Source organism: Girardinichthys multiradiatus, chromosome 14 (assembly GCF_021462225.1).
Source record: "Girardinichthys multiradiatus isolate DD_20200921_A chromosome 14, DD_fGirMul_XY1, whole genome shotgun sequence".
Lineage (NCBI taxonomy): Eukaryota > Metazoa > Chordata > Actinopteri > Cyprinodontiformes > Goodeidae > Girardinichthys > Girardinichthys multiradiatus.
The window spans coordinates 45,621,796-45,765,974 of NC_061807.1; the positions used below are offsets into that span (position 1 = coordinate 45,621,796).

The window sequence follows — 144,179 nt, forward strand, 5'->3', positions numbered from 1 at the left end:
TTTAATAAGCATGAAACAGTCATTCATTCCACATAAACGGACAGACGAAATAGACAGAAGTTCTATTAAATGGTAAACAGACTGAACTTATATAGCGCTTTTCCAGTCATACAAACCGCTCAAAGCACTTTACACTAGAGCCACATTCACCCAATCGCACTCACTAACGCTCACACATTCATACACGCAGATCGATAGGCAACTTGAGCTTAAGTGCCTTGCCCAGGGGCACATTGACATACGGCAGGAGGAAGCTGGAATCGAACCCACAACCTTCTAATTGCAAGACGACTACTCTTCCGACTGAGCCACAGTCACCTGCATGATATTAAACTGTAAATACCAAATTTTAAAAAACATCTCTGCTCCATCACGTATTGTGTCAGCAATGCTGTATTCAACCTTATCTTGTTTTAACTTAGGATCCTGTTTAAAAATAAGAGTGCACAACTTTAGAGAATGGAACCAATTTTTTCTCTTAATGGTTAAAAATAGTGTCTTACCATTTTCCGGTGACTCGTCAATTATTTTGGGACCCAAACATGCTCCATCAAGCTGTTGTTTTAAATTGTTAAAGCATCGTTGTGGGGAAAGCTCGCTAATATACCATAATCCCTGTTTCCCATGCTTGCTAAGCAGGGAACTAATTTTCTCATAATAGTTCAGTCAATCTTTCTCTTCACACACACACTTTCACAAATTCTGCCCAACCAAGCGGTACAGCACTATTTTCTGGTCCAAATAATAGCTAAATTCTTTATCTCTCAGACACCAAAGCTTATTCACAGTAGAGTTTATTCAGTGAGCTAGCGTCTGTCAGCCTAGCATCTATCAGTCAAATTCCATCAGTGTAATGTGTCCACCATGCTACTTCCACTAGCTCACAATTTCACACACATTCTCATTGGCCAGTTGATGTTACACTTTTATATTTATAGTGATGTTTACTCAAAAAGGAAGTTGGCAGCTTTTAAACCTTTTTAACAAAGTTAGAGGGCCACTCTAACTGCCCCCAGCAGTATTTTTTGAACCTCTTATGGAAGCTCTGAACCTGACCACCTGCCTAGTAGGCGCAACTATATCTCTATGTTTTTACTTACAAAGAAGTGGGCAGCTTTGAGATATTTTAAGATCAGGGGGCCGTTTAAACCCATACACTTCTTCCGGCAGTATTTTTTGAACTTCTTATAGAAATTCTGGACCTGACAAACCCTTGCCGTTTTGCGTGCCTCATTGAGAGAGGTCTCATTATATTGCGTGCAAGGGAAAGCTATTTTCTATCTGACAGAGTGTGTAATAGCAGGTGTCTATCGCTGAATCTAAGTGTGGCTGCAGTATTCTAATTAACCCAGTTACAGAGCATCCCACAATCAAACTCAATGCACTAAACTATATGTCAAACTGTAGGTCATTTGTCCTTATGATGTGCGTCAGTGAGGATTCTTACCCTATCCTAAGAAAAGTGAAAACATTAGCATTCATACTTTATCATTCTGGTCTATGTGTAGCAGCTCATCTATGAGTAATAGTAAGCAAGGTTTTTCCTAACACTCTGGAGAGATAGTCGGGGTGCTGGCTGAGCACTCTGAACCGGTGCGTTTTAATGTAGGAGTGGTCATGAGTGGGAATTTTTGTGGCTCGCCCATTGCAATGTTTTCGAAACATTCATCCACGAAGCTCTCCAGACTCTCCAAGGTTTCCTTTTCCAGTTTGTTTTATGGCGAAAATATGAGACAGTGGTTAGTATTTTAAACATTTCTATGTTTGGCTTAAATTTATTGGCTTGTTTCACCTGAGTTTGTTGTGTTTGTTTGTTTACCAGTATACCACCATACTACTTACGTACAGCTCTCGCCAGATCTCAGCCGCTCATCACTTCTTCTACGGAGGCTAGCTAACGTTAGCATATAGGCTTATTTTCACTTATAGGCTAATTGAGCATATTGAATAGAGTAAGTTATTTATAGCCAACATGCTTGTGTTAGCCAACAAGCTAATGTTAGCATATAAGCTAACAATAGCATTTAGGTTAATTTTCATTTGTAAGGGTAAAGGAACATATTGAATGGAGTATGTCAATGTTACCGAATATGCTAGTGTTATCCCACATGCTAATGCTAGCATTTAAGCTAACATTGACATTTAGGATAATTTTAGTTTATAAGGCTAAATTGACATATTGATTGGAATGAGTCAATATTAGCCAACATGCTAGTGTTAGTCCACATGCTAATGTCACCGTTAAAGCTAGCATCAAGGCAAATTTTAGCTTATAAGGCTACATTTCCATATTGAAAGGAATAATCCACTGTTAGCCAACATGCTAGTGTTAGCCAAAGTGCTAATGATAGCATTTTAACTAACACTGGCTTTGTAGCTGATTTTAGCTCATACACTGCTTTTATAATACTGTTTCAATACCAAGTAGTTTTGAGATAACTTATCCTTGATAAGCTGTTTTTTAGCTGATAGACTTCCTATTTAAACAGATCAGTTTTTCTTTGCTAATTATTCTGCTGTTTCTGTTAATTTATCAGGTTTCAGCTGACATTCTGCTGTCAGCCTTAGCCTTTTTCTGCCAGTTTTCAGGAGAAGAGTTTAACTTTTCTGTTCATTCTAGTTCATTACATTTCAGCAGATTACCTGCAGTCAACTTCAGCTTTTTTCTGCCAGCTTTCAACTACAAAATTCAGCCTTCAGCATTCACACTGAATTTATGCAGGAAATGCTCATTTTTCTACACTAACTACCAGGAGAGGGTTGCGGTCACCCCCTCTGGAGAGCGGGGCCTGGCGGGCTGTGGTTCGGGGCCCACAACGGGAGAGTGTGAGTTCTTGTCTCCTTTCTTGTTGAAAGAATTTCCGCTGGCCGGGCCCCTCAACTGGAGGGTGTAGATAGAGACTTTGATCTCTCTTTTTCTCTCTTCTCACAGTCTTCATGGATTCCTGCATGCAGGAAGACTGTCAAAAGACATAAAGTTGAAATTGGCTAAGGCAGTCTTAAAAAGAGTAGTGCGCACCCGGCTGGGTCGTGGTTGCCAAGGCAAGGCCTAAGCTTTTTTGTCATATAGTACTTGGCGTTCAAACTGATTCTCTCCGAGAATTAATCCTTCTTGTTTAAGAGACAGCTAATTCATATATATAAAAAACTTGTTAGAAAAGGTACGTAGGAGACCTTGTGAGAAATTAGCCGGTGGATTTAAGTTGAAGTAAGAGAATTGTGCCTCGGTGTGATGTCCGGAGGGCAAAAAGTGCTGGAAAAGGCCACAGCTGCTGAAATTTTACATGTACATGATTTGGAGGTGTCAATGTTGATTGCAGTGTTTTCTTTTTTTTTTGTTTGAGATCTCTATGGTGAGCAGTGACGATTTGTGTTCTGCAGAAGTAGTATTGTGATCTTGTTAAAAAGACCAAAGTGAGTTAAGCAAACAATTAACTCGTGAGCTTACACAAAGTAAGAGAATTGATAAATTGGGATATCAATAATACTATAAATTAGGTTTAAACTCCCCGGGGAAGAACATCAGGTGTGAGTATGAGAGTGTGAAGAACGTATGAAGTTGGTGTGGTTTAAGAAAGGCTTTGATCAGCACTGATTGAGTGAAAGGCAGTGTGTTGATTGATATTTTGTGTGTGAGGCATGTAAATCATATGAAAATGTGCATGTGTTGGCCATACTGAATGTGTATTGCTTTCGGGGTTCCATTGTTCTGCTCAGAATGATAACTGTGTGTCTAAATTAAACCTGTTTTCCTCTTCTCTTCGCTCTGCTTGGTGATTTCTAGATGTTTCAGTTGCACTTTTGAATCCAGGCGTTACAACATGGACTGGTTTGATCACAAGTTTTGCCAAAGTTAATACAAAAATAAAAGAGAGAAGGAAAGGAGATTTTCCAGCCTGGAAAGCACACACACACACACACACACACACACACACACACACAGACACTCCTCCCTCGCTCCTTCTCCCTCTTTATCTCTCTCTCTCTATCCTCCTCCTCTTTCTCCTCCCTCGCTCCACCTTTCTCTCTCTTTCTCTCTCCCTCTTCTCCTATTTCTCTCCTCCTCCCCTTCTCGTTCCTCTCCACCTCCCTCTCTCCTCCTTTCTCTCTACTGCTCCTCACTCTCTCCCCCTACCTCTCTCTCTCTCTCTCTCTTTTTCCTTTTTTTCAAACCCCCCCCCCCCCCCCCCCCCCCCCCCTTTTCCCGTCTCTCCCATCTCACTCCGTCTGCCCCTCCTGTGGAGTAGAGGCTGACATTTTTTCGGGAATCCCACGGGTCACGGGATTCCCATGGGAATGGGATGGGAGACGGCATCGGTAAAGATCACGTGATTGGGACGGTATAGGATAAAAAATGAACGGGAGGAGACGGGAGCAGGAGCTAACCAATAGGAGAGAGAACAAACTAGGATCAATTGTCTTTCGAAATGTAAAACTGAGACTTTGTTATAAACTTTAAGAGAAAAAAAAACTTGGCTCGACGCTGCCATTGTGTAGTTTTTTCCAAGAAGCCTATACTATAATGCGAGTCAAACGAATTACACAACCCACAAGCCAACAGTGCTTCTGATCGACGTTTTCCATCCGGGTTCAGAATGGAGGAAGCAAACGCAGGTGGAGAAGTGGATGTGGTAAAATTGGATTTGCAACGTAAAGTCAGAAGTAAAGACTTATCTATTAAACTTATAGAGCTGACAGGAAAGTGGCAAATATTACCGAACAAGTATTGCGTGAGAATGTAAAAAGTATTGCGTGGGGATGCAAAATAAAAACAATTCTCCCATGTCCCCTCACAGGCTCCGTAGTAAGGCTTCATCAAGGGAAGATATTAAATAAATATGTTGTGAAATAGAAAAAAAATTTATGTACCATTAAATGTACAATTTATTTTAATACATCATTAAATATTAAGTGTACCACTAATTATGTCATGTCGTCTTTAAAATGATACTTAATTATTCAGTGGCACATTTAATTGCATAATAGTCCATTTCATGATATAATGGTACATTTATTGTTTCTAATGATGTGTTAAATAAATGGTACATTTAATTTAATGGCACATTTAATGTTACATTTCTTTCATGTTATATTTACTTCACTTATGGGACATTCACAACATTCATTTATTTAATGATGATTTTATTGTATTAATTTTGTCCAGTTTGACCCTCCATTCTTGATGCCTGTATAGGAGGTCATGTCAGAATTTGTATCAGGTGTGCTGGAGCAGACACACATCTAAAACTTGCAGGGAAGGGGTCCCTGCGGACCAGGGCTGTGAACCATTGAGGTACAGTTTCTAAATTGTGAAGGTAATGCCTTTTTGCCCTTTTGTTCACCAAGTACAGTACTCTTGCTAGGTGCATTTTTCTTTCGTTTCAGCAACTTGAAACATAAAAGTAATGTCATTGTTCAAAGTGATGGAGTTGTTCCCAGAAACTCCTGCGTGCTCGTTTGTTTTGGAAAAACTAAGTCATATGCTATACTGTTTTAGTAAAAGTAAATAATAAAAGGAAGCACAGAGTCTGCACAGTTTCTTCTGCCCGGCCGGGGAGAGGTGCTCCAGCAGAGACACCAGAAACACTTCTGACTTTTCCTCCCCAGAACAGGGTTTTTAGTCAAAAGCAAGGCGTGTACAATTACAAAGAAAAAACGCATATTTTTAGCTGAGTGTCAGTTGAACTCTTACACCTGGCATTCAGCTGTCTGTTCGACCTTCACAACATTCCTGTTATTCTACTTTTGGCTGTTATTTTCAGACATGTACACATTATTAAACCTAACTTGACCATAGCAATGCAGACCCTATTAAGTATTTTAAATATTTTCCTACATTTCCCCCTTTTGAAGTCTCAATTAAGACTTCACCCTAAAATGCCCGCAGATTATATTGTAAGCAACTTTAAATCTTCAGCAGGCCTTCCTGCTCCTCATCATCACCGTCTACCTCTAACAGTGGCATCATGGTGGGATGCTGAGAAGCCTTCCCTTATTGGTTGCACGTTTGAACATTTGCTCAGTTTGGTGGCTGTCAGAGCATGTCTGTAATGGAAGTTCACAAAACAAACCCAAAATCACTGTAATAATGCAAAAAGATATGACACACAAACATCCCATGACCCAACCCTTAGAGGGTTTTGGTCCTACCCTTTGGCTCCCCATGATTATTCCTGGTAATACTTGTGAGTAATATAATCTTTGATACCTGTAAAAAATGAAATTAACAGAGATACAAAAGTTTTAGTTCAGTTTTTTTTAAATTCAGTATTTTACAAGTGGGAGGGAAAACTCTACCACTTTCAGTGAGAGGGAAACTCAATCACTGCCGCCTCTTCTCCTGATGTTCTTTCTCCTCTTCAGCTCCCAGGTGTAGACTGACCTGGAGCCTTGCGTTCTCACCCCTGGGGATTATTCTGCCCCTTCAGTGAGGTGAGAAATTTGATCTTCCTTCCCGGTATTTTCTCTTAAGTTTTCCTGGACCTCAGCGAGGGATCTCTGCGGAGCGTCTGTCGCTGTACACTGACTCCAGTGGTACCAGGTGTCGCCTTTACCCTTGAGTCTCACTGCATGTGAGGTTCTTTCTGTGACCTGGAATGGACCGGTCCACCTGGGTTCTGACCACTTCCTTTTGATCACCTTCAGCAGGACCCACTGAGCTTCTGAGGTGGTGGTGCCGTTTCTGGTCTCTGGTTCTGCCGGGACCTGTTTAGAGAACGCTGCAACAAGACTGTGGAGAGATCTGTAATAATCACGGTGAGACATAGACTGTTCACATTCATTTAGAAAAGGTAGCCTGGTTTAGGGACCTGGAAATGGTCTCCCTGTCTGCAGTTCATGTGGAGTCAGACCATGCCTCTGATTCACGGAGCTTCTTACAGACATCAAGGCTAATGGCAAGGCTGTGACCCAATTCATATTTTTCTGGGCACAGATTTTAGCCAATTTGATTTTGAGGGTCTGATTCATTCTTTCCACCTTTCCCTGGGACTGTGGATGGTACACTGTCATCATATAGAGGCAATATAGAGGTGGACTATGCAGTGTGGAAATAGACATACATGTGGACAATCTTTGGTTATTTCTAATGTCATCAGTGGTACTCCACAATTTGCTCTTGTAAAAAACAGATATATTGCAAATGCATCAAAGTATTGCTTTGAATGCCAACCTCTCTCTACAGTTGGTTAGAATAATAATTATTTAGCTTATGAGGTAGAAATTCCCTCAAGCCAATATTTTCATGGATGCCAACAAACTTATTGATTATACACCATACTCCTATATGAATTTCAATGATAGCTAGTACATTGCAGTAAACTATGACCTCAGATACCATCAAATGTCAGTCTTGAATCAGTGGTGAGTCTGTGTATTTGGACCAAACAATGTTTTAAAGTATTGCCAATTACTGTAGTACTGTACTGTAGCTGTCTTCTTTCCAAATCACGTGAACGTTTGGTTTGACAGAAATGTTTTCAAAATAGCTACACTTATGGAATGTTTTGTAATGCACTGTGAGTTGGGCATGTTGTTGATATGCAGTTATCAATAAAGCAGATTTATCTTAATTCAAGTTAATTATTTTTCTTGAAACAAGACACTCAATGCCATATGTCAGCACAAGGTCCAGAGAATGAAGACAAAGGTGGGTAGGTTTGTTAATGATTTGAGCAAAGCCAATTGAGTCTAAGATAGCATTAAACGCTATATTTAGGCTATCACTTTCAGCGTCTAATTGTAGCTATTGATGGGTCTGGGACTAATCAATAAATCCGACTGAAAGATGGTTGCTACTCCTCCTCCTCGCCCAGTAATTCGAGGAATGTGAAAATTTAAATAATTAGTAGGAGTTGACTCATTTATAGTAACATAATATCTACTTTTTGTCTTCCTTGTTTTCTAGATGTAAAAACATCTAAATAACCCCTGCGTTAAAACAAAATGAATTTACAATTCTGTCAGGTTTTCTCTTTTTATCAGAATTTTGTGTGATGTGTCTGCATTAACCTGAGTGAAACTTTAAAGTGGATAAACTACATGTTTTGTTTTTAGATGTAAAAAACATCTAAAAACATACAAGAACCCTCAAGGAGAGAATGGATGGTATGGTCCAATTGCAAGACCAGCAGGTCGCCCCGCAGAGGGAGAGGTGGTCCGCCACGTGGAGGCCAACAGCAGCAGCCCAGTCTCTGGCCAGACCACCACTGAGGGTCCCAACAGAACCCCCCGGACAGAGGGATTGAGGATCCCTTACTGTCCGTGACGGTGGATGGACAAAGTCTTCCTTTTCTAGTGGACACTGGGGCTACATGGTCAACCATCAAACAAGCCCCTCCCAAGACTCTCTCCACAAGGACTACCACTGTCATGGGGTTTTCTGGGGCTAAACAGGTTCTACCTTACACCAAGCCCCTAAGAACTGAAATAGGAGGGCAAACTTTGAACCACAGTTACTTAGTGTCTGCAGACACACCAGTAAATTTACTGGGCAGAGACATGTTGATCAAAATGGGCGCAACCATTCTGTGTGGTTCAAACGGACTGCAGGTGCACCTTCCTAATGGCACCCAACTTTCATGTGGCAGCAACACACACTTTTCACATGGACAGTATTTAATCCAGCCCTTACCCGATCCTATGGCTGACATTTACTGGGTCCTACTACACCCAGAAACCACAGCGTGCAGAGGTGTTCTCTCTTCCTTCCTTCGGTGGAAATCCTGGATCTCCACTCTGGCACCCTATATTCCTCCCCCTGACCCGCCGCATGTCACCCTGTTTTATGACAGAAATAACTGTGAATGCTACCAGGAAAGCTTTGCTGATGAGCTGGAGGGTAAGACGTGGGACATTGTCACCACTGATATTTATGTAGCTCCAGAAGGCGTTGTCGCCTCTGTACAGTTATTCAAAGAACAGGAAGGGTGGTTTGAAATGTGGGCTGATGGCGTTCTGCACATTTCTTTAGCCCTCCATCCAGGACATGAAGCACGTGAGTTAGGGGGGGTGTTAATACGCTCCCTCTCCCTATTTATTTTAGATAAATGGTGATCCCACGTTCCACTATCAGCCCCTGGCAAATCAGGATTGTCTTCCATGTTGGTTTTAACCTGTGTGGGTAAGCCTCTCAGCACAGCATCTCTGAACCAATCCCTCTATGAGCCCTCATTGGCTGGATTGGTTCCTGTTTGTGTTTGCCAGATGGATTTGCATTGATCCAAATATTCTCTTGGGTTGGTGTTTGGATTCCATTCAAATTTAGGGATAGTGCGCCCCCTGGTTACAGGGTATAGGTCCCTTAGCGCGTCCCCTATCCACTGGGAATATCGAGTGAAAGGGTCTGAATCTGGGGCGAAGGTGGTGTGAGCTGTAGTTTCAACCTCTCTAAAGGTGTGTGGTTTCAGGCAACGTGCTGCAATCGCGTGGTAGTCACCTAGAGCCAAAGTGCTGCCTGCCATCAGGGAATCTAAAGCTTGTAACCAAATAGAAGCCCACTCAGTTATGGGTGGGAGCTTGTCGCAGAGTGTGGTAAGATCCCCGAGGGAAAAAGGCTTATATTTGCGCTGGCCCCTGGTTCCAGGCTGATGGAACAGGGGCATCTGGTTTTTATAGAACCCGGGCTCCCCTCTTGATGCCACCTTGCGGAGGAGGCGTGGTTGCATGATTTGAGTTTCTGGTTGGGGGACACTGCGCTCAGGTGTGTCTTCTGGTGGTTCATGTAGGTTTGAGACGGCTTCATCATTTTCCTGGGCTTCACATTCTACACTAGGGGTGGGTGAAGCCCAAGGAGTAGATGTCTGTGGTGGAAGTTTGGCATCAGGCCGCCAGTCACCACACACAGAACCAGTCACTGAGCCTACTTGCTTAGATGGGGCAGGTGTTGCCATGGTCATGCTTTGGGGTGAATAATCTGTGCAGGGTGAACGGGGTGAGAGATGGTGCTGAGATGGAGTTAAAGTTGGGATGGGAATTGTTACACCATCCAAGATTTCTCGCAATCTTCTTAGCTTAAACTCATCTGGTTTTACTGGAGTATGAGAGCCAACAGAGAGTGCTTCAGAGCAAGCTGGGTCAGTTACAGACAGAGAGTCTTGTGATTCAGATAAGAAAGAAATTAAGTCCTTTTGTTTTTTTTGTGGAGCTGTAGGGGCGGGACAAGAGGTGAGAGCAGCCTGTGGGCTGGACAACCCACGAACAGTTACATGCCCTTCTTTGACGTCAAGTACAGGGTACAGCCCTGTGGGAGGAGATGTAGGAGGGGGGGGAGACTGAGCAGACGGCGGGGGAGGTGCATAGGGTGGTGGTTTGTCAGCTGTTTCCTTATTCCTGTCAGTGTGTGGTTCTTTATGTGTGGTGTCAGGTTTATCAAACATTGCATATTTTCTTAGTCAACTTTTCAGCCTGTTTTTCCTCCTCAGTCTGCTGCACCAGCTGTCTTACAACATACACCTGTTCCTTAAACGTTTTCCAAACTGGTGCCTCTGCCCCCCACCCTGAGTCATCAGTCTCCCTATCAAACTGGTCCATGTTTTACACTTTTATGTATTGTGGCCACCCGGAAGATATGGCACGCTATGTCCCGAGTTTCCAGCCCCTTTGAGAATGTTCTAATCAATTCTCAATGTAATTTACTATATGAAACATTCAGTCAACAGCAATCAATTATCTGTCCTTTGTTAACACCGCTAGGTTTCCCAGACAGAATAATTGCATTCACTCAACTGCTTATGAGAGTTCTGCCAACTGCAGTGTTGCCTCTCCGTTCGCGCTCTCACTCACTCCGCCTGACAACGTCGGCCTCACAGATTATGTTTTCTGTGCACAGCTCATACGATTTATGTGTTTGTGTATTATGTACTTTTCTCTGGAGTCCACTAGATGTCCTCCAAGTCTGACTATTCTTGCTGAATAATCCTATTTCAGCTCATAGTTTTCTCATGCTGGTCTTGTTACAAATGTCATTTATAACTCACAGTCATGCTCTCACTGTTACTGGTCTTACGGATTCATACAACCTGTTCACAGTAACTTATAGCTTCACGGGACTTCAGACTATGTGTTTTATGAATTATCACATCTGTAATCTGGTTTTATCGAGACAGAACTCGAATAAAACACAGCATTCAAACCTTTTTGTTTTGCCCGATCTTAGCTTCTGACTCCTTTAAACATAAAACTCTCAGGGACTCAAACTCTGCTCAAAGGGACTCAAACCCTGCTCAGAGGGACTCAAACCCTACTCAAAGGGACTCAACCCCCGCTCAAAGGGACTCAAACCCTACTCAAAAGGACTCAAACCCTATTTAAAACCGCTTTCAGAATTCATAGTTTCCCAAACTACGGGCCTCCAAACCCAGCACAATCATGAATTTTCGTCAAAAAACATGTGGAGTTGCCAAACTCAGGAAAAAATCTTCAACCTCTTTTTTTTTTTTAACTATTAATACTATTATTTAACCTCGTTCAGATTTCCTTACATTTTTCTTATTTAATAAATTTTGCAGAGTTTTCCACTTACTTGGACATAAGACACCATTTAATTTAGGCCTATCGAAAAATGCCAAAAGCAAAATTTGATTTAAACAGGTTTCCGCTTTACCTTAATATGCTGTGACGGGTACCCGGTGCCAGATGTCCGTTGGTGGATTCTCTGTTTTATCCGAATCTCTCTGCGTTTCCCAAAATCACTCGTTTGTTTTGGAAAAACTAAGTCATATGCTAAACTGTTTTAGTAAAACTAAAAGGAAACAATTACTTAATAAATGAGTAAATACAACTATGTACATTTTGTTTATTCAACTAAGATAGGCATGGTCTGTTTCCTTGTTTGATATTTTATTATTTCTACTACAGCTAACAACAGGGACCTAACTGGTCCTTCAAACAAAGAAATTCCCAAAAGACTAAATGAAGAAAACAAAAATGGGAGTGGCACAGGAGTGGGAGTCGTTCTAAATGGGAGTGGGATGGGAGTGGGAGTCAATTTACCAGGAGTGGGAGGGGACAGGATTTTTTTTTTATGCTGGCCTGGGATTGGGATGGGACAAGACATTTTTCTGTGGGAGCGGGATGGGACAGGAGAGAAAATCCACTCCCGTGTCACCCTCTACTGTGGAGTACCACACGAACTCGATCTGCGATTGTGCGGTTTTCTTTTTTTTTCAACCTGCCTGTGTGGTTCAATTTAACATATTTGTCTTAGGCTAAAGTTGCAATTTGTAAAGCCAACTTGAAAAGTGTGTCATTTAATAACTTTTGTAGTTGCTTTCGTCAGTGGACAGGTCTCTGAAGTTGGTTTGTTTAAGCTTAAAAGAAACTGAGCTAAGGCCTTTACAATTACTTCATAGAAGGCAGATGAGACTTTTTATATGTTTAAGTAAATCAACAGATGATAAAATAACAGTATAAAATTTCTCACAGCAAGTCAGACTTTTGCTGACCACATTTGGTAAAAAAGTGGTGCAAAAGTTTTAATCAGATAATTCACTCAATGACAAAAAGCACCGTGAGTAAAACATACTTGCATATACTTTACGTTACCTATTTTATTTTTTTTGTACATTAAAAGAGCATACCATACAATTAAAATAAAAATACGCAGCAACCGGTTGCTTATCAAGTTCAATATTATTGAAATAAGTATCATAAGGCTTGATTAGGATACAAAGAGTAAAACCAAGACTCATTTGACTTGGATAAGACAATATTAAATAGTTACTAAAACTAACAACAATAATAGGAAAATAAATATATTTAAAAAAACACTAAATTGCTTGGAAAAATACAAATAATCTGTTAAAGAGGACAAAAATGAGCAATCTACCAACAGTGATTATCGGGTGTAAGAACCCAGAGTATGCTTCAAAGATCCCAAAGATTGGGTGATTGGTGTTCTGCAGAGATGTTAAATTAATCCTGTTAAAGGGATTGGAGTCAATAATCTAATAATTAGGAATGTGTGCACACATAAAAACTTTTTAAACTGACTCGGCTGACCATCAAACTATTAATCAGGTCAGTGGACCCCCGGGGGCATGAAAGGGTGTGAAAAAAGGATGGAAACTGTGGATGAGATGTATGAATGGAAATGCTTGGATCCGCAGCGTATGGCAGATAGATGAATGGGTGAATCTCTGAAAGATGTATGAACAATGGTGTTTTGCATTTATGTGAGCTGTATGCGATGTCAGACTGAAATCCGTATGTGTGTGGCCATTAAAGCAAGTTGCATGTGATGAGAGCCTGCAACTGCATGTCTTATTTTGATTACCTTAAATACTTTCTAAGATTCATTTGCTGTGTTAAAACAACAAATGAGCTTTTGTGGTGCACACCAGAAGCTTTGCTTTGATTTGTTTTATGGTTCCTATGCGTTAAGTGTTGAGTTATGCCCAAGTCAAATATAGATATAGCTGTGTTACTGGTTAAAATTACTGCTTGAATTTTTTTTGTTTACTCTTGAAGGATAGACCTAAAGAAACTTATGCACTTTGATTAGAATTAAAGCATACATTGAATAGGAAAGGAGTTTCTGGTAGAAACTGACTGAAAGCTAGAAAAAAGGAAAAAGGCTCTCTGCAGGCTTAGAGAGATGGAATTTAATCATGCAACTTATTACATATTGTGGAGACATTTGATGGAAAGAAATTCTCTAAATGCATAGAATCAGAAATTAATCTTTATCAAGGTATATTTATTATACCTTATTTCAGGTTCAAATTGTTTCATTAACCTGAATGGCGGGATAATACAATATGACAGTCTATGCTTTATACTTGCTTAGTTAGGTTGCAAATGTGTTTTTAGTGTAATATGAGTTTTTTGTTATTTTATTTTGTAGAACAATGTAAAAATCAGAAAGTGAGAGGTGTAACAAACCAAGAGGAAGAAATGAAAAACAGAGAATACAGCTTGATTTAATGATTAATATCAGACAGGTGAAGAGAAATGACTTGTGATTTAACAGGAATCAATTTATTGTAGGAAGAAAACGATTTACTAGAGATTTGAGTTGGGCCATGCCAGCATTATTGTTTCTTTAGATTAAACATTAAGGGACATAGTGATATAATGACTTAATGAAAAAACTAAACCAGTAAGGAACAGCTAAAAAGGAGTATGAATAGCAAGTTACTGGCTTATGATATGTGGTACATCACCTTATCATTTAAATATTACAATGGTAATGTTATGGATTTTGCTACTGGGAGAACTTTGCCAATTTTTGCCAAGTACCTCAACAAAATTAATATTAGAAAGATGAAGATTTGACGTGTTTCTCAAAGTTTTACAAACAGTGGTATATAAAATTTACAAATACAACGTTTTTATGCTTAGAAATAAATAAATAAATAAACAAACAAATGAACTCATCTTGCAGAAACAAAAATACAGCTATTAAAGAAAGGAAAAGTTCTGTTGTGGCAGAAGGGTTGAAAATATTGTGTCTGTTATATCAAGGCAAAGTCTCATGAGGGAAGCTCCCTGGTATTTTTCCTGACTGATTACTCAGTGAATTACTGCCTGTTAACATGGAGAACCAAACTCAACATCCACAGCAGACCCTGCATGGACAACAGAGCACTGGCGCAAGGCCTGCTCAAACCTCAGATGACAGAGAAGACTGCTGGAGCCGACAAAATAAAAGGCGGAGCAAAGGAATGGTCTCCACACACGTTAACAAGGCTTTGGACAGAGCAGCACAAAGCCTCACTGAGCAGCCCAGCTAGATCAGACCAGAAGCTGTAGAGTCAAATGCAAGATGTGGTAAAAAGATTCACTTAGATCAATTAAATTCATTTAACCAAATATCTCTCCAATCTTAAAAAACAAAATACAGCTAGCACTAAGATAGCTGAGTTTTCAACACAAACAAAACCAAACATCATAAAATGAAAAATGTTTAGATTATTTCACTCTAAACTACTTCTCTGTCCAAAACACAACCTCTTACGTGAACCGTGCTGAGGAAAAGTTGTCCGGGGCGACGAAGTTGAAGAAAGCATCCACAGTGAACAAAGGATTAACTTGCAGCTAACTTCCATAGCTGTAGGGTGTGGCGGTTAGTTTTGTCGGCTGGCCAAACTGCGCTTTACAGCTGTAACCACGGTGATGCGGTCCCGTTGTCCTTCCTTCAGACCGGGAAAACTGCTCCACTTGCCATTGTAGAGACAGGGTCTCTGCTGGGAAGTCTCTGGAGCACAGTTTACTTCTGTAGACTTCAGAGAGAAAGTCAAGCAACGCTTGTACCTTAATTACCGCAGTGGTCAGAGGGATTTTAAGCCATTCTTCTTGCAGGATAGTGGCCAGGTCACTAAGTGATACTGGTGGAGGAAAACGTTTCCTGACTCGCTCCTCCAAAACACCCCAAAGTGGCTCAATAATATTTAGATCTGGTGACTGTGCAGGCCATGGGACATGTTCAACTTCACTTTCATGTTCATCAAACCAATCTTTCACCAGTCTTGCTGTGTGTATTGGTGCATTGTCATCCTGATACAAGGCACCGCCTTCAGGATACAATGTTTGAACCATTGGATGCACATGGTCCTCAAGAATGGTTCGGTAGTCCTTGGCAGTTACACGCCCATCTAGAACAAGTATTGGGTCAAGGGAATGCCATGATATGGCAGCCCAAACCATCACTGATCCACCTCCATGCTTCACTCTGGGCATGAAACAGTCTGGGTGGTACGCTTCTTTGGAGCTTCTCCACACCATAACTCTCCCGGATGTGGGGAAAACAGTAAAGGTGGACTCATCAGAGAACAATACATGTTTCACATTGTCCACAGCCAAAGATTTGCACTCCTTGCACCATTGAAACCGATGTTTGGCATTGGCATGAGTGACCAAAGGTTTGGCTATAGCAGACCGGCCGTGTATATTGACCCTTTGGAGCTCCCGACAGACAGTTCTGGTGGAAACAGGAGAATTGAGGTGCACATTTAATTCTGCCGTGATTTGGGCAGCTGTGGTTTTATGTTTTTTGGATACAATCCGGGTTAGCACTCGAACATCCCTTTCAGACAGCTTCCTCTTGCGTCCACAGTTAATCCTGTTGGATGTGGTTCGTCCTTCTTGGTGGTATGGTGACATTACCCTGGATACCGTGGCTCTTGATACATCACAAAGACTTGCTGTCTTGGTCACTGATGCGCCAGCAAGACGTGCACCAACAATTTGTCCTCTTTTGAACTCTGGTATGTCACTCATAATGTTGTGTGCAATTCAATATTTTGAGCAAAACTGTGCTCTTACCCTGCTAATTGAACCTTCACACTCTGCTCTTACTGGTGCAATGTGCAATCAATAAAGACTGGCTACCAGGCTGGTCCAATTTAGCCATGAAACCTCCCACACTAAAACGACAGGTGTTTCAGTTTCATTGTCCAACCCCTGTAGGTTAATGCAATTTATTTTGAAAGGTCCAGAAAAGTTCGTACTGGCCGTTCATTTTGTAACCCATGGCTCTGGTCCCAACAATGACACTTTCAAATATGTCCTACATTTCCTTGTACTCTGAGTACATTTAATTTGGGGAAGGCTCATTTGTCATTGATGTTTTAGATTTTTGGGTCTTTTTTTCTTTTCTTTTCCTTCCAATCATTTGTCATTTAGATTTTTAATCAATATATTTTTAAGTGTTTTTAATCAATAATGTAATCATTTTATTGTATACTCATTTGTCCTTTTGGCACCAATTGAATCACTGGTTGGATTGACTGAAGGAATGCATCTTTTCGGGTGTTATTAAATTTCTTTCACTTGGCAATTTGAAAGCACACTGTTTAAATCTTATTATTTAATTTTTCCTTTGTTAATTGCAGATCACAGAAGAAACAATTTCTTCTATGATCGAAAGGGCGAGTTGATAGTGGGTCAAATGGGTCATCCTGTTTAGTATCTGTTTTACAGTGTGTCCTAAATCAGCTTGTTGTCTATGAAATGTCCAGTTCAGACTAGATCTACTTGTGCCAGCTCAGCCTGCCACACTTAGAGAAGCAAGACCTTTCTGATATGAAGGTAGTGTTTACCCAGGAGAAGATACCTCTCTTCGCTCCGGTGCTGCACATCATGCTGAGCTCCTTTTGGATATCTGATGCTTAAGGACTGATTTATCTCCCAGTCTCCTCTGTATTGTGAACTACATTCTCAGCCCCTGAAGAACTATAAAAGCTATGTGTGTTCCTGTCTGCAGCAGAGCAGGCAGACTGAGACACTGGTTTAGTTGTATCCTCTGTCTGTTCTCAGTTCTTGCAAGAATTAATAAAGTGCCACTTTCATTCTCACTGTTCTCCTTGTTAAGTAAATTTATTAAGGTGCAGTTTGTTTTTTCAATTAATAATGCACAAAGTCATGTTGCACGTTTTCCACCCAACCTTAAATATGGCAGAATAGTTCAACCTTAGCCTAGTTAGAATTTGTCTGTTTACTACTGTTCATAATTGTTATGACTTTTTTTTGTTTTACAGTTTTTTAGGGCTCTAGTGGCCTTTATTATTTTTTTGACAGTAGTTAGACGGAAATGGTGTGAAAAGACTGGGGTTAGCTAGCGCAGAAAGCATCAACAGGCCGATATTCAATCCGGCGATAGCCTGCGTCGACTGACTGAGGTCATGCTTAACCCCCTACACCAACAGCACCGTGCCCATTTTAATGACTTTTAAACATAAATGTTCATCTATCAGCTTTGCTTCCCATGCCAAATATGACCTTTTACATTTGAAATCTGTGGCAAATTAGCAACACAATACCTGCAAACTGTAAAGTTTTGGGCAAGGTTGAACAGGCTTTGTCATTTCTTTGAGCCAACTTCCTTCATGTTGCTAACTTCCCGTTTCTTTCCTCTCTTTCTCTCTCTCTTTGTGTGTGTGTGTGTGTGTGTGTGTGTGTGTGTGTGTGTGTGTGGCGAAGAGTGAGGTGAGATTCTATAAAGGGCTTGTCTGTTCTTTCTCACACAAGTGCAGATAAAACATTAGATAAATCTCTTCTGTTGGAGTGACAGACGGCTGCACTGTGACTTCAGTAACTGCGGGCGGCTGACAAACTATTACGTTTTGAGCAAGGTTTAACTGGTTTTGTCATTTCTTTGACCCAACTTCCTTCATGTTGCTAACTCTCTCTGTCTCTTTCCTTTCTTTATGTGTGTGTGTGTGTGTGTGTGTGTGTGTGTGTGTGTGTGTGTGTGTGTGTGTGTGTGTGTGTGTGTGTGTGTGTGTGTGTGTGTGTGTGTGCCAAAGAGTGAGGTGAGATCCCATAAAGGGGTTGTCTGTTCTCTTTCACAGGCGTACAGAGAAGAGAGTGAAATCTGTTCTGTTGGAGTGACGGACAGCTGCACCAGTGACCTCAGTAGCTGCAGCCGGCTGAACGTTCCTGTTCAAACTGTTGAGAAGACAGAAGAGAGACGAACCAGAGCTCAGAGTTGAGAGGACAAAACCAGTGAGTAGTCAAGCAACAAACTGGGTGAGAGGAAATCTGCTGGAAAACAAGGTCAGAAATGTTACACTCTGCTCTGAGCGCAAAAAATTGACTGATGTTCATCTTTTGGTGTTGATTTGTTTTACCTTCTAATAGCTTTGCATCTAAAGCATCTAACTTTACTTTAGATGAGGACTAATTCTCAAAAGGCGCATGCAGAATTTGTATAGACAAATGCTGGTGATTTTATTCAAAAATGAAAGAGAAGTCGACAGGGAAACAAGTCAAATTTAAACAAAAAAAAACATTTTCTAGAGTTCAGAACTAACCTGAGAATAATGTTCTCTGTGTCCCTAAAGCAAAAAAAAATACCTGTGAAAGTTTCATAATGCTCGTGAAATAAAAAATACTTAGAGATTTAAATTTTACAAAGAGGTGTGACATCAGTGTCAGTATTTAAGTAATACAAAGATGTATGTTAATGGGACTGCAATTGCAAAGCAAAGCACTTCATAACATGTTTCTTTACCTTTTTACCCACATATATACTTGCATTTGTTTTTGTGTGTTTTTGTATTTCACCATCAAAGTGAGGTTTGTTTGTTGCAATGTGAGGACATTTTTCACGGTCCTCACATTTTTTGATTAGGGTTAGGTTTAGGATTAAGGTGTGAATTGAGTTAAGGTTAGACTTAGGGTTAGGTACTGGTTATGGTTAGGGTTAGGGATAGGGTCAGGGTTAGGCCATAGAAAGGGTTGACAATGAATGGAAATTGATGGAAGTCAATGAGAGTCAATGCAAGGTCCTCACAACATATAGTACGAGTGTTTGTTTGTGTGTGTGTGTGTGTGTGTGTGTGTGTGGTGCGAGGGGGGGGGGGGGGGGGTGTGTGTGCATGTGTGCTGTGAGATGTTATTAGGAACTGATGGACAGATTACAGTATAATGTAAAGACCCAGATATGACATCTGCTTTCATCATATGTCATGATGCCTGTGGCTGTAGGAAAAAAAAAAAAACTCTTTCATCTGGTGTAGAATACAATGCATCTCTTATTGTATTGGCTCTATTGCACGAATATGGCTTGGATATTTGCTTAGATATGATATTCAAATCATAACCTTTAGAATCCAAGTCGCAAAGTATGTGAATGCAACACTATTTTAATGTATTCCAGTATTTTATTTGCATACATTGGTAGGAAAATTTCCTAGAGCAATATGTTTGGTTTCCCTATGAGTTCAACATGTTCCAGTTATCTAAACAGGCAATACTGACAGTCCTGTTTTAAGTAGATATTACCAAACACAGGGTATGGCTCACATATGCTGTTGATAAAGCAGGAAAAGTATTGCATGAAAAACATATTTTTCACTTAGTTTAATAATAATAATCTAATACTAATAATTTATCTAATACTAATAAATCTAGTAATTAAAATAAATCAATGTCAAAATGTGTTTTTACAACAGACATATGCTCACTGCAAATCATATACTAGAATGTGTGCATTTTAGCATTTATATTTGTCCTAATCGTTCTCAGAACTATAAAATTCCAGTTTTTTGAAATAAGACCAGCATCAACACCACCACAAACACAGTGAGTAGTGTAGACAAGCCTGGCTGGAATGTCCTTAACTGCAGACTGCATATTTTTTCCACACAGTGCAGTTAATCAGAAAAATGTTACAGTTGTGTCTTACCACTAACAGGAAAACAACACTCTAATGCCCTCTTAGCTGACTATCGTTTGGATTCCTCTAGCTAGAGTGTATCATAGTTTACACTTTTACAGGTATGATTACAGCAACCTATTGAGCAGAACAAATCTTATTTTTTAACTAAAAACATTCAAAATCAAACAACAAGCAAAAATGTGTTGGGTCCAGCAATGGATTACAACATTTAAAGGCCAGTTTGATATTTTCTGCAATTTTTAAAATAAATCACAGTAACCTACTCTTAACTCAGCCCAGGAACAGAAGGACAGCGGACTTCCCACTGTTTGAATAAAAACCCTGCGTTCCAATAAACAGACCTCTCCCACAGAGGAAGGAGAGACAGCATGTCTCTTGCTGGTAAGCAGACATAACTCTTCAACTTGGATCCAGAGTGATTACGATCACGTGCAACTAAGTTAAATAATGATTTGCTGTTCAAGTATTCATTCATATAAATTGTGTAATGAGACAAGCTTGACTTGGTACAACCAGGTATAGGAGCAGGGAGAGGAGGAGAATGGACCGATAAGAGGGAAGCTAGAGTAATCAGAAGAGAAGTGAGAACAGGTGCGAGAACTGGTTTGATTGAGGGACTGAATGGTTACTATGGTGATAGGACTGGGAAATGCAGGGACACTAGAGAAACTAAACTATAAATAAACCAAAGGGAAACTAGATCTAAAGATAAACCAACAATAATTCACAAGGAGGAGCAGGGAAGCGAAAATCAAATACAACCACTAATCTAAACAACACAAGAACATAAAGGGAAGTAACCAATAACTAAATACAACTACCAGAGAAGAACTAAACACAAAGAACTATACTAACATAATGAATCGGGGAGGACAAATAAACATAAAGAACTAAATGGGAGGGAACTCTACTATAAGCAAGGCTGGGGAGAACAACTAATCTAAAGGGAAATAAACCTCTAGGTAAATAATAACTGAAGGGGATCTAAGGACAAGGGGAGGAACTAATAAGGAAAAAAGGAAGGAAAAGTCAGAACACAGGAAAACAGAAGGACATTGATAAACCAGTCAGAATCAGAATCAGAAAAGCTTTATTGCCAAGTATGTTTTTGGACATACAAAGAATTTGTTTTGGCGTAGTCGGTGCAATACAGTACAAATTAAACAGTATAAACATATCTAGAATATAATATAAATATATGTGCACAGTTTTAAGTGAGTGAGAGTAAATATAGAGCAGTATAAGATGCAAGAGCAATACAACAGTGCAGGTGATCATTGTGCAAGTATGGCAGAGCAAGTAAAGCAGGAGTCCATGCTGAGCGTTAATGTAACACATAGAGTTACAGGTTACAGGTGTCCTGTCAGCAAAAAACGGGGGGGTGTGGGGGAAAGGGAGAGTGTCAGGGTGGTTTCCGGGCTTTGTTAACCAGGCTGGTGGCAGATGGGAAAAAACTGTTCTTGTGGCGTGAGGTTTTGGTCCGGATGGACCGCAGCCTCCTGCCAGCGGGGAGAGTCTCAAAGAGTCTGTGACCAGGGTGGGAGGGATCAGCCAGAATCTTCCCTGTCCGCTTCAGGGTCCTGGAGGTGTACAGTTCCTGGAGTGACAGTAGACTGCAGCCAATCACCTTCTCAGCAGACCGAATGACACGCTGCAGCCTGCCCTTATCCTTGGCTGTAGCAGCGGCGTACCAGATGGTGATGGAGGAGGTGAGGATGGACTCAATGATGGCTGTGTAGAAGTGCACCATCATAGTCTTTGGCAGGTTGAATTTCTTCAGCTGCCGCAGGAAGAACATCCTCTGCTGGGCTTTCTTGATGAGGGAGCTGATGTTTGGCTCCCACTTGAGATCCTGGGAGATGATGGTTCCCAGGAAGCGGAAAGATTCCACAGTGTCAATTGTGGAGTCACAGAGGGTGATGGGGGCAGGTGGGGCTGGGTTCTGCCTGAAGTCCACAACCATCTCTACTGTCTTTAGAGCGTTGAGCTCAAGGTTGTTCTGGCTGCACCAGTCCAACAGATGGTCCACCTCCCATCTGTACGCAGACTCGTCACCATCAGAGATGAGTCCGATCAGGGTGGTGTTGTCCGCAAACTTCAGAAGCTTGACAGACTGGTGACTGGAGGTGCAGCTGTTGGTGTACAGGGAGAAGAGCAGAGGAGAGAGAACACAGCCTTGGGGGGAACCGGTGCTGATGGTCAGGGAGTCAGAGACGTGCTTCCCCAACCTCACGCGCTGCTTCCTGTCAGACAGGAAGTCAGTGATCCACCTGCAGGTGGAGTCGGGCACACTCAGCTGGGAGAGCTTCTCCTGTAGCAGAACTGGGACGATGGTGTTGAAGGCAGAGCTGAAATCCACAAACAGGATCCTGGCATAGGTTCCTGTGGAGTCCAGGTGCCGGAGGATGAAGTGAAGGGCTAGGTTGACTGCATCATCTACAGACCTGTTGGCTCTGTAGGCAAACTGCAGGGGGTCCGGGAGGGTAGTCGGTGATGTCTTTTAGGTGTGAGAGCACAAGGCGCTCAAAGGACTTCATCACCACAGAGGTCAGGGCGACGGGTCTGAAGTCATTAAGCCCTGTGGTCCTTGGCTTCTTGGGAACAGTGACGATGGTGGAGGACTTGAAGCAGGCTGGCACATGACATGTCTCCAGTGAGGTGTTAAAAATGTCTGTGAAGACTGGAGACAGCTGATCAGCGCAGTGCTTCAGGCTGGCTGGTGAGACAGAATCCGGACCAGCAGCTTTCCGGGGGTTCTGTCTCCTGAAGAGTTTGTTGACGTCCCTCTCCTGGATGGAAAGAGCCGTCCTCGGCGTGGGTAGGGGGCTGGTGGGGGGGAACTTCAGGGTGGGGGTTGGAGGTGCCAAGGCCCCTCTTGAGGTTGGGGAGGTGGGGGTGGTGGATTGTGGCTGCAGCTGTTGGGGGGCGTCGTGGGGGATGGTTGCAGGACTGTCCCTTTGTCTTTCAAAGCGGCAGTAGAACTCGTTCAGGTCGTTGGCGAGGCGTCGGTCGTTGATGGAGTGGGGGGCTTTCGGCTTGTTGTTGGTGATCTGCCTGAGCCCTTTCCACACAGATGCAGAGTCATTGGCTGAGAACTGGTTTTGGAGCTTCTCAGAGTACAGTCGTTTGGCCTATTTCACTGCCTTGTCAAACTTGTACTTAGCCTCTCTGTATATGTGTTTGTCCCCACTCCTGAAGGCCTCTTCCTTATCCAGTCTTAACCTTCTGAGTTTAGCTGTGAACCAGGGTTTGTCATTGTTGTAACTCACCCTGGTGCATGATGGTACACAGCTGTCCTCACAGAAGCTGATGTAGGAAGTCACAGCCTCTGTGTACTCGTCCAGACTGTTGGTAGTAGTCCTGAACACATCCCAGTCTGTACAGCCTAAACACGCCTGGAGATTCTCCACAGCCTCACTGCTCCACTTCCTTGTCGTCCTCACAACAGGTTTGCAGAGCTTTAGTTTCTGCCTGTATGCAGGAATCAGGTGGACCATGATGTGGTCGGATTGGCCCAGTGCAGCACGTGGGACGGTGTGATAAGCGTCTCTGATGGTGGTGTAACAGTGATCCAGAATGTTTTCCTCTCTGGTCGGACATTTTATAAACTGTCTATATTTGGGGAGTTCGTGGGTCAGATTACCTTTGTTAAAGTCGCCAACAACGATTACTAAGGAGTCCGGGTTGGTCCGCTCCACACTCAGTATCTGGTCGGTGAGCATGCGCTGTGCGACCTGCATGTTAGCTTGCGGCGGGATGTAAACACCGACCAGGATGAACGAAGCGAACTCACGGGGGGAATAGAAAGGCTTACAGTTTATGATGAAGGCTTCCAGGTCTGGAGAACAGTGCTGCTGAATCACTGTCACGTCGTTGCACCAACCACTGTTGAGGTAAAAACAGATTCCTCCACCTTTCGCTTTGCCGGAGAGTTCCTTGTCTCCGTCCGCTCTGTAGAGCTGGAATCCTGCCAGCTGCAGCGCAGAGTCCGGTATTAATCCACACAGCCAATGCACAAAACTGCAGATGAATAAAAGTCCCTGTTTTTCCCCAACAGCAGTTGTAGTTCCTCAATTTTGTTGGGAAGTGAGCGCACGTTAGAGAGAAATATTCCAGGTAACGGTGTTCGTAGTCCACGCTGGCGAAATCGTACCAGCACCCCAGCCCGTTTCCCTCTCTTCCGGCGTTTCACCGCGTGAACAAAGGTGAGCGCACCTTTGCCCAGAATGTCCAAAAATTCCAGAGCAGTAGGCAGAAAAGTTGGAAATAACTCCTCTGGTGTAGTAGCCCTGATGTTCATGAGTTCTTCTCTGGTGAGAGAGCTCCGGGTACCATCACAGAAGACCGTTTTAAAGCAAAAAACAAAACAAAACAATGCGCACCAACATGCCGAGGCGACCATCTGCGGCGCCATCTTGATCATCTGAGAGTGGGTGGACTAATAAATACGATGAACGCAGAAAGAATAAATGACAGAACTATGACCAAACTAAGAAGCACAATATAAGGATAAAAAACACTTTACAGCAAAAGCAAAACAAACATAAAGCCCAAACATGCAGATCCTGATAAAAACTTTTTATCGAATTTGAATAAATAACTGAATCTGACTGAAACTGTTCAACGGTTAAGATTAATTGGAATGTATGTACCTGACATTGTGAAGTGCCTTGAGACAACATGTGTTGTGAATTGGTGCTATATAAATAAATAAAAAATAAATAAAACTGAAGTTAAGACAAATTTTATTTAAAGGGAGGTTTTTAAACACAAAACATCGGCTTATGCATCCAGGCTTATGCATTTCAAACCTTTTTATTAGTGGTATTTTAAAGGTGTGTGTGTGATTCTGGTAACCAGCTATAAGCTTCTTTTGTTAGCTCCAACCTCTAACGGCTAAGAACACGTGCTCGCCCAACTTATGAGTCCGCTGAAAATCATTTACCCAGAAAGGTTATTAGTTTCCAATCTAGGAAGTAATATTTACTTAAATATTGTTTTACTAAAAGTGATAACTAATTGAACACCATCAAAACCCATTTATCTAAAAGGTTTGGTTCTTATTCAAAATAATATTTCTTTAAATATTTTAATAAATAAAGGCAGCTAATTAAACACTGATGAGAATTGATCATCCAGAAGGTTGGTTTCATTCAGCAAGTCATTCTTTATTACTGTTCTGTTCTGTGTTTGCATTTTTTTTTTTATTTAAGACAAACTTTATTTAAAGGGTGATTTTAAACACAGAAGATCATCCATAACATGCCGTCCTCGCTTATGCATTTTAACCCTTTTATTAATGGTATTTTAAATGTATGTGTTTGATTCGGATGATAAGCTATAAGCTTTTTTGTTAGCTCCAACCGCTAACAGCTAAGAACACGTGCTTGCCTACTAAAGATAATTTACCCAAAAGAGTTGTTAGTTTTCAATCTAGTAAAATAATATTTCCCTAAATATTATTTTACTAAACTTGATAACTAAATAACACAATTAAGCCCATTCCTCAAAGATTTGGTTCTTATTCAAAATAATATTTTTTAAATATTATTTTAATAAATAAAGGCACCATTGAGAATTGGTCATCCAGAAGGTTGGTTTTATTCGGCAAATCATTCTTTAAAATATAATTTTATTAAAATAATGTTTTATCTGATCTTGCATTGTGAATGGTTGTTTAAAGGTATACCAAATATTCCCTAATTTAGTTTCAAGACTAACTTAACTTCATTTCCAGATTCTTCAAGATAATCCTTGGTTCTCAAACATAAACATTGCATGGTAATGTTGCATCACTCTTTCGGTCATGGTTGTCAACAATCTTTGATTCACTTTTATATTGTACATAGCCCATTAGTCTTCCTTATTCTTTAATTTTGATTGGTAGTTTAGTTGGGTTGTTTTAGCATAGTAAAGAGTTCATTGATCCAAATATGTTTGACTTTCAGTTTACTTATTTTTGTTAATAAATTCTTGTATTTTAAGAAACTGTGTGAATTCATTATGTGTGGAAACAGAGTTTTGCTGCTCAATAATGCCAGAGCGTGGCTCATCCATTTAAATTTTGTCCTAATACCACCACCTTATTGGACTGGTATTTACAGGACAACCCTTAACAGACCGAATTGTTCTTTAATATAATATTAATATAATATTAAAGTATTAATATTAAATAATATATTCATATATTCAGCAGAAACATGAGTAAGTTTTCACTATCATGCAATAATGAGAGAATTACTGATGAGGTTGCATGAAATGGTCCCAAATGTTCCACAACTGTTAAGTTAACAAAATTATTCCTCACTGGGTTTGAATCTGCCAGGCAACTATTAATAGAACAATATACTGACATGTCTTCTTTGTCTTTTAGTTAATCACTAGATTATTCTCTTTATGTAAATTTTCAGATGGAGATCTACACTGTCACAGTAGCCACTGGAACATCAGAGTATTCAGGCACCAACAACTACATATTTGTAACCCTGATAGGGGAGAGAGGAGAGAGTAAGCGAACCCTGTTGGACAACCCTGGACTAGATTTTTGTCGAGGAGCAGTAAGTGTGTGAAAAATGGTCAGTCTGTCTCACCTTCTGCCATTAGCCTGGTGCTAAGTGCATTTATTATATGAAAAATGTAGCTGTAAACTAGAGCTTATAATTTGCAGGAAATAAAAGAGATAAGAGTTAAAGTTACACACTTCCAACTTCTATCTTCAGAGGGGCACCAGGCAGAGATGCCCACTTTCCCCCCTCATTATTTGCAATTTTTATTGAACCACTCGCGGCAGCAATCAGGCAAACTAAAGATATTAAAGGCATAAAATGCATGAATATTGAACATAAAATCAGTCTTTATGCAGATGATGTATTACTCTTTCTCCAGCGTTTGCAAACCTCTGTCTCTCAGGTACTTGGATTGATAAATTCTTTCTCAAGAATTTCTCAAGCATTATTCTATAAATTGGTTGAAATCGACAGTTCTTCCAATTAACTGTTCTTTCCACAATTCCCTTAATATACAACTACAGTCAGGGAATATTACATACTTGGGTATTAATGTTTCTCCTAGATTGTCAGACTAAAAAAAACTAAACCACATCCCGCTTTTGAAAAAAGTGGAAGATGATCTCGCTAGATGGAAATCTCTACCCATGTCACTCATGGGCATGGTTGCTTCAATAAAAATGAAGGTCTTGCCAAAAATCAATTACTTATTCTCAATGATCCCAAACAAACCATCATCTGACTTTTTTAGATCTCTGGACTTCTCCATCACTAAATTTCTTTGGAAAGATAAACCCTGCGTATTAGCTTTAAAACGCTACAAAAGACCAAAGATAAAGGAGGACTAGATCTGCCTAACTTTTGTCATTACTTCTTAGCCAATAGGCTACAATACATCTCAAAATGGTTTAAACACAATCCTCTAGATGAACCCCGGCTAGACGTAGAACAGACATTATGCAATAATATTAAAGGAATTGAAAACCAGGAACATATATTTGAAGGAATTCAGTTCATCCCATTTAACAGATTAATTATACAATATCGGATGGACAAGAACACATTTTTAGAATATCAACAAATTAAATCTATAATAAAAATAAATGTAGGCTTAAAAACATTGGGTTACAAATGCCATCAAGTGTACTAGAGTTCTTAAAACTCAACCACCCAAATTAATGTCTAAGATATACAGGATATACACTGTCTAATAAAGATGAATCAATTTCTCTTCCTATTATGAAATAGGAGGTGGACTTATCAGTTAACTTTGACCAAACATTTTGGTCTCAGATTTGTTCCTGAACTTTTAAAATGACTGGTAACACCAGTTTACAATTAATACAATATAAAATCCTTCATAGAGTATACTATACAGGTCAACGGATGTTCAGGATGGATTTTGCACCGTCTAATAATTGCTTACACTGCACAGGCAATATACCTGACAATTACATCCACTCACTATGGTTATGTGCACCTGTTCAGAGGTGCCTGATATGTGACTTATTAAAGAGATGTAATATTTCACCTTCCCCCTCTGTTTTCCTTTTGGGCAACTCAGATGATGTCACCATAGAGAAATTCAGTTCACATGGTTTTCACTGCCTTATGTATTGCTAAGAAAACTATCCTCATGAATTGGAAAAATAAAAACCTTCTTAATATTAACCAGTACAGAAGCCTTCTGTTGGATTATATAAGTCTAGAGCCTCTGCCTCCACATCAGATCAATCTCTCTGGGCTCCTTTAATCGGCTCCATCACCTAGTGGGGGTGGGGCACCTTTGGCTTTGTACTATGGGGCATTGTGGCGGGGGTGGGGTGTCTGGGTTTGGGTCATTTGGGGTGTCTCTGGGCTGGGGTCACTGGGGGGTCTGGCGCTGGGGCCTGTGGCCCCAACCAGGGTGGGGCTTTGGTGGCTCTCGGGGCAGCATCTGGTGGCTGCATGTGATGCTTTTGGGAGCCTGTGCCGGCGGACATAGGTTACTGGCCTGGTGGCCGGTCTGCTCCTGGGCGGATCTGGGATGGGCTTGGGGGCTCTGAGTTCCTGGGGTGTGTTGCCCAAATGCTGGGGTCGTGGCTGGCCCGGGGGGCTTGGGTCCGGGCGGGTATGTCACCGGGGTTTTGGGCCGGCGCATGCTCTTGCACCCGGCACCGGCCTGGGGGTCTTCGGTGCATCGGTGGGTGTAGGGGCCTCCTAAACTGGCGGGTAGGTACCATCTCATTGCAGGTGCTCTCTCCTTCAAGGAGTGCACTCTGCTGGCGGGGTGGAGGATCTGTGGAGGGGGTGGGGCAGAGTCAACCTGTGTGTCTAATGTCTTATGTGTTCTGGGAGTTGTTCGAATGTTGGGGTGGGTGTAGGTTTTCTTCTGGGGTGGAGGTGAGTGGTTGGCCTTGGGTGGGGATGGGCATCGTTTGGACCTGGGTGGTTCCGGTTCGGATTCTGGGGGTAGGGGGATCGGAGGGGTCTACATGGTTTGGGCTGGTGGGTTGCCGGGGGGTTGATCTTGGGGTGGACTGGTCTCGGCTTCTTGGTGGGTTTTGGTCTTGGCTCTGTGGGTTCTCTGCTTTTTGTGGGCTTCGGTGTGGGTTTTCTCGCGGGCTACTTCTGGCAGGGGTATGGGGGTTGGGCATGTTCTTGGACCTGGATGTTGGTGGTCTTCTTCTCGCAGGGATGCACTTTTGCAGGGGGCTTTTGGAGGGCTGGTCAGAGCGCATTTGCATTGTGTGGGCTTTGTGCCCGGCTTTTGCTTTGGATGCTCGTTGCTGTGTTCTGTTCTGTCTGGCATGCTGTGGAGTTGGGGTGGTGGTCCTGTGCATGGGGGGTCTGGCCTCCGTGTGTGGTTGCTGCAGGGCAGGCATTGCTAGGTTCAGTGATTGCATCGGGCTTCTCGGCCTTATGCTCAGGTTGGGTTTGCTTGTCTGCTGGGTGGTTCCTGGTGGGTGGTGTGTGCTTGGGGTTGGTGTTCTTCACCGTTCCCTACAAATGTATGGAAGGATGTGTGGTGGTGCTGTGCCGTTGGCTTAGGGGGAACTGCAGCTTGGCTTGGCTCTGTCGTTTTTCGCGGCTGGCCTAGATATTGGTGGTTCTGCGTCTTGGGGGGGAGTGCAGCCTCTCTGCTGTGCATCCTGTGGCCTTTCTGTGCCGCCCTCCTGCCTGCTGGGCTGGCATCCTTCCCTTGGGCATGGTGGTGGGCGGGGTGGTGCATCGTGGGATCTGCTTGACTGCCTGGCTGGCCCAGGGAGTCTCAGTTCGTTTGTCTGTGGGCAAACGAACTGCGTGCATGTTCTGGAGCTTGCATTTGGGTGGGCCTGCCATTTTGGGTCGGGTGTTTCTTGTTGGCGGCCTTGGTGTCGGAGAGGAACGTGTTTTGTTGCCCCGCTTGCCTGGTTGTGGCTGCGATCTAGTGCCAGGCATCGGGGATCGGGCGCTCTGTTGGCTCTGCCCCGTTGTTCTGGGTGTGGTTGGGCATGTTGGTCAAGTGCCCTCCTTTGTGTGGCATATTCTGGTTGTGCTGGGCCCCCTGGTCTGGTCTTTTTTCTGTATTGGACCTGCACTCTTTGTCAATGCTGCACAGGCTTCCGGCTAGCTCTTTTTTGTTGGGGGTCGGTGGCTCCTTCAGGCGGGAGACTGGGTGTCGGGGCTAGGGATTGGGGTTTGAAGGTTTGGAAGGCTCTGGGGGGGCTGGGGGTGATGTCCTGGTTTTCAGTCGGTTCTCAGGCCCTGGTCCCTGTTCCTAGCCTTTCACACGATGGATGTGCCTATGCCTCCATCCCTTGTTGGAACTTGGCGAACGGGGGTGCCTATTGGGGTCAGCTAGGGAGCTGGCTCCCTGGGAGAGCATTTTGCATCCCCAGTCTTTCCCGCCACATCCCTGGACAACTCCCTCCGCCCACTGCATCACACTATCACTCATGTAAGGCCTTGGGTGTAGGTGCGTCATTGGCGTGCCGCAAGGGTTTTCTATCCCATGGCAGCATGTGCCCCAATTTTATTGTACAACTGAGACAGTCATTTATAAAAATTTCATGGCATTCACATGCATGGCCTTGTGTGTGAGTGTGGGCAATGGCACTAAGAGGAAGGTTTTTTTATTACCCTAACCTCTGGTGTCTGCGCTCACCTCTAAGGGTTAAGTTGCATGTAGACACTGAGGGTTCTGGGTGGTGGGGTGGCAGACCCTCTTCTCTACCCATTTTTCTTTGTAAATGCACACTACAACAACATGCATCAACACCACATTTGAGAGGTAGGCTTGGGGTCTTTTCACATCCGTGTTTGCTGTTTGCCGTCTGGGGTCAGAGGCCGGGAGAGGGAGCGGGCCTTCTGGTCAAGACCTGGGCTGGGCTTGGGATTTGGGTCTTGGGGGTTGTCTGGTGCTGGGGCTGGCTTTTTGGCCCTCTCAGGATTGTTTGGATTGCCTTGGATCTCTATCCCCTGCTTCGGTGCCCGGTCCGCCGGTTGGGGGAGCATCGGGCTCCGACCAGGGGGTGGTGTGGGGGGCTGCAGCTTGTGGCGTGAGGGGGTTGTGTTGTCTTCTTGGATGTGGGGTCACCGGCATCTGGATCGGCTGAGGGGCAACGGTAGAGCTGAGCTGGATAATGTTTCTACCTGGGCTATCGTTGCAGTGTCAGTGATGTTGTGTGTCTGTGTGATTAAGGGGGCGTAGTGGTGGATGACAGCTCCAGGTGCTTGCCGCTGGCCGAGGACTTCTTGCTGGGTGAGTTTGTCCCATCTTGGTGTGGGGTCGGGGGTTCTGTTGTGAGCTCAGTGCTCGATGGTGTCTGCCCTGTTGCGCCTTTGGGCAGGGGCTGGGGCGGCGTTGCACGGGGCCCTTGTCTTGCTGTTGTGGCACGCTGTGTGGTGGGGGCAGGACGTGGCAGGGGTGATTGGAGTGGGGCTGTGTGTGGAGCTTGCACTATGTTGGTGTTGCTTTGTTGGCTTTTCAGGAATTAAGCTCACCTGTGGGAGTGCTGTGGGGGGGATTCATGGCGTTTGGGTTCAGGGGCATGTGTTCAATATCTGTGTCCTGGTTGGGCGTGGCCCAGTGGGGAGATTCATGTCGGGGTTCGTTGGGGGTGGGGGTCTGATGGGGTTCGGATCGGAATTAATTGGGGGTTGGGACTATTTTATTCTGTGGCGTCTCTGGTTGTCATGTTCTTTTGAACATGGCCCTCTCTCTGGATGAAGATGGGGTCGTTGGAGAATGGGGACAGGACGGGGGCTTCGGGGTCGCTTAGGTTCAGGCACGAGCCCGCGCTAGCCCGGTCCAGGTTCAGGTGCTGGGGCCATCTTCCTGTCTCCAACCCCAAAGGGAACAGGACCACCTCCTAGGTCCAGGGACTGGTTGTCCCTGTGGGGTATCGGCACCTGGACCTGGGAGTATAGAGTATGTATGGGGAGTGTGAGAGAGTGCACGACATCCATTGTTGTTTGTCTTTATGTTGGGTGTGTGGATGTGTGTGTGCGTTTTTATGTGAACGCATGAGGGTGGGAATGTGTGACTGTGTGTGCCTGTTTTTTGTGTCAGGTTGGGTCTTGGGCTGCTCTGTCCTGGATCAGTTTAGGCCCCCCCATCAAATGTGGGGTCTATTCCTTCCCAGCCACACTACCTGCCGGTGGTGGGTGTCTCTGCCCGCCGGTGTACTTATGGTTCTCGGTATCCGGGGCTGGGTGCTTTGGTGTGTGCTGGCTCACCCGCGGTGGCTGCTTGCCAGGGCCTGGACCCATGGACTCTGTCGGGCCTCTGCTTGGGGAGTGATAAGTCCTGGGGTCTCGGGTCTCTGGGTCCATGGCTGGATCTGCTTGGGGGTAGACGCCTGCTGGTCGGGTGGCCTGTGACTCTCCCCTGCTCTTCTCTGGGGGGGTTGCGGTAGTCCCCGGTTGTCCTGGGGTGCCTGTGCTCTGAGGGGGCTTTAGATGTCTGTGGTTCAGATCTCCTCCATATCTGTCCCTGGTCCAGGGGGTTGGGTCTGTGCCTCCTCAGACTCAGATTTTTATGGAGATTTTTATGGAGAAACCTTCTATATTTAGCTTTAAAGCATTAGCTGTTAGCTGTAATGCTCCACTTGTGAAAGTAAAACTGTTGGGCTTTTTCTTGGCACTCAGACAACAATCCTGAGTGCTACTATGCCGGACAGGACACGGTTGATGCTTTGAAGGTTGAAGGTCTCCGCATCTATTGTCGATGCTGCTGCTCGTAGCTGCGGCCGTAAGGTCTGCAGTGCCTGTCGCGGCGGCAATCCCAGAACCCGGTGGTAGACACCGGCAGTAAGGGACGCTGTCAAGCTGAAGAAGGAGTCCTATCGGCTGTGGTTGGCTTGTGGGACTGCTGAGGCGGCTGGAGAAGGACTACCAGTTGACCTCGAAGCGATTTTGGCAAACCGTCCGGCAACTCAGGAGGGGGAAGCATTGCTTCGCCAACACTGTTTACAGTGGGGGTGGAAGGCTGCTTACCTCGACTGAGGACAATATTGGGTGGTGGAAGTACTTTGAGGATCTCCTCAATCCTGCCATCATGCATTCCCTGGTGGAAACAGAGGTTTGGGACTCAGGGTTGGACTCTTTCATCACCCAGGCTGAAGTCACCGAGGTGGTTAAAAAGCTCCGGGGTGGCAGGGCTTCGGGGGTGGATGAGATTCGCACTGAGTACCTCAAATCTCTGGATGTTCTGGGGCTGTCATGGTTGACACGCCTCTTCAACATTGCGTGGTGGTCGGGGACACTGCCTCTGGAGTGGCAGACTGGGGTGGTGGTCCCCCTTCATAAGAAAGGTGACCGGAGGGTGTGTTCCAACTACAGGGGAATCACACTCCTCAGCCTCCCTGGTAAGGCCTACGCCAGGGTATTGGAGAGGAGACTCCGGCCGATAGTCGAACCTCGGCTTCAGGAGGAGCAGTGTGGTTTTCGTCCCGGCCGTGGAACACTGGACCAGCTCTATACCCTCTACAGGGTATTCGAGGGTTCATGGGAATTTGCTGACCTCAGCACTGATATTTCTGTTTCCCTGGCTGATGTCACTGCCCTAACCAAATGATCGAAAAAAAAATAGCGGTTAAAACAGACTTATAGAACGTGCACAACATTACTGTTTAGAGATCCAGTCTCCTTTAATTTCCATCAGTTTGTGTTCCAGGTGCACATCTAGGTTTTGGCTGTGGTCCATATACTCTACAAACTAAAACAAAGCCAAAGTCACCATTAAAACAGTTCAGTTCTGACTTTGACTTCCATCCAAGGAAGGTCCACAGCCTTGATGATTTCACCAATACATATGGTATGCTTTCCATAAAACAAAATGACTCAAAGGGCCTGATGTACTAAAATCCCAAATAAAATGCTCTAAATTGCATTAAAAAAAATTCAAAATCTGCACGTGCAATTAGTGGGCATGTTGCAGGTGGTCTACTAAGATTGCTCCCTCAAATGATAACAATATTAATGTTCGGTTTTATTTGTTAATAAGCATGCCACAATATTTAAGTTCAGTTATGGTGTTTTTTGTTTTGGTTCAGTTGCTTAAAGATGCAGTTCCGCTGCATTAATCTCTCCCCCCACGTGTTGTGGAACATACAGGAGACAATTATAACCTGTGGTACTTTTTCTGGACTATACGGAAGCACTCCTATTCATTTTCAAGTTTGTGATATTTTCCTTTATCCTTCAATTCTTCATTAGGTGGATCAGTACAGGGTGACCAGTAATGCACCTTTAGGGTCCCTCTTACTGGTTCGGCTGGAGAAAGAAAAGTACTTTGTTGAAGACAACTGGTTTTGTCGATATGTCACAGTGGAACCTCCAGATGGAAAAAAACTGACATTCCCATGTTACCGTTGGCTTATAGGAAATGCCAAAGTGGAAATAAGAGAAGGAACAGGTAGGACAAATTTTAAGCATTCACAGTAAACTGCCTAGGGTTAACTGCAAACATGCCTAAAGCAAACTACAGTGAAAAAAATGCTGTGATGCACATTTCTAAAGAGAAAGTTGGTTGCACACGTTAAGTAATGAGTCACCTTTTCAAGAAGATGACACCTCACATGTTTGAGAGCCCTCACATACCCATTAGTTTCAATAGTGGGTATGTGAGGGCAATGATCGAACATTATTAGATGTCAGGTTAATGGATATCCCGTTATTGAATGATCCAAAAGCTCCTGGCACAACTTTACCTACTTCCAAGGTACAGGTCCTTCTCAAAATATTAGCATATTGTGATAAAGTTCATTATTTTCCATAATGTCATGATGAAAATTTAACATTCATATATTTTAGATTCATTGCATACTAACTGAAATATTTCAGGTCTTTTATTGTCTTAATACGGATGATTTTGGCATACAGCTCATGAAAACCCAAAATTCCTATCTCACAAAATTAGCATATCATTAAAAGGGTCTCTAAACGAGCTATGAACCTAATCATCTGAATCAACGAGTTAACTCTAAACACCTGCAAAAGATTCCTGAGGCCTTTAAAACTCCCAGCCTGGTTCATCACTCAAAACCCCAATCATGGGTAAGACTGCCGACCTGACTGCTGTCCAGAAGGCCACTATTGACACCCTCAAGCAAGAGGGTAAGACACAGAAAGAAATTTCAGAACGAATAGGCTGTTCCCAGAGTGCTGTATCAAGGCACCTCAGTGGGAAGTCTGTGGGAAGGAAAAAGTGTGGCAGAAAACGCTGCACAACGAGAAGAGGTGACCGGACCCTGAGGAAGATTGTGGAGAAGGGCCGATTCCAGACCTCGGGGGACCTGCGGAAGCAGTGGACTGAGTCTGGAGTAGAAACATCCAGAGCCACCGTGCACAGGCGTGTGCAGGAAATGGGCTACAGGTGCCGCATTCCCCAGACCTGGGCTACAGAGAAGCAGCACTGGACTGTTGCTCAGTGGTCCAAAGTACTTTTTTCAGATGAAAGCAAATTCTGCATGTCATTCGGAAATCAAGGTGCCAGAGTCTGGAGGAAGACTGGGGAGAAGGAAATGCCAAAATGCCAGAAGTCCAGTGTCAAGTACCCACAGTCAGTGATGGTCTGGGGTGCCATGTCAGCTGCTGGTGTTGGTCCACTGTGTTTTATCAAGGGCAGGGTCAATGCAGCTAGCTATCAGGAGATTTTGGAGCACTTCATGCTTCCATCTGCTGAAAAGCTTTATGGAGATGAAGATTTCATTTTTCAGCACGACCTGGCACCTGCTCACAGTGCCAAAACCACTGGTAAATGGTTTACTGACCATGGTATCACTGTGCTCAATTGGCCTGCCAACTCTCCTGACCTGAACCCCATAGAGAATCTGTGGGATATTGTGAAGAGAACGTTGAGAGACTCAAGACCCAACACTCTGGATGAGCTAAAGACCGCTATCGAAGCATCCTGGGCCTCCATAAGACCTCAGCAGTGCCACAGGCTGATTGCCTCCATGCCACGCCGCATTGAAGCAGTCATTTCTGCCAAAGGATTCCCGACCAAGTATTGAGTGCATAACTGTACATGATTATTTGAAGGTTGACGTTTTTTGTATTAAAAACACTTTTCTTTTATTGGTCGGATGAAATATGCTAATTTTGTGAGATAGGAATTTTGGGTTTTCATGAGCTGTATGCCAAAATCATCCGTATTAAGACAATAAAAGACCTGAAATATTTCAGTTAGTGTGCAATGAATCTAAAATATATGAATGTTAAATTTTCATCATGACATTATGGAAAATAATGAACTTTATCACAATATGCTAATATTTTGAGAAGGACCTGTACATGGAGAGAAACAAAGATCTGTTGAAGTGAAGACTCCAGTAACACTTTTCAGCTTGTGGCTTTCATCAGGGCTGTTAAACAACACCAAACAGTTTGTGTTTGGATAAACAAAAACTATACTTTCAAATGAACCAGTCACACATAAACTTTGGATAATACATTGAGTCATTGGATGATACAACACGCCTGTCAGCCATTTGTAAACACATTATATAACTCCTATCACATTTTATCAAGTGTTGCTGATACAGTCTGTAAAAGAGGTGTCTGAGCTTGCATGTTTTAATATGAGAACCCAAACACAGACAGGCCACCAAGTTGACTGTGAAAATAGGTGTTCAGAAGCTGAAAACTTACAAGGCTGAGTCCGAGACAGAAACAAAATCTAAATGTGTCAAAACATAGAACCAGCTGGGAATCGTGGACAACAGCGGGATCTAGCAATAGTTGACGGTATCAGAGAGGATATACTGGGCTGAACAATTACTTTGATGAGTAATTGGCGAGGTTGTTATCCATTGCACACGTAATCTTTGTAGATCACCCACAGCACAACCGCTTATTCATGCAACCATTGCTCATTGATCTGACTGATGTACCCTCCACTTAGACTTAATTAAGTCCACTCTACGGCAAAGACTGTGTGATGTAGTCATCTACTAACCAGCCTACTAATGTCCACTAAGATACTCTGTCCCCTTTAATCCCTCTTTTTTTATCCTCCACTGAATAAACCGTCAAATGAGTGTTATGTCACTTTATTTACTTAGCCAGCAGAGGCCTGTGTCTTGTATGGGTACCATTTCATGTCCAAATTGCCTAATGATATTCCCTAAATGATCAAAATCCTCTCTGTCCATTTTTGAATGTACATCGTCTGCTTTTCTGTGTAAAAAGTAAAAAAAAAATAGCAAAAGCATTTTATTCACATTTATACTGAATATCTCACACATGTTAATCTGGATTAACAACAAGACTGTGTTATATGACTGAGTTTTAATTCTGCATCCACAGCTAAGATACTAGTGGATGACTCCTCAGCACAGTTACTGCAACACAGGAAGACAGAGTTGGAAGACAGACAAAATATTTTCAGGTCACACAAAAATAATAAAATAATTAAGAATTATTTATTAACAAATCGCTGTGATTTGAAGTGTGTCTGTTTTTGTTAGATGGGTAACATGGGCTCAAGGGATTCCTAGATGCGTTGATGCCAAATCAGAAGCAGATTTACCCCAAGATGTTCGCTTTGACAATGAGAAGAGAAGTGATTTTGAGCATTCATTGCACTATGCGTAAGTGACACACACACACCACAAACACACATGTACAGTATGTATGTCCTTTACAGGTTAATTCCAAAAAAAGACTTCACAGAGTAACATCTTCAGAGTAAAGTTTGCACAAAAGATTTTTTGTTTGTCTTTTTGCTTTAGATGTCTATTGGCTTAGCTATTTTTAAAGGATGATTAAGATACACATAAAAAAGACAGACAGTTTTTTTTTATTATATAAAAATAGAATAAGAATATGGATGTGTTACCAATTACAGGTTTTTTAAATTACAAAGAGCAAAACCACAGCCTCACCTAAAACACAAAATCAGCGGGCTTAATTTTTTTTCTTTATGTCTACTGGTAGAGCATTTATAAGGACTCTTAATCTGTTTTTGATTTTTTTTCCCCTGCTTTCTCTGGAGAGCCACCTAGCAATACAACCTTAGTGAGTCACCAAGACAGACTCTGATGTGGGAGAGGGATTTACAGTGCATCCAGATATTATGCACAGCGCTGCACTTTCCACATTTAGTTATTTTAGTTGTATTCCAAATGGTATCAAATTACTTTCTTTCCTCAAAATTCTACACACAACACCCCATTATGACGATGTGAAAGAAGTTTGTTTGAGATTATTGAAACTTTATTGCAAATTGAAAACCAGAAATCAAATCTAATATTGGCAAAATTAATCCAAGACTGGATGAACTTGGTTAATATTAGATTGTTTTTATTCACCATAACCTTCTTTAATCTTTCAGCAAGATAGTCTTTTGAATTGCTTTCAATTTAAAATTATAATTTCAAAGAGAGGAACAGCTGGACATCCAACAACCTTCAATCTTAAAGTCCCAGGCCGCAGACAACAGCTGTGACCTAAAGCCAGGGGTCCTTCCTGCTGAGAGAGACAAAGTTGAGATAACTGACAAAACCTGCATTAGAAAATTAAGCTAGCTTCTTAAAAGTCATTTGTTGTATTAGTGTGATTACTAATTGTTGAAATATTTGCTTTTGTTGTGACAAGATTTAAGATAATTATTCAATCTCCAGTTGAAGTGTCAATATTGTGATTCTGAGAATAAATATGTCTTTATAATATATTCTTCTCATTCCTGTTATGAGGTGTGCCGTTTAGGTTTCCTGAGAAAGAAAAAAAATACCCCGTAGACAAATAGATTTTTAAAGATGTGAAACTTTAAAAATAAAAATTATACATTTATTTAATTAGACTGAAATGGTTTTTTACATGAATAATGTAGTCAATCAATTACTACAGCTAACGATCCATCATTTATGATGAATTGTTACTGATGCAACAATCCATCATGTGTAAGCTTGGGCCCTGGAGAGTTTGCCAGTCAATCAAAGGGCAACAGAGACACACAGGACAGACAACCATGCACACCCACAACATAAATAAAGATGAACATTAAAATAATTAAGAATAAGAACCCGATAACGTAAATGAGTAAAAACAGCAACTAATGATATGTGTGTTTCTAAACAAAATACAAGCCTGAAGGTACTAGTCATTTAAAATCAGTTAGTGGAAAAATCTTAGAGAATAGATCTTATATAGATCATATGCAGGCAGTTTGTTTCATCTTAGTTAATAAAGGGGGAAATTGGTATGTTTCCTTAGCTTGCTTGAGCTATCCTTGAAGAAGCTGGCCATCACATTCGGGAAATCCTGGAATGACCTGGATGACTTCAAGCGGATTTTTTGGAAATTGCGGAGCCCCATAGCTGGTGAGCATACATACACTGTTATAAATGAGAGAAAGAGATATTTAATTTGTATTCCCAAATAATAAGCATTTACATATGTTATCAGAATCAGAATTCGCTTCTTTTGCCAAGTTTGTACAGACAAACAAGGAATTTGACTGCAATGTTCTTTGCTCTCAGTCAAGATTTTTTTATTTTCTTATATATATATAATGGAAAAAGAAAATGTCTTTTGCAAATGTACATATATACACAACTGACTTTACAATAGAATATAATGTGACATCAGTTCAAGTATGCATGGTGTTGTTCTGGATCTCTGACTGTCAAGAGTTCATCAGAGAAACAACCTGGGGGAAGAGACCGTATCTGTGGCTGCTGACTTTACCAGACAGCACTCTGTAGTGCTGGATGTGTGGGATCTACAGAGATTTTTGCTGTCATTTTCCTGACCCTAGACCTGCATAAGACCTGGAAAGATGGTGATGATTCTTTCTGCTGACCAGATTGTTTGTTGCAGTCTGGACCTGTCCTGTTTTGTGGAAGAGCCAAACCACACTGAGATGGATGATGACAAGACAGAGTGAATTATGGCAGTGTACAAGATGACCAGCAGGTCCTGTGGCATTCTTCCAAATATTGTCTCTGTGTGAGGTCCATCTCAGGTTTTGAGAAATGGGGGTTCCTTGGAACCAGAAGTGGCCCACAGTAGATACAGTGTTGTTGAGTATGGTGAGTGGGGTGGTGTTCTCCGAAAGTCCACCATCACCTCCACAGTCTTGAGCGGGTTAAGTTTCGGGTGGTTCTGACCACACCGGTGTACGAGCCGATCCACCTATTGTCCATATGCAAATGCGTCACTGTCCTGGGTAAGACCAATAACAATGGTGTCATCTGCAAACTTCAGGAGTCTGCTGAGGTGCAGTCATTTGTTTTGAGGGGGAAGAGGAGTGGGGGGAGAACACACCCCTGGGGGGCTCTGGTGCCGATGGTTCTTGTGCTTTTTAAAATAAAATAATAAAAAATGAACCAATCTATATGTGAACTATGTAAAGGAAAGAAAAAAAAATCATACATTATAAATCACTGCATGTTTTTATTTAAGTGGAATAAAACAAGCAAATACAAACAAAAACTGTTTTTTCTACATATGCCACTTAAAAAAAATCACTTCAGAAGACAGAAGAGAAGAGAATTACAATAATCAAGGCAGGAAGTGACGAGACTGTGGACAAGGATGGCAGCAGTGTAGGGGGAAATGGAGAGGCGGAGGCGATTTATGTTTTGTAGGTGAAAGTAGGCTGACTTAGTGATGTTATTGATATGGGACTGGAAATATAATGTATTGTCAAGGATGACAACCAGACTCTTAACCTGGGGGGAGAGTGAGACAGTGGAATTATCAATTGTGTGAGAAAAACTGATGGCTTTGGATAAGGTGGATTTGGTGCCAATGAGGAGAACCTCAGTTTTGCTACTGTTTAACTGAAAGAAGGTTAAGATGAACCAGGTTTTATTTCAAAGATGCAACCAGTGAGGGAGGTGGGCAGAAGAGTGGACGAAGGTTTAGTGGTGAGGTAGAGCATGAGCAAAACAATGAAAATTAATGTTAAATTTGCAGAACATATTTCCAAGGAGGGAGGTAAAAGATGAAGAGGAGGGGCCCCAGGACAGAGACTTTGGGCACATCTGAAGTGACGGGGGAAGGGGTATATTTAAAGGACTTGAGTTGGATGAACTGAGTGCAACCAAAGAGGTAAGAAGTGAACCAATCTAACAGAGTGTTAGGATGATAGCCTATAAAGAAGGATGGAGTGACAGATGGTGTCGAAGGCTGCACTCAGGTCGGGGAGAATGAGGATGGTGAGGAGTCCAGAATCAGCTGCCATGAGGAGATCATTTGTGATTTTATTGAGGGCTGTTTCAGTGCTATGGAGTCGGCGGAAACAGCACTGGAACTGTACAGGTTATTATGGGATAGGTGAGAGTTGGAAGGCAACTGTTTATTTGAGGATTTTGGAGATGAAGGATAGATTGGAGGTAGAACGTAGGTTTTTGAAGTCGGAGGAGTCAGGGATCCTCAGGGGCCACTGTCTGGATGATTTAGGTGTCTCCCAGCTGCCGGACACCTAACTTAAATGAATAGGTGATTACCATTCTTCTGTAACATTTGATGGCCTGCTGAACTGTAATGCGATTTGAATTAGATCTGATGGAACAGGTATACATATAAAACATTTAGGACACTGGCACCTAAGGATCAGGGTTTGTGATCACAGCCCTCAGGTATTTTGAGGTACATCTCTGCTTAACCAAGAACATGATGCCTAGCCTTGGACAGCCTCAGAGTTAGGGTGAGGGGCTCAGTGGTCCGCTCTGGATAGAGCTGCTTCTCCATTCAAAGAAGTCCATTTAGATTGTTTGGGCCTCTATTAAGGATGCCACCTGGATACCATTTCCACTGGAAAGAGACCTTGGGACAGACACGGGAGAGTCTACATATTGTTTCTGGACTTGAAATGTATTTGTAATAAACTCGAGACTATTGTAGGCAGAGGGATGGCTGAGTTTCCTTGCTGGACCTGCAACTTCCCTATGACCTAACAGCCTTGCAAATAAGAAACCCACAATACAGTGAACAGGAAATTTAAACAAATACAATTTTAATTAATTCTCAGATCAGATTTTGTGTAAAATTTAGATCTTACACACCTGTTACATCACAAACCATTACTGTATATCTCATCAACAGTATTATAAATTAATCTTTGTCTTATAAAGCAAACTGGTGCTTTATAAATAAGCTAAATTAAGCATACATTATTGTTGAGTAACCTTTCTTATATTGAAATATATATTTTTAGTAACGTAAACCTGCATGTTTTGATTTAAGAATATTGCATGGATCACTGGAAGGAAGACTGGTTCTTTGGCTACCAGTGTTTAAATGGCTGCAACCCAAGAATGATCAAGAAGTGTTTGAAACTGCCAGAAAACTTCCCCATCACAACAGATATGGTTCAGAGCTCCATGCCAGCAAAAACGAACCTGGACAATGAACTCAAGGTGCAGAGAATCTCAATATCTATTTTCTGAACCTATTCTAAGCAATACTACAGTGATTGATGCCTTCTTTTGAATTCAAAGCTATTAGTCCCTAAACACAGCACATCCTCCTGTCCTCTTTTTCTTTATTTCTGTGCTCTTACTGTTTTAAACTCTATAGGCAGGTAATATATACCTTTTAGACTACGCCATTATGGATGGGATTCCTGCAAACACAATCAAGGGTAAACCTCAGTACATAGCTGCTCCGCTCTGCCTCCTGTACCAGCATCCGGATGAAGGGCTCATACCTATTGCAATTCAGGTATAACATTTCAAGTTATTTTACCTTCACACCTACACAAACTTTAAACACATACTTCAACAGAAAACAACTCAGCAACCTCAATCAACCTCTTTTTAGTATAGATCATATCAGTAAAGGTGAGGTTGTGAAGGAGTTCAGCTTCACAGCTGGAAATCACTCCATCAAGTTTATGAGCTGATTGATTGCTATAAAAGACGGACAGGTGTCCTGAAATCACTATAGAATTGTAAGGAATGGGAGCACCATTTTTCCTAGGGCGGGACTTCCGGTGGCTGGGCCTTCCTGTGACGTAACCGGATATCATCATTAATCGGATGTTGTCATTAGCCGGATATCATCATTAATCGGATGTTGTCATTAGCCGGATATCATCATTAATCGGATGTTGTCATTAACCGGAAGTTGTCATTACAAGGAAGCAAATCTTTCTAATTGTATGTTTTTAGATGTTTTTTACATCTAAAAACAAAACATGTAGTTTCTCCACTTTAAAAGGTCACTCAATTTAATTCAGGCACATCACACGAAATTCTGATAAGAAGAGAGAACCTGACAGATTGTAAATTCATTTTGTTTTAACACAGGGGGTTATTTAGATGCTATTTAGAAAAGAAGGATGAATTGGCTTCTGTTGTAGAGATGATCTAAAACAGAGAAACCAATGAACTGAAAAAAATTGTTATGAGTGCTCAGCATCCTGTTTCCAAATTAGAAATGGATTCTACAGCTAAAAGACTTTATTTGGAATCATGAGAGACTCCATTTGGTAAAATGGATGATAATTTTACCTACCTTACCTACCTACCTTCTTTTTGTCATCTTAGAGCAATAGTTATTGATGATTTAGAGAAAACAGTTTTCTCCTCATTCCACGTGGGAGCCAGAGGTTGTAACCAGTATGTCTATGTAAAACGTAACAAGAAACTGAAAAAATAAAAAATAAAGGTTATAAAATCCTCAGACATGTCACTGTTTATTGAATTAAAGCAGACAACTTGTGTATTGTCTCAGACAGTCTTAACACCAACTGTAGTCACAAAGTAATTAAGAGGAAAATAGCACTTTCCTGGCTATAAGTCTGGAGCATTGTCTGACAATACACATCCACTGTTTAATGAATAGATGGGCAGACCTCTAAACATCCACAGGTGTGCATTGTCTCAGACAGTCTTCACACCAACTCTAGTCACAAAGTAATTAAGAGGAAAATAGCACTTTCCTGGCTATAAGTCTGGAGCATTGTCTGACAATACACATCCACTGTTTAATGAATTAACGCATCTGCGCTGTTGCTGAGGTGTCTCGGGGGGTATGGCCAAGGGGCGTAACTAAGCGCGCTAATAGGATTTTGTTATTAGGGGGCGAATCTAGAATCAACAAAAATAAAAAACAGAGGGGCGTTCTTCATTGTTTGTTTTAAATACTAGCGGAAAACGCAACAATTTACCTGCAGCATTCGCTGGAAAAGAACGCTTGTTGAACAATGGTTAGAGTTAAGAGAGTTTTTCATCAAACCGGGGAGAAAAGCAAGATGTGCCAAGATGATGAACAACCATCTACATCATCAATTTCCTCGTCTGAGATACCTATCGGAATTCCTATCGTAACATACTCTGCAGATGATGATTCAACTTCACCAACAACAATGGATGAAAAACAGGCCTCAGGTCAGCTAAGACGTACATCTCTTCTGTGTGAAACCCCAGTAACCGTCTACAGGCATACGCGCCGTGAAATGGATGCCCCGAAGAAATCAACATATTACCTATGCAAGGTACAAAGGCCTCCGTTCGACACTCTGCCGGAAGAGTGGTCTTTGGAACCATATGGACTGAGCGGTAGCTGGGGGTATATTTTCATGTACGAAATAGGAGAGCTCTGCCTGTATCAATTGGATCAAGACGAGGTATTTAATGGATCATTGGCTCTGTGTACTCTCACCCACAACGACTGGGCTGTGTTACGGCTGGCAATCCCACACCTTAACGATAACCCTGAATCAGTCTCAGTGTACGAAAGGGAGGATGAAGATGAAAGCTCTCCTCGACCAGCAAAAAGGATGAGAATGTGTCCTTCCGATGTTGAAATAGCTGCGAGAGAACCTCTCTTTAGTGCAGTGTGGGGGTCAAAAACCACAGCAAATGGCCGCTGGTCTTTTCAGGCAAGCAAACGCAAGAATAACCAGACGACCCCCTCAGATCTGTTTGTGTTGGAGGCATTCAATCAGAACTGCGGTTTATTCAAGACTGTGCTGGCTCTACCGTATGATGCTTGGGTTGAGAAGATGAATGAAATTGGACAGCGTCTTTCCAACCTTTTCGAAAACTCACGCTGCTGGATTGATGTTATGTCAGTGAAAAGAATCCTGACGTTCCCTGCTGTGGATCTAAAGCCCACCCTCTTTTGAGGACCCACTCCCCTTCTTGAGAACCCTCCCACCTTCCTGCGCTATATATCAGGGTCTAACTGCGAGCTCACAGACTCTTCTTCTTCATAACGGCGGGCGGCAGACCTTGAGAATGTATGGAGCGTACAGGAAAACACCATACTGGGACCTCTACAGCCAGTCTTCTCTCCTGATCATGATGATAAAAGCTTCAACACCGGGCCGTATCATCCACCTTCTCCAGACCTCTACTCACCAGCCGCCTCATCGTCGCAGCTCTTTGAGTCCCTATTCAGTTCAGGGACACCGACAGGATACAACCTCAGATCATATCATCCGCCTTCACCCGGCCTCTATTCACCACTATGCGTGGCTGAGTCTGTACACACAGATATCCAACCTGAAGACAAGAGGGTGATCGTGGAGGACGAGGCAACCATCAGCTACTCACCCTCCCCACAAACTCCAGACCCGATACCTGCCCCTCAGCCTTCACCAGAGGAGGAGGAGAGTAATCAGGGTGATGAAATTGACGGCTGGATCTCAAGCGCTCTCATCAATACGGTGAAAACAGCAATACTTCATTTATTCAACATAACCTGTTTGAACTATGTCAAAGAAACCTGTTATGGGTGCATTACGAACCACCCGAGCCAACGACAGCATCAGTGCCTGGAGATATTGGAGGAGTATTACCAAGTCAACTTTCAACGCATCGTGCGACGACTCGTAAACCCCAAGCTCCTTCCTGCTATTCGGAAACTTCTGACACTTCGACGCATACAAGCAGATGACTTCAGAGTGAAAACGATTGCTGAGACGGTTTTATATGAACTGAAATCGGTACAAGGCTTCCATAGTGCAATCACTGATATGTACGATAAGATGAGCGGTAATGATTGTCTCAAGCAGCTTAACTCTGTCTCAGAGTGCTACAATCCGATCTCAGATAATTGATGACTTGTTTTGTCTTTTCTGTATTCTCTCTCGGCTTTCTACTGGTATACATATATAACAGTTTTGTTTGTTTTTTTAAAAGATTGCAATGTTTGAATTGATCTTTATTATCTGAATGTGTTTTTTTTTCTGTTTCTCTATTAAATACGGGTACAAAATAAAAAAAGAAGTATAAATATACCCTCAGGTGTTTGTTTTATTCATTATTTAACAAGTGGTCGTCAGAGTGAGCATAAAACGGATGTCTGAAAGAAGGATAATGAAAAATGTATATTACAACCCATCAAATCCTGGAAGTTTAGGGGGTTTAGAAAGGTTGAGGAGGGTTATACAAGATGAAACGGGGAAGAAGGTAGCGGTGGAAAAAGTTAAAGATTTTGAATCGGGAGAAGATACCTATACTCTACATAAACCTGCAAGAATAAAGTTCCCGAGAAACAGTTTTTGTCACCAGACCATTGAGACAGTTCCAAGCCAATCTCTGTGACATGCAAGCTCTGGCCAAGGAAAATGATGGTTACAATTATTTATTAACAGTCATTGACATCTTTTCAAAGAGGGCGTATGTACGTGTTTTGAAGAGGAAAACTGCTGCAGGGGTGCTAAAGGCTTTTGAATCAGTTTTTAAAGAAAGTCAGGTCCCAAAAAAACTTCAGACTGATGCAGGGAATGAATTTTTTAACAAGAAATTTAAGCTTCTAATGGAGAAACACGGTATTGAACATTTTGCCACAGCAAGTGAAGCAAAAGCCTCTGTGGTTGAGAGGTTTAACCGTACGTTAAAAACAAGGATGTGGAGATATTTTACTGCTAACAACACCCGGCGGTACATTGACGTCCTGCAAAATTTAACTAGAAGCTACAACCACAGCTACCACACCAGCATTAAGATGAGCCCAATGGAAGTGACCTCAGAAAATGCCTTTCAAGTGTTTCAGAATCTGTACGATGTTACCTCCAACAGATATTGCAGGGCCTCAGTGACAATGTTTAAACAGGGGGATCTTGTCAGAATATCCAAGGTACGTGGAGTGTTTGACAAAAAATACAAACAGAGTTTTACGGATGAAGTGTTTACAGTGTATGAGCGCATACCCCGATCTCCTCCTGTATACAAACTCAAAGATTTGGATGGAGAACCTATTGAGGGTTCTTTTTACGCTGAGGAACTGCAAAAAGTAAAAATATTTAAGGACAAGATGTATCAAGTGGAGAAAATATTAAATCAACGCACCGTCAAGGGTGTCAAACAGGTTTTTGTACGCTGGAAAAATTGGCCTGAGAAATTCAACAGTTGGATCAAGTTTGATGAACTACGAAACGTATAAAATAGGTGTGTACTAAAACCTAATGATTCATACAGCATCATGGAACGCAAGGCAGAGGATGACGGTTTTTACATTACCCTTCCCTCTAATGCTAGCATGGAAGTGTTTAAAAATAATACCAGTTCGAGTTTCCGTGTAAATTTAGCTCAACATATTGATTTAGAAGGCCAATGGATGGTTGCATTAGTAGAGATTTCATACCCTCATACATGGCATAATTTACCGGATTATGATGCCTACTTTGAATGGCGGAAGGTTGGTGATGTGGAGATCAATACGCAAAGGATCAGAAGTGGCTACTATAACAACGCTATTCAACTCGAGACAGAGATGGAACTGTTCAGCAAAGTTCAAAAGAGATTTGCATTTCAAGCAAGCGGTCCGTATGAAATACGCTTCTTCAACACTCTGGCTTATATGATGGGCGTGAAACCAGGGGAATGGATTCATGTATCTGAACCAAAACTGGCTCCTTTTCCGGCAGATATAAAGGCTGGTTTCTATCACCTATACTGTTACAGCGACGTGGTCAGCCCGCAAATAGTAGGCGACACTTTTGCGCCTTTACTGCGGACCGTCAAAGTACAAGGCGACTTCAGTGATATGGTTACTCTGACGTTTAACCCTGCCCACTACCTTCCAGTTTCCAGAAGACATATTGAAAATATCCATATAGAAATTAAATCGGACCAAAATGTTCCTGTAAATTTCGTCTATGGTAAGACCATCGTAAGACTACACTTCAAACTGGTGATATTACAACGTAGCCTGAGATACATTTTATTTGTATAAACAGAGATATATATAACCTCTAAGACTGATTGATTATCATTCATATTACCCTGGTCCTTCAACACCGCATCAAGCAGGCAAGAGAGAACATGGCACATCTAAGTCTGAGACGTGATCGAAATCGCTTTGTAAATTACTATGTAAGTCAATCAGGCGGTAATCTGCCAGGGTTTTATGGGGCCCCGGTCATGTACGGACGCGGAATTGGATCATTATTTTCAAAATTATTCCGCTTCGTATCCCCTCTGGTTAAAAAAGGATTTGCTATTGCAAAACCCCATCTTAAAACGGCTGCATCAAATATCGCTTCGGATGTCATCGGTAGAGCCGTGAGTAAAATGAGTGGTTCTACACGCACCGAAGGTCAAGAGGGTTCAGGAATTATGGTTTTATCCAAAAGACCCAGAACAAAACCCCCTGGTGATTGTTTAAGGACGGTTAAAAAACGACAAACGCGAAAAAGGAGATCAGTTGGAGCTGACAAACAAAGAGGAAGGAAGTCATCCGCAAGTTGTGATATATTTAAATAATGGCTCTTTTACATAACAAATCATCAGAGTGCACGCTATCGATTGAAGATAAAATTTACACTGAGATCCAGCCTTTATCAGCAATCACCGATGGAGGCCCGATCGAGTTTTTCATTCCTGGAGACGGAGAAAAGTATCTGGATCTCAACGATACACTGTTGCATCTCAGAGTGAAAATTACTAATGAGGATGGAACAAACCTGCCGGATGATGCACCTGTAGGGCTCATCAACTACCCGTTAAACACCATCTTCAGTCAGTGTAATGTCACTCTCGGAGATCGATTGATTTTACAATCCAGCGCTACACATCCATATAGAGCCATGATTGAGACATTGTTAAACTTTTCTGAGGATTCTTTAAAAAGCCAGTTTAGCTCTGGTCTTTTTTTCAAAGACACTGCAGGGGCTCTGAACTCTATTGTTACAACTAACGGCCCTAACCAAGGTCTTAACAGCAGAGCAGGCTTTACGGAAAATTCCAGGGAGGTACATCTCCTAGGCCCCCTGCATGCAGACATATTTTTCTGCGAGAGACTTCTTTTAAACTCTGTTGACCTCAAAATTAAACTTACAAGAGCCAACGATTCTTTTTGTCTCATGGCCGCAAGAGACTCCACTTTCAAACTCAGGATATTAGGAGCATCTCTTTTCATCAAAAAAGTTACCGTCTCTCCAGCTGTACGACTGGGTCACTCTACAGCTTTAATGAAAGCAAATGCTCTCTATCCACTTTCACGTGTGAATGTAAAAACATATTCCATACCTGAAAATTCAAGGGTATGCAACCAAGAAAATCTTTTCTTAGGTATCTTTCCGAAGTATGTGGTGATTGCATTACTGGATCATGACGCTTTAACAGGAACACGCGATCTCAATCCGTTTGACTTTAATCATTTTGATATGGAATATTTAGCTTTGTGTAAGGACGGCAGACAAATTCCTGCTAAGGCCTTCCAGCCCAATTTTAACCAAGGTAGTTCAGTGAGAGAGTATTACAACTTGTTTACGGCTACAGGACAACATCTAAAAGATCTTCCGCTGAGTATAACACGTCAGGAATCTCTATTCGCATTTAATCTTAACCCGGGTGAGGACACAGATGTTCTATCTCCAGTTTCCAGTGGGAATTTAAGACTGGAAATGCGTTTCAGAAACCCGTTGCCTCATACCACCACGCTGATCATCTACGCTTGTTATGACTCTATTTTAGAGATTGATTCAAAGAGGCGTGTGCTGGTGGATTATTATTAATCTAATCAGACATGAGTAATCATGAAATTGAGAACCTGTTGCATCATCTGCTGGGAGATTTGTTTTGTGGTGTGTGGCCGTGCGACCAGCTCCCGCTGCTAGCTGACAATTTCCCTGGGCCGGCCTACTTTATTGTGAACACACATCATTCACACATGCCTGGAGAACACTGGTTAGCTCTGACTTTGGATGAGAATGGTCAATCCAGCTTTTTTGACTCTTATGGATTCTCTCCGGATTTCGAGTTCTACCCGTCAAGCATCGTAACATTTTTAGAAGACAGATCCTCAAAAATATTGTATCATAATAATCAGCTGCAAAACACCCTGTCCACTGTGTGCGGTCACCATTGCATTTTCTATCTATGTCATAGAGCGTGCGGATTATCACTGCAGCAAGTGTTGTCAAAATACACTGGAGATGTGATTAAGAATGATTTCATGGTATCTAACTTTGTGAAAAAATATCAGAAATGTGTCATTAATCAAAGTTATACATTTTATACTCACGGAACATGCTCTTTGGAGATGTTTCTGGATTGTTATGGAATTTAAATTGTCTTTTTTTTTTTCCATTGTTTTTTTTTTTTTATGATTTAATATTTGTGTAATGACATCATATGTTAGTGTGTGAAGTAGAGAACGAAGCTAAACTTGAAAATATAATCAATAAATATTTTATTGAATAAAAGAAATAGGCTACATGTTTCATTTTCTTATAACGGTTTATGGTGAAAATGTAATCCATCGGGGTGGTAGTGTCGTCTTACGAAGAGACTTTTTTGACTTCCCATCAGCATTTTTTGGATCTTCCAGCTCGGATCTCGACCAATGGGGAGAATGAGTTATCTGCCTTCTTCTTCTTGTTCTTCTCTGCTTAATGCTGGGTGGTGTACCCCCATTTTCAATAGATGTACCCCCTGTTTTGAACTGTCTATATTCTTCACGAGCATAAGGGTCAATGACTGAAGATATGGGGATGTTTACCTCTGAAAAGGTATGTAGAAAGTCTGACCACCCTTGGGGTAGCCATGCTCCAGATTTTTTAAACAGAAGGATGAGATTTTTCAACAAGTCAATCATGTGGGACCCCTTTACAACATTCCCTTTATATACAAATTCCCCTCGCGAAGTCCAACTCTCACTTCTTTCGGATAATTTCATCAAAATGTACTCAGCATTTTTACGGTTATGCTTCGGTAGGCTTTTCAGTACATCCGTAACAACCTGATCCTTAGGGGCCTCGTCCTGCCCTGGGCCTTGTTTTTCTTGGGACCGTTCATGTTCAGGAACCTCTGTGTCACGCTGCAGCGTTAAACTTACCCGCTGTTCTTCTTTCACACCTTGCTTGAGTAGAGTCAGATACCTCTGGAAAAGTGCATTATATTTCTTGATTTTTTCATAAGAAGTCAAACCGGGCTCATTTATTATCGCTCTCATTTCAGCATCCAAATTCTCCTCCGCCGTCTGTCTGATGGACGTGTCTGACTGGGTCAGACGCTTGAATTGATGAGGGGAAATGAGAAACATCTTCTGCGATGTTCTGAGAGACATTATCTCCTGATTATACCACCCACTAGATCACCTATCAAGGGAGCAAGAGCCGTTAAGATGGGGAGAATAAAACCACCTCGTTGCCTTTTGAGAGCCAGCTGTTTAGTTTTTATTCCGGCTTTTTTATCACCCAACAATCTGATGATTTTTCTTTGCTTCTTCAATTTCCAGTGCTGAGATGGAGATAGTTTAATGTTACCTTTTAGGATATTCAGAGCAATCTCGCACAGAGCCTGAAGAAAGTCGGGAGAACAGTGTGCAAGAATATCTTTGCGCTTCTGCGGGGTGGCCTCAAACAAGGCTCTGAATAATGGTACATTCCTTGTTATACGTACAGACATGATGACTTACTTTGTTCTGGGCACATACACAGCAGGCCACTGGTGAGGAAGTATGCCTGTTCTCAATCTGAAATGTTCTGGGCAGGTAGGCGTAAAATCGATGATTAAATATCCATGAGCTTCTCTCGTCGCATCTTCAAAACTCTCCAAGAAGAGACCCTTTTGAGATGGAAACATTTGACGGGCCAGTATATTCAGCTGCAGCTTATCTCTCGGCTTCTTAAACAACACCATATAATTACAGTTCAAACTAATAGTGCGACTGAACTTTCCTTGATGAAAAACATTCTGAGTCAACATCATAACACTCATATTACGATGGTGACGAAACTGGGTAAAGACCTTCATCACGTTTTCATCATCTGAGGCTTGAGCGATAACATCGTCTAGAATAATCAGATGATTCTGATCAGGAGGAAACAGGTTTTCATCTTCAAAAGAATGAGGCAATCCTTCCACAAATCTTATATTTTTATTCATCTTCTGCAATTCAGCATACATGGGTTGAAAAGAAGTGTAAATCCACACAATATTTTCTGGAACAACATCCATGACATGGTTACAGTTCTGCAAAACACTTTTTACAAAAAAGGTTTTTCCACAACCACTGGGTCCTATTATCATACATGAGAAAGGCGCTCTAAATCTAGGATCAAAATCAACCTCCTGTAAATTGGCAGATTGCAACATTTTTATTTTATCTTTCTTCTTCTTCTTCTTATGCTCTAATAACCGAAAGGCAGAGTTGTCCCGTCAGAAAAAAGGCATCTCTTGTCATAAACCAACCGAAACCTTTTAACAAATACAGCATTTCTTAAGAGGAATCTCTTTTTATCCCTCCTGATCGTGTGCTGAGGGATTTCAATGACACCCTCAGTTGACCCCTGTAAGTAGTCCTGGACCAGCCCTTTGATGCTGTCCAAATTGACCCTCTCGCTGCATTCATGCGTCTGAGTGATACCCTTAGCACGTATCACTAGCTTTTTTTGGTTTTTGGTTTGATATGCATAACTCTTGGGTCCTGTTGATGCAAACTCCGAAATGCTGTCTCCTGCGAGCTCGTCAGTAAGATCACCCAGATAATTCCCCAACTCCAGAGGAGTTTCACCACTTTATGTCACATAAATCAAATTGTCTGTGTCAATATAAATCAATCTGTCCTGCAATTGCTCCATGCTGCTGAGAAGTTTTAAACGCGCATAAGTGGTGGTGAATGCTGCAATAAACACATTGTTTACCTTGCTTGGGGGGGAGATGACACGTTTGCTGTAGTTCCACTGCACTACACACATTTCAGGGTTGAAGAAATGGAAGTAGTTAACCCTGTATTCACTCGAGAACATGAAGCTGAAAAACTCATCAGGGTTAGTGATGACTGTGGTCTGAGACAGATCACTTTGCTGCGCAAACTTTCCCCAAAAGCTGTTTAAGCACAGTTTCGCTACCTGTCTTTTGGCAGGGTTCACCTCGATTTTGCCTGCGTCTAATTGGATACCCTGGTGAAGTTTGTAGTCTGCCACATACTTTGACCTGCTCTCCTCATCCACCGCTTCAGATGGGTAGCCTGAAGCCTCCTGCTTACCCTTTAAAAAGCAGTGAATGTAACCTTTAAAGATTGTGTCGCTGGTCTTCTCAAAATGCCAAACTTCAGTGATTTTAGCTAGGCGATAACCGCACTGCAACGCTTTACAAAACTCTACACTCACCCACACACCTGTCAGAGCTCTGTCCTCATCATTATGCCTGCAGGGACCTGACTGGTTATTTATTTCAGCACATGTGCGGCAGAGAGTAAACACCAGTTTACCTTGGGATGTTCTGTAAGGCAAAACAGGGAAAAAGAGCCCTCGTTGGGGGTAGACCACAGCTCTGATGAGGCCAAAGTAGCTGCTGGGGTCATCAAAATCTTTGTAAATGATGGTGGGGTGCCCGAGGGGAAAGACGCAGCTAGCATTTACATAGGGGTACAGAGATGTGTAATCCACATAGTGTACAGTTTCACCTGCCCCCGCTGTGTACCTCAACCTCATAGGACAGGTGCGTCCACCATACAGAGCATCTCGGGGTGATAGCAGTTCGGGTGCATTAACTTTCTCAAGAAAGCTGATCACCTCTGGGTCTGATTTTTTCATTTCAGTCCACTCATGCTCCCATGATTTATTACATTTTCACTGTTAGCAGGAGATGCATTTAACCCGATGTTATCTGCTACATCAGCATTAATAGGACTTTCATTAAGATGAGCAACAACATTCCTTATCTCATTCAGTGCATGTGTGATCTGGCTTTCCATATTAACATCAGAAGAAGAAGAAGAAGACCCAGGGATCAGTTTAAATTACCTTGATATCAGCGCAATGTTTCACTAACAATGTCTGACATGCTGCCAGAAGCGTTAAACATGATGCTTTATTACAACGGTCACGTAAGGATAGGGGAACTCTCTGTCTGCGCTGTTGCTGTCCAGGTCTCGATGAAATCTACTCCACCATCAACGTTGCCTCTGGAAAGATAAAGAAAAAAAATAAATTAAAGAAATATGCGAATTAATTCAGTAGGTAAATGAGTATAAGAAGAATTAAACTTACCGCATAGACTTGTGAAAACATATGCTTAGAAATATATATATATATATATATATATATATATATATATATATATATATATATATTTATTTATTTTTTACTTACTCTCCTCTTCCGGAGCTGTTAATTTTTCCGGCGCACGGTCAGGTGACTGTGGTACATGAATAGTTTCGCCCTCTATTTCATGTTTCGCTGGGATCGGATTGTCTTTTTTAAAGACAAGTTTCCGTCTCAACTTTGATTTTTTCGGAGGCAGACGGTTACAAACGCTGACCTCTCCAACGTTCAGGAATACATCTCTTGTTAAATCTGTAAGTAGAATTTATCTCATTTATTTTTTAAATCACAAAATAGCATTCACCAGTTGACTAAACTAGATGTTGTTGTTGCAGTTAATAATTACCATAGTCAGACTGTGTAAAAACGATACCATCCAGCTCATCACTCGTAGGTTCTAAAGAATATAAGTTAAACATTATTATTATCCAACGAGCATTCACAAGCACTTAAAGAATTCTTAAAGATGAATACTTACTACTGAAGATTGCGTTGTATCTTTCGATAGAAGCAGAATGTTCACCTTCTTCGTTTACAAGAAGTACTTCCTTACAAGTGTTCTAAAAATATTTCAGTGTAATTGGTTAAAAATAAACTTTTAGCTACCAGATTTGAAGCCGATCTCCAAGTAAAGATTGCGCTGTATCTCTCGATAGAACCAGGGATGACTGACTGCTCCACCTTCAGCGCGCTTAGTTACGCCCCTTGGCCATACCCCCCCGGGACACCTCAGCAACAGCGCAGACGCGTTAATTCATTAAACAGTGGATGTGTATTGTCAGACAATGCTCCAGACTTATAGCCAGGAAAGTGCTATTTTCCTCTTAATTACTTTTTGACTACAGTTGGTGTGAAGACTGTCTGAGACAATACACAAGTTGTCTGCTTTAATTCAATAAACAGTGACATGTCTGAGGATTTTATAACCTTTATTTTTTATTTTTTCAGTTTCTTGTTACGTTTTACATAGACATACTGGTTACAACCTCTGGCTCCCACGTGGAATGAGGAGAAAACTGTTTTCTCTAAATCATCAATAACTATTGCTCTAAGATGAAAAAAAGAAAAGCTTAAGGTAAGTAAAATTATCATCCATTTTACCAAATGGAGTCTCTCATGATTCCAAACAAAGTCTTTTAGCTGTAGAATCCATTTCTAATTTGGAAACAGGATATTGAGCCCTCATAACAATTTTTTTCAGTTCATTGGTTTCTCTGTTTTAGATCATCTCTACAACAGAAGCCAATTCATCCTTCTTTTCTAAATAGCATCTAAATAACCCCCTGTGTTAAAACAAAATGAATTTACAATCTGTCAGGTTCTCTCTTTTTATCAGAATTTCGTGTGATGTGCCTGAATTAAATTGAGTGACCTTTTAAAGTGGAGAAACTACATGTTTTGTTTTTAGATGTAAAAAACATCTAAAAACATACAATTAGAAAGATTCGCTTCCTTGTAATGACAACTTCCGGTTAATGACAACATCCGATTAATGATGATATCCGACTAATGACAAAATCCGATTAATGATGATATCCGACTAATGACAAAATCCGATTAATGATGATATCCGACTAATGACAACATCCGATTAATGATGATATCCGACTAATGACAAAATCCGATTAATGATGATATCCGGCTAATGACAACATCCGATTAATGATGATATCCGGTTACGTCACAGGAAGCCCCAGCCACCGGAAGTCCCGCCCTAGGATGTCCCAGCCGCCGGAAGTCCCGCCCACCTGTCAAAATTTTCACACCTCGTTTGATTGAAGGATGTCCTTAATGTCTCTCTAAACACTACAAAATACATTATAAAAAACGTCAAGATTACTGATCAGTTACAATGATTAATTTGTTGCTAAAAGTAACAAAAAGAAAAAAAATCATAGTGATATACTTTGAGGATGAGTAGGTTTCTTCTTTCTATTTCTGCCTTTTTATCTAGCAAGAGTAGCTCTTTTAAAGCTTTCTGTCCATCTTGCTTTCTCATCTGTTCTTCTCTTATCAGGAAACTAATGTATAAATCAAGACTTAAAAGTAAACATTGAGACACAATTATCTAACATCCATTCATCTATCAATTGTCTATACACACTTAACCCTGCAGGGTCACAGGGAGCAGGTGCCTATCTTACACAGAAAGGCCACCAGTCCATCACAGGACAAGACAGAAACAGACAGGACAAACTTCCATACACACACACCCATACGTAGAGGCAATTAAGAGTAATCAATTTACCAAATAGTTGTGTTTTTTGGACAGTGGGAGGAAGCTGGAGTACCCAGAGAGAATCCATGCATGTACAGGGAGAACATGGAAACTCCATGCAAAAATACCCCAGGCCGGGATTTGAATCCAGGACCTTCTTGTTGCAAGGCAACAAGGCCACTCCCCCAGCATGCTGGGTTAGGGTAGGCATGGGGTACATATGAAGAATATATTAAACAAACCTTGTGCTTAAGGTAATGTGAAAAAATATAATGCTGCAAAGCCTTGTAAACCATCTTTAACTGGATTTAATTTCTAAAAGTGGAGAGGAAATTGCATTATCACACATTGTGGAAGATCACAGGATTCAAGCATCTAAAATGAACAAATATTTCAATGCCATTTTATAATAAAAAAAAACACCCAGAAATACCTGTTCAAAGCTGTGGATTTAGAATAAGAGGGATTTCAGAACTGTTATAATGTTCTTGCATTATGTTCATCTGTTAAAAAAAGATGAGGTAGAATTCGGAATTACCGGGGGTGTCTCTAGCACCAAGATTATTGCATGGCTCATGTTAGGATTTAGGGCTGTGGTGAGTTTCCTTAGTTTGGGTGCATCTCTTTGGAGGTTTTAGGGACCACATCTCAGTGGCAAGAGACCCAGGGGCAGACCTGGAATCTTCAGGAGGGACTATAAATCCCTTCTAACATGATAACATCTTGGGATGCCACAAGAAATGCGATTTTTTGAAATTGTATGTGATAAAGTGCTTTTAAAAAGCTAGGTGTTTCTGATGAATGTATAAGGATAATTTCCTTTTACCAGACAAAGAAAACATATAGAGTTGATGACTGTGAAAACCTGCACATATTAAAAGTGGTTCCAGGAATCTGGGACAACTTTTGTGATGAAACACAACAGATGGGTGATGTTTAAACTTCATGTTGTCTGAGCATTATTTGTTATATGTCGGAGACTACAATGCCTTCAGTTGTATTTTCTTTGTCTTCAGCTTCACCAGACTTCAAGCTTGGAGGTGCCCATATTTTTGCCCAAAGACCCACCACTTGCCTGGCTGCTGGCTAAGATGTGGGTGCGTCACTCCGAATTCCAGGTTTTCCAGCTTCTGTCTCACCTTCTTAGGACTCACCTGGTGATAGAGGTGTTCTGTGTTGCAACTCTTAGACAGATGCCTACAGTGCACCCTATATATAAGGTAAGTAATTATTGCTCATGTCATCTGTTGAATACTGGGCCGTTTTATGTGTTGATAGATTTGTGTAAATTACACAAATTAAGCTTTAAAATTTGAGCCACTTGTCCTAAATCTGTTTTTTTTTTACTTTGAGCTATACCCATGTTATTCCCATACAGTATGCTGTTCCAAAAATCTGTCTAATCATACAGATCTTATTCCAAATGCATAAACAGTTTAGCTGTAGAAGCAGTGAGGTGGTAGAAGGACTAAGAAGTTTTGTCCATATGAACCGAACCTTGCCTAACTTGTTTGATGTGATACTGGTTTGCATTTTGTTTTAACAGTAGTTTGAGAAGTTCATGTTATAGCCAGTGTTTCTCCTGATGCAGCTCCTGGCTCCTCATCTGCGCTACACACTGGAGATCAACTGCAGGGGGCGAACTCAGCTCATCTCTCCCAATGGCATTTTCAAACGAGTATTTTATCACAATGTTTACACTTATTTAATGAACGGTTTATCAAAAGTACTGTTGACTGTAAACATCTCTTACATGCTTGAAATACTAATTATACCAATATTATTAATCTCTTTATTGACGTCATATGGAAAAAATAACAGAAAGGTGTAAATTCCCACTCTTTAGCAGTGATTACAGTCTTAGGATGCTGGTGACAATACGGTGGTTTGTGTGCAGGTTGTGTCTACAGGTGGTGATGGTCTCTTGATTCTTGCCCAGAGGGAATACAAGACGTTAACCTATCACTCCCTTCAGCCACACTTTGACTTCAATGATAGAGGCGTTTTCCAACTCCCCAACTATTTCTACCGAGAAAATGCTCTGATGCTGTGGGAAGCCATTCACAGGTAGCTGCATCCTCATTTGGAAATGTAGAACATTTTGTAATGTTAAGAATTTCCATATGATCATTGTCTAGATTTTCTTTCAAGATATCTGACAGTTGTAGCAGCTATGAGGTTTTAAATCTAATTAATCTATTTGATTATAAAACCCCAATTGAACTGAAGTTAGGACGTTGTGTAAAATGTAAATAAAACAGAATACAGTGATTAACAAATCCTGTTCAAGGACAAGATATTTAATGTTTAAAATGATAAAACACTCAATAAGCATTTGGGAACTGAGAACAGTAGGTGGAATTCTTTCCCATTCTTGCTTGATGTACTATTTCAGTTGTTCAACAGTCTGGGGTCTGTTGTCGTGTTTTGCCTGTCATAATACACCACACATTTTCAGTGGGAGAGAAGACTGGACTGCAGGCAGGCCAGTCTAGTGCCCACACTCTTACTATGAAGCTACGCAGTTGAAATACGTGCAGAATGTGACTTGGCATTGTCTTGCTGAAAAAAGCATGTTCCTGAAAAAGATGTTGCTTGGACCTGTTAGGACAGGTTTTGGAGATCCTAGACACGATGTTCTTGATTTCCAAAAATAATTTGAAATGTGGACTTGTCAAACCACAGTACACTATTCCACTTTTCGACAGTCTATCTCACATGAGGTCAGGCCTAGAGAAGCCGGTGGTGTTTCTGGGTGTTGCTGATAATTGGCTTTCACTTTCCATTGTAGAGTTTAACTTGCACTTATAGATGTAGCGACAAACAGTGTTAACTGACAGTGATTTTTTTAAGGTGTTCTTGAGCCCACATAATATCCGTTACAGAATGATGCAGGTTTTCACTACAGCATCTTCTGAGGGATCAAAGGTCACAGGCATTTAATGTTGGTTTTTGGGCATGCCGCTTACATGCATATATTTCTCCAGATTCTCTGATATAATGGACTATAGATGATGAAATTCCTAAATTCCTTGCAATTGTACGTCAAGAAACATTAAACTGTTGGACTCTTTGCTCACGCAGTTGTTCACAAAGTGTTGAACCTCGCTTCATCCATGCCTGTGAATGACTGAGCCTTTTGGGGATGCTCCTTTTATACCCAAATATACCACTCACCTATTTCCACATGTGAACATGTGGAAGGTTCCAAAGAGGTGCTTTTTGAGCATTCCTCAATTATCCCAGTCTTTTATTGCGCCCAGGGTTCGTACACTTTTCCACAGTAAAATGAAAGCACCTTTCAAGGATTTTCAAGGTAGATTTTCAAACTTTTCCAGCACTAAATGTTGGAGCAGTCTGTATCTCTGTGCGTGTTTTTTTCATTGAGCTTTATAACCACAGTACACAGCAGTTTTCTATTTGAAGCGAGCCACTCACAGTTGAAGAGTACCTATGATCAAAATTAAAGTCTTCTACATGCTTTGCAAATGGGAAAACCTGCAAAATAGGCAGTGTCTTAAATACTTGTTCTCCCCACTGTACCTAGTACCGGTCCATCTTCGGCCAAAAATTGACTATAGATTTTGTAATAAACCTGCTGTGTTATGTCTTCGATCCTTGGGGAAAGAAAGGGTCACAACTGTTTTCTGTGTGTGTGGGTGTGATCCAAACTCAATTCCAGGGGGAATTGTTTGGGTCTAGAGTAGGGGTTGCTGCTAGACAGACCTGGGAAAACCAAAAGAGAGGTGAAGGTAAACAGGGAATGTATAGTAGAGGATAGTTCCTTTAGTCTTATAAAGGAAATTGGGGTCTGCTACCACATGATGTCGGCTGAAAGTCATTGGTGCCTGTCAGGATTGCAACTAGAGGACCTGTTGGTGGTAAGTAAATTACATGGGCACCGTTGGTGCCCCCAGACGTTTTTGACGGGGGGGCAATGGGGTCAATAAAAACCTTGGGGTGACATACCAAAATGAAAACCAGGGACTGATTTTGAATATTGCTGTGATGCTGTAATATAAATAGGAACTGCGAAAAAAATAAAAATAACGCTCACAGACCATTTGTCCTTCGTTTTTACAAATTAAAGTTTCGTTTAAAGTTCTCCAGAACACTTTTCAGCATTTAAAGTTTCACAGCCTAGACGTAGAAGCCCTTGACATCAAAAAATCCGAGAAGAGTCTCTGACAATTGCAGATATTTATTTCTCCTTCTCAGAGCATCTCCAGAACACTTTCCAGCACAGTGAAAACTATAAATTAAACATAAATGGATGATCATACAGTGTTTGATAAACAAGATTCTAAACATAACTAAATGCATTAACTGTAATGGTTATTTCTAAGATTAATGACCAGTTTACTATGGTAGTAGTTGTAGAGTGTACACTGGCTAAATGCCTGTATGACTTTCAAGTCAATCATCAGGCCAGACGATGTTTTACAGTTTCTTTAACAAGCATATTCAGGTACCAGGTACAGGGGCTTGTGGTTCTACAAAACAGAATACACAAATAAAACCTTTGGGTATAATTCATTATAATCACAACTATAATTACAACTTTCTATTATTTTTAAACTAACTAATTGGCCCAAATGCCTTTATTTGTAGTCTGAACTATACTTGGTAACAAATTAAATATCATTACTTCAGTCCTTTGTTTCAGTCACTTATAATGTGGAATCAAGTTAGAAAAAGGCAACTAAATATAATAAAAATCATCAACTCCAGGTAAAAACTTATCTTCGTTAGCCATACCTTCTATTAAGTAAAAGGAGCCAACAGAAAATGTCCAGGCGTTTATTGGGATGTGGCCCCGCTTTGATGGAAGGGCTGGCCAGCTGGATTGCTTCGTGGCCATGCGGGGGTACCACCCGCACTGCAAAAAAGTTGTTGAAATGTAACCGATTAGCAGAAAACAGAGATGCTAAATTCCTCTGCTGAGAGCTGGCAGAAAGAAGCTAATGTTGATAGCAAAACGTTGGCTAAAATTAAATGAATTAGCAGATAACACAAGAGTTAGCAGACAGAAGTTTAAGTTGACAGCAGAAAATCAGCTGAAATCTCATAAATTAGCGGAAAGAGCAGACACATTAGCAAAAACGCTCATCAGAACTATTCTAGTAGGAAGACTATGAGCTAAAAAACAGCCAAACAAGCTAAAGTTACCCCAAAACTACTTGTTGTTGAAAAAGAGTATTAAAACAGCATGAGCTAAAAGTAGCTAAATGGCTAATGCTAGCTAAAATTCTAACAGTAGCATTTTGGCTAGCACTAGCAATGTTGGCTAATATTAATTCATTCTGTTCAATATGTCAGTTTAGCTCTGTAATTGAAAATAAGCCTAAATGCTAATGTTAGCTTAAATGCTAACATTAGCATGTTGGGTAACAATAACATGTTGGCTAACATTGACTCATTCCATTCAATTTGTCAATTTAGCCATATACATGAATATTAGCCTAAATGCTAACATTAGCATGTGGACTAACACTATCATGGGCTGCACAGTGGCGCAGTTGGTAGCACTGTTGCCTTGCAGCAAGAAGGTCCAGGGTTCAATTCCTGACTGGGGGTCTTTCTGCATGGAGTTTGCATGTTCTCCCCGTGCATGCGTGGGTTCTCACCGGGTACTCTGGCTTCCTCCACAGTCCAAAGATATGCCTGTTAGGTAACTTGGTCACTCTAAATTGCCCTTAGGTGTATGAATGAGTGTGTACATGGTTGTTTGTGTGTTGCCCTACGATGGACTGGCGACTTGTCCAGGGTGTACCCTGCCTCTTGTCCATAGACTGCTGGAGTCTTTTCAGTTAACTCCTTTTAAAAATATCTTAACTATCGTTTTGATGTTTGATTTCTGCTACCTTTGATAGCTTTTCTCCACATACTATGGTTTTTAATTATCTTATTCTCCACATATGGATTCATGCAGAAGACATGTATAAAAATATCTCCAGTTTGTTATACTGTACGTGAATAACAAATAACTGTAGGGCTCTGCTCAGTTTTGTCTCAGATATGGTGAGCCTGTATTACCACTCAGACCAAGATGTGCAGAATGACCAAGAGCTACAAGCATGGATCAAGGATATATCGCAGGAAGGTTTCACTGAGCTTCCAAACTTTGGTAAGTCATTTGTAGTCATTTTAGAGGGAAATTGCTATTTCAAAACTTTTTTCTCAATTATACAAATAAGGTTCAGCTCTATGTGCAGTTGAAGGGTATAAAAATGTGAATTATATTGCAACAGCACAGTAAATTAGATTTTAAGAGAGAAATTGATTGTGTGAAAACTGTTCAGCTTTCGAGTGTAAGGGATTATGATTGTTGATAATAATTATTTATCAAAAATTATAATTAAAAATCATAATTCAGAAGAAATAAATTCTAATCAAAAATTATTTCTTACGAATAGAGTTTAGAGATATGCTCTGCAGGTGTGAAATTTTGGCTCACGGCCATAAACTGTGAAACAATGGAGATGAACATGAGGCTCAGTTCCCAGCCTCAGTCTGTTCTAAAGTCTACTTTAACTTCAAAATGGAAGAGCGCTCAGTTGATCAAAACACGATATGCACGCACAGGCAATAAAACTTTGCCGAGCGCAGCTGCGATTCGCAATCCAAAAATATTTAAAAGCAATCACAGTTCAACATAACCCTTCAGCTCCTGGCTTCTGTGAAGGTTGGCCTGACGCTTCAGCTCCTGGTTCCGCTCGTTATCACCCATCACTACTGCTGCCAAATCCTGATCAGCCTCTTCTCCCCGCACATCTCTTTGGGTTTCTCTGGGGTGTCCTCTCAGAGCTTTTTGATGTTCCTGGTCCTGTCCTGGAGGGGTCCGTTGACGAACCGCCCTTACATCTTGTTCCTGTCTGTGAGGGGTTCGAGGATGGACTGCCTCCACTTCTTATTCCTGCTCCGGAGGAGCTCGAGGACAGGCTGTCTCCACTCCTGGTTCCTGTTCTAGTGGGGTTCAAGGACGAACCGCCTCCACCTCCACTTCCTGTTCCTACTCCGGAGGAGTTCGGAGATAAGCTGCCTCCACCTTCTGTTCCTGTCCCGGGGGAGCTCGAGCACCAGCTGCTTCCACAACTGGTGCCCATTCCGGAGTTCAAGGACCACTTACCTCCGGTTCCTGTCCCGGAGAAGCTCGAGGACGAGCTGCCCTCACTCCTGATTCCTGTTCTGTGAGGGGTTTGAGAAGGAACTGCCTCTCCTCCTGTCCCAGAGGGGTTCGTGGATGAATTGCCTCCAGTTCGGGTTCCTGAGTTCCATGAGGGTGCGAGAATGCACTGCCTCCATCTGCTGAGCCTCAACGGCTCCGCCGCAGATCTCCATGGCCCCGCCGCAGATCTCCGCAGACTCGATGAGGATTCCAGTGGTTTCTGCACTGCTCTCCCGAGCCCCACTGCCAGCCTCTTCGTAGCTGGCCTCCTGTGTTGTGTTTTTGTTGTTTTTTTCTTCTGATCTGGTTCTTAGTTTACCCTATGTTCTATGTTCAATGTGTAAATTGGTCTGTTTCCATTGACTGATCAGTCTCTCTGTTCATTGGTTCTCCCTGTACTCTCGTTTGCATTTAAGCTCTTTAGATTCCATTGTTCCGAGTACTCCACACCTGAAAGAAAATTTCATTATAGTAGATCATTATCAGACAATGCTGTAACAACCTTTAAAGAATCTGTTCCACTTTTGATTTCTTCATTATCACAAAAAAACACAGTGGAGGGCAATAATTTTGTTTTGCCCCTTCACAAATTGATTCTCTTGTTCATAGTGTTACGTCATCATTGCTGGTGCATTAGACAATGCCGCCCCCTTGAAAAAGAAGGTAATTATTCATAGGAGGCTAGCTCGCTGGTTTAATTCAGAGCTACATATCTTAAAGCACAATGTTAGAAAATTGGAGAGAAAATGGTGCTCTACACACCTAGACGATTCCTGCTTAATCTGGAAAAATAGCCTACTGTTGTATAAAAAGACACTTCACCAAGTTAGAACAGCTTATTTTTCATCATTAATAGAAGAGAACAAGAATAATCCTAGGTTTCTCTTTAGTACAGTTGCTAAACTTACACAGAGTCATAGCTCTGTTGAACCATCCATTCCCTTAGCTCTTAGCAGCCATGACTTTATGGGATTCTTCTTAAATAAAATTGATTCTATTAAAAAGAAAATATTTGACATACTCCCGAAGATGATTACTTTATCCTCAGCAAGTGAGACAACATTGGAAGTAACTGTAGAACCTGATCTGTGTTTGGACTGTTTTGATATTGTGGAGCTTCCAAAGATATCAAAAATATTAGCTTCATCTAAACCTTCAAATTGTATGTTAGACCCAATCCCAACCAAATTATTTAAGGAAGTGTTTCCTCTGATTACCAGCCCAATTTTAGATATGATTAATTTGTCCTTAGTAAATGGATATGTACCACAAGCTTTTAAGGTAGCTGTAATTAAACCTTTGCTTAAGAGATGACTTGAAAAATTAGACCTATATCCAATCTTCCATTCTTATCTAAAATTCTTGAGAAAATAGTTGCTAATCAAATATGTGAACATTTACACAGCACTGACCTGTTTGAAGAGTTTTAGTCAGAGCTCATCATAGCACTGAAACAGCTCTGCTGAAAGTCACTAATGATATTCTTATGACCTCAGATAATGGACTTGTGTCTGTACTTGTCCTGTTAGATCTCAGTGCTGCATTTGATACAGTCGATCACAATATTCTCTTAGAAAGGCTGGAATATGCTTTAGGGATCAGGAGAACAGCGCTAGGTTGGTTTAAATCTTATTTGTCTGACAGATTCCAGTTTGTTTATGTAAATGATAAATCATCTTTAAACTCCAGGGTTAATTGTGGAGTACCATAGGGTTCAGTACTTGGGCCAATTCTCTTTACTATATATATGCTTCCAACAGGTAAAATTATCAGGCAGCATAGAATAAATTTTCACTGTTTCACTGCTGATGACACTCAGCTTTACTTATCCATGAATCCGGATGAGCCCAACCAGTTAGATAGACTACAAGCATGTCTTGAAGACATAAAACCTTGGATGACTTTAAATTTTCTGCTTCTAAACTCTAAATTGACCCCTAATAATAAAGTAAAAAACCAAAAAATGCGTGCAAAAAATATTGCACTTTTACGCAATATTCAAATTTTTTGAGCTGTACCTGTGTTCTCCTGGTACAGTGTTTACCTTTATCCAGCCACAATGGTTTCAATCTTATAAGATCTACTTGTCTTGGTACCATGTGCTTGCTCCGTCTGTCCATCCACAGATGAGCCCATCTGTGCATTGTTGCAGGGGGGCTGATACCTATGTCCAGTTATCATTGAGTAAGAGGTGCACAAAAAACAAGCATTCATGCATGCACTCAAGCTTAAGAACAGCTAGGAGAAACTAAATACCCTAACATGCATATGTTTTGAACCCTAGGAGGAAGACAGAGTATCCAGAGAAAACAACGTGCTTTGTGTACCTTGTTTTCCAAATTATTTTCCAGCTGACTCTGACTTATAAATAAAATTACCTGTCATTAATAACTTTCAATATGATAAAATATACATTTTAAAGACTTTTTTTATTTATCTTAATTTCACAAAGAATTGCTCTGTTAACCTGAGGACAGCACTTCTGATTGTATGGCCACCGCTGACTCTTTTAGTTCTTAGCTATTAAAAACTCTAATGTAATCCCACCCAACACTTCTACCTCACCCCTGACTACTATCTCACTGGCTACATATTTTTCAAAACTGTAAAGTCTAAAGTCTACCTTTGTATCATTTTACGTAATTCATTTTGCTTCACTGTCATATTTTACCTGAATGCAAAATTTGGAATGATTTTAAACTCCTGGCCATTATTAATGTATATTGCATGAAATCAAAAAGGTCTAATCTCAATTTATCTTTTTTGCCAATTTACTGTTACCCTATGAAACAGACAGTAAAGCTAATGATCTGATTTTACTGAAGAGGTATAACAAAGCCCTTGTTCAGTGGGGAGAAAAAAAAGAGATAAGGTTTCACAGAATGTTCTGTCCTCTTTGTTTGGTGAATCTTTTAGGTATGCCAAATAAGCTCAGCAGCAAAGAAGAACTATCCACTCTATTGGCTGTGGCCATCTTCACCAGCACAGCTCAGCATGCTGCAACTAACAATGGACAGGTACAGAAAAATCACCAAAAGTCACCAAAAATTAACGAACCTACATGGATACAGCTTTAAACCCTGATTGCTTGAAACTGAAATAGATGTTTTGTCGTCTTTAGTTTGACTGGTGTGCCTGGGTACCCAACACCCCCTGCACCATGAGACTCCCCCCACCATCAGACAAAGATACTGTTACTATGGAAATGATCATGGCCACACTTCCTGATGTTGGCCAGTCCTGTGTTCAGATGGCTATCACATGGCATCTAGGACGAGCACAACCAGATGCAGTGAGTCTATGTTTTTACTAATTATACCGTCATGTGAAATTAGGACAACCTATATGTTTTTTAAATATATTTGGACATAAGAATATTTAATATAAATTTTTAACAAAACTGAAAAAGTTAGGTGTTTACATAATAGAAAATACCCTGTAAGACTTTCATTAAACTCAATTTCTGGTGAGGAATGCATTTGGACATATCCACATGTACTTCTACTTAAATGACACATCACATGAGGTGCAAATACTGAACATTTTAAAGAAGGCCACATTTAAACATCAGAAATTGGGTTTGTTACACTCTTCAGTGAGAGCCAAGTTTAAATCGAAAGAGCTGTCTTTCAGAAAGAAGATTGTAACAGTTCGTAAGTTTGTTGAAGGGTTTGGATTCACTGCAGAAAATAGTGTTCAAATAGATGTTTAAATGTACTACCAATATTTTCTGGTCTGGCCAACCAAGTAAGTTAATCCTGAAAGTTGATACTGATACTTGTTACTTTTGATGTGAAGGGGCATGCCTGTAGTATCAGAAAGAGACTGTGCGAGATTAACTTTCATGAGAGGTTGCAAGGCAGAAATTTTGTTCCTCAAGAAAGAAAGAAAATATAAAGGCAAGATCTAGGTTTTCCACACAGAGAGAGGAAAAAGATCTAGACTTCTGGAATACAGTTCTTTGGACAAAGGCGTGTGAAATTGAATTATCTGGACACAAGAGTACAGGAAATGTTTGGCTTTCATTTAAGGAAAAGAACCTCGTAACAACTGTGAATCTTGGAGCTGGAAGTGTCATTGTTTGGAGTTATGTTGCTGCAGCAGGACATGACCACCTCTAAAACATAGAATCCACCAAGTGTGACGAGGAAAATGTAAACGGGCTGAATTTATATAGCACTTGTCCATTCATATCAATGACTAAAAGAGCTTTACATTTGAGCCACATTCACCCAATCACTCTCTAACATGCAATAATTCATACACCGATACGCAGATCGGTGGACAACTTCAGGTTAAGTACCTTGCCCAGGGAAAAATTGACATTTAGCAGGAGGATGCTGGAATTAAGGCTGCAACTAACGATTATCCTCCATAGGGTGGCCGGGCACTCCCTTAGAGATAGGGTGAGGAGCTCGGCCATCCGGGAGGAACTCGGAGTAGAGCCGCTGCTCCTCCACATTGAGAGGAGCCAGTTGAGGTGGCTCGGGCATCTATACCGGATGCCTACTGGACGCCTTCCTCGGGAGGTGTTCCAGGCACGTCCCACCAGGAGGAGGCCCAGGGGACGACCCAGGACACGCTGGAGGGACTATGTCTCTCGGCTGGCCTGGGAACGCCTTGGGCTCCCCCTGGAGGAGCTGGAGGAGGTGTCTGGAGAGAGGGACGTCTGGGCGTCTCTGCTGAGTCTGCTGCCCCCGCGACCCGGTCCTGGATAAGCGGAAGACGACGAACGAACGAACTAACGATTATTTTGATAATCGATTAATCTGTTGATTGTTTTTTAAAATAATTGGATAGCAAAAGGTGCTTAATAGCAGGTTTATTACAGAATTTAAACCAGGTGAAGTAATCACAATTAATTTTTTCAGCCCTAGCGAGAAGCGAACCCACAACTTTTGAATTGCACTACTCTTCTCACTGAGCCACAGTTGCCTGTGAGATCCTCTGTACAAAAAGGACCAGCTGATAATTAGGAAATGTAATGGGTGAAAACCCTTTGAGATTCTGGTGTGACTTGAAATAGGCTGTACATATAAGAAACCCTAAATCATCTCACAGCTGAAAGTGAGGAATGGGGCAAACATAGCTATTAGGGAGTAGGGTGTCCTAACTTTAAACATCAATATGTGATGTAATGGAGTGTCTTTCTTTTACGACTATATTTACGTTAAGCCAGTTAAGATTCATACCCCTGTTGGATTTACATTAGATATTTTTATTATTGTAGAAGTTTTTTTAAGTCTAGAAATGAATCAGACATCTCCCAACAGATAAGAAGAAACTGTGAAGGGGTACCATTTAAAAAAAACTGTAAGTTTTTATATTTGTAATCAAATGCTTTGTATAGTTGTTTTTGGCATGTCCTCAATGGTATTTTTGATTATACTTCTTTTGCAATAAACTCCAAGGTCCTGAGGTTGAAAGGTCCCCTTGTCATGCTAATCTTTAGCTCCCTCAACAAATTCATTATCGGATTCAAATCAGGACTCCAGCTGGGCAACTTAAACAAAAAGTTGTGCTGGTCAAATAAAATATTTATTTAAATCTAAATCTGCCAGGTATAGGGATGGGTACCAAATTCGGTACTTTTATAGGTACCAACAGAATTCCGTCTGTACTACCGAGTACCAATCCACGTAAAATCAAACAGTACGATGTTTTGGTACCTAAACGCATCATTTTGACACTGAGGGAGTGGAAGAGTGGGCAATTTTCCATGCTGGACATGAACACAGCATTGCACGCAGAAGAGTGTAATGACGTTAGTAGCCGCTGGTACCGTCAACAAAGCGAGCATGGCTGATAGAACTAGCTCGAAAGTATGGCTCCACTTTTCAAAATGCAGTGCAGATTACGTTCGCTGCAGTATTTGGCCAAGGCCAATGGCGGGAATACTTCTAATCTGAGGAAGCACCTGCAGCATTTCCCCTACCACTATTTAAGGGGGGCGCCCCTCCCTGCCAATCAGACAGCCCCCAGAGGATCGTCGCATTACTAAACAGCAAAACTCTGTAAACACATTGAATGAATTCACACAATTTCTTAAAATACAAGAATTCATTAAAAAAATAAGTCAACTCAAAGTCAAACATATTTCAATCAACACACTCTTTACTATGTTAATACAACCCAACTAAACTAAACCAAGCAAAATGAAAGAATACGGAAGACCAATGGGCTATAAACAAGTGGATCAAAGATGGTTGAAAGAGGGCCAAAAGAGTGAAGCAACATTACCGTGCAATGTTATTTATGTTTTAGAACCAAGGATTATCTTGAAGAATCTGGAAATGAAGTTAAGTTAGCCTTGTAATCAACTTAGGCAATGATTGGAATACCTTCAAACAACCATTCACAATGCAAGATCAGATAAAACATTATTTTAATGAAATAACATTTTAAAGAATGATTTGCATAATTTGAATAAAACCAACCGTCTGGATGACCAGTTCTCAATGGTGTTTAATAAGCTGCCTTTATTTATTGAAATAATATTTAAAGAAATGTTATTACGGAAATATTAAAATAATATTTAGGGAAACATTATTTTGAATAAGAACTAAACCTTTCTGGAGAAAAGGGTCTTAATGGTGTTTAATTAGTTATCACGTTTAGTAAATTAGCCATAAGCGTTTGGAGCTAACGAAAGAAGCTTATAGCTGGTTACCAGAATCAAACACATATCTTTAAAATACCACTAATAAAAGGGTTGAAATGCATAAGCATGGATGGCGTGTCATGGCCCATCTTCTGTGTTTAAAATCACCCATTGAATAAAATTTGTCTTAACTTTAAAAAAACACAACACAGAACATATCCTTAGCTGAGTGCTAGTCTGCTAGCAGTTACTGTAGCTAAGTTTCTCAACACAAACATAAACAAATGTCATTATACGAACATTATTTAGATTAATTTTTATTCAAAAAGTGACGTCACGAGAAGTCCGCTAACCTGTTCCTGGGCTGAGTTAGGAGTAGGTTACTGTGATTTATTTTGAAAATTCCAGAAAAGATCAAATTGGCCTTTAAATGTTGAAATCCATGGCTGAGGTCCCAACACAGCAGCAGCAGAGTTAACTTTCCTACTCCTGGTACTTATGGCGAAGGTAGAAGTACACAAAACAGCCCAAGTGTTTCATGCCCTCCCCCTGACACGCAGCAAAATTCCTGTCACCACAGAATGAAAGTTTTTGACCTGGCTTGGTTGTCGGACGTGAAATTATCCTCCTGGATCTATAAGACTTAGCTAGGTAATAAAATACATACAAGATGGATATGGGGGAAATTTACTGCCAAAAATCAAGACCACATATTTTCAATTTGAGAGCAGGATTTCATTCTGCTTGTACTCAAACTTAGTAAGGCTTGCACTCTGCTTTTCTTTCAAATATACTCTGTTCTCTCTCAAATCTTTGTTTCTGCACTCTGATCTAATGCTTCTTGCATAGATAATTTCTCCTCCTGCTTGTTTCATCCTCCATGCGTGCAAACTTGCTCTCTGCTTGGTTCAAAACTGCGCTCTCAAGTTACTTTCCTGCTCGCAAATTCTTTTTGATCTCTCTCAGATTAAAGTCGTATCATCTCCTAGCAACCTTTCAGCCAATAGAATGACTGTGTGCAACTGCTAGGTCACAGGCTTAGTTGGGGTGCGCTTGTTTCGTTCTACTGACTGCCAGTGTTGCTACTATTGATGACTGAGAACATATAGCGTTTGGCTCAGCAATTGCTCCAGAATTTGATGCCTCAGCAGAGTCTGTAACAATGGTAGAAAGTATAACATTTTAGTTATCTTATTGTGAAGCACTTAAATTATGGAAAATGAAGAATAAGCATGTATTTATAAAATGTATGATTCAGATATCATAAATAGCTATCCCAATAAGTAAAAAGAAAGTGTTTAATTTTGCCAAAGGATCAAACCCCTAAAATGTAAGGTTAGCTTTGTCACCATTTACTGAAAATATTGTTATAACAGTGATATTGTAAATCATTAACTTTATCTTTGATAAACTCAATGAATTAGCAAATGTACAATGCAATTTTACTGACATGTCTTTTACTGAAAAGATGTGTTTGATTGTCATATTTTATTTTATACTCGTTTGTGTTGACCTGCATATTAAACTACTAAATGTTTAAAATCACTTACTTGAGGATAGTTTACAATTATCCATGGTCATTGTACTTTGCTGAGTTGAGCTATCCATTGAAGTAGATTGACCTATTTCACAAAATTGCGATGCACACCAGATGCATAGCAACACTTACTTCCAGATTTTGCTCCGTATGACCTCTGTCAGAAGTAGCAACACAGGTACACTCAGTAGAACGAAACAAGCGCACCCCAACTAAGCCTGTGACCTAGCAGTTGCACACTGTCATTCTATTGGCTGATATAATTGCTAGGAGATGATACGACTTTAATCTGAGAGAGAACAAAAATAATTGGCGAGCAGGGAAGAAACTTGAGAGCGCAGTTTTGATCCAAGCAGAGAGCAAGTTTGCGCACATGGAGGATGAAGCAAGCAGGAGGAGAAATTATCTATGCAAGAAGCATTAGATCAGAGCGCAGAAACAAAGATTTGAGAGAGAACAGAGTATATTTGAAAGAAAGCAGAAGTTTTGAGTGCAAGCATTACTGAGTTTGAGTACAAGCAGAATGAAACCCTGCTCTGGAAGGAAGGAAGGAAACAAAGAAAGAAACAAAGAAAGAAACAAAGAAAAGATGTGATAAAGAGACAGAAACAGATAAATTATGTAAAAAAGAGACAGAAAGATATAAACATAATATATAAATACAGTAGGTAGAAGATAAATAAACATTTCAGAGTTTTCTTTCTTTAAGAATGTTCTGTCGAATATGTAGACAGCTTAAACAGGCTGCCATCAGAGGAAACCATGGGCCCAACCATTTATATATTCTTCTGAGTGTGTGTGTATACACATTGACCTGGTTAAGCACAAGATTTTTGTCAAGCCTGAAGAGACAATGTTTTGTAGCCTCAGATGTACAGCTACAACTCCTGGATTCTGCAGCGTTAGCCAGACTAAATTCGTTAGCGACCTGTCCTCTGCAGCCAGCAACACAGTTGGGTATTAATTATTAAACGAATTTACATTTATTACCACATAAATACACACAAAGGTACCAAACACTGGTATCTTTGAGTGCCAGTATCTATTCCCAGGTACCGAGTATCGGTACCGTATCAGTTCAAATGTGAAAGGTACCCATCCCTAGCCAGGTGTATGAATAATTTTGGGCTTAACTCTATAAATAAATTACTTGGCAAATATTGATTGAAAGTTAATATCAAAGCTGATTGAAAGGTAGATTTGGCTGACTAGTTAAAGTGCTGATTTTCTAATAAGTAGTGTATTTCTCAAACATTTTATACTTTTGTTACCAGTTGGTTTTTCTAGCAGACCTCCCATGTTACATAACCGCTTTGATTTTAGAGTTTGTGGGAAACCTGTGTTTTTAGTAGTTTTCTCTATTTCCAGGGGAATGAAAATGTTATGAAAATGAAAACTTTAGACATAAAATCCTAAACTGAGATTTGCACCAAGAACCTTTTTGCCTTTTCGCAACAACTATAACTGCTGCAATGCCATTGTTATTTGCCTACAACATTTTTAACAGTCAAAGAAAAATAAACTCATGTTGAAGTACAGTTTCAGGGTGATCACATTATGCTTTGCTTCTTGACTTTTAACTGCTGTCTTCTTGCAAAGATTCCCAGAGTCTTTACAAGGACCAGGTTATTTTGTTGTGCCAGTTTTGTTTTTAAATAAAACCACTCCTCTTTAACTGTTTGCATCTCATTTTGCCTAGATTCCTTTGGGTCAATATACAGAAGCACACTTCACTGAGTTGGCACCCCTGCAGCTGATTGAAAAGTTCAGAATGAAGCTGAAGGAGATTGAGGACCACATCCTGGAACAGAATGCAGGACTGGACCTTCAGTACCTTTTCCTTCTGCCCAGCCGCATAGAAAACAGCATCACCATATAGACACACATTTATGTAGTCTCGGATAAAACTACTTTTAACTGCATCTGTAGTCGGACTGTTACCACTTCACAATCACAGTGGATACAATATGTGAAAGATGTTATTAATTTAAAGAAATGAAAACTTCATTTAAAGTCGGTATAATTCATTAAAAAATTATTTTCTTAGTTATATATCTACAATAAAAAAATCATTCAGTGCTGAATGATTTTTCAGCATTGAATGAGGCAGTCAAACTTTATGGCACATGCAATAAAAGATCAAGTCAATTTATTCTTAAAAACATGTCACAGCAGTGGTCATCATTGTGTTGTAGCTTTGGTTAGGTAAATTCAGATGTGAAACAGAAGGGCTCATCAAAGACCTTCCTGATGTTAGGGTCTAGGTCTGGGGTAGGTAAGTCCAGTCCTTGAGTGCCGGTGTCCTTCAACTTTTAGATGTGTCCTAGGTCCAACACACCTGAATCAAATGTATGGCTCATTACCAGGCCAGTGCAGAACTGGACTGCATACTGAGGAGGTAATGTAATCTATATTTGATTCAGATGTGTAGGACCAGGGAAACATCTAAATGTTGCAGAACACCGGACCTCAAGGACTGGACTTGCCCACCTCTGGTCTAGACAGTGGATCTATGGTTTACTGTTTGAGAGAGATAGGCCTAAAAAACAACAAAGACTGTAAAATAAAAGACTAGAGCAGTCATTATATTGTTGTTACATTTTTTAGAGAGATTTCACATATAGTAAAGCTATATTTTTCTCAGACTTGAGTGTTACTTTCTTCTACCTAATATCATCATCATGTTTTGGGACCCAAGCTCTGTGTGGGTGGGAGGGTCTCTGGCACAAGACAATGTACTTATAACGCAATAAATTATAATTGAGACTGAACTAAACTATATGTAATTAGATCTGAATATCAACTATGATTAAATTCGACTGATGTGGACTGAATATTTATCGAATTTAATTTAATATAATTGAATATGAATTGCACCTGTCTGTCTTGTAAAGTGCCTCAAGAGAACTTTGTTGTGTACTGGCACCAAATAAATAAAGTGAACTGAGATAAATGAAACGCAATAATGGTATTTGTTTCTTGTACAATATCAAAATATAATATTCAATGGAAAAGATCACCTTCATCTTAAACATAATTTGGCAACATAAAAGTGCTACAAACAAAATGTATATACAGGGGTTGGACAATGAAACTGAAACACCTGTCATTTTAGTGTGGGAGGTTCCATGGCTAAATTGGACCAGCCTTGTAGCCAGTCTTCATTGATTGCACATTGCACCAGTAAGAGCAGAGTGTGAAGGTTCAATTAGCAGGGTAAGAATAAAATATTGAAAATGCACACAACATTATGGGTGACGTACCAGAGTTCAAAAGAGGACAAATTGTTGGTGCACGTCTTGCTGGCACATCTGTGACCAAGACAGCAAGTATTTGTGATGTATCAAGAGCCACGGTATCCAGGGTAATGTCATCATACCACCAAGAAGGACGAACCACATCCAACAGGATTACGTGTGGACGCAAGAGGAAGCTGTCTGAAAGGGATGTTTGGGTGCTAACCCGGATTGTATCCAAAAAACATAAAACCACGGCTGCCCAGATCACGGCAGAATTAAATGTGCACCTGAACTCTCCTGTTTCCACCAGAACTGTGTGTCGGGAGCTCCACAGGGTCAATATACACAGCCGGGCTGCTATAGCCAAACCTTTGGTCACTCATGCCAATGCCAAACGTCGGTTACAATGGTGCAAGGAGCGCAAATCTTGGGCTGTGGACAATGTGAAACATGTATTGTTCTCTGATGAGTCCACCTTTACTGTTTTCCCCACATCCGAGAGAGTTACGGTGTGGAGAAGCCCCAAAGAAGCGTACCACCCAGACTGTTGCATGCCAAGAGTGAAGTATGGGGGTCGATCAGTGATGGTTTGGGGTGCCATATCATGGCATTCCCTTGGCCCAATACTTGTGCTAGATGGGCGCATCACTGCCAAGGACTACCGAACCATTCTTGAGGACCATGTGCATCCAATGGTTCAAACATTGTATCCTGAAGGCGGTGCCGTGTATCAGGATGACAATGCATCAATACACACAGCAAGACTGGTGAAAGATTGGTTTGATAAACATGAAAGTGAAGTTGAACATCTCCCATGGCCTGCACAGTCACCAGATTTAAATATTATTGAGCCATTTTGGGGTGTTTTGGAGGAGCGAGTCAGGAAACGTTTTCCTCCACCAGTATTACGTAGTGACCTGGCCACGATGCTGCAAGAAGAATGGCTTAAAATCCCTCTGACAACTGTTCAGGACTTGTATATGTCATTCCCAAGACAAATTGACACTTTATTGGCCACAAAAGGAGGCCCTACACCATACTAATAAATTATTGTGGTCTAAAACCAGGTGTTTCAGTTTCATTGTCCAACCCCTGTAGTAGCTGCTATGAAGCACAGACAGCAGGACTGAGCAGGACAGTCCTGTTGAGTACTGTTGAAACAGTCTGATGAAGCAATAAGGTACACAGCTCACACAGCTGATTTTGTCCAGAAGTCTTACATAGAAAGCTAACAGATTTCTGTTCTAAATCAAATTTTAAGTGTACAAAATTACACAGGACAGATTACACTTAGGTACAGACATCAGATTTTAAAACACCATTATGTGATATGTATTGGGATTAAGATTAAAAAAATTATTCAAAAATTCAACAGTGTTTTACTAAAACAGTCACTGGCAAAAGATCCAAATGTGGGAGGGTCGGGTAGATGAATGGATGGAAGAACAAAGTAGGCATTGGCTAGTGTTATTTTAGTGAAGTAAAAATATCATGATTTCATGTATGGCTGCACGACACCAGGAAGACATGCAATAACTGTGTTGAATTTTGCAATGATGATATGAGTTGCCATAAAAGAATAAATATACCTAAGTATTCAGTATTTGTGCTTCTGTTTTGGATTCACAGCAAAGAGACCCCAAAACCAGAAATGTATTCTTTTTCAACAAGATAGTTGTCTTAAAAAATGGTTCTGGCCAAAGCTACTGTAATTACCAGTACAAAAAACATCACATGAATATCAGAATCAGAATCAGAATCAGCTTTATTGCCAAGTTCGTACATACAAACAAGGAAAATATCATCACTATAATACAGTTTAATAATGACTTTCATTAAACATTCTCTGCTTCTTTAGAAAAAGTCCCTTTCTACCCTTGTCCTTTCAAATAAATGGCAAAATAAGTTCAAGAATTTTAGATAAACGATAACATTACTCCAGCTCCAAATTCCATTTGCACAACAGCATGTGAAATTGATTATCAATCAGTATTCCTTCCTAAGTGGACAGTTTGGTTTCACAGAAGTTTGATTTACTTGCAGTTATATTGTGTTGTTTAAGTGTTCCCTTTATTTTTCTGAGCAGTGTATGTACAGTCATTGGAATTGGAAATTGTATTTATTAATTTATTATTAAATAAAATTTCTAAATCCTATTTCTAAATGGAGATTTAAAAAAACACAATAAATTTTTTTTATTCGAAATACCTTTACTTATTGGGGCCGCGCTGGTGGTGTAAGGGTTAAGCGCGCAACCATGTGCAGAGGCTCTAGTCCTTGATGCGGCTGTCCCTGGTTCGAGTCCTGGACCTGGTGACCTTTGCCGAATGTCCCCCCCTCTACTGTTGACACACTGTCGGAAAAATTAAAAAATAAAGGCCTCTAGTGCCGCAAAAACATATATATAAAAAAGAAATACAATTACTTATTAAACATTTAAAAAGGCTATTCGTTTTTCCATTTCCATTTTCTTTTTCACCTTGCATTTTCAAAACTGAGGACACAGGTCTTACAAATACAGCATATAATGTACCCAAAATGTCAGGCTTAGACGTTTCTCACATTTTGTGGCACCTTGTAAATGAGATGGAGCTCCATCGTTTGAACAAAATCAAGACACAGGGACCGTCAACCAATGGCGCCATAAGGGGGGGCCGCGGCCCCTTGGGATAAACTGGCCACCCCAGAGATCTGGCCACCCCAGAGATCAGCGCTGAGGCTCCCATCCTGGATCCGCTTGGCGATCAAAAGTGATGAAGCAGCCCCAAAAGAAGGTCACATGTTGTTTTACATCTGGCACTTCCCATGCAAGGGATGTACACTCCCTCGGTGTTTATAAGTAGACTATGTCAACGTTTGTGTAGCGGAGGACCCTGGAATGCAGATGAGCAGGCAGCATGACGGTAAGTGAAATGATTTGATAAATAAAACGTACTTCTGAAGGTGGTGGCAAAAAACCGACATGGACAGGCTGGCAAGACAGGCTTGGCATGAGCAACGGACATGACATGAATAGAGATGGTGATCCAAAATGTTTCCGCAAACAATGAACAGAACGAAGGTGTATAAATGGAGCATGGTAGAGTTGAAAAACAAAACTGATTAACGTGGTAGGTGGACCGAATGAGGCTAATTGTAAACAGACAGGGAAGAACAAAACGTGACTGGAGCAAAACAGAAATTCAAGGATGCAAACTAATTAGGAAAACGTAATGTACAGAGCATGAACTAGAACACGAGAAATTAGAACAGCCAGGAAAATAATAAACAGCAGAAGCATGATTCAAAATCTATCTAGAATTAATAATAAAACCCCCAAAACACCCACAAATCATTACAGGCTATGTGTCACCATTCTGGTGTCTGATACGGTATGTAATAGCAGGTGTCCAGTCCTCAATCTAAGTGTTGCTGCAGCATTCTAATCAAACCCAATGTAATAAACCTTATGTCAAACCGTAGGTCATTTATCTTTGTAATGTACGTCAGTTAGGATCCTTATCCATATCCTAACAAAAGTGAAAACATTAGACTTTATACTTTATCATTATCGTGTGTGTGTGAAAGCTTATCTATAAGTAATAATAAGAAAGGTTATTTCTAACATTTGCATTTATTTAGCATTTTATGACAATGTAAAGCTACGTTCTGAAGGCAGGACTGTGATGCAGTTCTCGCTACTAGAGGACGCGGCCGGTTTATGAGTAATATGAGAACAGATATAAGGTGTTTGAGAATTATCAGAAACTGAGTTAGGATGAAGTTTATTCAATTCAATTCAATTCAATTCAAAAATACTTTTTTAATCCCAAAGGGAAATTAAATGTTGTTATAGCTCATATTATGAAGGTTTCCTCAAAGAGCCGTTGTAGATGCTGATGGCTGTGGGCAGGAAGGATCTCCTGTAGCACTCCGTCTTACAGCAGATCTGAAGAAGCCTCTGACCGAAGACACTCTGTTGTTGTAGGACAGTCTCATGAAGAGGATGCTCAGGGTTCTCCATAATGTTCTTCATTTTATGAAGAATCCGTCTTTCCACAATGATCTCCAGAGGTTCCAGATGAGTCCCCAGAACAGAGCCAGCCTTTTTTATCAGCTTGTTGAGCTTTTTTAAGTCCCTAGCTCTGATGCTGCTTCCCCAGCAGATGATGGCAGAAGAGATCACACTCTCCACAACAGATTTATAGAAGATATGCAGCATCTTGCTGCAAACACCAAAGGACCTAAGCTTCCTCAAGAAGTACAATCTGCTCTGTCCCTTCTTGTAGATGGCTTCACAGTTGCATCTCCACTCTAGTCTGTTGTCCAGGTGAACACCGAGGTATTTATACTCCTCCACCACCTCCACTTCTTCTCCCATAATAGAAATAGTTTTTGACTTATTCCTGTTTCTCTTAAAATCTACAATCATCTCCTTTGTTTTAGTCACATTCAAGATGAGATGATTGTTTCCACACCATGCCACAAAGCGGTCCACCACCTTCCTGTACTCAGCTTCTTGTCCATCTCTGATCCGCCCCACGACTGCAGAATCATCCGAGTATTTCTGCAGATGACAGGAGTCTGTCTTGTACTGGAAGTCTGAGGTGTACAGAGTGAAAAGGAATGGTGAGAGTACAGTCCTCTGTGGTGCTCCTGTGCTGCTGACTACCTGGTTAGACACCCAACCCTTCAGTCTCACAAACTGTGGTCTGTTTGTCAGGTAGTCTTTGATCCAGGAGATTGTTGAGGCCTCCACCTGAGTCTTGTGGAGTTTCTGACAAAGCAAATCAGGTTGGATTGCATTAAATGCACTGGAGAAATCAAAGAACATGATCCTCACAGTGCTACTGGCTTTGTCCAGATGACAGTGGGTTTGTTGAAGCAGGTGTATGATGGCATATTCAACTCCAACTCCCCAGCGATAAGCAAACTGAAGGGGGTCCTGATGGTTTACTGTTTGCTTACTCAGGTGGGCCAACAGGAGTCTCTCTAGGACCTTCATGATGTGAGATGTCAGGGCAATAGGTCTATAGTCATTGATGACTGATGGGTGAGTTTTCTTTGGTACCGGAACAAGACAGGAGGTCTTCCACAACCCCGGAACCTTCTTCTGGACCAGGCTAAGGTTGAAGAGGTGCTGCAGAATCCCACAGAGCTGCTCTGCACAGGCCTTCAGGACTCTAGGGCTGACATGATCTGGACCTGCAGCCTTATTCCTATTCAGTCTCTCCAGTTGTCTCTTCACCTGACTTCTTGAGACACACAGGTGGAAGGGGGAAGCAAAGGAAGCATCAGCATCTTCTGATATGGTTGAAGGCAAACATGTAGAAGCAGAAGGGTCTAGGGCTGAGGTGGAAGATAAAAAATGTGAGGTGTTACTGGACAGCTGTGGGTCCTGTGGGTCAAAGGAAGATGGAATGTCTGTTTGGCTGTGAGCAGGAGAGGAGGATGTGAAGCATCACATGCAGTGTCGGCAACAGCGGAAGGTGGAACGTAAACTGTTGCCAAAATAACACTGGTTAACTCTGGGTAAATAATATGGACAAAAACCTACTGCCAACAGTTCAATATCTGGACTGCAGAGACGACACTTCATAGTAACATGTCCTGGATTACACCATCTGTTGTTCACAAGTACTGCCAGTCCACCTCCTTTACATTTGCCGCTCCTCTTTAAATCTCTGTCTGCTCGTATGGTTAAAAAGCCCGGCAGAGAAACGCTAGAGTCGGGGATATGATCCTGCAGCCATGTCTCAGTAAAACACATGATACTACATGCCCGGTACTCTGGCTGGGTCAGCCAGAGTACCGGGCTACCTTTGTAGGGCTTGGAGTTCATCCAACTTGTTTCCCAACGATCTCACATTGCCCATCAAAATCGACAGAAGAGATGGTTTGAACTTCCTCCTTCTCTCTCTTCTCTTAGCTCCTGCTCTGCATCCACGGCGTCTCCTTTTCAACTCATCAGGGATTTGGGGTTGTAGCTGAAGTATTATTTGAGCTTTTGAGATATTAATCAGCTGCTCCCGGTTGTAAGAAACAACCCCGTTGCCATGGCAATGCATCATAACAAATGTCCAAAAAAAGAAAGTATTAAGAAAAATCCTCCAAGCTGCACAGCATCCGACACTGGAGTGGACAGTCATCCAAAAAAAATCAACTGTATCCACCACAAGAGGAATAGTTCCCAAAAAAGAATAAATCAGAATCAAAAGTAACAGAGCTACTCCAACCTGCTGCCACCTTGAGCGGCGCAATTCTAGAATATTATGTAGTGTCTTTGAGAGTGTGGTGAGTTGTGTAAACTATTCTATAAAGATAATTTGTTAATGAGGTCTGGCAACCTGTCCAGGGTGTACCCCACCTCTTGCCCATAGACTGCTGGAGACACCAGCTTCCCCACGACCCACTATGGAATAAGCGGTAGAAAATGACTGACTGACCTTTAATTAGGCCCGAGCAGCGTAGGCCTATTGTAATTCGAATGTTTGTTAGGCCCGAGCAGGAAGGCCTGCAAGGGCGTATTGTAATTGCTCCGTTTATTATTATTCTGGCAACAAATGAATTACCTTTTTCGTGGCTTTAACATATTCAAAAACTCACCACAAAAACCTCACCACAAAAACCTAACAAAAACACTGCAGGTACTCATGGCAAGGCATAGCATAGACATCGTCGTGTGTGAAATTTACCTATTTTAAGGGTTTCACGAGAGTCACAATAAAAATGGCTCAACAGCGCCCCCTAATGTGAGATAGGCCAACTGGTAAGTCCTAGAGAGTTGAAATTTGGTACATAGCTAGATCTCCCCAAATCATGAAAAAAAATCTCTTGGGGGTATGCCCTAAAACCAACAGGAATTCGGCCATTTTGGGTCAAAGGGTCATTTTTGGATGTTTTTCCCTTTTCATACATGTTGAACTTTAATGAACTCCTAGGGATTTTGAGCTACTGGCTTCATATTTGGTCAGTATATAAATAAGGCATTGGGGATTAAAAGTTATCAAAATTGTGAGTTTTTGAGCATGCTGAAGGGGCGGGACCAGACCTCAAAGTTAGCCTTCTCGACGCAAATTTCGAACAGCAATAACTTTCACATAAAATTGAAATACACCAAACCTGGTATTATTGATCCCTCGCAGGTCACCAACAATCCTATCTGGTCAAATGATGACATCATCAAAGCCACGCCCCCTGAGAAGAGGAAGTCACTTTTATCGCTTGGAAAGTGAGTTACTGATGGACATGTTGACACAGTCAATAGATGACATCACTTTAGCCTCGCCCACTAATAAACAAATGATTGTAGCTTCCATATGGAAGGTCCGATTCACTCCAAACGGATTATGTTTGATCTTTGTCAGCCCCCAAACAACTCTATTGGATTACATTGGAATTTGGACCAACAGCGCCCCCTAGGATATTTCAAGTGCTCTATCTGCCTCATACATCATTGGATCCACTTGAAATGTAGTATACATAATCAGGGATCAATGCTGAACATGTTGACACAGTCAATTGATGACATCACTTTAGCACCGCCCATTAAGAAACAAATGAGTGTAGCTTCCATCAGGAAGGTGCGATTTACTCCAAACTGAATATGGTTGATCTTTGTCAGCCCCCAAACAGCTCTATTGGATTACATTGAAATTTGGATCAATAGCGCCCCCTAGGACATTTCAAGGGCCATATCTCCCTCAAACATCATCGGATCCACTTGAAATGTAGTATACATGATCATGAGTTAATGACGGACATGTTGACACAGTCAAAAGATGACATCACTTTAGCCCCGCCCACTAATAAACAAATGAGTTTAACTTTCATCAGGAAGGTCCGATTTGCTCCGAACTGAATATGGTTGATCTTTGTCAGCCCCCAAACAGCTCTATTGGATTACATTGAAATTTGGATCAATAGCGCCCCCTAGGACATTTCAATGGCTATGTCTTACTCATACATCATCAAATCCACTTGAAATGTATTATACATCATCATGGATCAATGCTGAACATGTTGCCACAGTCAGACATCATTTCAGCTCTGCCCACTAATAAAAAACTGAGTACAGCTTCCATCTGGAAGGTCCGATTTACTCCAAATTTTGAATGTTCTCACCAGACCAGAACTCTGCATGACCGAAGATCATTTGACATGTCGCTCACGGTACCCCTTAGTGGCGACATTTGGAATTGAACAGTGGCCAAATTGGTGGCGTGCAGCCGGTGATGCCAGGCTCCCGCGGTCGCTGCACAGGCCGAGTTGTGCTGAGGTGCGAGGGCCTTCAATGCTGCTTGCAGTTTTAATTATTTTTCTCAGGGCAAATTAATTGCCTTTTTGGGGGCCTAAACATACCCAAAAACTCACCAAACTTCACTGAAAATTGTCCCCCTTGGGAAATTTAAGGTTTTTAATGGAATTGAAAATGGGCATGGCCAAACGGCCCTACAACGCCCCCTAAAGTGAGATAGGCCAACTGGTAAGTCCTAGAGAGTTGAAATTTGCTACATAGGTAGATCTCCACAAATCATGAAAACAAGACTCTTGGTGGTATGTCCTAAAACGCACAGGAAGTCGACCATTTTGGGTCAAAGAGTCATTTTTAGCCCTTTTTCACTTTTCATACATGTCGAACTTTAACGAACACCTCCGCAATTGAGCAGAGGGATCCAAAGATAACGATGCCACTGTTGCATATTGACTATGACCAGGATGAGGACTCAGAGTGTGAATTCATGGACGCATAATATGACGCATGCGTGTTTTTAATGATTTTCTCTTTTACAGGGGTTACAGTACTATTTTTACTTATTTCTACTTAGTTTTAGAAGGACGTTTTAGATTGTGAACTCTTTTATGAGAGTTCAAAAGGTGGATTGAAGAATATAAACTATCTATGTGTGTAACCTGTGTGCAGATGGAGGAGAATGGAGTGAAAACATAGAGAGTGCAAAGTCATAAATTAGTGAATGACAGGGGAGTTGGGGATAGAGAGAGTCCAAGGTCGTAAACAAGTGGAGGACAGGGGGGGGCCGGAGACAGGACAAAGATATGTTTGTTATAAGAGAATAAACAGAAATACTCCTTATTTGGACCCGAGGAAATGTTATGTTATACATGAGTGACATGATATATGTATATGTTGAACACACCCTTGAGACTGGAATAAAACGAGCTGAAAGCGGAGAGTTGATCAGACTTGGGCTTGCAGGTGCGTGACTGGAGTCCATCTCTCACTCTGTGCAGAGGCGAACTCAAAGTTGGTTGTACTTGTGTTTATTTCACTCTTTTGAAACCTGTACCCAAATCAACGGACCCGGAGAAGCAAAGATGGCTTTGACAATTGAGGGCTCGTCCGGGATTTGGAACAACAGGCGAAAGAAATTGGGATCATTGACGAGGCCTAACAGACATCAGACACGGCTAGCCAAAACTACAGAGAAGGTAAGCAGAACCTCTTTAATCAAACACTGCTTTTGGATTTTTGATAGGCTAAATTAATATTGTGTCTGATGTCTAAGTAAGTCTGAGTCTGCCAAAGACTTAAGAAAAAGAGTGTTATAAATGTTGACTAGGATTTAAACAGGTGAATAGGAGGTTGTTTTAAACTGGTGAATAAGATGTTGTTTGAAGAGAATTACAAGACTTAGTGGTGGTATTGTGTGGAAAATATAGTAGTTTCTCGAACGTGACGGTTCAGAGTAGTTCTCGACGGGGGATTACTGTTTAGCTGGGTTTGAGGCCCGGGGAGAGTGAGAAACACCAAATTCTACAGAAAAGTAAGATCAGGCAAAACACTTGGGTGTGAATGCCATGTTTTACGTGAGTTCTGCCTCAGTAAAACCGGATTACAGACGTAATAAAAGCACAAACACATAGTCTGAGAATAAGTCCTGTGAAGTGATAAATTGTCAGTTGGAGTAATAATCCAACAAGATCAGGTTTGTGATAAAGTGATGAACTGTGAGCTGAATACAGGAATTCAGCAAGATCAGGCTTTTTGGTAAAAAACTCATGAGCTGTGCGCAGAGGAAATAATCTGTGTAACAGACATTATTAGGCAGAGTGACTGGAAACTTGTGTGTGACAGGAGAGCAGCTGTGCACAGCAGGCTCTCATAAGCAGGTGACTGAATGCAGCTCTCTATCTGGAAACCTCACGGTGACAACAAAAGATAGACTGCTGATTGCTGCTTTTGATGAGTAACGAAATATTTATCTGTGAAAACTCATATTACAGACGTCTGCACAAACACAGAAGGAACAATATAAGCGGTGGAGATAACACCGTAAGATATAAAAATAAATGAGCTGTGAGTTGGTTAAACCAACGACATCAGACAGAAATAAAAGTTAAAAGAATTAGCTGTTAGTTGGATAAATAACCAACAAACAGACTTGTTAGGGTTAAAAAATGAATGAGCTGTGAGTTAGGTATAAATAAACCAACCACATCAGACTTGTTAGGGGTAAAAATAAATTAGCTGTAAGTTGTGTATAAATAAACCAACAAACAGACTTTTTAGGGTTAGAAAAGTGAATGAGCTGGACACATATACACTCTGGCAAAAATTAGATAAGATTTATAGTTTAAGTCCATGAGCTGTGAGACACACACACACACTGGCCACTAAAAACAGGCTTTTGGAGGTTGAATGTGTTTTGGTGTCTTGGAGGTTGGTCAGAACCCAATGAGTGAGTGACTGAGATAACGCATTAAATATTGTAAATGGCTACTAAATGGTTAACATCTTCCTGCTTTTGGTTTGTCCTACAGTGACACCTTGTGGCCTGTTATGGTTTTATTTGTAAGTGCGCAATTTGTCTTCTTCGTGGTTTTTTATGTGATGCTGCACTTCCTGTTCGTGTTACAAGCACAAGGTGGCAGATCCTGAGAGAATCAGAGGAAATCTTAAAACTAGTGCCCTTGGAAAGCAGAATGAGGTATAAATATGCATGTTGTGTGTTGTTAGAAAAGAGAGAATATTTGTTTTATTTGTCCATAGAAGGAAAACTGTAAATGCTACAAAGGAAACAGCTTGTACATTTTGTGTTTCACGCTTGTTGTAAAAGGCTTCAAAAACACTTTTTATTTTTATTTCATCGTGACTAATCCCTTTAAATGATTTGTACTGTATCGGATATGATCAACAATCTTGTGTCTTTTCTGTTTATGTAATAGTTTTCACGGTGTTTATGGCAACCAGAGAAAGATTAAATTACACCCGTTTGGAACTCTCTGCGTCTGGCTGTATTAATCCAAGTGGCCGCTACAAATATATCTTTTAGAAAAAAGCATAGTAGTTGTCATAAGATGGAAAGTGAATTTAATAGAGAAAAAGATATTAGTGCAAAAGAACAGAAGGATTTATGGAAAACCATAGAAAATCAGCTGTTAATAATGAAAACTGTTATTAAGAAAACACTTGAATACAGAGAGGAAAAGAAGTTGGTTAAATGGATGGATTCTAAAATACATGAAGATTTGTCAAAAGATGGGAAGAGCAAGACAGATAGAGAGAATGTTGGCATGTGGTTTAGTTTGAAGGAAAAAAATGCAAAAAAGGAGAGGGATTTGGCTGACAAACAGTGTAGAGACAGCAAATGGTTGAGCAGAGGAAAATGGAAAGAGCTGAGAGACAGCAGAAAAAGATGGAAAATTTTGGTCCCAGATGGGAATGTTGTGGCAAAGTTGTGACCATGCGATGACTGACCAGAAAAGCAGACAGATTAAAAATAACAGTACAGTTGAAATGCCGCCATCATATGACCTTCTAGCAAATCAGCCCGCTCTATCACACCACACGGCCCCCACCTCCCCTCTTACAGGCTTGTATCCTACACTGAAAGTAACTGGGGGACGAGTGAACGTGTCTGATTTACCGCCAGTAACTGCCCGGCCCCCACATGGTCCATCATCCCTTCCCCCTTGGCCCCCACCTCTGTCTGCTCACATTCCAGTGCTGCGTCTGTACTCTCATCCGGAGGTTCCTTAATTTCACAGGATCCATGAACTGACCCATTTGCTGACCGGGTATTACGGGACAAATTGCACCCAGCTTCTGGCCTAATAAAGTGTTCCACCCCGTGTATTTCCCATTCACCTAGTGATATGGAATTGGTCACACCTCTGAAACCAGATGTAACTGAGGGCTCAGTTAATATGTCAGTGTCAGGGAAATGGATAAAAGACGATCCACTGACTGCAGTAACATATTATGACACTGCTATGCAGGCACCACCTATTACAGTACAGAATCAGTCACCAATTGAAAATGAGGAAGTTATGTCATCTCCCTCAAACCCAATGCCACTAGTACCTGAGGCTATTCCTCCCCCTGCTGGACATGGCTATAACATGAGACCCCAAACTCAGTCCAAATCTTCTTATATGGGTTCACTGTTCCAACAACAATTTGGAGCAAATAGATACAAGCCATTCACACTGGGAGATCTCACCACTTTGTGTTATAAATTGCCCCCGATCACAGAAGGTGCATCTGTATGGTTACAGACACTGGACTCCCTGACAGCAGGCACCACTTAGCTCTAGGTGATTACAGGGCGATTGCTGGGCGATGCATGAAACCACACAGCTGTAGGGACGTTTTGGGGGACGGGCAGGGCCTAGAGCAAGGGGATTCCAGAGAGGACCACAGAGGAGGCTGGGTAATGCTGATGTGTGTTATTACTGCAATGAGTCTGGACATTGGGCCCGAGATTGCCCCCATAAGAATGGTCCACCCGGAGGGTATGGGTGTTATGGTCCCGCCATGGCCCATCCATACACAGGCAGAGGTGGCCAAGCACGCGGTGCATACGGACCACAACTCCAATTACCGGCCTGGGACGAGCCTAGTCTGTGGCCTGAGCACCACTGAAGGTCCCCACCGACCCCAGAAGACAGCGGGACTGCGGACCCCCTGCTGTCTGTGACTGGGTCCGGAAATAGCCTTCCTTTCCTGGTGGACACTGGGGCCACATGTTCAACTATCAAACAGGCTCCTCCAAACACACTCTCCACCAGGACTACAACTGTCATGGGGTTCTCGGGGGCAAAGCAGGTCCTGCCATATACCAAGCCTTTAAAGACTGAAATTGGTGGACAGACACTGAATCACAGTTATCTAGTCTCCACAGACACACCAGTAAATTTACTGGGTAGAGACATGTTAATAAAACTGGGAGCAACCATTTTATGTGGGACTGATGGACTGCAGGTGCACCTGCCCAATGGCATCCAGTTATTTTGTGACAGTAACACTTCTTTTTTACATGGACAGTACCTCCTCCAGGCACTGCAGGACTCAATGGCTGAACAGTGCTAATGTACATAAGTGTAATGCTGGACAACATGGAACAAAGACATCATGAGTGCACCCGACACGCAGCAGGGATGGCTAAAGTAATCCAAAAAACAGCTCATGTAGTGATGGGACATCCTCTTAACATATTAACATCACATGGTGTGGTGGCCTTTGTGAACTCTCAAGCTTTCACACTCTCACCACTGAGACAACAGAGGCTGAGTAAGGTGCTGGAGGCCCCAAACATCACATACACACATGAAGGAATAAACATGACAGACAGAATGACATCAGGAGAACCACATGTCTGTGCAGAAAAAGTGGAGTTTAATGAAAAAATCAGACCAGACCTATAAAGCACATCTCTGATAGATGCTAGAAATCTGCATACAGATGGTTGCTGTTTCACACATGACACACAAGGACTTAAAGCAGCGTATGCAGTGGTGGAGGACTCAGGGTCGGACTTTGTAACAGTGAAAGCGGAAAGGCTGACAGACACACAATCAGCACAAAGAGCAGAAGTTTTGGCAGTGATAGCGGCCCTAGAATTAGGAGAAGGGAAGAAAGTAAACATTTACACAGACTCAGCATATGCCACAAGTGCAGTGCATGTTGAACTAAAGCAATGGTTGAGAACAGGGTTCAGGACAGCAGGACAGAAACCCATTAAGCATGAACAGGAAATGAAAAGGCTGGCTGAAGCATTGCTATTACCACAGGAGGTGGCAGTTATCAAGTGCAAAGGACATGACAGCAGCAATACCAGAGTAGCACAGGGTAATGAGGCGGCAGATCAAGCAGTGAAGCAGTGTGCTGGGTATCAACTAAAAATATATTGCTGTGTTCAGAAGCAGGGTGGGCACCAGAACCCACCCTGGAAGAAGTAATGAAACTACAAAAGGGGGCCTCTCCTGAGGAAAAATCAGTTTGGAAGGCACGAGGGGGCTCATAGGATGAGAACGGTTTTTGGAGAAGTCCAGACGGACGTCCCATTTTACCACCAGGTCTTACCAAAGTAGCACTAGAAGAAGCACACGGAGTAGGACATGTGGGAACAATGCAAATGTTGAAAAATCTTGAACATTGGTGGCACCCTTTTTTGAAACCAATGGCAGTACATTGGATTAATTCATGCAAGATGTGCAGGCAGTTCAATGTTAGACCAACCTTGAAGCCAGCACCTGGAAAGTTCCCAGTAGACCCAATAGCAGGAAAAGAGGTTATCATTGATTATACAGACATGACTGAGAGAGTAAATGGGTTCAGATATCTGTTGGTGTGTGTGGATGCATTTACTGGATGGCCGGAGGCGTGGCCTACAAAAAAGGAAGACAGCAAATCTGTGGTGAAGTGTTTGATAAATCATTATATCCCTAGACATGGTTTCCCAGCTAAAATAAGGTCTGACAACAAAATACATTTCAGAAATGAGGAACTCAAGGAAGTGGAAACATTTCTGGGACTGAAACACTCATTTGGCACTGTGTACCATCCACAGTCACAGGGGAAGGTTGAAAGAATGAATCAATCCCTTAAAACCAAATTGGCTAAGATCTGTGCACAGTCCAAAATGAATTGGGTTACGGCCTTGCCATTAGCTCTGATGTCTGTACGGAGTACTATAAATCAGAAACATGGTTTAACTCCACATGTGCTGCAAACAGGGAGGCCATTTCCAGGCCCACAAACAAGGTTACCGTTTCTCACTGAGTGTGAACAATCTATGTCTCATCGTGATTATTACAGATCTCTCCATAGTCTTGTTACAGCTTTCTCCAAACAGAACCCAGCAGAACCAGAGACCAGGGTTGGGACCATCACATCAGAAGCGGAGTAGGTACTGTTGAAGGTGATCAAAAGGAAGTGGTCAGAACCCAGGTGGACTGGTCCATTCCAGGTCACAGAAAGAACCTCACATGCGGTGAGACTCAAGGGTAAAGGCGACACCTGGTACCACTGGAGTCAGTGTACAGCAACAGATGCTCCGCAGAGATCCCTCGCTGAGGTCCAGGAAAACCTAAGAGAAAACACCGGGAAGGAAGATCAAATTTCTCACACCACTAAAGGGGCAGAATAATCCCCAGGTGTGAGAATGCAAGGCTCCAGGTCAGTCTACACCTGGGAGCTGAAGAGGAGAAAGCACAATCAGGAGAAGAGGCGGCAGTGATTTAGTTTCCCTCTCACTGGGAGTGGTGGAGCTTCCCTCCCACCCCAGAAGACACCGTTTGGCGAACATTTTATATTTTATATAACATTTTGATGTTTCTTTATCTTTTTCAGGTTATGATTTAACTTTGTGTTGATGACAGGCATGTTTGGACATTGGAAGAGTTTGATAATGTCTTTGATGATTTCTATTGCAGTATCCGTAGCTATAATGGTGATGTTGCTGTGTCCCATGCATTCGTTCTCTGATGGTGCGCCTCATCACCTCCGCAATTGAGCAGAGGGATCCAAAGATAACGATGCCACTGTTGCATATTGACTATGACCAGGATGAGGACTCAGAGTGTGAATTCATGGACGCATAATATGACGCATGCATGTTTTTAATGATTTTCTCTTTTACAGGGGTTACAGTACTATTTTTACTTATTTCTACTTAGTTTTAGAAGGACGTTTTAGATTGTGAACTCTTTTATGAGAGTTCAAAAGGTGGATTGAAGAATATAAACTATCTATGTGTGTAACCTGTGTGCAGATGGAGGAGAATGGAGTGAAAACATAGAGAGTGCAAAGTCATAAATTAGTGAATGACAGGGGAGTTGGGGATAGAGAGAGTCCAAGGTCGTAAACAAGTGGAGGACAGGGGGGGGCCGGAGACAGGACAAAGATAAGTTTGTTATAAGAGAATAAACAGAAATACTCCTTATTTGGACCCAAGGAAATGTTATGTTATACATGAGTGACATGATATATGTATATGTTGAACACACCCTTGAGACTGGAATAAAACGAGCTGAAAGCGGAGAGTTGATCAGACTTGGGCTTGCAGGTGTGTGACTGGAGTCCATCTCTCACTCTGCGCAGAAGCGAACTGTCGGGGGAGGATCTTGGGTCGGACCAAAGTGCAGACAAGAGCTCGTTAAGCGCATCTTAGTAACTTCCTTGTTTATTCACAAAGTCCAAAAACACTGCAGGTACTCATGGCAAGGCATAGCATAGACATCGTCGTGTGTGAAATTTACCTATTTTAAGGGTTTCGCGAAAGTCACAATAATTGTGAGTTTTTGAGCATGCTGAAGGGGCGGGACCAGGCCTCAAAGTTAACCTTCTCGCCGCAAATTTCGAACAGCAGTAACTTTCACATAAATTGGCTGAAATACAACAAACCTGGTATAATTGATCCCATCAGGTCACCAACAATCCTATCTGGTCAAATGATGACATCATCAAAGCCACGCCCCCAGAGAACAGGAAGTCACTTTTTTTACTTGGAAAAGTGCCTCTCTGATCCTCTTCACCCAATCAGCTTGTGTCAGAAGACAGATAACTAGTGGGTCTCACTTTGTTTGAAGCACAGTGACTTTTCATAAAAGGGCGAGGCCATGGCGGCGCGGCGAAGTCAGACGTCATGCCATGGCCATACGTCTGGCTCTAATTTCCACATATATCATCTGATCTGCACCAAATTCAATGTGATTGATCCTAGTCCAGTCCCCAACAGAAGTCTGATGACATATTTGGTGGGTGTGGCCTAATTTCTCCACAGCGCCCCTACAAAACTTTAAAAAATCAGCTCCAAGCCATGCTTTGACCGAGTATTGTGAAATTTGGTAGACATATGTAACTTCTCAGGACCTACAAAAAAGTATCTTGGAGCATTGGTCCAAACCCCACAGGAAGTCGGCCATTTTGGATTGAAGTTACCATTTTGACTCCGGATTTGCCCTTTCTACCCCCCATATCTGAGCGAACTCCTCCTACAGCTTTTGACTTAAAGACTTGAAAATCACTCAGTATACTCTTAAGGCAATGGGGATCAAAAGTTATCAAAAGGTTTTGATACATGAAAGCGTGTGGGCGTGGCCATGCCTCAAAATATGACTTCTCGCCATAAAAGACGAAATTGATGTAGCTCCTACAAGGAAAGTGAAACTTTCTGAGATTGATCTGCCTCTGGCCCTGAACAACATTCAATGATCAGATGCTGACATCATCGAAGCCACGCCCCCTGAGAACAGGAAGTGTCATGTTTTCCTTTAGAGAGTCAATTTTTGATGTTCTTCACCTAATCAATGTGAAACTGTCCCAAGTAACAAATAACATGATGTTCTAAGACAGTCTCCAGTACTGACTGGCTTAGTTTGAGGGTGTGGCTGTGGCGGCGTGGCAAATTCTGATGTCATGCCACGGCCATACGTTTGGCTGTAAATTATACATGCATGGTCCGATTTATTCCAAACTGAATATGGTTGATCTTTGACAACCCACAAATAGCTCTATTGGATTACATTGGAATTTGGATCAACAGCTCCACCTAGGACACTTCAAGGGCTATATCTCCCTCATACATCATCGGATCCACTTGAAATGTAGTATACATGATCATAGGTCAATGCCAAACATGATGACACTGTCAATTGACGACATCACTTTAGCTCCACCCACTAATAAACAAGGGAGTGCAGCTTCCATATGGAAGGTCCGATTTACTCCAAATTGAATATGGTGATGTTTGTCAACCCCCAAACAGCTCTATTGGATTACATTGAAATTTGGATCAATAGCGCCCCTTAGGACACTTCAAGGGCTATATCTCCCTCATATATCATCGGATCCACTTCAAATATAGAATACATCATTGTGGATCAAGGCTGAACATGTTAGCTAAGTCAATTGATGACATCACTTTAGCCCCGCCCACTCACAAACATGTGAGTGCAGCATCCATCGGCAAGGTCAGATATTTGCCAAATTTGGAACACTTCTCGAAAGGGCAGAACTCAGCATGACCAAAGAATCTACGAAAGGATGCTCACAGCAGCGCCTAGTGGCGATGTGTACAATCGAGTGGCGAGCTCGTTGGTGGCGTGGAGGAGGCGGTGTCAGGCACCTGCGGTCGCTACACAGGTCGAGCGGCTGCGAGGACCGCCCTATGCTGCTTGCAGCTTTTATTAAGTTTGTTGTTCTGGACATTTTTTGTTAGCTCCTTTTGCTTAATAGAAGATGTGATGGTGTGGGGGTGCTTTGCTGGTGACACTGTTGGGGAGTTATTCAAAATTGAAGGCATACTGAACCAGCATGGCTACCACAGCATCTTGCAGTGGCATGCTATTCCATCTGGTTTGCGTTTAGTTGGACAATGACCCCAAACACACCTCCAGGCTGTGTAAGGGCTATTTGACCAAGAAAGACAGTGATGGGGTGCTGCGCCAGATGACCTGGCCTCCACAGTCACCGGACCTGAACCCAATCGAGATGGTTTGGGTTGAGCTGGACCGCAGAGTGAAGGCAAAAGGGCCAACAAGTGCTAAGCATCTCTGGGAACTCCTTTAAGACTGTTGGAAAACCATTTCAGGTGACTACCTCTTGAAGCTCAGCAACAGAATGCCAAGAGTGTGCGGAGCAGTAATCAAAGCAAAAGGTGGCTATTATGAAGAACATAGAATATAAGACATATTTACAGTTGTTTCAAAATTTTTTGTTCAGTATATAATTCCACATGTGTTAATTCATAGTTTTGATGCCTTCAGTGTGAAGCTACAATATTCATAGTCATGAAAATAAAGAAAACTCTTTGAATGAGAAGGTATGTCCAAACTTTTGGTTTGTACTGTAGTTCAGGCTACAAATAAAGGCATTTGGGCCAATTAGCTTCAAAATATAGTTTGTTTCTGTAATATTTTATGTGATCTATTCATATGGGAAGTTGTGATTACAATGAATTATTCACAAATGTTTATTTGTGTATTGTGTTTTGTAGAACCTGCTTGCGGTTTTGTAGAACTACAAGCAGATTCAGGTACCTGATACCTGCTTATTAAAGAAACTAATACATCATCTGGCCCGATAATTGACTTGAAGGTCATGCGGGCATTTAAACCAGTGTACACTTTACAATCACTACCATGGTAAACAAGTCATTAATCCTAGAAATCACCGTTGCAGTTAATGCATTCAGTTATGTTTAGAACCTTGCTTATCAAACACCGTATGAGCATCCTGTATGTTTAATTTATAGTTTTTACTGTGCTGGAAAGTGTTCTGGGGAGGCTCTGAAAAGGATAAATAAATATCTGCAATTGTTAGAGACTCTCTTCTGGGATTTTTCTTATGCCAAGGGCTTCTACATGTAGGGTGTGAAACTTTAAATCCTGGAAAGCATTCTGGCAAACTTTAAATGTTCCTTTCTAATCAGTCTGAAATATAAATTTGTAAAAAACAAAAAACAAATGGTCTGTGACATGTGTTTTTGTTGTCCCTAATTAATATTACAGCATCACAGCATTTTTAAAAGTCAGTCATTGGTTTTAATTTTGGCGTACCACCCCAAGATTTTTAATGGCCTCATGTGGCCACCCCTGTTAAAAATTTCTGGGGCGCCACTCCCGTCAACCTCTGCACAGAGCCTAGCAAGACATCCTGTTTCAGGTAATGTAGCCTTTGTTAAAAACATGACTTCATCGTGTCCCATGGCTTTATAACAGTTAATATGGATACAGTTCTTACCATATTTATTTACTTACTGTTATACAATCAATAGCTACGTTTACATAGATAACCGTTGAGCCGATGGAACATCAATATAAATGAGACGGGTTCGATCCCACCAAAAGGACATGCGTTCTAAAGCACCTTTTTTGTTAACTTTTTTAGCCACAAATAAAGCATAATATGGTTGCTTATTGTGCATTGTAGACCGTTTTAAAGTATTTTAAGCTACAATTCAGTGCTTCATAAGTGCTATCATAGAGCTGTAAACTGCTAAAACAATGTAATCTAAATGTGATTTCTATTTTACACTCAATTAGTTAACCTGGCAGGAGACAGATTGTTCTGTAAATAACATTAACTCAAAAAGAGTAACTAAAGCCCACTTGGGCACAATGATCTTGGCTTTATAAAAAATTCTGCATTGAGGACCCAGTATTATCAAATGGGAAATTTGAGCATAAAGCACAGTAAATCTTATGCCAGCTTAATTTAAGTTGTCAAAGTTGTTTTGACACCAGAACAGCAGGTGCATGACCTTCAGATAAACCCTTTGTTCTAAGTTTTATGACCAGTCCACTTAAGGTTGTTGACACTTCATTACTGTTTGAAGTACAAGACTTTCAAGGTGTAATGGGCCCCAATGAATGTGCATTTATTGTACATGGATATCTCAATTTATTCATGATGTAGAGTATACTGCAACCTATTAGCATGTATGGACCTACTGAATATATAGTTGTTTTCCCTTTAATATGGTTACCTTCACATAAGCATGCTAGAGCACATTACAGTCACTATCAGCAAATATCTAAACAAAGAGGTCAATAAGCTGAGTAATTTTCATTTGTTATTATTTATTTAAGAACATGTTATGTATACACACACACACATTCTTTATATAAATGAACATATATACACACACTAACATCATATATATAAATGAACATATATACACACACACAATAAAATTAGTGTGAAAAAGTACCCAATTGTACTCCCTTTTTTTCTCATCCTTCTGAGCCACTGCTCTTTGGTCAGTGTCTCCCTGTTTGGGCAGTAAATCCTGCCTTTGTATTGGCTATGGCCAGTTTCTGTGGTGTGTGGCATTTAGTGCATCTGTTGGATGTGACTGTCCTTGTGTATTTGCGCTTTTCTTTTTGGGTTGTCTCTTGGGTTTGGGTAAGGCCTGTAGATGTTGTTTTAGAATATGGTGGGCATATGATGTTTGGTGTAGTGGGGGGGTGGCAGCAGAAGCAGTGGCAAATTGTTGCCTGCTGCAGTGGTAGATGGCATGTGGAGTGGCATATAAAAAACTGTTGGCTGAGATGCAGGGGGTTTTGGCTGAATGGTTTTCAGCTCAGCTCTGTCTCTGACAGTGAGTTTTGTTTTTGCCTGGCCAGTGGTGTCAGGTGGCAGGTTGTAAGTGTGTTCATGTTTGTGTGTGTTCATGTTTGTGTGGTGTGAGTTGAGTGGGCCTAGCATTTACTGGGAGCAGTGGTTCACTGGCAATGGGCCATTCCTGAGGCAGTACCAGCCCTTGCATCAGAATGGCAACATCTTGTGCTTTAAATCTTTTGTTATGCCACTGTATTAAGGTGGTCTGGTTTACAGCGACAAGTTGCAGGGTTGTGTCTTTCATAATAATGCCATTGTTCAAAATTAGCTGTCAAATTGTTTTGTAATCATTTAGAATTTGTGACCACCTAGAAAACGTTTGGTGTCCAATTTTTTTGGGGCTACTATGAATGTTGCACAACCTGATAAAGATCATTTCAATAAGTCGGCTGCAATCTGGCCATTGAGCACCAGAACCAGAAGAACCAAGTACACACCTTTTTGTGCTTTCAACTCCTGCATAAACAGCCTTCTTTTTGGGTGACCTAAATCGACCAGTGAGCAGTCGTTCCTGATGTCGTGCAGCATACAAAATCCGGTCTTTATCTTTTTGCTCCAATTTATGCCAAAGACCCACAATGGTGTTGGCCTGCTGGTTGGTAAGAGTTAGGCCTTTTTCCTTTCGTAGCTCCACCAAGTACTCCGCAAGCACATCAACACGATCCATTCCTGCCCTATTGTGTTCATCCACGACCTATGGAGAAATATTGCATTAAGTTTTAAATATCTCAAAAAGCTGAAACATCCTTAATTTTTAAAGCACACTGATATTTAACTTACAACTTGCTCTGAAGATGTAGTTTGCCCAGGTAACCCCAACGAAACAGTGGACTGGACCACAGCAGACGACGCAGGCTGGAGCCCCGGTAGGTGAGTGGATTGTACCACAGCGGAGGACGCAGGCTGGAATGGGTTCTTCAGACAGAGAAAAGGCCAAATCAAATGTAGAATAAAATTATGATTCAAACATAGAGACAATATTAAAGAAAAATGTTTAACTGCATTTACTCCTGAACTCTGCTCCTCCACTGGCCGTTGTCGTTTGGGAGCCGGTAATGGAGGAGCAAGAAAAAAGGTATCTGCACTTTGAGGCTGTGGTGGAGAGATGTTGTGAAGAGAACCACCAGCTGGCACTGGATCCGCACAAGAATGGGCTGCTGTACTTGTACAAGCACGTGTTGCATTCGTCTGAAAATACAAGGTCAAAAGAACACTTTGATAAAATTGGAATTTCTTAAGATTTAGAATAGTAATAATAATGATAATAATAATAAATATATTTCAGTACTCACATGAGTTTTTCGTGCAACATTTATATTTGGCTTTGCATTCTCCACATGCCTGCCACCAAATCTGGACCTTTCAAACTTTAGAAAAGTATAAATATGACAATTGTGACTCAAAACAGGACTAAAACAGACTTTAAAACAGGAGCAATCATATTTACTGAAGAAAGGGTGAGTTTTGGCCTTTTTGCCAGAGTTCCAGGTGTGCTGTAACCTGTGGGGTATTTGACTGGAGTAGCAGTCTGGAGCTGAAATATGACACAAATACAGGTTATTGCCATTATGAATTCTCATTCACATAAAGCAATAACATTCACCTACCATTATGGAACTACTTTGACTGTTAGTTGATTGGGCTGCACTGCTTGTGGGTCTAGATGAGGCTGTAGGCACCTGTTGCAGAACATATATTTAGAACAATGTATATAAACAGGAGCATTCCCGAAACTTTTGAGAAAGAGAGAGATAATAGCCAAAATCATCAGTGATTTAAAGGAAGCAGAATACTACTGCTCAATACTACAGGGGTTGGACAATGAAACTGAAACACCTGGTTTTAGACCACAATAATTTATTAGTATGGTGTAGGACCTCCTTTTGTGGCCAATACAGCGTCAATTCGTCTTGGGAATGACATATACAAGTCCTGCACAGTGGTCAGAGGGATTTTAAGCCATTCTTCTTGCAGGATAGTGGCCAGGTCACTACGTGATACTGGTGGAGGAAAACATTTCCTGATTCGCTCCTCCAAAACACCCCAAAGTGGCTCAATAATATTTAGTCACTGGTGACTGTGCAGGCCATGGGAGATGTTCAACTTCACTTTCATGTTCATCAAACCAATCTTTCACCAGTCTTGCTGTGTGTATTGGTGCATTGTCATCCTGATACACGGCACCGCCTTCAGGATACAATGTTTGAACCATTGGATGCACATGGTCCTCAAGAATGGTTCGGTAGTCCTTGCCCATCTAGCACAAATATTGGGGGAAGGGAATGCCATGATATGGCAGCCCAAACCATCACTGATCCACCCCCATGCTTCACTGTGGGAATGCAACAGTCTGGGTGGTACGCTTCTTTGGGGCTTCTCCACACCGTAACTCTCCCGGATGTGGGGAAAACAGTAAAGGTGGACTCATCAGAGAACAATACATGTTTCACATTGTCCACAGCCCAAGATTTGCGCTCCTTGCACCATTGAAACCAACGTTTGGCATTGGCATGAGTAACCAAAGGTTTGGCTATAGCAGCCCAGCCGTGTATATTGACCCTGTGGAGCTCCCGACGGACAGTTCTGGTGGAAACAGGAGAGTTGAGGTGCACATTTAATTCTGCCGTGATTTGGGCAGCCGTGGTTTTATGTTTTTTGGATACAATCCGGGTTAGCACACGAACATCCCTTTCAGACAGCTTCCTCTTGCGTCCGCAGTTAATCCTGTTGGATGTGATTCGTCCTTCTTGGTGGTATGCTGGCATTACCCTGGATACTGTGGCTCTTGATACATCACAAAGACTTGCTGTCTTGGTCACAGATGCGCCAGCAAGACATGCACCAACAATTTGTCCTCTTTTGAACTCTGGTATGTCACTCATAATGTTGTGTGCATTTCAATATTTTGAGCAAAACTGTGCTCTTACCCTGCTAATTGAACCTTCACACTCTGCTCTTACTGGTGCAATGTGCAATCAATGAAGACTGGCTACCAGGCTGGTCCAATTTAGCCATGAAACCTCCCACACTAAAATGACAGGTGTTTCAGTTTCATTGTCCAACCCCTGTATGTTAATACTATAATTAAGGAAAGCAGGGAAGGGGATCTCTTCTGTACAGTGCTTTTCACATGACACAAGTCATCCCAAAGTGCTTCACCAGGGTGAAGGGATTTTATTCATTCACTCAGTAGTGGTTGTAAGCATGTAGCCACAGTTGTCCTTAGAGGTGGAGTGACAAAACACGGTTGCAAAAGCATGCACCAATGGACCCTCCAATCACCAACAACCACTCACACACTTCATTCATAATGAAGAATCAATAAGTAGCCATTTCATGCAAATGATGTGACCGATTAAGAGGTTTTTTGTTTTGTTTTTAATTATATTAGTGATGAAGTTAGTTTAAACCTTATGACCTTCTTTTACCTGCTAATCCTTTTCCTCTGCTGTGGAACAGACCTGTTGCCAGAGCAGCTCAGAAATAAACAACAAAAAGTCCAAGAATGCATTATGAGAAAAAAATGCATCTTTACACTGTATGCATAGTACATCAACTGTAGTTAAAAAAAGGCCCAAATTTGGCTTACCTTAGGAAGATGAAACCCACACAAACACCCTTGTGGCTGGGAGAAAAGTGTCAGCTGGCCTCTCAGCAGTAGTGGGCACTTCTCTATCTGTAAACAGAGCACAAGATGAACTTGACTACCTCTAAATATACAGTCGGTCTTAAAACACAATTTGTCGTTTTATGCTCATACATGCGTGATGTACAATATGTCAACCATTTGTAAATTAGATTAAAAATAAAATGTATTTCTTTGGATTATTTTCTAACATACCTTCTGATACAGAGTGTACCACTTCTGTTGCCTTGAGGCAGGTCGGTTACCTGCATCTGATGGCCAGACACCAGTGGAGGCAAAAGACCTCAGTCTAGAGAACCACTCGTTATCATCCATAGCCTTGTGGCTTTTGGAGTTTTGTTTAGACATTTTCTGTATTGACAGATAAGCAATTTTATTCATATTGCATTTACATAAACTCATCACAGCAAGTACCCAAAAGGGTGGATTACAAAGACATGTATGCAACACAATATAAAACACCTATTCATACTAACAGCCAGGGCTTGATATCAGCACTGAAATAAAATAAAAATAAACACATATCCTTTTAGATTTTATGGTGTTTCCCTATAAAATAAATAATTTTCTTTTTACTCTTGGATGAACATGGTAGCAACACATGCTAAGTTGTATTTGTTGAGATGGTAAAGCATTACATTTGTTTTAAATTGCATTAATATGAACCTGACAGATTGTCAACTGGACTGCTTTAGCCAACTACGGACAACTTTAGCGGCAACAAACAGGCTAATTATATCGTATATAATAAAAATAATAGAAAATTCAACAATGCATGCAAAAGTCTTACCCAAATCGACGACAGAACAGCAACAATGAGCTCTGGTCATCAAGTTGCCGGTGTTACGTTGATTCGCGTTTCCCCATCAGATACGGTTTCCCCAGCGTCTCCTTGCCGCTCACGCGGCAAAAAAGGCGCGTGCTTGTTGCAGGCTTGGAACCGTCGCGCTGTGCTCGCACCACAGGGGAACTACGGTAACCCTGAAAGCTCAAATGTCGTGTTTCGGAGAAGTCGATCTACATTTGTTTAGCTAGTGTGTTGTTATTAGATAAACTAATATATCATCATTTTATAGATAGATAGATAGATAGATAGATAGATAGATAGATAGATAGATAGATAGATAGATAGATAGATAGATAGATAGATAGATAGATAGATAGATAGATAGATAGATAGATAGATAGATAGATAGATAGATAGATAGATAGATAGATAGATAGATAGATAGATAGATAGATAGATAGATAGATAGATAGATAGATAGATAGATAGATGTAAATATAACGACACATATTTATATATACACACACCGACGTATATATATATATATATCTGTCTGCCACTGCCACAAATTGAGCTCGGTCCTGCTGCAATTCAATCAATTTCTCGGCACGTTTGCAATGTAATGCAATGCAGACGTGCACAGCGCCTCCCACCGAACAAGATGGGTAGCTCGGTCAGCAGGGAGCTGAGGAAGAGCGGCTGCTGACGTCACTCTTCTGCGCCCGCAGCTCGGAATGCTTTTTCGTTTTCGAGTTCTGGGCAGTACTTTGCGGGCACACCACGAAAACGAAAAAGCAATGTCTGCTTTGTTTTCTTTTTGATTATGGCATAAAATGTGCAGTCATGAAGAAGAAAATGCAAATGCAAATAGGATGATTGATTACTAATTTTATTTATGGGTCAAATAACGCAGCCACATTCTTAAAATGAAAAAGCATTTCTGGAAATGCTTTTTCATTTTCAAATTTTACATTTCAAATTTAATTCTGGTATCTATTTGCTGGGGCATATTTAAAAAAATAAATCTCAAATGTCTTTTTCATTTTAATTTAGTGAAAGAATGAGCAGTCTTGAAGAAGAAAATGCAAATAGGATGATTGATTACTAATTTTATTTATGGGTCAAATAACGCAGCCACATTCTTAAAATGAAAAAGCATTTCTGGAAATGCTTTTTAATTTTCAAATTTTACATTTCAAATTGAATTTTGGTATCTATTTGCTGGGGCATATTTTAAAAAATAAATCTCAAATGTCTTTTTCTTTTTCATTTTAATTAAGTGAAAGAATGAGCAGTCTTGAAGAAGAAAATTAAAATGCAAATAGGATTATTGATAACTAATTTCATTTATGAGTCAAACAATGCAGCCACATTCTTAAAATGAAAAAGCATTTCTGAAATGCTTTTTCATTTGAAATATGGTAACGATTTGCTTCCATAGTAACTAACATGCAAGCACTGGTTCTCCAAACGAGAGGTAAGGAGGACGGTGATAAAATGAAAAACAAAATCGAAAAAAAGGTAAGACAAACAATGAAGGCGGATGGAATTAATTTGACGGACAAGTGGAATTTAGGTGATTGGTTTAGAAAGAAAATGAACACAGCGAAGAAAAACAGACAGGACGCACAAGGTAAGTTGAATGCAGCTTCTGTCCGGTTCAAAGGTCAGTACAGGAGAAACAAAGATAAATTTGAAAAGGAAGAACGTTTCTGGGGAGACATGCTTTTGATACATCAAGGAGCAAAACACACAATGACGCGGAAACAACCCAGGGGAGGAGACAAGAAGGAGGGGTCAAAATCAGCTCAGGGGACGAGCCCAGAGGAACCGCCCCCATATAGACCCTCCTCCCCATGCAGCTCCCTCACTGGTGCACCCACACCGCCCCCTGGTGGATTGTACCCCATATTGGAAATAGAATTCTAGATTCCAGAAGGGGGGACTGAATCTGTCAGTGGAAGTTCCGGATTATCTATGTCAGCATCTGCTGGCTCATTTCTGGATGCAGAAAAAGCAGCATTTCAGGACAGAGAGGTAAGAGAAAGACAAGAACAACATCAAAGAAGCCTGAGCTAAACAAATCCCTTTCGCTCACCCCCACAACAATCCTACCAACCTGCTTCTCTAATTTCAGAGGCCGGGGCACGGGTGCCACCCGGGACACCCGGCCCAAGCTCTGGCTTACAAGTAGCAGGGACTGATCCGGTGGGATCAGTAGGTTTACTGCTAAGTGGATCCTGGAGGCCAGATAGGGTTTTGTGTCCCAATCCTTTTCTCACACCCACACCTTGTTACACCTCTACCCCAGCTGTAGAGCTGCAGAAAAACAGCCACAGCATACCACAGGAAGATGGAGAAGACACAGCAGATCCGCAGCAAAACCATCCTGAGGACGGATCCCCAATACGCAGTCAGACAGTTGTACAGCTAAGAGAACATTTAACCCGCGAAGCTGCAGCTAAACCAGAAGGCTTTAGTTATGCCCCAAAAGCCAATTATCCCCTTTTACAGCAACAAGGCTCTGGAGCCCCCCCTAGGTATAAACCTTTCTCTCTGGGCGACATTACGGCTCTCTGTGACAAATTGCCCCCCATAACTGAAGGAGCAGCAGTGTGGCTCCAGACTTTACACACCCTGACGGCAGGCACCACGCTAGCATTGGGAGATTATAGAGCAGTGGCAGGACGGTGCATGCCACACCACACATGTAGAGAAATTGAGACACCTGCTTTTACCTCAAGAACCCCGGATTCTGACCTCTTCACCCAGCATGTCCACTGGCTAGGTGATGCATTCAGAACAGAATACCCTGTAACCAGGGGACGCACCATCCCTAAGTTTGAATGGGACCCTAAAATTAACCCCAGGGAATACCTGGACCAGTGCAAATCCATGTGGCAAACTCAGACAGAGACTAATCCGGCCAATGAGGGTGCACAACGAGACTGGTTCAGAGATGCTGTCCTTAAGGGACTGCCCCAACAGGTGAAGGCCAGTATGGACGACAATCCTGACATGGCTGGAGCGGACACTGGAACTTGGAATCGCCATCTGATCCACCACCTGTCCAAAATAAGAGAGGACCATAAGAAAGATGAGGAGGAACTTAAGACCCTGCAGACCCAATTGTTAAAGATGCAGTTAGCTGAAGCAAAGCAGAAAGCAGGAAAAAAGAAAAAAGACAGTAAAACCCCCAAAATAATGTATGAAGGTGGGGTGTCTCAGGTCCCCCAGACTCCTCCCTTTCCTGGCCATCAGGACACAATTGCACCGAGGTCTGCAACCTCTGGTCCTTATCATGCCCAACCAGGCCGGTTCAGGGGCAGGGGCGGGCCAAGGGGCCGTGGATTCCATGGAGGACCACCAAGGCAATGGGGGGGGGGTGCTGACATTTGCTACTACTGTTAGGAGCAAGGTCATTGGAGCCGAGAATGTCCGTACAACCTTGAGGCATATGGGCGTGGGTATGGACCCAGAGGAGGCCCAGGGCGACGCCCGTATCGAGGACGGGGTGGTCCACCACGTGGAGGTCAACAGCAGCGACCTCCACTTCAGCTGCCAGCCTGGGATGAACCCAGCTTTGGGCCAGACCACTACTGAGGGCCCCCACAGAACCCCCCGGACAGAGGGACTGAGGACCCCTTACTGTCCGTGACAGTGTATGGACAAACTCTTCCTTTTTTGGTGGATACTGGGGCCACATGCTCAACTATTCAACAAGCCCGTCCTACCACCCTCTCCACAAGGACTACCACTGTCATGGGGTTTTCTGGGGCTAAACAGGTCCTATCTTACACCACACCCCTAAAAACCGATATAGGGGGACAGACTTTGAACCACAGCTATTTGGTGTCAGCGGACACCCCTGTCAACTTATTGGGCTGAGACATGTTGATTAAAATGGGAGCCACCATTTTATGTGGACCTGATGGACTGTCTGTGCATCTGCCCAATGAAACTCAACTATCCTGTGGCAACAATTCCCGTCTCTCTCACGGACAGTATCTCATACAACCCCTGGCTGACCCTATGGCTAACATATATTGGGCCCTCCTTCATCCAGAAACCACAGCAGGCGGAGGCATCCTCTCATCCTTCCTTCGGTGGAAATCCTGGATCTCAACCCTGGCGCCCTACGTCTCTCCCCCTGACCCGCCACATGTCACCCTCTTCTATGACAGGAATAACTGTGAGTGTTATCAGGAAAGCTTTGCTGAGGAGCTGGAGGGGACTTCCTGGGTGATCGCCACCGCAGACATTTATGTAGCCCCTGAAGGTGTCGTAGCCTCCGTGCAGCTGTCTACAGAACAGGAGAACTGGTTTAAAATGTGGTCTGATGGTGTACCCCATGTTTCACTAGCACTCCACCCTGCTCACAAAGCCCGCGAGCTGGGAGGAGTGTTGAAACGCTCCCTAGCTCTCACTGACTGGCATTCTTTATCCACACCCAATCTATCTTATTCCCCCTCATGTAACACCTACCGCATTACTAACATGTCCACAGACGTTGGCACCTTGGAACATGTGCAACTTGAAAGACATCATGGCAGAGAAAAAACAGATCATCCCATGGCTGCAGCTGTAGTTCAGAGCATGCCATCTTCACTTTGGGCTGAGGGCCCCACAGATGTGGGACTCATTCAGTGTTCTCCCATCACTTTCCAGCTTAACACTGACCGACTCATTTGGAAATCCCAGTACCCTCACAAACCAGCAGCCGAAAGTGGAATTTCTGACACCATAGAAGGGCTGTGGAACGCTGGGGTGCTGGAACCAGTTGACGGCTCTTCTTGGAACACACCCATCTTACCAATAGAAAAGAAGGGCACTGGGAAATGGAGAATGGCCCACGACTTGAGAGCTGTAAATGCAGCACTTTCCACTCCTACAGTTCCAGTGCCCATTCCTTATGTTGCTCTTACCAATCTAAACCCTGAACATGCATGGTTCACCTGCATCAATCTGGCCAACGCTTTCTTCTGCCTGCCTCTAGCTGAGGAGTGCAGAGATATTTTTGCATTCACATATACAGGTCCTTCTCAAAATATTAGCATATTATGATAAAGTTAATTATTTTCCATAATGTAATGATGAAAATTTAACATTCATATATTTTAGATTCATTGCACACTAACTGAAATATTTCAGGACTTTTATTGTCTTAATACGGATGATTGTGGCATACAGCTCATGAAAACCCCAAATTCCTATCTCACAAAATTAGCATATTTCATCCAACCAATAAAAGAAAAGTGTTTTTAATACAAAAAACGTCAACCTTCAAATAATCATGTACAGTTATGCACTCAATACTTGGTTGGGAATCCTTTTGCAGAAATGACTGCTTCAATGCGGCGTGGCATGGAGGCAATCAGCCTGTGGCACTGCTGAGGTCTTATGGAGGCCCAGGATGCTTCGATAGCGGCCTCTAGCTCATCCAGAGTGTTGGGTCTTGAGTCTCTCAACGTTCTCTTCACAATATCCCACAGATTCTCTATGGGGTTCAGGTCAGGAGAGTTGGCAGGCCAATTGAGCACAGTGATACCATGGTCAGTAAACCATTTACCAGTGGTTTTGGCACTGTGAGCAGGTGCCAGGTCGTGCTGAAAAATGAAATCTTCATCTCCATAAAGCTTTTCAGCAGATGGAAGCATGAAGTGCTCCAAAATCTCATGATAGCTAGCTGCATTTACCCTGCCCTTGATAAAACACAGTGGACCAACACCAGCAGCTGACACGGCACCCCAGACCATCACTGACTGTGGGTACTTGACACTGGACTTCTGGCATTTTGGCATTTCCTTCTCCCCAGTCTTCCTCCAGACTCTGGCACCTTGATTTCCGAATGACATGCAGAATTTGCTTTCATCCGAAAAAAGTACTTTGGACCACTGAGCAACAGTCCAGTGCTACTTCTCTGTAGCCCAGGTCAGGCGCTTCTGCCGCTGTTTCTGGTTCAAAAGTGGCTTGACCTGGGGAATGCGGCACCTGTAGCCCATTTCCTGCACACGCCTGTGCACGGTGGCTCTGGATGTTTCTACTCCAGACTCAGCCACTGCTTCCGCAGGTCCCCCAAGGTCTGGAATCGGCCCTTCTCCACAATCTTCCTCAGGGTCCGGTCACCTCTTCTCGTTGTGCAGCGTTTTCTGCCACACTTTTTCCTTCCCACAGACTTCCCACTGAGGTGCCTTGATACAGCACTCTGGGAACAGCCTATTCGTTCAGAAATTTCTTTCTGTGTCTTAGCCTCTTGCTTGAGGGTGTCAATAGTGGCCTTCTGGACAGCAGTCAGGTCGGCAGTCTTACCCATGATTGGGGTTTTGAGTGATGAACCAGGCTGGGAGTTTTAAAGGCCTCAGGAATCTTTTGCAGGTGTTTAGAGTTAACTCGTTGATTCAGATGATTAGGTTCATAGCTCGTTTAGAGACCCTTTTAATGATATGCTAATTTTGTGAGATAGGAATTTTGGGTTTTCATGAGCTGTATGCCAAAATCATCCGTATTAAGACAATAAAAGACCTGAAATATTTCAGTTAGTGTGCAATGAATCTAAAATATATGAATGTTAAATTTTCATCATTACATTATGGAAAATAATGAACTTTATCACAATATGCTAATATTTTGAGAAGGACCTGTAAGTCAAACTGGGTGACAGAGCAAAACCTTGTCACAAGGTTTTGCTCTGTCACCCAGGATATTTAATCAGGTCCTTAAGGACTCCCTCCAAGACTGCCCCCTCCCACCGAACACCACATTGATTCAATATGTGGATGACATTCTTTTGGCAACACCCACTGTTTCTGAATGCTTGGAGGCCACGGCTGTGGTACTCTCACACCTAGCAAAGGCTGGGTACAAGGTTAGCAAAGCCAAACTATAAATTTGCCGGAAACAGGTGGATTTCTTGGGCAGGGTAATCTCTCAGCCCGGGACAGGAATGTCCCCTTCACATCAATCTGCTGTCCTTTCTCATCCAAAACCGGTGCAGGTGAAGGACATGCTTTCTTTCTTGGGACTCACCGGATACAGCAGGTCATTTATTCCAGGATACACTGACCTAACTGCCCCACTCTGCGACTTAGTGAAGAAACAGGGCATGTGCCATTTGACAGCACCTTCAGAATGGACAACAGAAGCAGAGGAAGCATTTATTGCTCTTAACACCAGCCTTTCCCAAGCTGCTCACTTGGCACATCCAGACTACACATTGCCCTTTCACCTGGATCTTTCTGTAACAGCACACACCGCAAACTGAGCGCTGTTCCAGAAAAAAGGGGGAGCAAGAACAGTGCTAATGTATATTAGCGTGATGCTTGACAACATGGAACAAAGACACCATGAATGTACCAGACATGCAGCAGGGTTGGCAAAAATAATTCAAAAAACAGCCCACGTAGTGATGGGACATCCACTACATATTCTAACATCACATGGAGTAGTGGCATTTGTCAATTCCAAAACTTTCACACTCTCACCATTGAGACAACAGAGATTGAGTAAGGTGCTGGAGGCGCCAAATATCATCTACAGCCATGAAGGGATCAACATGGCAGACAGAATGACAGAAGGAGAGCCCCGTGTATGCGCCGAAAAAGTTGAGGTAAGTGAGAAAATCAGACCAGACCTACAAGGAGAACCACTGACAGAAGCAAGAAACCTGTACACAGATGGCTGTTGTTTTAGACATGACACAGAGGGTCTGAAAGCAGCCTATGCGGTGGTGGAAGACACAGGAACGAACTTTGTGACTCTTAAGGCAGAAGGGCTGACCGACACCCAATCAGCACAGAGAGCAGAGGTGCTAGCAGTAATAGCAGCCCTAGAACTAGGGGAAGGATAAAAAGTGAACATGTACACAGACTCAGCACGGGAGCAGCGCACGTAGAACTAAAGCAATGGATGAGAACAGGGTTTAGAACAGCAGGACAAAAACCCATTAAACATGAGCAAGAAATGAGAAGATTAGCTGAGGCCCTACTACTTCCCCAAAACGTAGCGGTCATAAAATGCAAAGGACATGATAACAGCTACACTAGGGTGGCTCAAGGAAATCAAGCTGCACACCAAGCAGCCAAAACCAAAGCTGGATATCTGCCCATACACATCTTGATGAACTCTGAAGTTGAATGGACACCAGAACCGACTCTGGAGGAGGTGAGTAGACTGCAAAAGGGGGCCTCACCGGAAGAGAAATCAGTCTGGAAGGCAAGAGGGGGAAGAAAAAACCAGGATGAACTATGGAGAAGTCCAGACGGACATCCCATCCTACCCCCAGGGTTGACCACAGCAGCGCTGGAAGAAGCACATGGACCGGGACATGCAGGAACTGCACCAATGATGAAGAGTCTTGAGCACTGGTGGCATCCATACCTGAAACTGACGGTAGGTCATTGGATAAGCTTGTGTAGCACCTGCCAACAATTCAATGTGAGACCCACTCTGAAGCCTGCACCAGGTAAGTTCCCTGTGGACCCGGTAGCAGGTAAGGAAATCATCATAGACTACACAGACATGACTGAGAGAGTGAATGGGTTCAGATATCTTTTGGTGTGTGTGGATGCGTTCACCGGTTGGCCAGAGGCCTGGCCAGCAAAAAAGGAAGACAGCAAAACAGTGGTGAAGTGTCTGATTAATCAATACATCCCCAGGCATGGTTTTCCTGCGAAAATCAGGTCAGATAACAGCACACACTTCAAAAATGAAGAACTTAGAGAGGTTGAAAAGTTCCTGGGACTGAGACATTCCTTTGGAACAGTGTACCACCCCCAATCTCAAGGGAAGGTGGAAAGGATGAACCAGACAATCAAAACCAAATTGGCTAAAATCTGTGCACAGACTAAAATGAATTGGGTGACAGCATTACCTTTAGCCTTGATGTCAGTAAAGAGCTCAGTGAGCCAGAGACATGGGTTGACGCCCCATGAACTACAGACTGGAAGACCTTTTCCAGGCCCAAAAACCAGGTTACCTTTTCTGACTGAATGTGAACAATCTATGTCTCACCGTGATTACTATAGATCTCTCCACAGCTTGGTTGCAGCATTCTCAAAACAGGTGGCCGCCCAACCATCCGAGGCTCGAGCCACCACCTCAGACGTGGAGTGGATCCTTCTGAAAGTCATCAAACGGAAGTGGTCAGAGCCCAGGTGGACGGGTACATTCCAGGTCACAGAGAGAACCTCACATGCGGTGAGGGTCAAGGGCAAAGGAGACACGTGGTATCATTGGAGCCAGTGTGCAGCAGCAGAGGCACCACAGAGATCGCTGCCAGAGGTCCAGCAGAACCTGAGGGACAACACCAGCACACCAGAAGATCCTTCTCACCCAATTCAAGGGGCAGAATAATCCCCTAGGGTGAGAAAGCGTTCATTTACACCTAAAGGTTAGTCTACACCTTAGGTGCACCGTCAGATCAGTGGTCCCATCAATAGGGGCAGAATAATCCCCTGGTGAGACCACTTAACTCCAGGTCAGTCTACACCTGTGAGTGAAGACCAGGACATCACACAGAAGAGGCGGATGTGATTGAGCTTTCCTCTCTTTCACTGGTGGTCGTAGCTGCTCTCCCACCAAAGAACTGGATTGAACACTCTAAACTTTAAAAAAAAAAAAAAAAAGAGGTCTTTTGTGTTTCACCATATTGTTAATCCTTATTTTCCTTTGCAGGTACCTTTGAAAAGAATGGGAGGGAAAAGTCTAGGACCCAGGCCCCTTAAGGGTTGGGTCACGGGAGGTATAGGTGTTTTATCATTTTTCATTGTCACATTGATTCTAGGTTTGTATTGTGAACATCCATTCCAGACATGCTCTGACAGTCGCCAAAATGAGCAAATGTTCAAACGCGCAACCAATAAGGGAAAAGCGGACTGGAGCCTGGCTAAATACGAGGGGATAGAGCTCAATTATGTTTGTGGGGCCACCACCACCTTTTCTTTTGACCTCTGTCCGGTAGTGAATTGCGGGAATGGCGGAACCGGGTGGGAAGGTTATGCCATTTATTTATGCATGGACGAAAGATGGTCTAAGTACTGGTCTAAGTCCCCCCATTGTAAACAATGGGGGGACTCCTGGCCCATACCCCTACCATGTGGCTCTTGGAGCGGGGTGACTAGTTGGACGGGCTCTGGATGGACTCCTGATAAAAAGGCAGTACCCGGTAATTTGACAAATATCAGCATCCAGCGCGGCACGCTAGGTGGAGCCATTACCAACGGACATAACCCCCTTATGCTCTCCATGAACGTTAACTGCACTCAACCCTTTGTAGAGTATTTTACTCTTGCAGTATGGCAGTCAGGAACAGACACATGGGGACCAATAAAAATAAATTTTCGAACACCGTCTGTGCACCAGGACAACACAATTACCGTCCCACCGACAGTCAGGCCAAAAAATAAACCCCAGGTGATGGAACTTGATCACTCCAAATTGAAACCTATAGAGGTAATCCAAATGGCCACAGGATATACCGAAGATAACCTTTGGCTTCAGTGGATAACACAAACAGCAAAAGAACAAAGTAAAGCTGAGTGTGTGGCCTGTGCCTCGGCCCGACCACATCTTACCACAGATCCCGCCCCTCTGTATCCAGAGGACACGTGGGGTTACAATTGTATGATACAACTAACCAAGGAGGCCACACCAGTTAACTGCACCACACTAACCAGCATTTTTCCTCCCATTCCCAATAACACCAAAACAGGACCATTTACCCCTCAAAAAGGGAATGGTACTTATACTTGTTTTAATTTTACTACTCAGAACCGTAAAATCAATGTGGGAAAGATCCCCTTAGATTGGTGTAATAAGACCGCTTCAGGCGGGGGCATTGGACGTTGGGCAAGATCAGGACTCTACTATTATTGCGGAGACCATAGACTGCTCACTAATATCCCATCAAAGACGGTAGGATTGTGTGCCATGGTTAGGCTACAGGCACCACTGATCCTGATAGGACCTAATCTAACATCTGCCACGACCACTCATGATAAGACCAGGGCGTTAACACGTAGAAGAAGAAGGCACGTCATGAAAAGGAGCGCAGGAACCTTTGACCTGAGTCAAGGCTCCCCCACTTACATTGATGCCATAGGAGTACCACGGGGAGTGCCAAATGAATATAAAATCGCGGATCAAATCTCAGCAGGTTTTGAAAAGATCCCAATAATTGCAGCCTTTTTTCCGGTGACCCCAAATAAAAACGTAGACCGCATCAACTACATCCATTACAATGTTTTACGTCTAGCTAACCTAACCAGGGATAAAGTAGAAGGCCTGTCTGAACAATTGGCACCAACCTCCCTCATGGCTGTGCAAAACCGAATGGCATTAGATATGTTGTTAGCAGAAATCTGTTCAATGTTTGGGATATGTGTTGCATATGTGTTGCACTTTTATTCCCAACAACACTGCACCTGATGGTTCCGTCTCAAAAGTTCTAGAAGGGTTAAAAACATTTTCCGCAACCATGCATGAGCACTCGGGAATAGACAATCCGTTAGAAGACTGGATGACGGGCATGTTTGGACACTGGAAAGGGTTGATTATGACATTGTTTATATCCATTGCTGTTTTTGTAGCTATTATGGTTACCTGTGGATGTTGCTGTGTACCATAAGATCTTTGATTGTTCGCTTTATTACTACAACCATTTAGCCAATTTTGGTTTTGATTGTCCCATATGATGCCTTTGCTTGCGGTTGATGCTAACGAGGAGGAGGACGAAGATTAACTCATAAGACTAATTGACAGGGCGTCTGATGTGTATTACTGTCTAGGGAGCAGAAGGATGGTAGAATATTACATTGGCATATTTGGACAGACTATGGAGTAAAGCACAGATAGACACCCTCCAGTTAGAGGGGTCAATACTCCCTGTCAAGACTTAGAAGGTTGTAAGCATCCTTGGGACTACAAAGGCCAGACAGGCAATAGTCCCTGGGCACATGGCATGGCATTGGAGGCAGGGTCAAAAAGCATGATAACAAACATTTCCTTCTGCTCCACAGGTTGTAATGACTATTCAAATCTTTTATGAAGCATCTTCAAGTAGTGGTGAAGTCTTAGGAGACTTCATAAGGGGGTAATTGTGGAAATATATTATGTGTGTGCATTATTATTATGTTCATAACCATTGTGGGAAATAAAATGTACAACCTGTGTTAGTATAAGACATTGTGTGGCCTGCAGAATTGTTATTGCACAAACTTGGCCTTGAGTGTGATGAAGCAGAAAAATACTGAGAACTGTAGGGATGTGAAAAGATTAACTGGCAGAGTACTCCCTTCTCATATCAGTAGAAAACAGGGTGCAGGTGCAGGACAATGACTGTCTAAATATGGTAAGCCGGAAAAGTGTGTACGTGACATGTGAGAAAAAACTGTAAACAGGGCGCTGCCCATTTTAATGTGTGTTTTAATAAAAGCAATGAGCCCAGTGAGAAGCTCTGAAGTCGTCTCGGTGTGTGTCCTGATCACATGAGAGCTTCCACTGGGTCCAGGTACTTTGAATGACATACAGCTGTCTCTGTGTGATTTATTCTAATGTGTTGTGAATTCCTCCAAGTTACAGTGAATAAACAAACACACAGAAGGCCTCTTTAATGGGGAACTTCAACACTTGCCTCTGTCGCATCACCTGGCAGGCTGTATCTCACAACTTCATCATCTCTGCCTGTCATGTTTCAGGTTATTCTAATTCAGTCACCGATGGTCTGTCTCTTTCTAAATTTCAGATCGTCCACCAACTTTGCCCATCAGCCAACGCTCATCCCACTCCGATTCCTCCCCCCGAAGACCTGAAACTGGACTAAGCCCGTCTGTTGCAATCAGCCAAACACTACTGTATCTCAGGTCTAGCTCCTTTTAAATCATGTTCCTTCGCCTGACAAACCTTTGCAAAATTCTGCCTTGCTCATAACACGCCATTGTACCCGGTTCACATTCAAACATTCCTTCCTTTATTACTTATTGTTTTGAAAACAGTCAGTTCAAGCTCCCCTACATCCGCAGCCTATTAGCAGGCATTAATTTTTTCTCAAAAGATAATCTTCCTGAGCACACTCCGAGCCTTTTCACTCATTATGCCATTAAACTTCTCAAAGGCATCTCAAAACATTGCATTCCACAACCTGAGTCCTGGAGACCTATTACACTTCCCCTGCTTAACAATCTCCTTATGACCCTTCATTTCGGCCTTTTTTCACCGTATTTAAATTATCTTCTCTCCAGTGCCTTCCTCCTCGCCTTCTACGGCTTTCTTAGACTAAGCAAATTTACTTCTCCTTCTAATTCATTCAATCCATCTAGAGATTTAGCCTTTTCATACCTCAAGTTCTATCCAGACCATTTCAAACTTAACCTAAAACACACCAAAGGTAAAGGTCCATGTGTCATTTCCATTGCTCGCCTTGTCCTTTCCACCCATGTTCACTTTTGCTCTCAAAAAATAAGCTTGTCCACCATGACCCTTTTCCTCACTCCTGAAGGAGCCCCCATGTCCTCCCCTTGGTTCCTCAAAAAATTGAGGCACATTTTAGCTCAAAGCAATCTGCCCCCTAGTCAGTTTTCAGGTCATTCATTTCAATTGGGGCTGCCACTACAGCAGCCACCCAAAGAGTCTCAAGAGCATCCCCCTCCAACAACTTGGCTGCTGGTCATCCTCAGCATTTTCTTCCTATGTTTGTCCAGACTTCCGCTCTGTGCTAGCTGCTGAACGATTTCTCCGCTCTTAGGTAAGAGTTTCCTGCATGTCTGGTGGTGGTTGGCATTTCCCTATATTGATCGAACCTTTCCAAGTTAGTCCGTCTCATCAAACTTCATTATTATTACTCCCAGTCTTGTCAAGGTTTTCATCCTCCGTCATCCGTCAGCTGCAATTGCCGTTCTTTATCTCCCACATTTCTTCATAGAAATCATCACTTCATTCTCCCCCTCAACAGGTATAGTCATGATTTAATTTGCTTCCTCTCTAGATCATTCCTTGCAGGCTCAGACCATCCCTCTTTCTACGCCTTAGCAGGCTCAATCCATTCTTCTCTATGCTTTAACAGATATAATTAAGTGCTAAGATGGCTCTCTTCATCTTAGCAGGTAGCGTCCCCTCTCTACGCCTTGGCAGACAATCCATTCCTCTCCACGTCTTGGCAGGCACAATCCATTCCTCTACGCCTTGGCAGGCACAGTCCATGCCTAACCCTGTCTCTCCTAGACATACATTGGGCAAAACAAACTTTTGATACACTGCCAATTTTGCAGGTTTTCTAGCTTGCGAAGCATGTAGAAGTCTTCAGGTTTTATCATAGGTGAGTTGCCTATGATATTCAACTGTGAGTGACAGAATCTAAAACAAAAATTCAGAAAATCAGATTGCGTTATTTTCAAGTAATTAATTAGCACTTGTTCAAGCATAAGGGTGTCCATCAGTGTACTTGGCACCAGGACACCCTAGGCAGGAGGTTGATGATCGACTTTGTTGTCGTATTGTCAGATCTTCGGCCGCATGTTTTGGACACTCGGGTGAAGAGAGGGGCTAAGCTGGTGGTGAGTTGATTCCGCTGGAAGAAAAGAAAGCCGGACAGACTTGGCAGGCCCAACAGCAGAGTGAGGGTCTGCTGGGAACGTATGGCAGAGCCCTCAGCCAGGGATGTATTCAACTCCCACCTCCGGGAGAGCTTTGACCAGAATCCGGGGGATGTTGGAGACATCCAAGTGGACCATATTCTTCGCATCCATTATCGATGCTGCTGCCTGTAGCTGCGGCCGTAAGGTCTGCGGTGCCTGTCACAGCGGCAATCCCCGAACTCGGTGGTGGACACCGGCAGTAAGGGACGCTGTCAAGCTGAAGAAGGAGTCCTATAGGTTGTCGTTGGCTTGTGGGACTCCTGAGGCAGCTGACGGTTACCGTGAGGACAAGCGTGCCGCGGCCTGGGCTGTGGCAGAGGCAAAAACCCAGGCCTGGGAGGAGTTCGGTGAGGCCATGGAGAAGGACTACAGGTATGCCTCAAAGAAACCGATTCTGGCAAACCGTCCGGCGCCTCAGGAGGGGGAAGCAGTGCTTTGCCAACACTGTTTACAGTGGGGGTGGGAGGCTGCTGACCTCGACTGGGGGCATTATTGGGCGGTGGAAGGAGTACTTCGAGTATCTCCTCAATCCTGCCATCACGCATTCCCTGGTGGAAACAGAGGCTGGGGACTTGGGGTTAGACTCTTTCATCACCCAGGCTGAAGTCACTGAGGTGGTTAAAAAGCTCCGCCGTGGCAGGGCTTCGGGGGTGGATGAGATCCGCCCTGAGTACCTCAAGTCTCTGGATGTTGTGGGGCAGTCGTGGTTGACACGCCTCTTCAACATTGCGTGGTGGTCGGGAACAGTGCCTCTGGACCGGCAGACTGGGATGGTGGTCCCCCTTCATAAGAAGGGTGTCCGGAGGGTGTGTTCTAACTACAGGGGGATCACACTCCTCAGCCTCCCTGGTAAGGCCTACGCCAGGGTATTGGAGAGGAGAGTCCGGCCGATAGTTGAACCTCTGCTTCAGGAGGAGCAGTGTGGTTTTCGTCCCGGCCGTGGAACACTGGACCAGCTCTATACCCTCTACAGGGTACTCAAGGGTTCATGGGAGCTTGCCAAACCGGTCTACCTGTGTTTTGTGGATCTGGAGAAAGCGTTTGACTGTGTCCCTCGTGATGCCCTGTGGGGGTGCTCCAGGAGGCCTTGGGATCCCCCCGGAGGAGCTGGAGGAGGTGTCTGGGGAGAGGGACATCTGGGCGTCTCTGCTGAGTCTGCTGCCCCCGCCACCCGGTCCCGGATAAGCAGAAGACGACAAGTACGGGTAATGTTGCATCACTCTTTCGGTCATGGTTTTCAACCTTCATTGATCAACTTGTTTATATTGTACATAGCCCATTAGTCTTCCGAAATTGTGTGAATTCATTCCATGTGTGTGCAGAGTTTTGCTGTTCAATGTCAGAGCTTGGCTCATCCCTTTCAATTTTGTCCTAATACCACCGCCTTATTGGGCTTGTATTCACAGGACAAACTTTAACAGACCAAAATATTATTTAATAAAATATTAAAGTATTCATATTAAATATTCATAATATATTCATATTCATAATTACAACACACCTCAAGGTCCTAGCCAGTCTCCAGACCTGAACTCAATGTAAAATCTTTGCATAGAGCCCCAACACCTGAAGGATCTGGAGAAGATCTGTTGCAATGTGTGCAAACCTGGTCAAGAATTACAGGAAACTTCTGATATCTGTAATGCAAACAAAGATTTCTGTACCAAATATTAAGTTTTGTTTTTTTGAAGTATCAAATACTAAAATGCTAATGAATTAGCATTTTATTGCACACAATGTTCTAGATTTTTTTTTTTTTTTGATCATTCAGTTAAAGAGTATCTATAATAAAAATTAAAGACTTCTACATTCTTTGCAAGCGGGAAAACCTGCAAAATCAGCACTGTATCAGAATACTTGTTCTCCCCAATGTTGCACAGCTTCTACTGTGACTTACTGTATGTGCTCTCTTAGACTTGAAACGTGGCTCACAGTTCATATGTTTAGATGTCTTTCTCTCCTAGATGAAGCCTCTAAAGGAGCTACAACCAGTAATGCTTCATTTTTTTATCCTATAGAATGTACTCCTGGATCAGTGCTTCTGTTTTTCTTTTGTGTCTCTGCTCTGTTCTCTTAAACCCCCAGTCGGTCATGGCAGATGGCCGCTCACAGTGAGCCTGCTTCTGCTGGAGGTTGCGTCCTGTTAAAAGGGAGTTTTTTCTCTCCACTGTTGCTACATGCATGCTCAGTATGAGGGATTGTTACCTATCAATATCGATACATGCTCATCTATCGATATCGATACATGCTCATCTATCGATATCGATACATGCTCATCTATCGATATCGATACATGCTCATCCATCGATATCGATACATGCTCATCCAGGAGGCGTGAATGCTGCAAGTCACTGACTGGATGCGAGCTGCTGGGTTTCCTTAGATAGAAAACATTTGAACCAATTTGAATAATAAACTGAATTTGACTGCACTGTTTGATAGGATTCATTTATTAGTAGTGTTGGAACACGTTGAAGAGATAAGGGAAGTGTTATGTTGGACTGAATATATATTTTTTGACAAACTAAAGTCTGTTTGTGTTTATGTATATAATTAGGTAATCATATTATGGAACCACAGGGTTTAAGTTGTTGGTCCAAAACTCTACATAGAAGGAATAAGATATTTAGATACACTATAAAAAAGACAACCTTTTTTAATCGCCGACATTAAATATAACTAACTTTTCCAGATGTAAGTCAGTTAGAATTGCTAAATCTATTTATGCTTGCTAAATGCCACAATAATAAGAGTGATTTTAATGAAAAGCAGTGCTGGCAGGTGAAGATGTTTCGCCAGGGGTAACTATAGATATGAGAACACCATCCCAACGGTGAAGTATGGGGGGGGGGCACTTTACAAAATACATGGCATTGTGAAGCAAGAATATTATGTAGAAATACTGAAGCAACATCTCACAACACCAGCCAAAAGTTAAAGCTTAGACTCAAATGGGTTTGCCTAATAGACAATTACGCTAAACATACCACAAGATTAGTCACAAAGTGGCTTACAGACAACAAAGTCAGTTATTTAGAGTTGCCATAATAAAGGCCTAAGCTCAGTACCATAGAAAATTTGCGAGTGCTGAAAAGAAGTGTGTGAGAGAGGCTGTCAGTATTCCAAAAAACTATTGTGAAACACTTGTAGAAGGATACCAGAATCATTTCACACAAGTCTTACAGACAAAAAATGCAATTCTACCACATACCAAGGAAATGGTTATACTTAGCTATACTTTTAATAAAGCCTTACCATCCAAACACTTAATTATTACAGACATCAAAACTGAAGAGGAGCACCTTTACCTTATATCCCATCTAAAAAATACTTATCCACATGTTCAGGCCGCATCCTGCCTGAACGTGAAGCGGTAAAACTATTTCATGCCTTTATTACTTTTGGACCTTTGTTGTGAATTGGCTAAATTAAATAACTAAATTAAAGGATAAAATGTTCATCTTAGTTTTATTTAACATAATTTTTTTCTTGCATAAAAAAAATAACCATTTATGTAGTTTTAAGTTGACAGGTAAATGATAATGGTAATTAATAACAATTAAACTACACGTTCAAGTTATGTTAAATTTTCTTTGGTAAAAAAACAACACAATAAACTCAGGTCCTTGTATGTAAATTCAACATATCTGAAAGTACCAACAGAAGACCAGAACTCTGGAATTCCGGTGTACATTACAGGGGATATGGAACTATGGTAGTGATTGTGCTTTAAGATGCTTGTTCAATTCCAAATTTTGAAAACTGGCATGCTGACATAGAGTTCTGTCCGTGCCAAACTGTTGATGGATTATAACATTTAGTGTCACAGCCAGAGTTCATCTGAACTCTGAGATGGAGAGAGGACATCAGAACCAAGTTGGATTTTGACTAGAGGGAGCATTTCTTGTTGTAATTCTGAGTGGAAACTTAGAAAATATGTATTCCAAGTACAAACAGAACACCAGGATAGACACTAGTTGTGTAAGTTCGAGTCCTCAAAGAAAATGTTTTTGGGAAGAGTAATTTCAGGAAGCTCCACTGGCGCTTGAGCTGTGTGCTCACTCTCTGCTGAAATGGCTGAAATAATGCTTCACAAAGGAACCTTTGCTTGAAGCAGCTGGAAGCATCACAGGGACGTCAAATCTTGCACCTCTAGCAGCATGGCATCCTGCTCCGTCCTCAACTGGTCTCGGATATGGAGGCGACTCACCAACTCAGAGCTCAGGTCTGCCAATGATACCGTTAAAAACCAAACGTTTAAATATAGCTTAAAGCACTTTGGAGACATTTTTAGGGGTCTCACGATTAAGCTGCCAACTACGGTACCTTGTATGTCCTGTCTTAGAGATGTATAGAGTGCATTCATCTCTTCCATACTGAGACATTCCAAATCGCTGAGCTCCAGATGTGTCCTTTGCCCTACAGGTTCTCTACGAGTGGCTGTCTGAGAAAAGAAGAAGGTTTTACATTATAACATTTACCTGACATGTGCACAACACAGTTAAACCTATAGCCAAAGACAAATACAAAAAAGGAGGCTTAGCTTTGTGTCAGTGTTTGTGTGCACACTGGTTGTTGGTAAAGTGCAGTGTAGGGAATGCAACATTTGGTGTGAGCGGGCTAAAAGTGGGCCAGCCTGGTGGAATGTTGGGGCTGGTTTTAACTGGCCAACAAGATGTTGGGGGTGGCTTGGGGAGGCTTGGGGAGGCTGCTAACCTTTGAGGGTAGGATGGACATGGGAATTCTGTCTTCCTGCTCACTGCAAATTGATAGTTTGGTTTCCTGTACCAAAAATCATAAAACACTTCACGCCTTATGAGCAGGGCCAGGTTTCGGGTGTGCAATGGGGCTAGCTATGTAACCAGAAGCTCTCCTTTAATGTAAGGGGGACTGATGCCTGCCCTGGTTGTCAAACTTCAACCGCACAGTAATCACGAAGGACTGGGGAAGAGCATTGGCAGCTCTGGGATGTTCATGGGTCATCCAGTTGCTTGCTCTGCACTTCACAGAATTGCTCAAACGAAACAACATCCAACTGAAGGTAATTATCACTGCTACTGGATAAAATTGACCTAGTCCAAATCCAGCAGACTGCAGCATTTAACCAAAACACTGCTTAGCATATCAGATGAGACAACACACTGGTACTGTTGTGACAAGTCGCTCCAATCAGAAGGGATTCCCCAACAGCTCTGCATGGTGCATTGAAGTACAGCTCATACAATGGATTGCTCTGCACAGAGTTCTGACCTCAATCTACTTAAACACCTTTGGGATTAATTAGAGCGGAGGCTGCAATCCTCGTTTTCTCATTTAACTATGAACACACTCCTAAACCTTGTGGAAGATTTTTAATCTCAATAACTAAAGTTAATGTACACTTAAAAGACAACAGACAAATATATAGGCAAAAGCATTTGTCTGTCTACTTTGAAATTATATATATATATATATATATATATATATATATATATATATATATATATATATATATATATATATATATAATTTCAAATTTGTTATACCTTTGTTTTGTGGTCTGTTCTCAATCGGTCTCGAAGATTCCTCAGAGTGCTCCTGAATCCTCTTGACTTAGGTTCTTCAGACCTGGTAGGATTCTGGGTGTTCTTATGACTCTGTCCAGTAATTTTCTATTAGTGACGAGGGATAACAAACAGAAGCATTGACAGGAAATAAACAAACTGTTATATTCCACTGGCTTGGGCTGTAGAACAGTTACCCATGGGTTGCTGCTCTTCTTGTTGCACATATCGTTTTCCGTTTCTTCCTCCTCACTTTCACTATTGTTGATGAAGCAGAGCTGGAGATTCATCTGTGTGTGCAGGCTAGAGCAGACATTAGTCCGGATTTTTAAAAATAATAGCCACAAAAAGGTTCACCAACAACTGTACAATAATAATAAAAACACAGCATGGTAATGATATGGATTTAAACTATTACACACAAATACTAGATTTTTAGAAAGAAAGAAAAAAATTCCCTTTTTATGTATTATGGTCAGTGACATCACATAAGGGAGTGAGGAAGAAAACAATAGACTGCCTTGTGTATGAATTGTGCTATATAAATAAACAGCTTTAAAAAGGATCAATTAGCAATTAGTTGTACCTATGACAAACAATCACATTTTGACAGATTTGGAATTATGGTCATCCTGTCTGTCAGTCCTTACACTGAGAAAACATCTCAAGCCAGCTCGTTGGTTCCTAATGCTGCTCATTATTACAAGTCGTTTGACATATAGCCAGTAGTATTCTCAAATGCAATGTTAAGGGCAATGCACATCAGCAGTAAAACATGCGTCCAATTGTCTTCCATCAAATGCACATCGGCAGCATCTTGCCAGTGACCAACGCTTCATGCATGTTTCGTTGTCCGATGAATTAACCCCTCCCTTCTACTTCCCTATTTCTAATTGGATTGCTCAATCCAGCTCTTCATCCAATGGGACTTCCCTAAACCTGAAAGGTCTTACTAAGCAGGTTTACTGAAAGATCTGTTTAAGCTGGTGTCGGGAAATGACACGCCAAACCACTTAAGCTCGCAACCATGTGCAGAGGCTATAGTCCTCGATGCGGCGGTCCCAGGTTCGAGTCCTGGACCCGGCAACCTTTGCTGAATGTCTCCCCCTCTCTTTGCCCTCTTTCCTGTCTACCTACTGTCAAAAAATGAAAAATAAAGGCCTCTAGTGCTGCAAAAAAATATATTTTTAAAAAGTCTCACCCTTCTTCAACTGGTGGTTTGTACTAGAATTTTATATGCTTTCTTTAATTAGTAACGCTCTTGCAGGGGTCAGTAACAGCTTAAATTCAGCAACACCTAATAACATCAATAGTAGAAATGAATCAATCAACTCAACCTGTCTTTCCCTGATGCTGAAATTAGTGAGTTTGGAGAGGCTTTGAAGACGGAGGCTCATCCATGCACCCGATGGGGATGTTTCTTTGGGAAATGAGTGGATTTTCTTGAAAGCGAAGCAACTTAAATATTCAGTTTTCCTCCTCTATGTGAACATGCACTGATGCTCCAGGTTTTGATGGTCAACCAGGAACTTTCTGGTCATATGTCTCAAAAAACAGTAACTTATAGAGGGTGAAGAGTTGAAGGAAACCCAAGAGGTAAATCTGAGGTTGATTCAGGACTTCCAGAAGCCTGAAACTTAGAGCAATCAGTTGTTCACCGAACAAGTTCACTTCAGTTGTCTGGGTAAAAAGGCAATAGATGAAATCAAATTCTCAATTTCGAGCCATAGTCCTTTCAGGGCACACAGGTTGATCCTCTATTTAATGCATGGGCTGTGTCTTTGGTCCTTTGAGTCTTCTGTAGCGTCTTTCTCCGTCCGATCTTGTTCGCTGGTCTTCTGGAAACAACCGCAGTTCTCTTTTTTCGCATTGCTTTTATAGTGCAGATGGTCACACTGGTCAGTCATTGTTGGGCTTCTCTGTTATTGCGAAATACGTTATTGCTCAATACTTAGCTATGGTCACAGTGTCTTTCTTGTGCTGTTTTTCGGCCTTCAAGATACCAGTAGTCAGCACACAGCTGGCTTTATCCTGTTCCTCCCTTCCTTGTGTTGCCTGTTGGTCTTCAAAAGACTCGCTGTCAGCACGCAGCTGGCCCTTGTCACTCCTAGTCAGCATACAGTTCTCTCCCTTATCTGCTCAACCTTAAACTTTACACTGTATTACACATTCCACTCTCAGCTTTCTGCTTTTACTTTAGTCCCCCCCCTAGGCTTGATCAAAAGACTTGTGGAAGATCTACAGCTTACAATAGTTACACATTTTAAAACAACTTTAAACAGTTGAACAGTTAAACAACCTTGTTCAGTTTAAAAACATGAATGTGTCAGTTAGGTGAGTATGGCTGTGTCAGTGTACCGGGATGTAAGGCCCAAAACGTGGCTATTGCAGGCGTCGTGGCCATCCTCCCAACTGTCCGCTGTTATCTCCCTGTCTTCTGTCCAGCCCAGAGTGGTGCTGCCTTGCTCCAGAGAGGCTCCAGCCTAAAAAGCACAGCAGCCTTCTATTACTTATAGACAGTGGAATATAACATCTCAGCGATGATCAAGCCAAACTGGTAATTCTGAACTGAGCAAAGGTGATAACTGGAATACAGGTCCTTCTCAAAAAATTAGCATATTGTGATAAAGTTCATTATTTTCTATAATGTAATGATTAAAATTTAACATTCATATATTTTAGATTCATTGCACACTAACTGAAATATTTCAGGTCTTTTATTGTCTTAATATGGATGATTGTGGCATACAGCTCATGAAAACCCAAAATTCCTATCTCACAAAATTAGCATATTTCATCCGACCAATAAAAGAAAAGTGTTTTTAATACAAAAAACGTCAACCTTCAAATAATCATGTACAGTTATGCACTCAATACTTGGTTGGGAATCCTTTTGCAGAAATGACTGCTTCAATGCGGCGTGGCATGGAGGAAATCAGCCTGTGGCACTGCTGAGGTCTTATGGAGGCCCAGGATGCTTCGATAGCGGACTTTAGCTCATCCAGAGTGTTGGGTCTTGAGTCTCTCAACGTTCTCTTCACAATATCTCACAGATTCTCTATGGGGTTCAGGTCAGGAGAGTTGGCAGGCCAATTGAGCACAGTGATACCATGGCCAGTAAACCATTTACCAGTGGTTTTGGCACTGTGAGCAGGTGCCAGGTCGTGCTGAAAAATGAAATCTTCATCTCCATAAAGCTTTTCAGCAGATGGAAGCATGAAGTGCTCCAAAATCTCCTGATAGCTAGCTGCATTGACCATGCCCTTGATAAAACACAGTGGACCAACACCAGCAGCTGACACGGCACCCCACACCATCACTGACTGTGGGTACTTGACACTGGACTTCTGGCATTTCCTTCTCCCCAGTCTTCCTCCAGACTCTGGCACCTTGATTTCCGAATGACATGCAGAATTTGCTTTCATCCAAAAAAAGTACTTTGAACCACTGAGCAACAGTCCAGTGCTGCTTCTCTGTAGCCCAGGTCTGGGGAATGCGGCACCTGTAGCCCATTTCCTGCACACGCCTGTACACGGTGGCTCTGGATGTTTCTACTCCAGAGTCAGTCCACTGCTTCTGCAGGTCCCCCAAGGTCTGGAATCGGCCCTTCTCCACAATCTCCCTCAGGGTCCGGTCACCTCTTCTCGTTGTGCAGCGTTTTCTGCCACACCTTTTCCTTCCCACAGACTTCCCACTGAGGTGCCTTGATACAGCACTCTGGGAACAGCCTATTCGTTCAGAAATTTCTTTCTGTGTCTTACCCTCTTGCTTGAGGGTGTCAATAGTGGCCTTCTGGACAGCAGTCAGGTCGGCAGTCTTACCCATGATTGGGGTTTTGAGTGATGAACCAGGCTGGGAGTTTTAAAGGCCTCAGGAATCTTTTGCAGGTGTTTAGAGTTAACTCGTTGATTCAGATGATTAGGTTCATCGCTTGTTTAGAGACCCTTTTAATGATATGCTAATTTTGTGAGATAGGAATTTTGGGTTTTCATGAGCTGTATGCCAAAATCATCCGTATTAAAACAATAAAAGACCTGAAATATTTCAGTTAGTGTGCAATGAATCTAAAATATATGAATATTAAATTTTAATCATTACATTATAGAAAATAATGAACTTTATCACAATATGCTAATTTTTTGAGAAGGACCTGTATGTAAACTGTTCAGACATAGACAAAATTTTTGCAAAGTGATCAATGATTGTTAAACCAGTTTGTGAAACAATTTACTGTTTGTGTAAAACCTAAATAGGGATTATTTTCTTAGTTTTCTTGTTCTGTTGAACCAATTGACATCTAATGTTTTGTTTTATAAGCTGAGTGTATTGTTACGAAGAGTCAAAATTATTGCCCAAACCTACTCGGCAGAAGACAGCAAACGCTTTTGTTTAAAATGTTCCTTGAAATGAAAAACATTACTATTTAATCTGGAAAAATAGTCTACTGTTGTATAAAAAGACACTTTGCCAAGCTAGAACAGCTAATGTCTCATCATTAATAGAAGAGAACTAGAAAAATTTGCATTTCCTGTGAAAATGCAGTGTGAATGCTGTAAGCTGAATTTTTTAGCTGAAAGCTGGCAGAAGGAAGCTGAAATTGACTGCAGAAAATCTGCTGAAATCTCATAAAATAGTAGAAATAGCGGAAACAGCAAAGAAAAACTGTCATCTGATCTGTTTGAGCAGGAAGACTATTAGCTATAAAACAAGCTTAACAATGTAAAGTTACCTCAAAAGAACTGACGAAAACTTTAAAAAAGCAGGAAAGAGCTGCCATAGATGAGCTGAAAAAGCAGACTGAAGCAAAAATATAGCCTAAGAAGTTGAAGTCAGTGCTAAAATACACCAAAAATTGCAGAAATTTCAGAAAAAAATTAACTACCAACAAATACGCTGAAGAAACACAAAAACAAACAAGAAATTGCCAAAAAAACGCAAAAGTGTTCTTCAGCTAAGAGAGAAGAGATAAAGAGAAGCTAAAATGATAACATTAGCATATTGGCTATCACTAGCATGAAGGCTGATATTAATTTAACTCATCTACCATGCAAAAAGCAATATATAAGCTAAAATTAGCTAGAATTCTACTACAGCGTATATTCAAATGTCTATGAAATTGCCGTTTAAAACTATTCACTCTTCAGCATTCACACAATAATAATAGTAATAAACTAGAAAATATCTGAAGAAATTTAGACGGGGCCTGCCTCTTGGCGCGTGCTTCTTGGGCCAGAGCCAAATGTTGTGGGGCTGATGTACAGAACCAAAGCAACAGAACGGTGTGCATCATGATTGAGGGTAGAAGGTTAAGATGTCTATCTAAACCTGTTCTTGTTTCACCAGTAATCATGCGTCCTTGCATTGCTTTGGCAGTCGCCAATAAATAAAGAGTCCAGTTTAGAGATGTGTAGTAATAGGTGCCACCAGGCAATGGCATGGGAGTCAAGCCACTCACTGTTCTCCCATCATTACTGTGGCAGGCCCCAACTACGGAATGTTGAGACTTTTATTTTGTAAATATCAGTGAGTTTATTTTGAAAGGATAAAGTAGATCCATTTCCATCACAGAGTCCCAGCAATAGTGTTAAGACCAATGCTGCAATTATTGCTGTGTGAAATATGAAGGCGTTTATTTTGTAGGGTATGTCTAGGTGTTGTTTTGAAAGTCCAGCATGGTTGTCCTTTCAGGTCTGGCGTACTTCCACTAGATATAAAGAACCTGTTTGCTATTCTAAAATCATTGTGTACGCTATTATCAGCTTAAAAAAATCAATACAAACTATGGAAGCTGAGGCTTTTATTTTGAAAGTTTCAGTAAGCCTTATTTCAAAGGACTAGCATAGTCCCATTTCCAACACTGTGTGAACTCCAACAGTAGTAAAATGCCCAGTCCTGCAATGATATATAGTTTAAAACGTAAAGGCTATTATTTTGTAGAGCATGTTTTGTCTTATTTTGAAAGTCCAGCGTGGTTGTCCTTTCTGGTCTGGGTTAGTTCTGTTAGTTGTTCTAAAATCATTGTCTATGCTATTATCAGCTTAAAAAATCATTAGTAACTATGGAAGGTTGAGGCTTTTATTTTGAAAATTTCAGTAAGCCTTATTTTAAAGGGCTGATCTGGTCCTATTTCAAACACTGGATGAGCTCCAACATTAGTGTGAAGCCCAGTGCTGCAATTTTATATAGTTTAAAATGTAAAGGCTTTTATTTGGTAGAGCATGTTTTGTCTTTTTTTGAAAATCTAGCAGGTTTGTCCTTTCAAGTCTGGGTTATTTCCATTAGTCATATAGAATCTGCTTGCTTGTCTGAAATCATTGTGTATGCTATTATCAGTTAAAAAAATTATTTGTAAATGTGGAAGGTTGATGTTCAGTGTGAAAAAAGGCTTTTATTTTGTAGAGTATGTGTAGGTCTTATTTTGTAAATCTAATGTGGTTGTCAGCTATGACTGACTTATTGTGATCACTCATGGAAGCTTATGGCCTGAGCTCAGCCTCAAAGCCACTCTCTTTCAGAGGTTACTTAAGTTCACTGGCAGCTGTGTTCTGTTGCTATGGTAATTAATGAGCGCCCAACAGCTGCTGTTTCTCACTCACGCAGCACCTCACTTTGTGTCTCATCATGGCCTGGCTTTATAACATGGTGGCACATGCTCCCGAACTACTGCCCATAACTCGGAAACTGTAAGGGCTATCAACGTCATTCTTGTACCGTTTTTCTCAGAACGGACAAGAGAACGAGAATATTAACACATTTTTGTTGAAAATATAATAATAAAGGCACAACACTAGGTGGAAAAAAGGGAAAAATTGAGAAAAACACAAAAATGCCTGAACATGCTCTCGAACAATGTCTAATACCTCAGAAACTATAAGCGCTATCAATTTACCTCGGAAGCTTTAAGGGCTATCAATTTGATTCATGCACCGTATTAATCAGCAGACCCTGGTGAACAATCATGGAGCTTCTCAATTTTCTACAAAAATCTGTCTGGGAAGTGTGACCCTGTGAAAAAGGGGATAATTTTGACCATTTTTAACCTGAGTGAAGGTGAATTTTTCAATGTCAAACAAACCTACTTCACGAGGAAACAATAAAAAGTATCCAAATAATTTTTGGACCATAGGTATCAGCAGGGAGGGGTGAACAATCTGGTATATTTTCATGTGTCTACATAAATCAGTGTAGGAGATGTGACAGTGTAGAAAAATGGATAATTTTCAAATTTTCAAATTTCATGCGATTTTGGGAAGGACAGTTTTGGTACTCCTAAACAAACCTTTTTTATGACAAAATGATAAAATGTATCAAAGTAATTCCTTCACTGATTGTGCCAACAAGGTCGGAAGATTAATTGGTGCAAACTTCTCTAACTTGAACGGTTTAGGAGAGGCGGCGATTCGAAAACATGTGAGTTTAAAGATGTTTTGCTCTGATTTTTTCTGAAATTCCTATAGGTTTCCATTCAGGGTGTGTTGACTTTGCGTTGCTCCCGGGCGTCTTGCCTGAAATCTCTTAATCCCACATTAATGAGGGTGACATTTTCTGAATCGCAAAAGAGCATTCTACATTTTGATACCTAATTTGTGCCAGTAGAGTGAAAATTGAGCGTGTGAGGAGAGTTTGTTTGTTCTTTCTCAGGTTATTCAAAAGCCTAGAGCATACACTCTACCAACTGATGAATTCCGCCATAGGATTACATTATAAAATGAAAAACGTCAAAAATCTTGCCTAAAATTTGAATCGCAATTGTAGAAGAACCGTAATAGATATTAAAAAGCTGAATCATTTGAAGATAGCTTAATGTCTTGTGAACATTTTAAAAGTTGAATGGTGTTTCTAGCTGAAAGTATGCAGAAGTAGTAAGCTGTGAAAAAGCACAAAGTGTTAGCTGAATTTTGCGTAATTTTTATGATTTTTCATTCAATTCAATGGGCCAGAAGTCGGCACAAAAAGCTGAATATTTTAAAAAGTATAAAAAGTATTAATACCAAAAGTCATAGCCGTAATGTCCTAAATGAGCTGAACATTTTAAAAGTTGAATGGCTGAAATAGCACAAAGTATGAAGGAGGAGATAGGTGCCAAAAAAAGTGTTAGATATAGATAATAATAATAAAGAGAAACAGGATCTCTATACTGTGAATGCCTTCAGCATTCACACAATAAGAAAAAAAATAAGAAAAAAGTTTATTTTTAGTGCAGTTGCTAAACTTACTCAGAGTCATAGCTCTGTTGAGCCATCCATTCACTTTGCTCTCAGCAGTCATGACTTTTTGGGATTATTTTTAAATAAAATTGATTCTATTAAAAATAAAATCATTGGCATACTCCCGAATATGATTACATGCTCACCTAGGAGGAGTGAATGCTGCAAGCCACTGACTCAATGCAATCTGCTGGGTTTCCTTAGATAGAAAAACGTTTTAACCAATTTAAAAAATAAACTGAAACCGACTGCACTGTTTAGGATTAATAGGAATGTATGTACCTGCCTTGAAATCTGTATTCAGTTTATTTATTTATTTATTTATATAGCGCCAATTCACAACACATGTTGTCTCAAGGAACTTCCCAACAGTAAGGTACATACATTCCATTTAATCCTAACAATTGAACAGTGCAGTCGGAGTTATCTTTTTATTCAAATTGGATAAAAAGCTTTTCTATCTAAGGAAACCCAGCAGATTGCATCCAGTCAGTGACTTGCAGCATTCCCTCCTCCCGGATGAGCATGTAGAGACAGTGGACAGTCACTGGTGTTGACTTTGCAGCAATCCCTCATACTGAGCATGCATGTAGCGACAGCGGAGAGGAAAAACTCCCTTTTAACAGGAAGAAACCTCCAGCAGAACCAGGCTCAGTGTGAGCGGCCATCTGCCACGACCGACTGGGGGTTTGAGAGAACAGAGCAGAGACACAAAAAGAACACAGAAGCACTGATCCAGAAGTACTTTCTATGGGAAGGAAAAGTAAATGTTAATGGATGTAGCTCCTTTAGTCGTTTCACCTAGAAAGAAAGAACAGATAAACTCTGGCCAGTTTTCAAGGTTAGAGTCTGAAAGAGAACACATATAATTAGTTACAGTAAAAGCTCAGTCAATTTCCATGTCTAGGAGAGAGAAAGGGTTAAACACTAAAAGACAGGGCTATGTGGATCATCGGTAGAGGGTGAGCATTAAGTTGTTGCCAGCAGAAGCTCAGACGATTCCCCTCTCCAGAAAGGTGTCACAGGCAGACACAGAGCCAGGCCAGGTGTAGCTTCTAGGAAGAAAAAAGAGAGAACAAGGTTAAAAGCTGAAATAACAGCAAACAATGCAAAATTGGAGAGTAGTGTGAGAATGTAGCAAAGAGGGTGAAAGTGGTTGTTATGTCCTCCAGCAGCCTAAGCCTATAGCAGCATAACTACACAGATAGTTTCAGTTCAGATTATTTAGTTAAACGGCGCTTATTTACAACAATGTCGTCTCAAGGCACCCCACAAAGGGTCCCACTGATGGTCATTGTTATACTAAAAACCACAATGATTGGGATACCTCCCTCTGTCAGACTGATTATAACCATTGGAAAAGAGAAGGGGTCATACAGGTAGCAGAAATGGAGGGTGTGTTTGCACCTCAACCATAACTGAGCCAGTATGATTCAATTGAACTGACATTGTCAAGTGCCTTGAAACGACATGTGTTGTGAATTGATGCTACATAAATAAAACTGAATTGAAACCATCTGGTACAGTTCAATGCATAGCAAAGGTTTGCATGAACAAGGGGCCAGATCCAGGTCAGATGGGAATGGGAAGGGCCAGAGACAAAAGAAAAAGAAGCAACTTCAAGGGTGTTTCTAACTTCCCCATGAATTCTGTGAAAGTACAGATGCAGCAAGAGATCATAGAAGTCAGCCCACCTCTGTAATGCCCCTAACTTCCCAAGTAAGGTCGGCGTAGACCCTCATTGGCTTACTTGTATTAGGGCAAGCCAGATTCATGGGCTACAGAGAGATGTAGTGATGACGTGTAGTTTGTGTAGCCAGAAAGCAGAAGAAATTGCAAACGTAAACAAGATCAAAAATAATTTACAACAAAAAGAGTAAGAAGAGGAAATTAATTAATGCAGATTTTATTTGCAGTGCTGATGTCAATGCCGCACAAAACCTCACATCATCTTGCACTACACCCATAGCTATGCAGGATATCATTGTATCCACTTCTGATTTATAAATTATTAGAGGAAGTTCAGTCCGCTCATTTTACTGGTTTATGACGGAAATGTTTAAAAGAGACTACAGCATTAAATTATATGTGAGCAACGTTAGTGTTAAGCTACAGTATTTTGATGCTTCATTGTTAAACATATGCAGCTTTCTATTGTTGTGGATGATTTCAGATTTCAACTCAAGATGCAATATAAATAATATTCTAATCTGCCAACACATCATTTTCCAAGTTTATAAAGAGAACAATGAGTCATTTTTTCAGTTATCCGACACACAGCTTTTAAATATAACAAATAATTTAACATCAGAAAAAATGTTTAATTTTGCTAAAATACAATTGTATGTTCCACAGTTTTAAAGTGCCTGTGACATCAAATTTTTATGATAAATCCAATTACATTTATGGAAAGGAAACATTAATACAGTATTTTAAAAAGTAAATTCATGCCACTGAAATGAACAGTTGTTGAGATTTATGGTCATAAATTTAACTAAAAAGGCATTTCCATACTACTCCTTTACGATTATGTTGCGCTCTTTATGACATCAGAGGGGAACCCCTGCAGGTAAACTGATTGCTGCTACTATGGCCAGCAACATAGACAGCAGCGTGGAATCTAATATTTTTTTAGATATATTTCAGTCATTATCAGGGAGAAACGAAACAGAGTCGGGAGAAGAAAGTCAGCTTTCATCAGATGGCAGAGCACAAGTACTGTGCCCTGCAGACGTTCTACCTTCTGCCAAAAGAATGTCATCCACATATTGAATCAATGTGGTGTTCGGTGGGAGGGGGCAGTCTTGCAGGGAGTCCTTAAGGACCTGATTAAATATCCTGGGTGACAGAGCAAAACCTTGCGACAAACAAGTGTAGCGTACCGCTACACTTTTTTGTCGCAAGGTTTTGCTCTGTCACCCAGTTTGACTTACAGGTCCTTCTCAAAATATTAGCATATTGTGATAAAGTTCATTATTTTCCATAATGTCATGATGAAAATTTAACATTCATATATTTTAGATTTATTGTACACTAACTGAAATATTTCAGGTCTTTTATTGTCTTAATACAGATGATTTTGGCATACAGCTCATGAAAACCCAAAATTCCTATCTCACAAAATTAGCATATCATTAAAAGGGTCTCTAAACGAGCTATGAACCTAATCATCTGAATCAACGAGTTAACTCTAAACACCTGCAAAAGATTCCTGAGGCCTTTAAAACTCCCAGCCTGGTTCATCACTCAAAACCCCTATCATGGGTAAGACTGCCGACCTGACTGCTGTCCAGAAGGCCTCTATTGACACCCTCAAGCAAGAGGGTAAGAAACAGAAAGAAATTTCTGAACGAACAGGCTGTTCCCAGAGTGCTGTATCAAGGCACCTCAGTGGGAAGTCTGTGGGAAGGAAAAAGTGTGGCAGAAAACGCTGCACAACGAGAAGAGGTGACCGGACCCTGAGGAAGATTGTGGAGAAGGGCCGATTCCAGACCTTGGGGGACCTGCGGAAGCAGTGGACTGAGTCTGGAGTAGAAACATCCAGACATCTTGTCTTGTCCAAGGAAACATCGTGTCCTTGGGCAAGACACTTCACCCGCCTTGTCTGCTAATGGTGCTCAGAGGGCTTGGTGGCGCCTGTGTATGGCAACCTCAATTCTGTCATTCTGCTCCAGGGTAGCTGTGGCTACATTGTAACTCACATCTGTCAGAGTGTGAATGTGTGTATGAGTGGGTGAATGAATGTAGTGTAAAGCACTTTGGGTCTAATGAGGTAAACAAGCTCATTACCATTAATGCCAAATTCATTCTTTCAGGTTTTACATCAATACATAGCATGCCTTTGACAATAGCTGATTGATTATCTATTATCTACTACTAATCTGTGGTTTTATGGAGCGCTGCAGGACAGTCTAACATGTGACTAAGAACTTATACATTGAAGTCAGGATTTGTTTTAACCTGTCCACCAAAACATTTACAAGACAATCAAACTATTACACTTGCTAATCAAGATGGCTCTAGGTTACTAGAGTTCCCATTTTCATTGGTGGCAAGCATAATTGCATAACTAATGAAATAATGAGGAGACTTTGTAAGTGAGTCTGACAGTGTGACTCACAAACACAAAGCAAAAGCAGGGGAACACAATCCCATGTTGAAGGTGATCTAATCCTGAGTCTTGGTCATCTACTATATCACATTGTTGGCTAGTTTTTGTCACAAATGTAAAAACTCCTACATAAATAACACATCATGGAAGATGCTACCTCTAAGTTGTGTTGTGTGTAAGCCTGTAAATCTTTGCATAAAAAAACTGCAGAACATTAACAGGCCATAGTGTTGTCATGTTGTGCTTCGTTTTATATCACTGTAAACTATATTTTATCATTCAAGAATGGCACTGATCTAAGTAAGTTAAAACCATGTTAAAACAAATAAACATCCAGTTTCCTTTCCCTCTTTAGGAAATGACTTCTTACCTTTGCTCTTTTCTCCTCTTCCTGTTTCTCAAGTTCAGCAATGCACAAGCTCAGAGCCTCCCAGTGCATGATAGGGTTGCCCAGCTCATCCTTTTCATGGCCTTCTTGCCAAACGACCACTGCCGTCTCTGGGTTTGCATCCTCCTCCACATTGTAGGTTTCATCATCGCTTCTGGTATCATCCTCTGCTTCGTTACTTTCCTTCTCCTCCTGCTGCTCCCACTGCCTTTCTTTTTCTCCTTCCATCTGTAACACAGTGTAAATAGATAGAAGTTATTGGGTTTTTACACAAAAAACATAAGAAACACCAGGGCACCATACAACAAGTTGCAAAATATTATAAAACTATGATCATGTCAGGGGCACGCTCAAAGTTCTTATACATAAATTATATCTCCAGATGCCCTGTCCACCGGATAAAAAAATATTCAGAGTATTTTACAAGGTTGTCACGTGGCATTTAAAAGCAGGTGGGTTTGATTCCAGCTCCATCCACCATTTGATTTCTCTTGATTTATTTATTTAATTCATTGACAAATAATACACATATATAATGTTCTAGATATGTATATACATAATAATGAATTTAAGGGTGTAGAAAGAAGAAAATATCCTATTTAGTTACTATTTTTCCTCAAAAGAAAACAAATTACAAAAAGAAAATATGGTAATATAAACATTAGCTTATCATCTATCCAGACCACCAATAAGAAAAGAAAATTATCTAATTATATTAACGATCTATTATCCTTTACTAAGTTACATGATATTTAATCAGCATATATCAATTTGATTACTTTTTAAATGTGAAAACGCTGATTTGTAATAATCTTTTTATTTTTATTTTTATCTTATTCAGCCTGTGCTACCATCACAATTATAGTGAGTTCTGGTTTTATCAACATTTAATTTCAAACATATTTTCATAAACATAGATGACTTGTTCACTTTTTGCTTAATTCTTAAAGTAACTACTGTGGAAATATAAATGCCTTATTATTAGTAGCTAAGACTAAGATATATTTGGGACTTTGCTGCTTATAGATTGATTTTTATTAGGAGTTTTTAGCTATGCTTTTGATAGTTAGAAAAAAAAAAACCTTAACAGTAGCCTCTAGTATTATAACACAATGAGTGTTCAGTATTCAAGGTTGAGGTTTGCATGTGTTTTCTGCCTGTATCGTGAGAAGCCGGCAGTACAGGTCCTTCTCAAAATATTAGCATATTGTGATAAAGTTCATTATTTTCCATAATGTAATGATGAAAATTTAACATTCATATATTTTAGATTCATTGCACACTAACTGAAATATTTCAGATCTTTTATTGTCTTAATACGGATGATTTTGGCATACAGCTCATGAAAACCCAAAATTCCTATCTCACAAAATTAGCATATTTCATCCGACCAATAAAAGAAAAGTGTTTTTAATACAAAAAACGTCAACCTTCAAATAATCATGTACAGTTATGCACTCAATACTTGGTTGGGAATCCTTTTGCAGAAATGACTGCTTCAATGCGGCGTGGCATGGAGGCAATCAGCCTGTGGCACTGCTGAGGTCTTATGGAGGCCCAGGATGCTTCGATAGCAGCCTTTAGCTCATCCAGAGTGTTGGGTCTTGAGTCTCTCAACGTTCTCTTCACAATATCCCACAGATTCTCTATGGGGTTCAGGTCAGGAGAATTGGCAGGCCAATTGAGCACAGTGATACCATGGTCAGTAAACCATTTACCAGTGGTTTTGGCACTGTGAGCAGGTGCCAGGTCGTGCTGAAAAATGAAATCTTCATCTCCATAAAGCTTTTCAGCAGATGGAAGCATGAAGTGCTCCAAAATCTCCTGATAGCTAGCTGCATTGACCCTGCCCTTGATAAAACACAGTGGACCAACACCAGCAGCTGACACGGCACCCCAGACCATCACTGACTGTGGGTACTTGACACTGGACTTCTGGCATTTTGGCATTTCCTTCTCCCCAGTCTTCCTCCAGACTTTGGCACCTTGATTTCCGAATGACATGCAGAATTTGCTTTCATCCGAAAAAAGTACTTTGGACCACTGAGCAACAGTCCAGTGCTGCTTCTCTGTAGCCCAGGTCAGGCGCTTCTGCCGCTGTTTCTGGTTCAAAAGTGGCTTGACCTGGGGAATGCGGCACCTGTAGCCCATTTCCTGCACACGCCTGTGCACGGTGGCTCTGGATGTTTCTACTCCAGACCCAGTCCACTGCTTCCACAGGTCCCCCAAGGTCTGGAATCGGTCCTTCTCCACAATCTTCCTCAGGGTCCGGTCACCTCTTCTCGTTGTGCAGCGTTTTCTGCCACACTTTTTCCTTCCCACAGACTTCCCACTGAGGTGCCTTGATACAGCACTCTGGGAACAGCCTATTCGTTCAGAAATTTCTTTCTGTGTCTTACCCTCTTGCTTGAGGGTGTCAATAGTGGCCTTCTGGACAGCAGTCAGGTCGGCAGTCTTACCCATGATTGGGGTTTTGAGTGATGAACCAGGCTGGGAGTTTTAAAGGCCTCAGGAATCTTTTGCAGGTGTTTAGAGTTAACTCGTTGATTCAGATGATTAGGTTCATAGCTCGTTTAGAGACCCTTTTAATGATATGCTAATTTTGTGAGATAGAAATTTGGGGTTTTCATGAGCTGTATGCCAAAATCATCCGTATTAAGACAATAAAAGAATATTTCAGTTAGTGTGCAATGAATCTAAAATATATGAATGTTAAATTTTCATCATGACATTATGGAAAATAATGAACTTTATCACAATATGATAATATTTTGAGAAGGACCTGTATATTGGGGAGGTGTGCTACTCCTCTCTGTGGTGGTCAGAACTTCTGATAAGCATTCCACCCTGAAGCTTCCTGAAGACGTGTGGGAAACAATTCTTTATTAAATGATGAAATGTATCTCTGTTTTTTTTATGCTGTAACTGGGGAGACATCCACAGATAGAATGATTGTGTATGTGTACTGAAAAAAAAAGGTGCTGGTCCAGCGTGGGGTATAAAATGTAATGGAACGCAGCCCCAGTGAGACAACACACAGACGTTTCTAGGTAGCAGTGTAAGTGTGATGTCTCCTCTCTGAATTCAGATTGGTTTTAATAAACGTGTGGAAACGTACATCTGACCTCTGACTGAGGATTGTCCTTTGGGGTGCCAAATAAAAAGAGTCGATGAGAGGTGAAGAGTAATGTAAGAGTTAACGGACAGCCAGTAAAGTTTTCCTACCTCGACACTACGCAGTAAACCACGCATTAATATTTGGCTATTGGGAGGAGGTTATGTTGTGCATTTCGTTTCATCAAAACATTTATTTCTGATGAAATCCAACTATAAGATGTGCAAACAGTAAGAAACAGAGCATTCACTAGGAGGAAACTTGGGTAACAACTCCGGACCGTTTAAAGCGTAGATTCGTGTTCAACAATCTTAGCTAAATCTTCAGATAAAGAACAGAGTAACGCTGCGAAGTGAACTTTCACAGAAACCTAACCTCTTCGAGGGGAAAAAACCGCCGCAGAGTTTTGCCTCGAAGTTAACTCGTCTAGTTCCGTGGCTCCTCCCGTGCCATTCTTTCTTTTCTTCACTTTTCCTTAGATGCCTTGCGCCGTCAATTCTCTTTCAAACAAAACGGACGTAACTACGTTCAGACGACAACCCTCACTTAATGTTTGGGTTTGTTCTCTCGTTTGTATTTTAGGGCGTTTCTGTTCTGCTGATTATTCTCCCGAACACAGGAGAAAGTTCGAGGAATCTTAAAGAAACACATCAGCGACTGCAAGAGAGAAGAAGAAAAAAATGGAACTTCCTCTTGCTGCCTTCAAAATAATTGCCGACACATCTTGGCATACAGTAGATCTCAAAAGTTTACACAGCCTGGTTAAAATGTCAGATTTCAGTAATGTAAAAAAGTTAAACCAAGAGAGCTCATCTCAAAAGTTTTTCCACATAGGCTATAATTAGATATTTTTTCAATATAATTTGACAAAAACAGATGATAGATTTGAAGAAAGGTAACCCCAGAACATAATGCTGCCTTGACCATCTTTCTCCTTTGTATTACCGTATAGTTATTGATTCAGTTTCTCTTTACTGTTGTGTGAATGCTGTAAAGTTTTCACACAATCGTGTCCCTGTTTCTCTTTATTGTTAGTATTATATATTTAACACTTTTTTGGCACGTATATCCTCCTTCATGCTTTGTGCTATTTCACCCATTCAACTTTTAAGATGTGAGTGTCTAGGTGAACTGCAAGGCTTTCTGGTGAATTGAAATGATTCCCACCCACGCAGCAGAGGAGCGTCTCGTGTTGTTTGCCATGATTCAACAGGGAAAGCATGGAGTGGAACGTCATACTGCACACCTTACACATGGCTCGCGGTTTTCTTACAGGTGAACTCTTCCTGTCACCATTTTCACGCGAAGATTCCTTGAGGCTGCTGTTCTTCACAGAGTGGACAAACAGGTGGCGTTTCAGGATGTTGTCCTTGAAGCTCCTGCTGCACACTGTGCAGGTATACGGCCTTTCCCTGGTGTGGATCCGGACGTGCCGCACCATGTTGGCTAGTGTGTTGAAGCACTTCCCGCACTCGCTGCATACGAATGGCTTCTCTCCTGTGTGGATCCTCATGTGGTTCTCCAAACCGCTGCAGCTCGTGAAACATTTCCCACAAATGCTGCAGCTTTCTGCCTTCACGTGCATTTTCAGGTGGGTGTCGAAGTTCTCCTCGTGAAAGTGTTACCCGCACACTCTACAGATGTCCTTGGAGTGAGCTTCCATGTGGTTCACCAGAGACACGGTAAGGAGGAAGGCTCTACCACAGACTTTGTAGCAGATCTGAGACTTGTTCTTTTTGGTCGGGTTCAGTTTGGGAGCTACTGGGGGACGAGGAACCTCCTTCTTCTTCTTCTTCTTCTTGCTGCTACTCTAGCTGTGGGATTTGGAGTTGGCCCTCCACTCCTCTTCGCTGTCAGCTTCACTGCAATATGTGGAGTCTCCATCAGCCACATCCTGCTGGGTCGAGGTGCTCAGCAGAGAATCCTTTTCTTCCTCTTTAACAACTGCCTTGCTGAACCCCTTTGGACTGATGATGTTCCTGTTGACGTTGATGATGCTGCTGTAAGGATTATGATTATTGCTTAAATATTTATCAAACATTATAATTAAAAATCATAATTCAGAAAAATTATTTCTTAACTACAAATCATTACTTATGAAACAAAATCAGAGATGTCTTCTGGTGTTGTGATTATGGGCTCAAAGCCCTTAATCACTACAATTAGTAAATTGTCATTATTAATTGATAATTATTAACCAAAAACCACGCTAAATGTCACTGTTTATTCAACCGCTTCACTGAAGGGGGGGGGACTTCGACCTTATTTTGACAAATAAATCACTCTTGCACAAAATAAAAACAAACGATTCTCTTAAGCATATATGTGAAGATTTATTGAAGCCATATATCCCTGATATATCACCATTCTGGTCCAAAAACCTTCACCTAAGTAACAAGCACTATTCTACACACAGGGGATAAAATGACTATCTAACAATAATAATAAAAGAAAATATATGCGCACTGAGTGTCTAGCAAGATCAAACCAGCAGTTTTATGGACAAGCTGTGCAATTTGGGTTAACTTGGAAAGAGAAGCACTCCTGATGTGCTGCTGTCTCGATTGCGGCCCTCAGCTTGTAGACAGTAGGCTGTGCCATTAGCCACTAGCAGCTGATTGCCCCAAATTTTGAACAAAGAGTCATAAAACTCTGAGGTGGGAATTAGTGGAAAACTCCAGTAATAAAACTGGAACAAAGGAGTGATAGCCCAAACCGCAACTGCTTTGAATGGAAAAACTTTAAAAGTCCAACTTCTAACTCCTGGCCGGACAAAAACATAACATGTACCTTGCTGATCACAAAAGTGCCCTCCTAAAATCTTTTTTTTTTTTTTTTTTTACAGTGTATAGTGTGGGGCCCAAGGTACATTTTCTGAATTTAAAGGCCTATAATACCAGTGCCCCACGTTTTTGAAATTTTGAGTGACAACTACCCCGCCTCATGTGTCTCTCAACGGAGACGGGCTGCGTGCAGAGCAGAGAGGTGGACCTGCGCTGATGCAACTTGTCTCTTCTCTTCTCTCCTCCCTTCCGCCGTTAGATTGAGCCCTGCCCTGCCGACAGGCCAGCTAACCATCCAGGTAACAAACAAAACTAATATTCTTGCTTCCTAAACTTCAGATGAAAAAGTTAAAACTTCACTTGTCTCCATTTTATCTAAACAGAAAAGGCCAATCAATGGCATACCTTTACCCGCTATGTCTTCTGTGGCCGCCACCAGGCGCCAGGAGAATATCTAAGATTTAACTCTTAGATTAAATTAGAAGAAATAAATCAATTCAATTCTATCTCATAGATGTACAGGGGTTGGACAATGAAACAGAAACACCTGTCGTTTTAGTGTGGGAGGTTTCATGGCTAAATTGGACCAGCCTGGTAGCCAGTCTTCATTGATTGCACATTGCACCAGTAAGAGCAGAGTGTGAAGGTTCAATTAGCAGGGTAAGAGCACAGTTTTGCTCAAAATATTGAAATGCACACAACATTATGGGTGACATACCAGAGTTTAAAAGAGGACAAGTTGTTGGTGCACGTCTTGCTGGCGCATCTGTGACCAAGACAGCAAGTCTTTGTGATGTATCAAGAGCCACGGTATCCAGGGTAATGTCAGCATACCACCAAGAAGGACAAACCACATCCAACAGGATTAACTGTGGACGCAAGAGGAAGCTTTCTGAAAGGGATGTTCGGGTGCTAACCCAAATTGTTTCCAAAAAACATAAAACCACGGCTGCCCAAATCATGGCAGAATTAAATGTGCACCTCAACTCTCCTGTTTCCACCACAACTGTCTGTCGGAAGCTCCACAGGGTCAATATACACGGCCGGGCTGCTATAGCCAAACCTTTGGTCACTCATGCCAATGCCAAACGTCGGTTTCAATGGTGCAACGAGCGCATATCTTGGGCTGTGGACAATGTGAAACATGTATTGTACACACAGCAAGACTGGTGAAAGATTGGTTTGATGAACATGAAAGTGAAGTTAAACATCTCCCATGGCCTGCACAGTCACCAGATCTAAATATTATTGAGCCACTTTGGGGTGTTTTGGAGGAGCGAGTCAGGAAACGTTTTCCTCCACCAGTATCACGTAGTGATCTGGCCACTATCCTACAAGAAGAATGGCTTAAAATCCCTCTGACCACTGTGCAGGACTTGTATATGTCATTCCAAAGACGGATTGACGCTGTATTGGCCGCAAAAGGAGGCCCTACACCATACTAATAAATTATTGTGGTCTAAAACCAGCTGTTTCAGTTTCATTGTCCAACCCCTGTATGTATTACATTTGCTATAATGGTCCCTGTTGACTTTTGTTTGACTCATGTTTTTTTTAATTGCAATTACGGCCAAATGAGCTGGTTACCATTCCAATTCATACACTGGGCTACTAAAAATACCTGTAATAAAGTTCAGTAAATGTGGGGCATGTAGGCTAAGTTATTTTCTACTTCTGTGTGTGTAAAATGTATGACGTAATCAGAGTATTTCTAAATAGCAGAGTAATTTTTAAATAGCAGACATCACTTCTTAGGACTTGTAATCTCATTAATTTTAATTCTCTAAGAATAATTTCTGTCATATCACACTGGCTACATGCAGAAGTATAGATGATTCCTCTTATGATCATTCTCAGTCTTCATTTTCACTATAAAGATTTTATAACTCATTTTCTGGGTATAGTTGTTTTACACTGTAGAATGGTCACTGGTTACTCACATTTCTGAAGATAACTTCTTTAGAGTGATCTACCTGGTAAATTTGGCAGTGTAACCTGCTTTGCTACAACATATGGTTATTTGGTGCAGAAGACATTTTGTGATAAAAGTACTGAATGATATAGTCAAGACAAACACGTACTCAGTGTGTAAGAAGAAAGAAATTTGACTCAGGAAGTTCAGGTTAAAGGCTGGTTGCAAGTCAGTAATCTAACTTTTAATCAATCTAATTTGTTGCCTTAGTAATATTAAGAATTTTGTAAAATGCATTGTTGTTTTGAGTTTTTTTTCCTGTGTGGTCATTTCCCATAGGACGTAGCTTGTTTTGTGGGTGCTTAGTAATACATATAAATTATGTTCATGTTGTGCCTGTAATAAATCTCACACTACAAGGGCAGCCGACAGCTCCATGTGCCGCACAAATGAGAGCTGTGATGCAGGCTTACTCAAAAAAAAAACAGAAATCAGTGCCAAGGAATGTGTAACTCGAGTCTGTGGTATAAAAATGAAACAATGTTCCCGCAGTGTTGTATTTGTACAAACCGGTCAAATTTCTTTAAAAGTCAGTCGACCTATGAGATATCTTGAAATTGCAACAGATAGTTGAAATATTTGGATGACAAGTCTGAGTGATAAATACAAATGCAGACCCAAGACCCCTGAGTATGAGGAAATGTCCCTGGCTGATTTTGCCGCTTTGTGCTGGTTTGTGCGTGGTCCAAGGGAAGAAAAAGCTGTTCTTCCTCTCCTAAATCAGCTTGGATTTGTACAAATCAAAAGAACAATAAGCCCACTAAAATCAGATATTACCACTGTTCTGAGGATCCTTGTCCAACCTACGGACGGTTGCTGAGACTTTACCTTCCACGCAGATCAGAGCAGGAACTGAAACCACCAAGGTTCCAAACCTATCAGTCCTTCTACAATTCTGGCTGGGTACAACTTCCATGTTCAAGCCATAGTCAGTTACTGAAGAGCATTGTGAACATAAGCAAAAATAAGTATGAAAAAAAACTCAGATGACATTCAGAATGCAGTTGAAGGATTTGAAAAAAATAGAGACAATGTCATCAATGAATGCAATCTTGCTGACTCTGAAGTTGTGAGGTTACAGTGTGATGAGAATCTACCTGAGAGACATGCCAATGATGAAAATGAACAGGAAAATGTCCCTGACTACAGTTGTCAGTCTGATGCTAGAACAGAAGTGTTGGGACCACAGCCATGGTTACATCATGAAATGCGGTGCGAACTTTTCTGGAACCTTCAAAATAAAGTGCATTAACCTTCTTCCGGCACAGCCAGGAAAAGAGGTAACGGCGGACTTCTCATGATGCCACTGTCCGTATAAAACTGCCACCTTTCCAAGGAATCGATCTCTTCCACCCGGGCCCCGCTGCGGCGCAGGCAGGAGAGACACAGTGCGCTAATGTCTCTTTGCTGGCAAACAGACATAAACTCTTGAAACTGGATCCAAGAGTGTCATACGATCGTCGATCATATGCACTAAGTTAAGTACGAATGAATCACTGTTTGTGTATCCGGTAGATTCGTTCATGACTGGGATAATTACGGTACAAGTGTGGCTTGACTTTTCTCTCTGAGTTCTACAGATCAAACTGTGTTATAGAAAGTTCCCTGCAGAGACCTTGTCTCTACAACGCGAGTGAAGCAGTTTTCCTGATCGGAAGGAAGGTGAAGCGCATCACCGTGGTTACGGCAGTTAACGTGCAGTGTGGTCAGCGGACAGAGCGAGCCGCCCCTACCCACAGCTGTGGAGGTTAGCTGGAAGCTAATTTTTTGTTCACAGAGCTGCAGATCTGCTCACTACGTGCTCAGTTTTGTGTTCTGTGTTTGTGTGTTTTTAAAGTTATTTAAACTTTATTTAAAGGGTGATTTTAAACACAGAAGATTGATCATAACGCGCCGTCCGCACTTATGCATTTTAACCCTTTTATTGACGGTATTTTAAAGGTGTGTGTTTGATTCTGATGCTAAGCTATCAGCTTCTTTGGTTAGCTTCAACTGCTAACAGCTAAGAACACGTGCTTGCCTGCTAAAGAATATTTACCCAGAAAGGTTGTTAGTTTTCAATCCAGTAAATAATAGTTCCCTTAACATTATTTTACTAAACTTGAAAACTAAGTAAACACCATTAAGCCCCATTTCTCCAGAAAGATTTAACTCTTTTCCAAAATTCTTCCTTAAATATTTTACTATTTCCTTAATAATATTCCTTTAAATATTGTTTTAATAAATAAAGGCAGCTAATGAGACACTGTTGAGAATTAGTCATCCAGAACGTTGGTTTTATTCAGCAGATCATTCTTTAAAACAGTATTTTAATCAAATATTTGATCTGATCTTGCATTGT

At 41.6% G+C, this 144,179-nt stretch overlaps 4 protein-coding genes across 8 annotated transcripts; 1 reads left to right on the top strand and 3 right to left on the bottom strand.

Moving 5' to 3' along the window:
• The first annotated feature begins 18,253 nt into the window (after window positions 1-18,253).
• alox12 (arachidonate 12-lipoxygenase) lies at window positions 18,254-74,286 on the top strand. 2 transcript variants are annotated; one of them, XM_047384944.1, is made up of 15 exons: window positions 18,254-18,444; window positions 26,533-26,679; window positions 34,309-34,507; window positions 37,402-37,483; window positions 37,563-37,685; window positions 39,310-39,416; window positions 42,289-42,461; window positions 42,622-42,765; window positions 57,785-57,988; window positions 58,360-58,446; window positions 58,666-58,835; window positions 62,774-62,895; window positions 66,853-66,953; window positions 67,058-67,228; window positions 73,774-74,286. In XM_047384944.1, exons 2-15 carry the CDS (start codon window positions 26,533-26,535, stop codon window positions 73,951-73,953), a joined length of 2,010 nt encoding a protein of 669 aa, XP_047240900.1. In that variant the 5' UTR covers window positions 18,254-18,444; the 3' UTR covers window positions 73,954-74,286. The 2 variants fall into 2 exon arrangements, with proteins under 2 accessions (XP_047240900.1, XP_047240899.1); XM_047384943.1 differs by having other exon boundaries at window positions 18,255-18,495.
• A 22,261-nt stretch (window positions 74,287-96,547) lies between these two features.
• On the bottom strand, window positions 96,548-101,460 carry LOC124880801. Of its 4 annotated transcripts, none has more exons than XM_047386150.1 (9): window positions 101,096-101,460; window positions 100,501-100,656; window positions 100,249-100,335; window positions 100,088-100,120; window positions 98,107-98,338; window positions 97,952-98,026; window positions 97,659-97,847; window positions 97,440-97,574; window positions 96,548-97,353 (listed from the first exon to the last, which is right to left on the bottom strand). In XM_047386150.1, exons 5-9 carry the CDS (start codon window positions 98,224-98,226, stop codon window positions 96,931-96,933), a joined length of 942 nt encoding a protein of 313 aa, XP_047242106.1. In that variant the 5' UTR covers window positions 98,227-98,338; window positions 100,088-100,120; window positions 100,249-100,335; window positions 100,501-100,656; window positions 101,096-101,460; the 3' UTR covers window positions 96,548-96,930. The 4 variants fall into 4 exon arrangements, with proteins under 4 accessions (XP_047242106.1, XP_047242109.1, XP_047242105.1 ...); XM_047386153.1 differs by having other exon boundaries at window positions 98,107-98,193; window positions 98,267-98,338; window positions 100,501-101,457; XM_047386149.1 differs by having other exon boundaries at window positions 100,501-101,460.
• Window positions 101,461-118,938: 17,478 nt separating this feature from the next.
• si:dkey-6n21.12 (schwannomin-interacting protein 1) lies at window positions 118,939-137,751 on the bottom strand. Its single transcript, XM_047385128.1, has 7 exons — window positions 137,459-137,751; window positions 133,951-134,196; window positions 123,621-123,745; window positions 121,460-121,565; window positions 121,245-121,370; window positions 120,046-120,163; window positions 118,939-119,946 (listed from the first exon to the last, which is right to left on the bottom strand). The coding sequence occupies exons 2-7, from the start codon at window positions 134,194-134,196 to the stop codon at window positions 119,846-119,848; spliced, it is 822 nt and encodes a 273-aa protein (XP_047241084.1). The 5' UTR covers window positions 137,459-137,751; the 3' UTR covers window positions 118,939-119,845.
• Window positions 137,752-138,170: 419 nt separating this feature from the next.
• Window positions 138,171-138,596, bottom strand: LOC124880361 (zinc finger protein 19-like). The gene has a single exon (XM_047385404.1). It carries the CDS (start codon window positions 138,594-138,596, stop codon window positions 138,171-138,173), a length of 426 nt encoding a protein of 141 aa, XP_047241360.1.
• Window positions 138,597-144,179: the final 5,583 nt, after the last annotated feature.

What these genes read in the sequence shown, in the direction of transcription:
- LOC124880801 (XM_047386150.1), bottom strand. Translation starts at nt 98,226, where the DNA reads ATGGCAATAACCTGTATTTGTGTCATATTTCAGCTCCAGACTGCTACT. An exon ending in CAAAACTCACCCTTTCTTCA is followed by an intron (nt 98,027 to 98,106) that starts GTAAATATGATT and finishes ACTTTTCTAAAG; the next exon opens with TTTGAAAGGTCCAGATTTGG. An exon ending in ATGTTGCACGAAAAACTCAT is followed by an intron (nt 97,848 to 97,951) that starts GTGAGTACTGAA and finishes TTGTATTTTCAG; the next exon opens with ACGAATGCAACACGTGCTTG.
- si:dkey-6n21.12 (XM_047385128.1), bottom strand. Translation starts at nt 134,196, where the DNA reads ATGGAAGGAGAAAAAGAAAGGCAGTGGGAGCAGCAGGAGGAGAAGGAA. An exon ending in AAGAGGAGAAAAGAGCAAAG is followed by an intron (nt 123,746 to 133,950) that starts GTAAGAAGTCAT and finishes TGTGCTTTTTAG; the next exon opens with GCTGGAGCCTCTCTGGAGCA. An exon ending in AGAAGAGCAGCAACCCATGG is followed by an intron (nt 121,371 to 121,459) that starts GTAACTGTTCTA and finishes CGTCACTAATAG; the next exon opens with AAAATTACTGGACAGAGTCA.
- alox12 (XM_047384944.1), top strand. Translation starts at nt 26,533, where the DNA reads ATGGAGATCTACACTGTCACAGTAGCCACTGGAACATCAGAGTATTCA. An exon ending in GGAAATAAGAGAAGGAACAG is followed by an intron (nt 34,508 to 37,401) that starts GTAGGACAAATT and finishes CTGCATCCACAG; the next exon opens with CTAAGATACTAGTGGATGAC. An exon ending in CTGTGGGAAGCCATTCACAG is followed by an intron (nt 58,836 to 62,773) that starts GTAGCTGCATCC and finishes GGCTCTGCTCAG; the next exon opens with TTTTGTCTCAGATATGGTGA.
- LOC124880361 (XM_047385404.1), bottom strand. Translation starts at nt 138,596, where the DNA reads ATGAGGATCCACACAGGAGAGAAGCCATTCGTATGCAGCGAGTGCGGG.